The sequence below is a fragment of the Apiospora kogelbergensis genome, assembly GCF_038363985.1.
Source record: "Apiospora kogelbergensis strain CBS 113332 chromosome Unknown utg000002l_segment0_segment0, whole genome shotgun sequence".
NCBI classification, from domain to species: Eukaryota; Fungi; Ascomycota; class Sordariomycetes; order Amphisphaeriales; family Apiosporaceae; genus Apiospora; species Apiospora kogelbergensis.
In genome coordinates this window covers 207-119231 of record NW_027117419.1, presented here as the reverse complement: position 1 = coordinate 119231, position 119025 = coordinate 207, and the positions used below count along the sequence as shown (strand labels likewise).

At 52.1% G+C, this 119025-nt stretch overlaps 24 protein-coding genes across 24 annotated transcripts; 12 read left to right on the top strand and 12 right to left on the bottom strand.

Moving 5' to 3' along the window:
- Window positions 1–13031: 13031 nt before the first annotated feature.
- On the top strand, window positions 13032–13310 carry PG998_002940 (uncharacterized protein; the record flags this gene model as incomplete). Its single annotated transcript, XM_066869758.1, has 1 exon — window positions 13032–13310. The coding sequence occupies one exon, from the start codon at window positions 13032–13034 to the stop codon at window positions 13308–13310; it is 279 nt and encodes a 92-aa protein (XP_066733508.1).
- A 929-nt stretch (window positions 13311–14239) lies between these two features.
- PG998_002939 (uncharacterized protein) lies at window positions 14240–14854 on the bottom strand (the record flags this gene model as incomplete). Its single annotated transcript, XM_066869757.1, has 1 exon — window positions 14240–14854. One exon carries the CDS (start codon window positions 14852–14854, stop codon window positions 14240–14242), a length of 615 nt encoding a protein of 204 aa, XP_066733507.1.
- Window positions 14855–15828: 974 nt separating this feature from the next.
- Window positions 15829–16756, bottom strand: PG998_002938 (uncharacterized protein; the record flags this gene model as incomplete). Its single annotated transcript, XM_066869756.1, has 3 exons — window positions 15829–16398; window positions 16453–16521; window positions 16586–16756. The coding sequence occupies 3 exons, from the start codon at window positions 16754–16756 to the stop codon at window positions 15829–15831; spliced, it is 810 nt and encodes a 269-aa protein (XP_066733506.1).
- Window positions 16757–20821: 4065 nt separating this feature from the next.
- PG998_002937 (uncharacterized protein) lies at window positions 20822–21010 on the top strand (the record flags this gene model as incomplete). The annotated part of the gene is made up of 1 exon (XM_066869755.1): window positions 20822–21010. The coding sequence occupies one exon, from the start codon at window positions 20822–20824 to the stop codon at window positions 21008–21010; it is 189 nt and encodes a 62-aa protein (XP_066733505.1).
- A 224-nt stretch (window positions 21011–21234) lies between these two features.
- PG998_002936 (bicyclomycin resistance protein) lies at window positions 21235–23131 on the bottom strand (the record flags this gene model as incomplete). Its single annotated transcript, XM_066869754.1, has 5 exons — window positions 21235–21889; window positions 21947–22028; window positions 22211–22305; window positions 22451–22694; window positions 22750–23131. 5 exons carry the CDS (start codon window positions 23129–23131, stop codon window positions 21235–21237), a joined length of 1458 nt encoding a protein of 485 aa, XP_066733504.1.
- A 1206-nt stretch (window positions 23132–24337) lies between these two features.
- On the top strand, window positions 24338–27267 carry PG998_002935 (Pantothenate transporter liz1; the record flags this gene model as incomplete). Its single annotated transcript, XM_066869753.1, has 3 exons — window positions 24338–25210; window positions 25268–26034; window positions 26958–27267. The coding sequence occupies 3 exons, from the start codon at window positions 24338–24340 to the stop codon at window positions 27265–27267; spliced, it is 1950 nt and encodes a 649-aa protein (XP_066733503.1).
- Window positions 27268–30646: 3379 nt separating this feature from the next.
- On the bottom strand, window positions 30647–30973 carry PG998_002934 (uncharacterized protein; the record flags this gene model as incomplete). The annotated part of the gene is made up of 1 exon (XM_066869752.1): window positions 30647–30973. The coding sequence occupies one exon, from the start codon at window positions 30971–30973 to the stop codon at window positions 30647–30649; it is 327 nt and encodes a 108-aa protein (XP_066733502.1).
- An 877-nt stretch (window positions 30974–31850) lies between these two features.
- PG998_002933 (uncharacterized protein) lies at window positions 31851–33626 on the top strand (the record flags this gene model as incomplete). The annotated part of the gene is made up of 1 exon (XM_066869751.1): window positions 31851–33626. The coding sequence occupies one exon, from the start codon at window positions 31851–31853 to the stop codon at window positions 33624–33626; it is 1776 nt and encodes a 591-aa protein (XP_066733501.1).
- A 5311-nt stretch (window positions 33627–38937) lies between these two features.
- On the bottom strand, window positions 38938–39859 carry PG998_002932 (uncharacterized protein; the record flags this gene model as incomplete). Its single annotated transcript, XM_066869750.1, has 2 exons — window positions 38938–39303; window positions 39353–39859. The coding sequence occupies 2 exons, from the start codon at window positions 39857–39859 to the stop codon at window positions 38938–38940; spliced, it is 873 nt and encodes a 290-aa protein (XP_066733500.1).
- A 6261-nt stretch (window positions 39860–46120) lies between these two features.
- PG998_002931 (uncharacterized protein) lies at window positions 46121–47560 on the bottom strand (the record flags this gene model as incomplete). The annotated part of the gene is made up of 2 exons (XM_066869749.1): window positions 46121–46651; window positions 47078–47560. The coding sequence occupies 2 exons, from the start codon at window positions 47558–47560 to the stop codon at window positions 46121–46123; spliced, it is 1014 nt and encodes a 337-aa protein (XP_066733499.1).
- Window positions 47561–50219: 2659 nt separating this feature from the next.
- PG998_002930 (uncharacterized protein) lies at window positions 50220–50870 on the top strand (the record flags this gene model as incomplete). The annotated part of the gene is made up of 2 exons (XM_066869748.1): window positions 50220–50267; window positions 50316–50870. 2 exons carry the CDS (start codon window positions 50220–50222, stop codon window positions 50868–50870), a joined length of 603 nt encoding a protein of 200 aa, XP_066733498.1.
- Window positions 50871–51213: 343 nt separating this feature from the next.
- PG998_002929 (uncharacterized protein) lies at window positions 51214–52732 on the top strand (the record flags this gene model as incomplete). The annotated part of the gene is made up of 4 exons (XM_066869747.1): window positions 51214–51506; window positions 51569–52104; window positions 52154–52316; window positions 52369–52732. 4 exons carry the CDS (start codon window positions 51214–51216, stop codon window positions 52730–52732), a joined length of 1356 nt encoding a protein of 451 aa, XP_066733497.1.
- Window positions 52733–53000: 268 nt separating this feature from the next.
- PG998_002928 (uncharacterized protein) lies at window positions 53001–53262 on the bottom strand (the record flags this gene model as incomplete). Its single annotated transcript, XM_066869746.1, has 2 exons — window positions 53001–53027; window positions 53074–53262. The coding sequence occupies 2 exons, from the start codon at window positions 53260–53262 to the stop codon at window positions 53001–53003; spliced, it is 216 nt and encodes a 71-aa protein (XP_066733496.1).
- Window positions 53263–56623: 3361 nt separating this feature from the next.
- PG998_002927 (uncharacterized protein) lies at window positions 56624–58040 on the top strand (the record flags this gene model as incomplete). Its single annotated transcript, XM_066869745.1, has 2 exons — window positions 56624–57227; window positions 57286–58040. The coding sequence occupies 2 exons, from the start codon at window positions 56624–56626 to the stop codon at window positions 58038–58040; spliced, it is 1359 nt and encodes a 452-aa protein (XP_066733495.1).
- A 1713-nt stretch (window positions 58041–59753) lies between these two features.
- Window positions 59754–60571, top strand: PG998_002926 (uncharacterized protein; the record flags this gene model as incomplete). The annotated part of the gene is made up of 2 exons (XM_066869744.1): window positions 59754–60085; window positions 60250–60571. 2 exons carry the CDS (start codon window positions 59754–59756, stop codon window positions 60569–60571), a joined length of 654 nt encoding a protein of 217 aa, XP_066733494.1.
- A 154-nt stretch (window positions 60572–60725) lies between these two features.
- On the bottom strand, window positions 60726–61939 carry PG998_002925 (uncharacterized protein; the record flags this gene model as incomplete). Its single annotated transcript, XM_066869743.1, has 3 exons — window positions 60726–61401; window positions 61485–61637; window positions 61689–61939. 3 exons carry the CDS (start codon window positions 61937–61939, stop codon window positions 60726–60728), a joined length of 1080 nt encoding a protein of 359 aa, XP_066733493.1.
- A 6036-nt stretch (window positions 61940–67975) lies between these two features.
- PG998_002924 (uncharacterized protein) lies at window positions 67976–70591 on the top strand (the record flags this gene model as incomplete). Its single annotated transcript, XM_066869742.1, has 4 exons — window positions 67976–68712; window positions 68776–69360; window positions 69428–70133; window positions 70223–70591. The coding sequence occupies 4 exons, from the start codon at window positions 67976–67978 to the stop codon at window positions 70589–70591; spliced, it is 2397 nt and encodes a 798-aa protein (XP_066733492.1).
- A 1092-nt stretch (window positions 70592–71683) lies between these two features.
- On the bottom strand, window positions 71684–73130 carry PG998_002923 (uncharacterized protein; the record flags this gene model as incomplete). The annotated part of the gene is made up of 2 exons (XM_066869741.1): window positions 71684–72228; window positions 72314–73130. 2 exons carry the CDS (start codon window positions 73128–73130, stop codon window positions 71684–71686), a joined length of 1362 nt encoding a protein of 453 aa, XP_066733491.1.
- Window positions 73131–88384: 15254 nt separating this feature from the next.
- Window positions 88385–89086, top strand: PG998_002922 (uncharacterized protein; the record flags this gene model as incomplete). Its single annotated transcript, XM_066869740.1, has 1 exon — window positions 88385–89086. The coding sequence occupies one exon, from the start codon at window positions 88385–88387 to the stop codon at window positions 89084–89086; it is 702 nt and encodes a 233-aa protein (XP_066733490.1).
- Window positions 89087–90463: 1377 nt separating this feature from the next.
- On the top strand, window positions 90464–92104 carry PG998_002921 (uncharacterized protein; the record flags this gene model as incomplete). The annotated part of the gene is made up of 3 exons (XM_066869739.1): window positions 90464–90879; window positions 91147–91287; window positions 91366–92104. 3 exons carry the CDS (start codon window positions 90464–90466, stop codon window positions 92102–92104), a joined length of 1296 nt encoding a protein of 431 aa, XP_066733489.1.
- A 4400-nt stretch (window positions 92105–96504) lies between these two features.
- Window positions 96505–96882, bottom strand: PG998_002920 (uncharacterized protein; the record flags this gene model as incomplete). Its single annotated transcript, XM_066869738.1, has 1 exon — window positions 96505–96882. One exon carries the CDS (start codon window positions 96880–96882, stop codon window positions 96505–96507), a length of 378 nt encoding a protein of 125 aa, XP_066733488.1.
- Window positions 96883–97044: 162 nt separating this feature from the next.
- PG998_002919 (uncharacterized protein) lies at window positions 97045–97302 on the bottom strand (the record flags this gene model as incomplete). The annotated part of the gene is made up of 1 exon (XM_066869737.1): window positions 97045–97302. One exon carries the CDS (start codon window positions 97300–97302, stop codon window positions 97045–97047), a length of 258 nt encoding a protein of 85 aa, XP_066733487.1.
- Window positions 97303–98841: 1539 nt separating this feature from the next.
- Window positions 98842–101035, bottom strand: PG998_002918 (uncharacterized protein; the record flags this gene model as incomplete). Its single annotated transcript, XM_066869736.1, has 2 exons — window positions 98842–98869; window positions 99816–101035. The coding sequence occupies 2 exons, from the start codon at window positions 101033–101035 to the stop codon at window positions 98842–98844; spliced, it is 1248 nt and encodes a 415-aa protein (XP_066733486.1).
- Window positions 101036–108815: 7780 nt separating this feature from the next.
- Window positions 108816–109892, top strand: PG998_002917 (uncharacterized protein; the record flags this gene model as incomplete). Its single annotated transcript, XM_066869735.1, has 1 exon — window positions 108816–109892. The coding sequence occupies one exon, from the start codon at window positions 108816–108818 to the stop codon at window positions 109890–109892; it is 1077 nt and encodes a 358-aa protein (XP_066733485.1).
- Between the last annotated feature and the right edge of the window lie 9133 nt (window positions 109893–119025).

The following is a 119025-nucleotide window of genomic DNA, read 5'->3' as shown; positions in this document are numbered from 1 at the left end:
ACATTGGGTGTAGGATCCGATCAGGTGAGCAAAATCCGATGCGGCAGGTCGGCGGCTGGCGATTGGCGATAGTATCCAGGCAAGACGCTGTGCAGCAGGTGTTGGCCAGTACAATGCCACCTTGTTGCGCCTCAAGATGTGGTGAAGGCAAAGATGCTAACGAGCTAGGACGGGACAGAGCATGGCCACTGCACCATTTTCGTGTGGTGCTCACCTTGTCTGGCGCGGGCGTAAACTCGTCTACGTTGAAGATTGTATGCGGAGAACTCAGCTTGGAGATTCGGTATGACGCCTGGTTTGGCATGACATGGCACTGCTATTGGTAGGCGGCTCAGGTAGAACTGCGCTTAACGTCTTATAGCTCGTTTCTTGACACAGATGTTCTAGTGCAAGCATGCTCGGCATGCCGAACCGGTAGGGAAACACGTCCTTGGAGCATGGGTCGTTCGGCTTGTGGGACAGCCGCAGAGGTGGTATGTAGTTGGGCAGTTGCTCTGTGTCTTGCATCTGGCTACAGCACGCTCAGGCTCTTTGTCGGCCCAGTTCGTTTCCTATCTTGATTGCATCTTGCGAACGGGGTATCTGCGTCCCTTGTCTGGTCCGAGTGCTCCGACATTGGCTGCGCTGGGAGAAAGCCTGCAGTTATTAGGCCGCATCGGTAGGCAAGCGCTGGGTAGGCCATAGCAACCTGGCGGCATTCCGGTTGTCTCCTTTGCATGACTCGTGCCGAGTCCTGTTCTCTCCCGACCGTAGGCAGCCAACCAACAGCAGAGGCGGCATGGTTCATTGCGCCAAGCGTAAGCGGGAATGCTGCCACGCCGAGCCTAGCCGGATAGTGGCATTCTGCTGAACGCGAAATTGCGGTCCGTGTAGTCGGAACCCAATCAGCGGCCATCACGGTCATGTCTGCATCCGGGGACGGTCAATCGTCGCTGCTGCGGGGTATGGCACTGCACGGGAAGAGAAATCCAACGAAGAGACTTCGAGCGTCACCGCCCCGTACTCGATTGTTCATCGTCCGGGCTGTCATTGTTGTTATTTCGTCACAATGTTGGAGGCAAGAGAATGGAAGTCGCATTAGAGTTACCTGGACTACTCGGGCCGGCTTCTGCTCTGACCGACCCATTTGGGTGTGGAGCGACTGGTCTTACTGCAGGGCTCTCGTATGGGTCGCGACAAGTCTCACTAGCGAGCCATGGCCGGGGTAAATGGAGCACACAGAAGCCCCATCGTACTTATAGCCACTAGTCAATCAATGCAGGCTCGGATACTCTAGGAAACAAATCGCAAGAAGTCGGCCATGGTGCATTCGTTGGGAAGTAGAAGGAGCCTACGAACATCGGAGCCAGTCTCCGCCATTCCGTCCAGCCAGCCATTTGTCCACTTGCCGTAACTACGCCAGAACAGCCGAGCAAACTGATAGGAGTTATGCGACGTCTTCGTCGGGCGCTGCCAGTAGGCCAAAGCCGACCGCCGGTTGGTATTGGGAGCAATTGCGTGGGTGGGCCAAATGCTAAAGTGGAACTCTTCCGTGGCTCGCAGTCTCCTGCGTTGGTCCTGTTGCATGAATAGCCGGACCATGGTAGTCACTGGCCTTGCGTCCTCCGATCGAATCCTCCGCGTCGTATTATAGGCAATCCCCACTGCCTGCGTCTTGGAGGTACAAACGCCGATCGGGTGCTTCCTGGCCATGCACGACCAGGTACGTTTCCTATGACGGCCGTTCCGTTGTGGCCTCCGTTGTGGCCTCGAAATGGCGGCGGTCGCGCCTCGAGGTTGTAGGGATTGCGGCCGGATACTGTTGGGGAATTCGAGTCACGAAGTCGGCGTTGAGCGCATCGTGCGGCGGCGGGCATACTCGCTGACTGGCAATGTGACGGTGGAGCAGTCTACTTATGGAAGACGAGTGAGGGGGTATCAGACAATGAGCGTAAAGTAGGTAAGCGTAGTGGCAGCAAGAGGAGATGGGAGGGGAAGTGGAAGGAGAGTGAGAGGTAGAGAACGAGAGGGAGAGAACGAGGGAACAAGAGAGGGGACGAGAGAGGGCGAGAGGGCGACGGGAAGTGGAAGGAGAGTGAGAGGGAGAGACCGAGAGGGAGAGAACGAGGGAACAAGAGAGGGGACGAGAGAGGGCGAGAGGGCGACGGGACGAGGGAACGTGTGACAAGGGAACGAGAGAGACGAGGGAACGAGAGAGGGCGAAGGAATGGGCAAGGGCGAAGGAATGGGCGAGAGGGGCGAGCGGAGCAAGAAAGGGAGCGAGAGGGAGCAAGGGAGAAAAAGAGGAAAAAGAGAGGGAGGGACAAACATGGCCCAGGAGGCGAAGAGGGACATAGATGCAGGAGTAGATCCTGGAGCCGTGACACTGGCAGAAGGGACCAGAAAACACTCCCCGAGAGGCGCATAGCCAGCTTTGGAGGAGAGTCACTCATGTCGCCGGTTGTGCCGTAGCGGTGGCTGGGATGGCAGTGGACGTCTGTAGAGGAGCCGAAACGCCAGACGGAAGACATGGGCAGGAACCACACACAGCATGTACGTAGGGGCCCACCTTGACAGACCTTAGTCGTCGACACGATTATATAAAGGCGACCTTCTCCAGCGCAGTCAAGGTTTCTTTTCTTCTTTCTTTCCTTGTGCATCCTTTTGGATCACCCCCTTCCCTCCAGCGACTTACTACCTCCTGGGGTTGGGTTTGCCTTTCAGAGACTTACTACCTCCTGGGGTTGGCTCTGCCTTTCAGCGACTTATTACCTCCTGGGGCATCCTTCCTTTCAGCGACTTATTACCTCCTGGGGCACCCTTCCTTTCAGCGACTTACTACCTCCTGGGGTTGGCTCTGCCTTTCAGCGACTTATTACCTCCTGAGGCACCCTTCCTTTCAGCGACTTATTACCTCCTGGGGCACCCTTCCTTTCAGCGACTTACTACCTCCTGGGGTTGGCTCTACCTTTCAGCGACTTATTACCTCCTGGGGCACCCTTCCTTTCAGCGACTTATTACCTCCTGAGGCACCCTTCCTTTCAGCGACTTATTACCTCCTGGGGCACCCTTCCTTTCAGCGACTTACTACCTCCTGGGGTTGGGTTTTTTTCTTTCTTCTGCCTTTCAGAGTCTGGGGTTGGCTCTGCCTTTCAGCGACTTATTACCTCCTGAGGCACCCTTCCTTTCAGCGACTTATTACCTCCTGGGGCAGCCCTCCCTTCAACGACTTTCCTCTTGGGGTTGGGTTTTTCGTTGGGCTCCGGCAGTCCGAGTCATCTCCTGCCGGATAATCCAACGGGCTCTGCCACCCATCCAGTCGAGCATCTCCTGCGGAGTGGTATCGAGCCTGGCTCTGGCGTCCGCAGTTCGAGTCATCTCCTGCCCGCCTTGGCCACCCGGGTTTTCCTCCTACATTCGAGCATCTCATGTACCGAGGTTTTTCCCTGCACCTGCTAGTGGCAGTGCGGCCAGCGAAGCCGGCCTCTGCGCCTGTACGTGGTGCTGGCTACGAACCTGTTCGCGCGGATCGGGCAGTCCCGACCCCGTGAGCAGAGCCAATGCAGAGACGCGAATAGAATAGATGAATATAATGTATTGGTGCATACTTACGTACATACATGGCACTTTACCCTTTCCCTCGCCGTGCTTCTTGAATGGCAAATCGTCGCCGCCGCCCGTAGTTTTCCATGACCCTGCGCCCTGATTCCGCGCTCGTGCGGTCACTCGCTCTCGTATTGTAGCACGGACTGCATAGATCCATGTGGTTTGGCAACACGTACTCGTCAAGGCGTACTGCGGTGGACATGCCGCCGCCGGAACCGCTCGTGCTCGTTCGCCAGTGCAATGTCTGCCTGTGTTCATCTGGGGTGGAAACAACTGCGCTTGGCTCTGAGGAGGCCGAAAGTCGAATGGACGTTCGCCGGAACGGACGCACCCCAGAACTGGTCCACGACGATGCGAGACCTTGCTGCTTCGCCTCTCCGAGGGTATGTACATCCTCCCGCGCTCTTTCCGGTCCTTGATCACAATGTCGCCCACGCAATTCTGCAGACATCTAGACTGGCTCAGGAACGGGTCGGTCAGTGGCGCGCCGAAACCATCCAGCGTCTAAATCAGCGACCCAGAACCAGCACCGAAAGGGCTGTTCACGCGCGGGGGCGGAAGCGGTACTGGAGCCACTCGGGTGTGGGAAGCAGTGCTAATCCAGAACCGGATCCCAGCCCCGGTCCATCTCGTTCTGCTGATCTGGCGCTCGACTGAGGACCATAGGATGGAATGCCTCTGAGTCAGAATCCACGCCAGAACACGGTGGTACGTCCCACGCGTAGAGTCCGGACTGACGGCAGCTGCAGATGAGCCGCTTGCTCACGAATAGGCCAAAGATCCGAAATCACACGCTGGCGGCCGCTTTCGGTGCAGGCTCACTTCGACCCTCCGCCACGTCTGCTCCGGAGTCGGATGCTGCTAATCGGCTCTTGCACGGCTATGCTTCACAAGTCGTACTTTGTCCAGAACGTCGCCTCTGCCCATACGTGTAGGTTATGGATCAGTACTTCCCAATTGGAAAGCCCAACTCCGCGCCTGACAGCCCAGCCACCAAACCGTGCTGGGCTCGCATCCATGCTTGCTGCTTCATTACAGCACCGCACGAATTGGCCACAGAAATACCAGTTTTGGGGCCAAGGCTCTCGGTGAGTTGCATATTCCATTATCCTCCGTCCACCTTGCTCTCCTTCACCTGTAATTTCCTCTATTCATCCGTCACTTCCATCCACGCCGACATGCTCCCTTCGCAGCGATACGGTGCACAGCGTCCGCGCCACCCACGGCGGGCCCGACCATCAGCAAGCCATGCCACCACGGCGCCCGCGCCTGCACCCGCTCCTGCCCCTACGCCCAAGACTGTCGCTCCTTCTGCCACGCAGCTCCAGCCTCCGAACCAACAACCACTGTCCTTTCCAGACGTTCCCAACTTCTTCGACGACCAAGAAGGCTACGACTCGGGCCCCTTCAGCTCTCCGCTACCGTAGGTCCCTCCACATCCAGTCCGCGCGTTGTACTGAAAACGAAGAACGTCGGGCGACACCCAAGAACTGCTGCACAAGGTGAATGAGCTGTTGGAAAAGTTCAACGCCGTCCAGTCCGAGCTGGCCCTCCACAACGAAAAGTAAGTCTATCCCCGCCCGTACGGCATAGCTCTCTTACTCACGCACGCCCACGTCTCGCCAGATTCACAACTTTGTAGGTCTCCACCGCCGTCGCAACGATGCGCTTATCTGACCACAGTGCCCGGACAGCACACAGAAGGTCGAACAGCTGTACGTCACCGTGTGTTCAGTCTGGCGCAGATCGTCAACTGACATCGAATACAGGCTCCTGCAGCAAATCCAAAGGCTCACGGGATGGTTGTCGCAGGCGAAAGCCCTGTTGGAGCGATTCGTCCCCGTGGCCGACGCCGACCCCTTGGGCGACACCTTTTTCGATCAGGTGTAAGGCTTCGCAAGAGGATATTGGATATCAGTGGATTGGGCTATAGGGAGTCGCTGTGTGCCGGCGCGCCTGTTTCGGGTTCGACAGTCATTCGAAACAGTGAATATCAATCATGGTCGATGTGCTGTCGTCTCTCTTGTAAACGGTCACCTCAACTGGTATTCTTGGTAGTCACTGTCCATGCTGCCGTGCTCAAGTCGCGAACTTGTCCCCGCCCCCATTGTGCTCGCTACCATGCTGTGCTGGATTGCAGCTTGTATTGTCGGTCGTCGGTCGTCCGCGTACGTTATGCGGGGGGTTGCCAGTGCGATACGAAGATTCGCCGTTTTCGTGCCTACTCAATTCCGTCGATATGTCGGATAAGAAGTTGATCATGGCATTTGTTGCTGTTTTGAGCTTTGCTTGTAATTAAACCGGTAGTCCGCCCCCACATGGCACAGCCGCGTTTTCCTGTGGCTGACGAGCGTCACCCCCTTAACCTGCTTCTTCCACCTCCAAGCTTCATGCGCTTTTGGCACGTGGGCCGAGCGACAATGACTTCTATGCAATGGTCACAGTCAAAATAATCAACCATCAATACAGGTAGTAAAGCTTCATTTCCGATATTCTACCAACAATTCTACGGCAGGTCCCCCATACTACGTAGCACATTCTGTGCTAGCTTGTCGAGATCGTCAAGTGCTGCGTAGTCATGCATATCTCTGCCGTTTGTTCTCAGCATAAAAGACCTGGCTTGCCTCTCGCTTGCCATGACTTCCCTCGCGACTTTCCATCTCGGCCGACTCTGCCAACACCATCAGTGGGCTGATCTGGGGAGTGACAGAGCTCGGCTGCCGTGCGGGCATCGACAACCATGCGCGGGCTGAACGGGTATCGTCGAATAGCGACCATTCAGTCATTCTGACACAGAATTGGCGAAGCCAAGTTATCGTGGCATGATGATGATGCCCTTCCAGCGAACGGTTTGTGTAGTATTCGAGAAGCAGTGCACACAGTTCCTGGATATTGGGATATTGTCTCAATAGCGTCTCTCTATTGCGCCTGTCCTTGCGAACTCCCTTGCGAACTCTCTGAGCGACAAGCCGAATATCCTCAAGTTCGAAATCTGGAGGCTGCGCTTCTTTGTCGAGCAGCAGCTTCGCGAGCGCTGGTCTACCATGGTGCGTGGAAAGAGCATGCGCAATAGGCGTCATGCCCAAACCACCCCGCCCGTCCCGTTTTGCACTTGCCGTGACGCCTCGGACCTATAACTCTACGAGACAAGACTCATCCTTAGTAAAGACATAGACTTGGCGCGGGTGAAGACATCGAATACTGCAGTGGTTCGTCTCGCTCTGACTCTCACAAATGCATGGCTATGAACTAGCGAGTGATATCATGCCACACCCGATCGTAGTAAAGCCAAGTACAAAGAAGCGAGCTCGTATATAATGCCAAGCTCAACCCCAGAGATTCCAAGAAATTCGCGAGAATATATAAGCCAGTGATTTCTTCTTAGAGATTCTTTTTTTCTTTCGTTCTTTCATCATTTTATCCACGGGCACAATAAATTGAACACGAACAGCTTTTCACCTTACAACGCCACTGCTGTAGTACCAAGCAATTGGTGTATTTTCGTTTCAGCCCAGAAACCAATCATCCGAAATGTCATCCCACAGTGAGTTACTTGCCTGATCATGGGTGTATAGTGGTTGACTTTTTACAAGGCATCTTCGACGTCCTAACAAAGTTCGAAGCACTACTATGCCAGCTTGAGGATGGAGACATACAGCACAAGGACACGGGTATGGAGTTCAGCGATTTGTACTTAATGGCTCAGGAGTACTACAGCTCTCTCGATTATCTACACCAGCTGAATTTGATGGATATGTTCGCGAGGAGTTCTTGCTTTATCAAGTTTTAGTTACAACACTACGGACAAGCCGAAGTGACTAGTCACCAGAACTAGGGGTTGTCTGCTCGAACATGGCTCTGGACACTCACTGGGTTACGCTCTGGATAGCTAAAGGTGCCACAGCGGGTGGCGGTCCTACTGAACACATCGCCATGCTTCTGGCGCCGGAGCTACCACTCCATCTTGGGAGTCACCATGGTAGCCTACCTAGCACCAATACAAGCGGAAATTGTCATAAGCAGCGGTTGTAGGCAGCAGATACATGTTACTGATCCCGCCCAAATAGTCGATGAGCAAGTGAGAAAGGTAGGACGTCAAATAGATGGGGCTTTTGCAGGTCAGTTGCTCCACAATCGGAGGGATCTACGCCAAACCGGGTTCGGGTTTCCGACCGTATATCCACATTTGATATGGTCAATAATATGGACTCCCCCTATTATAACCAGAGCAAAACGGAAGAGGCCCAGGAAGATGCTCCGGGCACTGCAAGGATACGAGAAGATACGGAGCCCAGATAATTCGTCTTCCCTTGGACACTGGGTTAACTCGACTAGATTGAGTTCCTCTGCTTCCCACGGCATCGGATACACTGTTAGCAGAAAAGAAGAGTATGACAAGTACTCGAAGGTGCTTGGGTCATATTACAATCATATTGGAAGTCGCTCAGGCCCTAAAAAATACTAAGAAGTGGGTACTAGCTATTTAATTTCATTTGTGTTGAAAGTTCTTCTAAATTTGGAAACGAGGATAGGATTTTGTGCCGCTATATATTAGGAGCCCGCAAGTATAAAATTCATCATTCCCAATCTCCACGCCTGAGCTCCTCCAATTGACGAGCTGCCTGCTTTCTTGACACAGTGCTCTGAAAGTATCGGCGCCTGTGTTGGACAGCTTGTTGGAGGGGCTGGGTAGCCCAAGGGGATATGAGAATGCTCGTAGCCTGCTACAGCCCATCCCCCATCGACGATATGTCATCCACATCCATCGGGACAGTCATGGTAGACCAGTTGAGGCTTGTTCCCTGGCCATCAAGCAACGGTGTGGCCCACGTTGGTGCTCCCAGACCCTGCAGGGACTCCGCAGTCAAGACTGCTGTCGCTGCCGGGCAAATGTTGCCCAGAGAGGTGCGTGAAGACATACTGAGATCCGACAGGAATATTTCGGTAGGCTCTGTTGCCACGTCGCCCGTAGATCCATCATATCCATAGCTGCTATGCGACTTTAGGCTGTTAGTGCTCTCGGCAATGGAATTGCCGAAGCTCGAATCGAGGCATGCTGTAGGCAGGGGCACAGCCTGGCCATTTGGAATACCATTTAACATGTTCAAGTAGACCGGGTGTGTATTCTGTTCTTGTAGCTGGTGTGGAAGGGCGAGATGCGTCAGGCCAAAGAAGCTGCCAGAATTCCCAGGCATGGTGGCTTTGAGGTGGTGCTGATTGGCCGCATTCGGCGTTATTGTGATAGGGATGTTTGGGCTGCTAGGAAGATACGTCCGTTGCTGATGATCATGTGACATTGGATCCAGTTTTGACAAGAATCGCCAGGTTGTGCCAGCCGTCGCCCTAGTTTGCTTTTTTAGACCACTTGCCTCTAAACATATTGGCTTTTTTACAGATATCAGAAAAGGTCCAGAGCACTACGCATCGGCTTCTCCAGGCGGGTTTGCCCGAACCCTCGTCGGGTGCCGACATGATTTCTTGGTACATGGCAATTTGCTGTAGCATATCGGACTGCGTAAGCAGCTTTTCGCCTTTGCTGTCACGCTCTCGCTTGGTTCGCTCCGTCCCGTCGTATTCAGCAAGCCGGAAGAAGGTGTTGGCCCAACTCGCAGCCGGGAAGTCGACCGTGATCTTGTCGCAAGAGCCGCCATGTGGTGAAGGACGACATGTGGCTCTGTAGTCCCATATGAGAGGCTCCAATGAGTCGAGGTACAACTCTCGAGGCTTAACGACATACGTCGAGCAGCGCCACATATGATGAGCAAGCTCCGGGCGGTCGATGTGGAACTCGACACATCCATCCAGATGGGTACCTGCTGGGAACCGACCTGTCCCATGCATGTCCAAAACAACGTCCATGTGGATGACATCGCAAGGCCCCATAACTCTGCGTGCCATACTCGTGTGTGAGGAATGCGTGTCGTCGAGAGCCGACGTAAGCCTCTTGTTCAGCTCAGGGAATTGTTGGCCCCACTTGGCCGAGATACCACGCACGGAATTGGATTCCGTTTGGGTAAGAGACTCGGTATATTCATGAAGCAAGTAGGTACGTGCTTCTTCTCGATCACCGTGCTGTAAACCATTGAGAAAATCCTTATTGCTGTTCTTTCTCAGATGCGGAAAATCGCCTTGGGCTTCCAACCGCGTGCCGTCAGGAGCATAGGCATCGGCTTGCAAACACGTCCCATCTTCAGTGAAGGCTTTTCCGCAGTCCTCGCTCAAGGTGAGTTCGGGGTGGGATGTGTAGATATGGCATCTTGTTGGCCGTAGAAAGACTTCATTGTCGGCTGCGAGAAGACGCGCAAAGTAAGCGTAGTTTGGACGTTCCTCTGGCAGACGTCCCTCCATTAACGCAGCAAGGACGGGGCTGTTCTGAAACGACTTGGTCTGGCCTCCCTCGTCTGCTTTTCCGTTCTTGCCATCCACGTCGTTCTTCCGTGGGAAGAAAAAATGTACTGCCAGTCACAATTAGCTATAGGGAGGGGAACGACAGTCTGTACTACTCATTGGGGATACTGACAGAGGGGCAGTGGTTTGAAGAGTTCTTTCAAAACTTGAATGTGGCTTGAGATTTGCTTCCTCGTTCGGTACTTTCGGTGAGCCGGGCGCCCAGGGCGCTTCTCACGATCCTTACCCACAGGGATTTCCTCTCCAGGACCTGGTGGGTCGAGGGTCCAGTGGTATATCCACAAGTATTCGCTTATTAGCATATTCCGACCATACAAGTTATCCTTCGACTTGTACTTCTGCTTGTCCATTATCGGCACGAGGAGGAGTGCTTGTGTCCGAGTTAGTGTTCGCCTCTATATAATTTGCAGATGAGAGGTATTAGCTGATTCGTCTTACCATCAAGGAATGCCCCTTCATGTCCCAGAGGCCAGGTCGGCTCCACGCCTTCCCTTTGCTTCCTAGCTACCATGGTATGATAGTCATGGAAGTATTTCGAGGCGCAGAGAGGGTTCTGGCTGCCTCCTAAGTGACCGGCCGGAGCGTCTCGTGGTAACATCTCGACGGAGCGAAAGCCTAATTGTCAAGATATCTTCTTTCCGGGGAGTTGAATGTGTTGGTTTGTCCTGGATTGTACGGAGAGTCAGTAGTACCGTCTGGTGGGTCCAATACCAAAGCAGCGAGTGGTTCGACGTTGGATGTCTGTGAAGTAGGCCAGGAGAGTATTTGATAGTTGTAATGCCCTGAGTCATAGGCTTTCTACCTCGAATGAGAGAGTTAACCAATGTAGTCGCTACTAGTGAGTATTTTTGAAGAATGTCCTTGATAGTCGGCGCTCAAGACAACGGAGCGCTGCTGAACATTCCAGAATTCGAATATGTACCTTGAGTTAGGCCACGAATCCTACGCATCAAAGTGAAATATATATGTAGGATGAATGACAGTGGCAGCCAGGCTTCGTAGCTCGAGGCCCAATCGTTAGAAGTGACCAACGCAGCACAGTACAGTACCCAACCTGCCATTTATGTGTTGATCATCTTACGAAGCTACTGATTTCTCGATTAGGAAGTGCTTCTTGGCAGCCGGTCCAGCCATGTTGCGTCTAATTCCACGCCGGCGTGGTCATGGCCCGGTACATACATACCATCCAACCTGCCGTAACCTTATGCACTGAAGGAACGGCTATCGCAGCGCTTGTACCGCCTACCGACACCCATTAGCATGTTGTTTGCCAGCGGATGTCTGAAACGGACCTAGGTTATAGCCAGGAGTACCGAATGCTTTCAGTATGTACAGTACTGTATGTTGCTGTATGATTCTCGCTCCATTCGAATCAGCGCACCACGTCAAAAAGGGTGAAATTGGAGACTACGGTCGTGCGGACCAGAATGGTTGTTTCGGCCCCCCACCATCTCTTAAGAATTGGAGGGACCCGAAAGTGAGCATCGACCCGCTGGTTGCGCTAGTGCTCTGCTACTCTTCCGACACTGCACTCCGACAGTAGGGCCAACAGGTCTGCAGCAAATACGAAACCAGAACCGGAAACAGCGCGCGAGGGTCTTCGAGCTCTCGACGGATGCGGCGAAAGACTACGCTGCTGGATGGTTCAGGCTCTGAGGCGACAGAGCTCTACCAGAACGGTATAAGCGGAGCGGGGGAACATCAGAAAGCAGGCAATAGAGGCTCTTTTGCGAAGTAGCTTATGGTGCATTTGGCCATCTTGCTGTCTTCGCCAGCTCTCTACGGTGTCCTACGAATAGCCTATGGTCCAAAACTGCCTGCAGCTCGGTCTCACTTTTGTTTAGTGCGGTAGTGCTTCCGCCTCTGGGTCTCCTTCCTGGCTTAGACACACAAGCCGTTCAATTAACCAAGTCTTGATCTGGGAAAGAAGTCCAATACTGGTCTAGGAAAGCAGAGTATTGGTCTAGATCCTGCTCCAACTCCCAGGTTGGACATTCATAGTCGACCCACTTTATAGAGTAGTAGAGAGCTCCGCTTCTGCTGTCGTGGTGGCCGATCACCGCGCCCATGTCATGATCCGACCTGCCCTCGATGATGGTGGGCCGCTGCTGGTCTTCCTGCCATACGGCCATAGAGCCGTCTCGTTCGCACACCCAGAGCAAGCTCTCATCTGGTCCATCTACCAGCCAGCGGTCCTGATTATGTGCTAGTACGCCATGGAATACGGCGTTGGGCGTCTGTAGGGTGTAGAGCACCCGCGCTACGATTAGATCTAATGACCAATGTGATCGTATCCCCGAGCCTTTCCAAGCGGATGTAGGGGTTTGCGTTGCCATATTGTATTATAACCTGACGTGTACCGTGAAAGAACTCGACGGCAAGCCGCAATGTGTGATTTGGATACTGACGACCGTACCGTAGGCAGTAGTGCAAGTTTGTACCGTATCTGTGTGTAGAACCGCCTCGTTATGTATATAGTGTCCACCCTGTTCCGGTTATGGCGTAAGCACATGATTACGCGAGTGCAGCTCTGTGGAGCCTTTATGGCATCCTCAGAACACAGTAGAAGCTCTATGAATCTGACGCGAAAGCGGCCCAGGCAAGAAAGCTCACATGATCCACCAGGGCCGACTCCGAAAAAGCGTCGCGGCCATTACCAGAAATCTCTAGCCTCAGAGGAGCTGCAGGTGTATTGCGTGAAACAGCAAGTCTTGTTCACAGGAACATTCAGCAACGAACCTTTTCACTGACAAAATCCATATCTGGTCGCCGCCCGACCCCATCGTGGATGGGTGTGGTTGTGTTCCTACGTACCATACACTACAGGAAAGCTGCGCGGCGACTACTAAGTACTTCTCTTGTGCCCATCCTAGCGATAGTAGCTGAATCAAAGCTTAAGCTGGAACAGATCGTGCTAGCGATAACTTCATAAGTGTACGAGAGGTCCCGGTGCTTGTTCGAGTACAGTGCTCCTTTCACCAGTTCATCCCCATCGAAATCAGTTGCTACTAGCTTTTTGTTTCACCGCGCAGGGAATCATGCCAACCGAAAACCACTCTGGGAGCATGTCTAAAGCTCAGAAGCACATGGAAGGGCAACGGCCCGCGTCACCACAGCCACATGGCCGTGGCCGTGGCCGTGACGGACGGGCTAAGGTGGAACACATCTGCCCTGGTTGGTGGGCCTTGGAATGGACACACACGGTGCAGGCGCCAAAGGACAGCTGTATGGCTTTCGATCGTTTGGCCATTGCTATCAAGGCCAAGAAGCACACGAATTCGCGTTCTGCAAGGACAGAGCAAGACAAGAGTTCTTAGCACATACATTCTCAGACGGGAAGATCCCCGTAGCTACTTTGGAAAAGCTTCGAGACGTTTTGCGCTGGCCGAGGGCCGTCGAAGTCAATGAAGGCTTTCGTGAGCTTCCACGGCTCCATAGTTGACATTTCACGGGTTGTCTTCGCAGCCATTGGACGGGACTGTCACGATACACTGTTAAGATCATCGAGTCTATGGGCCATTGACTGAGCGGCGGATACAGTAGAACGACCACCCATAGTAAATGTGAACGAGAACTAGACAGTAGCCATAGACGACGAGGCACGGCCGAAAGCTGTGGGAACACACTGCGCTACAAATTTTCAGTGCGCACGAAGAGCTATCTAGTTCATATCAGCCCACGATATCTTCCTTCGCTTTCTCTCCCTCCCTTACATCTCTAATAGATTTCGCTAGTCCCCATTCCGGTCTTACGTAGCTGGTTTTATCCTAATCCCGATGGGTGAGTTAAGTGTCTAAACGGCGCGTCAGTACGCTGCCGCAACCACTGCTGCAAGGCTTGATGTAGGAACCTACACATGTGGGGTATATACGACGGTTCACTAAGAAGAATGGCTGCTGTAAGAATGGGGCTATGTATGTCTTAACTCAGTTGGCTTTGTTCTTCCAACCTGCTGACGGAATATGTTTCTCCGTTCCAATTGCTTCTCAAGAATTAGGTGGTTACTAATGTGGTTATGCAGGCGTCTGAACTAGACCATCACCCCCCTAGATGGCTTGTAATCTGCTGCTGTTCACTACCTTTCATAATATTGGGCGATAGATCAGCAACTCTGCCCCCAGATATTCAATTACCGACGCCGAGAAGGAGGGGCAAGAAGAGGAAGCCGTGGACACGGGTATCCTCGTGCGGCCCTGTTTTCTCGCTATCCTAACACCGCAATATTCAGTCCTTTATTTAGCATAACTTAAACCCGGGATGATTCTCTCCCGCGGTTATCGGTCTCTGCTGCCTCTCTTGCTGCTTCTTCCACCCGTTCTTGCTTCTTCTCGCAATGAGCTGATACAAAGCAGAAGACAGCCACAGTGATAGCAAAGAGGATCAGAACCGACCCGTAGCCCGCCTGAGCGACGCCTCCATAGTACATCATGGAGTAATACGGGACGGCATCGTTAGCACTGAACCTTTTGAAGGACGGCTGGAATCCCTGGACTTGATCGGCAAGGTAGCCCCCGGTCCCGATCATGACGAAGGCTAGGACTAGCTGAGAGGCCGCGTACGTAGGTAAGATGCCTTCGTGGTCGTGCAGCCACCTCGGGCGAGCCACTATCACGGCGCCGTAAATAGCAAACGCAGCCATGGCGAGTGCCGTAATGATTGCATCAATGAGAATGCTGCTTTGCAAGGACAGAAACTTATTATCTAGGATAGCAGCCGTAGTGTTGGCATAGTCGGACCGAGCTCGGTCTCGTAAAATGACTGCGAAACGTGCGTGGGCCGAGTTGAGAATTGCAATGGCTAGCGAGAGGAGAGTGAGGAAAAGGATGGAAATCCGAATCCGAATCATATATTTGGAAGACATCTTGAATTTCTGGATGTTGTTGGTAGATTGCGTGGCTAGGTGAAATTCTGTTTTTCCAGCAGACTTGTTATAGAGTAGAAATAGTTGAAGCAGGTAGTGAAGTGTGAATAGTGAATTGTGAGGAGTGAGGCATGAGGAGACTGAGGACTCTATGTCGGCCTCTTTATATAAATATTCCTCGCTATATTTGGCTGGCTACTTCCTCTGGAGGCTTCTCATAACGCCACGATTGGTTTGTCATGCTATCCATGGTTGTGGCTATGTAACCTAGGGAAACCTTTGTAGCTTGCATGGTTGCCCCTATTAGCGTTACCCATCGTCAAACAGGGTAAACGCCCCATTAGAATCTGCCTCGCCTTAGCCTGAGTAATAGCCTCCCACGTCGCTTCGCCACTTTCGCCTCCACTGCCACGTTGACAGAGACTGGCCGAGAGTACTAGGGGACCCAGGAACGGCGAGAGCAGAAAGTCCTTCTCAAGCGACTTATGGGAAGAAAGAATTTGTGGAACCTCTCCACCTCATGACAGGTGAATGATACTGATCTAGTCAACCGCAACCACGACCATCTAAGAAAGAATGTTCAAGTTGAGACTACTTAATTTGCTGCTGTCTGTTCTATTGCTGGCTCGATCGTTTGAGGACCTCGGGCTTGATTCAAGAGTCCCCAACGCAGAAAAAGCGGCGTAGGGCTCTACTAAGCCAAACTCTCGTTTTTGGAAGCTATTCATAAGTATTCCGGGTTTCAGGGGGTTTCTTCTCTGGCCAGTGAGGAGGATTGGAGATTTTGCCCTGGCGCGATCAGCCACTCAGGTCCTCCACCGTAATGGAACCACCTAATCGTTGCATGTGGACCTCTACTTTCACTGTCGAAGTGGCCAAAAAGATGAAGAAGAGACGAAGCAGTAGAATTGTAGGATAGGTGAGTGCTTTCGGAGCGTCGTGCAGTGGTTTATATAAGCGCTTTTTCACAACTCCTATCCACCAGCCGTCAACTCTTCTGTTTGGACGGCTACCCGACACATAGCGCGGCGTCGCCCCCGTTTTGCACCTTTACTCCTCGAAGTGCTAAATACGTAATTTGGAAAAGCGGTCCTGTGGTTCTTCTTCTCAATCTCTGCCCATTGTTTGAACCGCATACGAGTTTCTGCTGGCTCGAGCAGCCAAAGCTCACCACATACCTTGGAGAAATTCGGCTTGGGGTCCCTGTCGAAATGCAAGGCTTTGATCGAGTTACGGTAGGCCTTGCGCCACAGCATGAACGCGTTCTGGGGCCTCTTAACCCTGCCACCGTTCGAGGCCTGCGGCTGCTCTTGCCGTCGTACCTCCGTGGAACGTTGTACCCAGGCTTTAATGTCGAAAGGGGAAGCACCTTCAGCTGCTCCATCCCAACGTTTCTTAAGTGAAACGGTGTCTCCCAGTATACTCCTTTCTGGAAGATATGGTGGCGGCCCGAATATTACTTCATCCCATGCCTTCGTTTCGGTGTCCAGCTGGGTACAAGGAAGCATAGGTGAGACTTCTATGGTAGAAGTGAGTGGAGAACTCTAGATCACAACAGTCAGATTGTGTGGTCGGTGTCTGCAACAATAGGTACATACTTGGCTACTGTGATCGGAACCGGTTTCCCAGCTAGAGAAGTCGAAAAATCTGTCAATGCCATCAAGTAACTACTACCAAGATTAGTACTCAAGCTCGCCACGACGTTGTGTCTTCACTACCGGCAAGCCATACGTATCCTTCTTCGTCCTTTGTATAGGTGCTTGGGATTGGTGAATGATACAGGGGCGTCAGGTAGATAGGATAGTCCGGAATTGCACGATCGCAGTGCAACAGCAGCCCATTAGTCTCTTGTTCTATATCCTCGCCTTTATCGTGATGAGCCAGTGGCTGCGCCTGGTACATTGTGAGCGATAATGCCTAGCAACCTGGAGAAAAGAATGTGCCAATTATATCAGCCTTGTTATTTTGTCGTTTACTGAGCTTTTTCTTCTGAAGAGCGCCTGCTTTATTTGTATGTAGCGTAGTAAATTCGTATAAATGCTCACAATATGCCTATTCTACCTAGGTACTTGAAGACCTCCGTTCCGTCCTAAACCACGGTGGTTACTAATGGGGCTGCAGGCGTCTGAACTGTACCATCAGCCTCCTATATGGCTTGTAATCTGCTGCTGTTCACTACCTTTCATAATATTGGGCGATGGATCAGCAACTCTGCCCCCAGGTATTCAAATAGTAGTATGCGTTCGCTGTACCCCAAATTCTCAATACTGCTCTTCTGGTTCGCATCTGTCAGTCTAATAAGGCAATAACGGTTTGCATCTGTTTCCGACCATGCTAGCTGAAAATACCATGATCCTTATTGGCTTTGTGCCTCAAGATACGGTTGTCCAAAGAAACCGGCGCATTCCTGTACGTGTACAAGCGGAGTGGCTTATGCAGTTCCTCAAGGCTCTTTTGGCGGTGCGCAGCGGACGGTCTCTCCTGTAGCTATCCATCACGTGTACCAGCAGGAATGTTTGCGTATGAACTGTCGCGTTACTATAGATTGTTTTGATTCCGCCTAAGATCATAGAGTGTCAAATGGCTTGTTCGGATGAGACTCTCATCATGGTAATACCTGTAATACGTGAAGCACATCAGCGATCGTTTAGATACCTCCACGGATAGCTACTTTATCTTGAGATATCGAATGACGTATACTGAAGTTGCAGTCTCCACCTTGTCAAGTAAAGGGTGTATGAGATGGGTATGTTGGCAGCGATAGGTTGCCACTCGAGCAGAACTGATTTCCATTGCCGCATATGTCGTCTACGATCATAGTTAGGCGGCCTCCGCTTGAAACAGAGCCCGCTGCTTTTACGTCTGACTCATAGGCCAAAGACTAAACTATCTCGTGGCCACAAAGATGTCGTGGTGGTAACAAGGGTATGTCAGCTTTTCACCGAAGCTTTTCATCTGACCAGGGAACAGGACAAGGGTGAAAAGGCAGCTACCCCCAAAGGCTATGTACATCTTTACGAAGTCCAGAGGTTCTAGGAATCCTCCAACCATCTTCTCCGTCTACTCGCTTACCCCGCACAATGGCTTTACATTTTACGGATCTGCCGTTCGAAATCGTTTTGGAGATTTCGAAATACCTTACTCTACGGGAAATGTCCTTTCTATGCCGTTGTTCGAAGAATCTGTCGTGTTTCTGGCGCGAAAGGCTATATGAAAGCGATGTGCGAAATAACGGATCTTCCGCAGTCTTTCTTGCCGTCCTATCATCGAAGCATACTCCGACTACAAAGGGTCTCGAAATTGCCCTTGGAACTATCAATCACTCTATTCAAGCAAAGGCGGACTTAGAAGCGAAACATCCTATTTATCTCCCAGATCCAAACCCCTTATCACAATCTCGGGCCGAGGTCAAACATTTTCTACCACCGCTGTTTATCTCGATTGCTCTCGATCAGACCAAGATATCGAAGAGGCTGATCGAGGCAGGCGCCCCGCTGGTCCTCAGGAACTCCTTCGGCACTGTACTCCATCACGCTGCACATCATGGTTCAACGGTCATGGTGGAACACATCTTGAAGGAAAAACTTGTGGACGTAAACTCGAAGGATCCCTTCGGCTATACGGTTGTATTCGCCGCCGTGATGGGACCTCGACCCACGAAAAAGATGGTCCATCTTCTTTTCGAGTACGGCGCGGATATCAACCAAACGATTACCCACGTCAACAGGGATTTAGAGAGTCCGCTCTCCATCGCTTGCGATCAGGGAAAATGGCTGATCGCTGAGTTACTGCTAAGCCTGGGGGCCCCATCACGGAAACCAGACTGCCTGGATGTGCGGGGAGGGCAGAATGGACTGAACCCCTATTCGCGCACAGCCCTTACAGCTGCCGTTTTGCCCGCCACGAGCATGTTGTCGCCGTTTCGAGCCTGCTTACAATCGAACTAGTAGCCCTCCCCACGTAGCACAGCCGCTTCGCCCTGTGGCTGACGAGACCAGCCACCCCCTTAACCCGCTTCTTTCACCTCTTCAATATTCATACTCTTTTTGCACATGAGCCGAACAACAGCTTCGATGCAATGGTCAATCACGGCAGTCAACCTTGAATACAGGTAGTAAACCTTCATTTTCTATATTCTACCAGGAATTTTGCTGCCAAACCATGAGGTTTCTCTCCCGTACGCAAAAGTATGGCCATGCGTACCTCGGCTGTTTGTCTCCATACAAGACTAGACTAGCCTCTCGATACTGTTGTCGGGCGGTAGAGACGACATATCAAGCGACTGCTTCATAGAGGCAGCAACGTCACTGTTCGCAGAGTTCGCTCTATCGCTGATGATGTCCTCGGGCCATCGTACACTACACTCCGCGCCATCTCCCAAAAGTGCGGGATTCATCGTACGAGGCCATAGCGGACACAGGTCGGATAGGTCGCCCATATCGTACGTGTTTGGAAAACCTGCAGACTCGAACGGTTCATCGTGCCTTTGATTCAATAAATCCCCCCTCCCCCAAAAAAGAACCATAGGACTACTCGTACGCAGTCCCGGAGTAGCATAGTGTCACTGTACGCCGAACCCTCCGTGCTGCTCTGCTTCGTAATTTCCCGTACCTCTGGGTGAAGCACACTCATTTTGCACCGTTTCCTGATGATGCTACCGAAAGCTACTCTGATATTCCAGGCTTCGTACCTCGGGGTCCAGTCTCCAGAAATGACCAGCGCGATACAGTACAGTACCCAACCTCCCATTTATGGGTTGATCATGTTGCGAAGCTACCGATTTCTCGATTAGGAAGTGCTTCTTGGCAGCCGATAGGGTGACTGCGAAAATCCGCCGCAAACACACACTCCTTGGATGGGATCAGCTATGGCTTTAATGTGGTCTTTCACCAGCTGGAGGATCTTAACCACTATAGGTTCAAAGATGTCGCGAAGGTCAGAAGTTGGGAGGCCTATTTGTCCGTCCTTGACGCAAAGCTCGTCATTGTCTGCGATACCCTGGACAGGGACGAGAAATGACTTCTCGGGGACGGAATCCGTAGCAAAGGAACGCTTCGCCTGTCGAAGATTTGTGCGTTAGTAGGAAACTTGTGTAAGAGCTGCCCACGAATGTGGCTTACGGTGGATTGGAAGGTACCAATGGCCAGTTGAAGGGCCTTGTCACTGAAGCCCTCCCTACCTACAAACCTGCTACGCATGAGTCCCTCGAATCTCTCATCAGCCTTAGATCCGGCACAATAGGCATGAGTTTCTGATAGTATCTGTGATCTGTATGGCTTGAAAGCTAGGATCTTAATACTAGAGATCTTCGTAGTGCCTGAAAAGTTCGTGTTAGCCAAGTCAATTAATCAATAGACCATAAACCTACTATGATCAATGTCGAGTAAGCAAACCGTATCTTCAATGTCAAACTCATGGTCCACATTTGGTAGATATATTATTGGAAGGCAAGAAAGTGCTTTATTAGTATGGGTGCGAAGGGAAAAGAAGAGCATTAGATGGGATTCCTGGAATCAATCGTAGCCTGAAATAGCGCACTGGGATGATGGTATGGGCGTATTACATGGTAGCTGGCCTTGTTATCAGACCCCATAGTACGTCGGGTGCAGTACATTGAGGTACTCGAAGGACAAAGAGCGGTAGCTACTCAACTAAAAATTCCCGAATACTTCGCGTTCTTGGACGCTTATGAGTTGTTCGGTAGTCCAGAGTTTAGCAAACGGAAACGTAGCTGAGATCTCCTCATCCGAATCCCTGCTTGTTATAGTTAATGGTTGTTGATTTATTAATGCTGCTGAACTTAGTACCCGGACGCTCATCGTTGACCCTTATGCGCTGCAGTAACTCGATCAACTTTTCTCGTCTTGAAGATGTTTTTCATGCACCCACGCGAAACGATTACATCAGCCAGCATTAGAGCTGTCGGAGAAGGCGCTAGGCCGCGAGCATCCTAACACACTCGCCAGCATGAGCAACCTGGCAGCATCACTTCAGCGGCAAGGGAAGGACTCGGAGGCGGAGGAGATGCATCGGCAGACACTGGAGCTGAAGGAGAAGGTGCTGGGCCGCGAGCATCCGAAGACTATGAAGAGTCGGCGAAACCTTGAGCCAATCATCGATCCTCGCGTGGACGAGGTGTCAACGACATATACATAATACGTCACACAGATTCTTTAGCATCATCGCACCCTAATAGCCAAACTGATTTCAACATTCCGATCATGATGAAGTCTATATCAGACTGTGACGAGCAACTGTACCGTCCACCCTTTCCGCATCCACCAACCGCGCACCGTTAACCGCCACGATTCGAATCACAGGATAGCCCAATCATACCACGGCACCAAACCCCTCTGTGTACCTGGTGTAACAATGCAAGCCTAGTCTTGCACCATCGGGGCGAATCTCGAAATCTTCCGCAAATGCGGGCCATACTTCATCAAGAGGAAAGGGACTGGAAACGCCAAGCACGAGATTGCGCCAAGGACGCTAGACGCGGGGCCCACACCAAGGTTGAGAAACATGGGTCGGGCAGCCAGTGGCAGGCCGCACGCTAGGAATGAACGGAGAATGGTATTAGCCGACGTCGCGCTCGCGGCAAAGGGTCCGTAGGTGTCGACGAGGAAATTGAGGCACTGCTGAAACGCGATGTTGAAGCCGGCCCCAATGAAGCCGGCTGCGACCACGGGAAGGGCCCAGTGGTGGGCGGGCGCGGCCGTCCAGCCGAACCAGAACAGGCCCGTGGTGATGAGGACCTGGCCCAGGATCAGCGGGGGCAGGCGGGCCTCGGGCACTGCACGGCCCTCGTTTCGCTCCAGCGCACGAATGTAAAGCGGCTGGTTCGCGATGTTGATCAGCATGGCGGTCAGGACGCCCACGAACAGGCCCAGAAAGGGTAGCGTGGACACCACCGGGCCAAAGCCGCGCTGTTCCCTGAAGACGATAGGGAAAACTTCAAGGGTGAGGAAGAGAAGTCCGTATATAAATGAAGCATATAGTGATATGCACAGCACCATCGGTTCTGTGAAGAACATTCTAAAGGCCCTTGTAAGCTCGAATACAGGTCGAGTTGGCGAACTTTACTCAACTTACAGGATGGGTCGGCTGAGGTACTTGTCAAAGACGTTACCTAGGTCTATCTTCTCGCTCTCATGAGGGTGCCAGTAGCGTGCGTCTGTTTTGCGCAAGCGTTTGGCCCTACGCTTTAGCAAGACTGGGGGGGAATGTTTCCGGGAGCAATAGCACTGCGACGCCAAGAATGACCGCTGCGATAATTGCCTCCATATACTCCGTCCCTGGAACTATTTGTTAGCAGGTTGGCTACGCAAAAAGCAGATTCCAGGGGCCATAACTTACATCGCCAACCAAGGTGCGGATGAATTGTCAATGCAGACCCTACCACGGGTGCCAGTGTAGGGCCCCCCATGACGCAGACGGCATAACTTTTTGCCCTGGGTCAGTATTTGCTCTTTAGGAAGTGATTATTTGTCTCGATAGTGGCGGTTTGGAGGGGGGCAGACGACTCAACAATGAACCGCACACTCCGCCAGTATGAGACACGCTGGAATAGGGAAACATGGAGCCCGAAAGTCTTACAATGCCATTGCAACCCCCCGGGTTCGGGGCATGTAGATGTCCCCAAGCGCAGCTGACACATTCGAAATCGGAGCGGACCCGAAAACCCCGCCAAAGAAGCGTGTGGTAAAGATTGCAGCAGGTGACCGGCTAAACCCCGTGCCGATGCTAAAGCAGATCATAACAAAGACAGCTGGGAGCATAGATAGCCGGCGCCCATATACTTCTGACAGAGGCGCCCAAAGCACTGGGCCGAATGCGTACCCTAGATTGGCCATATGTTAGCCATAAAGTATACGTAAGAATGTATGTCTACTCACCTAGTATGAAAAGTGCGACCATCAACACGGCCACCTCTCGACTGATACCAAGCTCCAGTGCAACGATTGGCTCTGCAGGGGCGACAATTGACGCAGCCATACTGCCTGTCATGGCTAATAGGCCTAGTTGGACGGTTATGAAAGCCTTGTAGTATTTGTTCCAATTCTTGGGGTTTCCCGGGTCGCCATCTTCAAAGCGAACGAAATAGGCGTTGTTGTTCTCTTTTCTTTCGGACGGGGGCGATGTCGGTGACGGCTGACCACCTTTTTCCAACTCCGAATCATCGGTAGATGTGGCCGGAGCGGCACCAATTGAGTTCCGCTTGGCGCCAGCAACGGTGGCTGGCGGTGGCAGAGCAGCCTCCGTGTCATGCGTTTTCATTTTCTCGGTGACTCGACTCAGGTTAAACAATGTAGATACTGTTCAACACTGCACTGTCCGATCGAGTTTGCCAAGGAACTGGGATCCCGTATCTTTAAGTATCTAGAGACTAATGAGACTAAGTGGAGCCTGTCCATGATGAATATGGTTTATTCTCACGCCTAGGGGCGCTATACCCACTTAAAGCTACACCCTAGACCCTTTTTCGTGATTAGTAATTATCCTGGACGCCTCGCTTTTTCGGGGTTCCGAAGTGGAAGTACGAAGCCATAAGTTCCTCAATGCTTACACATCAAGTAATATGACGATACCAGTGACCCTCCGCAGCAACCCTGCTCAGTATGACTGTAAATTGTAGCGAGGTATACCATCTTCTGCCCAACATGCGCCCCTGCCACCGATCGGACCTGTTAAAAAGAAGCCGATGGTATTACCTGAAACCTTGATACAAACATGTGGCGACAAAGCCATATCTGTACATAATATTAGCACCTCTAGCACCTTAGACCGTCCGTCTAGGCCCACATCTTGGCAAATCGAAGCTCAGCTAAAGGTTTCGCCGGCACAACACGTAAATGCGAAGAATGCGACGGATGCTATGCCGTGATGCCTGTTTTCATTTACAAATGTTGCCAGTAACAGATCATGGCTCGTCGCCACTGTAGATACACCTTCTGTGCTAATGATTTACGTAGTTTTGATCAATGACTTGAAGGCGGAAATCAGTGGTAAGAATTCTAACAAGGCATATTTGGTGGCCCATATGTGGTGTGCGGTCATACAAATGTAGTATGGCGTTAATTCTCTTCGTAAGGCCATCAAGGTGGTTGCCGGAGAAGAATTTACCGCAAAATACGCTGTGTGGGAAAAATTCTTCGATACCGTCCTGACATCAGCACCGCATTGCATAGTCCAGAAGGGTCCTTTCAAATCTGGAATACATATCAATAGTAGTCTTTGCTAACAAGGCTACGAATGAGAGGTTATCACTAATTTTCAACATACTAATTGCTTTCAAAATTCGAGTGGAGCTAAGCGCCCTGATTTGTCTCCCACCTGCCATCATTCCGTCTACCATCCTGGTTTACCGTACGGCTGTAGTTACGGGCTGACGGGCCATTCTAAGTTGTATCCCAAAAAGGAGAATTGAGTGTGGTCAACCTCATCTTTGCCTGCTCATACACCTGGCGCCCACTCGCTGCCGCCATGCCCGCCCCAATCGAGGAAATCCAGGCGGCCAAAGTGGTAGGCGCCGACACTCGGATGGCGCTTTCGTCAACTAATTCCAACACCAGCAACGAGGGTGCTGGAGACTATGATACGCTAGCGCCTCGGATGAATAGGAGGTTGCCCAGCTTCTACACACCAGCCGTACCCAGAGACGGAAATTTCGCTGCGACTCCCACGTCACTTGCGGCAGATGCAGCGCCGCAACCACCAACTGGTCCTTCACCTTCACAGTCGGGGTGGTTCGACTGGCACGAACGGGGTACAAGCCCACAGGAAAAATGGCTGATCTTCAAACTCGACTGGTTCCTCCTGTCCTACTCGTGCCTGTGCTTCTTCATCAAGTCGCTCGACACCAACAACATCACCAACGCGTACGCCTCAGGCATGCAGGAAGAGCTCGGACTCGGCCGCGGTAACGAGCTCTCCTGGATGAACACATATTTTAACGTCGGCCAGCTCATCGGCGCCCCATTCGCGAATCTCATCATCACCGTCGTGCAGCCCCGGTATTGGCTGCCCTTCTGCTTGACCTGCTGGTCCATCTTCGTGTTGTTCTTGTACAAGTGCAATACCGCGTCTGAGTTCTATGCGATGCGATTCTGCATTGGCTTGTTTGAATCCGCTGCATGGCCAGGTATCGAGTTCACACTGGGCTCCTGGTATAGGAAGAGTGAGTTGGCACGACGCTCTGCACTCTTCGTGATATCGGGCGTCCTGGGCCAGATGTTCTCGGGCTACCTGCAGGCCGCGCTCTATAGCGGTATGGAAGGCCATGGTGGCATGTCAGCCTGGCGATGGCTATTCATCTTCGATTTCATTCTCGCTATTCCTGTCGCTGTATATGGTATTGTATGTTTAATGCTTCGCCGTTGGTACTGTGCCGTAACAGCTAACCTATGTTCCTAGTTCTGCCATCCTGACACTCCTCACTACACAAAGGCATGGTACTTCAATGAATGGGAGCGACAGCGCGCACGCGAACGCATCGAGGAAGAAGGCCGCAAGCCCGTCGGTAAGCTTGACCTCACCGTCTTCAAGCGCATCTTCACCAGCTGGCAGGTGTACGTCTTTCCCCTGGGCTACGCACTCTGGAGCTTGACCGTGGGGTCGTATGTGATGCAATACTTTATCCTGTATTTGAAGTCAACGCACCGGTACTCAATCCCGCAGATCAACAACATCTCAACTGCGATCGGCGCCGTTAACTTCGTCACCATGCTGACAACCGGCGTCGTCGCCGACAAGATCGGGCGACGTGGACCTGTCTGTTTGGCAATCGGACTGATTCTCACTGTTTGTTATTCGGTCTTGACGGCGTGGGAAGTTCCATACAAGCTGCGTATGTTCGTATTCATCGGCATCGGCACGTACGGCTGCTTCACGCCCTTGCTGGCCGGATGGTGCAATGAGTGCTGCGGCGGCGACCAGCAGAAGCGGGCCTTCGTCCTCGGGCTGATGCCGTCCGTGGGCGGCGCCTTTGTCATTCCCTTCCAGCAGTTGCAGTTCCCAAGCTCGCAGGCGCCGCACTTCAGGGCCACACATGGCTGGGGGAGGGCACTGGCGTTTGTGATTGCTCTGACGCTGTGGACTGGCCTTGGCATTCCCCTCGTCCAGGAACTTCATTCCAGGAAGACGCAGACAGACGAGTGCCAGTTGGCGGCTGAGGTGGGCACGTAAGCTAGTTCTAATTTGCACGATCGTAGAGCTTGAGATCCCAACCGTATCGCTTGTACCGTGTCGGCGTAGAGGGTCGGTTCGCAACGAAAATAGAACTATCCAGCGTCGTGCTTTTCCTTTACTGCATCCCTCGAGCTCGGGGGTTGCCAAGGCCTGTTTCCAGTTTTAATTTCCATAGTTGCCCCCAGTCATATCTCGATCTCACATACAACGCGACTATCATATAGGTCTCTCGCAGCTCGGATAGAGTTCAAATGTAAAATAGAAGAGTCGTAGAGTACTTCAGAGAGACAACCGTGGCCAGCGTACCCCACGGCCTGAGGAAGCAGTATTGATTGCTGACTTAAGGTCCACCAAAGTTCGCGGTGAAGTCTTTCGACTACCTGGGGTTCCCTCGGAACTCGGAAGGCACCGCACCAAAAGCATCCTCTGCAAATCACAACTTGGACCCAAGGGCCAGATTTCAAATTTGAGCTGTTCCCGTTTCACTCGCCGTTACTAGGGGAATCCCTGTTAGTTTCTTTTCCTCCGCTTATTGATATGCCTGGCCACCATGCGCGGGGATGAAGACGCTGGGCCAACCCATGTTTAGCTTGCTGATCCAGAGATTTCCTATGGACACTTTTTGTCTACCTTTCCTCGTCCCTCTCTGATTGTTGGCATCAACCATACCACCCGGATCGCGATACCATCTGGCTTCCAACCATCGCCCCAATACCGACCCTGCGATGCGCCTGCGTCGCGTCAGCGAAGCCTCTTCCCATGTTTTCGAACACCACCAATACTCATGGTCCCGGGCCGCAAAACACAGCAACGGGCAGTGGGGAGCAGAACAAAAATGACCACAACGGCTGGCAGTTCAATCACATTACCATCAACTATGAATGTAAGTCATTCAAACTCCCACCCGCAGCCCTAGCTCCCTCGTATTCCATGCTATCCATGCTCGACGCGACGACATCGATTCTGTGCACCCAGACACGTGGGACTGGCTGTTCGACACCACCGAGTTCCGCGATTGGAGAGATCCTGCCTCTTTCCCAACCCACAATGGAGTGCTCTTGATCAAGGGCAAGCCGGGCGCGGGCAAGTCGACGCTGATGAAGCACGCATACCTCCGCTACCCACACGACTTCTTCCGCGACCGCCGTACTGTGGCCTTCTTCTTCAACGCCCGAGGCGAGACGCTTGAGAAGAAGACCGAACAATGTTTCCTTCGCAATAGCTAGCTTGACACGCTCAACGGCAACTTTGTGGGGTACCTTGTAGTCATAAACAAACGCTACGTTTTCATCTCCGCCAGGTCGCGTTCGGAGCCCAGCTCCATCAAGATTTGTTGGTCGAGACTTCACTCTCTGCTCAGATGCTGCTCGTTTATTCGGCCCAGTCCTCAGCCGTCGCTCCGGCCCTTCATTGTCCAGATCCTCCTCGTTCGATAGTTGAGTTCCACCGCTCGCTCGTACCATCTCGCGGCTGTTGTCGCAAAATCGCAGGTCGCTAAATCCATATTTCGTGCGTATTGTTCCTCGACTTCCCAGATGTCGGAGAATGGCATAGGTGGGGTCTTCAACTGCGACTTTCTCAGAGTAGGTAACCGCATTTTCGTTGCCCGCCAGCTTATAAGAGATAGACCTTCCTATGTCTCGTGTAGTACTCTTTTGGTTAAAGAGTCGCTCGCCTCCACAGGCTCCCATGATCACGTCAAATTGTTGCTGGCGGAGTAGGTCTGCAAATTGGGTCCAAGGACGAAGCCATTTTGGGTAGAATTTGCCATCGACTCTTGTAGATCCCGTTGGATATACAGATTGTCGGCAAGCTTGAAGTTCTTGTAGAGGTCAGTGTAGCAGTTTCGTAGATACTCGTACAGTGTAGTCAGTTGGTTTTCGCGAATGAGGTGTTCCTCTCGTGCCTCTGCCGCCTCTGTCTCGCGTTTGAGCCTTTCGATCTCGCGTTTGAGCTGTGCAACCTCAGAATCAGTCAGACATTGGGTATAAGGCTGTAAAGCTGTGCGAGTTGTTCGGTAAGCCCACGCTGTCAAGGATGGTCGTTGTGGCGCGTAGGTATAGTTCAAGATGGCTTAGAAGCTGTGGTGAAGTTGGAGGCACGAGTTGTGGGTAGCTTGCCCTGTTGTTGAATGATCGAAGTTCAATCTTCCGAGAGATTACAGTGCGGAAGAAAGATGCTGATTTCCTTGAGACCGACCTGGACACATTTGTCCGAACGCATCAAGAAGCAAGACCATTGAAATCTTCGAGGACAGAAGCATATGATAAATGGCAGCGGGGGTAGCAGCATGCAATGGCTGGTCCGTGAAACAGCGTTTGGCAGATGCGAGAGGAAGTGACGGATGAAATTAGAGACGTAAGAGGCCGACGGAAGATGGGCGATATGGGCTGGTCAGAGCGTTAGCCTTTGCATCTCAACCCCATAATGAGGCGCTAGGGTGACAGTCCTGGGGGCAGCAGTTATTAGCCATTTACTCAATGCAAGCTGACACTAGGTTCAACCACTTTAGTTCAGTAGTGGCTGTCAAATATCCCAGTCGTAGGCAGGCCCCAGTACCTCGAGTCGAGCTACATAATGGTAGCCTACCAGCACGTAGCACTGAAGGACCTCTGTCTTTAGTTAGCGGCCCCGCAGAATGGTAAAGGTAGAAGGGCCAGAGCTATGATAGCTGCTGTGATTTGAGCTCAGAGTCGCTCTCAGTAAACAAAAGATACACCGAATATACGAAGTGCAGTATAATATCGGATTTCGTTTTACTAGAGCAAATGAATCGTGGAACCATTCGAGGCAGCACATTGGCCTGTTGTGAGTGATGAAGACGAGGAAATGAACGAGAGGGAATTGGGAGGACCTAGAGCTTAGCGCTTGGTCGTCTCTGCAATCGCTGTAGCTTGTGACTTGATCGCTCCATTAGGCTGACTGTGCGGAAGCCCCAATGTTCCTTCCGATTTGCGAATCTTGGGGATTCGGAACTGGACGCAATCTACCTTTTCTGTATGTTCGTGTTGGCTACCCCACCATCGTATATATCTCCTTAGTGAGCTCACGCGTCTCCAGTGGAAATAGAGCTCTTGTCATTTGTAGATACAGATTCGTGATTGGAAAGATGCTCCAATAGTAAGACTTGTCGGCCCGCGCTTTTGAATGTACGTGGATATGCCAGCATCAGGGGTGATGCTGTGCTCTGCCCTCTGCGTAGTATCCACGGTAGTGGCCTGAAATTGGACCATCCCAGGACAGTCTGTCGACGACGAACTCTATCATCTACTTTCCTTCTGCGAAGCTGTATTATCATATAATGTCATGGCCCAGGAAAACAACGACTACGCACAGAGTGGGATATGAAATCATTTGGGAGCTATGTCCTAGTGTACATCCGGGGGAGTTGGCTTGCATGAAAGCTGTAATGGCCAACTGCTGTCGCATCTTTTTCCACTTCGTGCGCCAGTAAGCTTATTGCGACGTCTTTATGTTTTTCCCTTTTCTTAGTTGCAGCTGTGTCGGCCATAGACTAGTGCTCTATCCAAGATGCTTCTAGTTGCTCTTTCGTCAACTAACCCTCTCATCGTTTTCATGCTGCCTCGAGGGCGAAAAGGAGAGCGTTGGTCATTTTATCACTCCCTCAGATAATCGACAGCAAACTATTGCTGAATCTACGTGGTCTAATGACCTACCTGAACACTTGAGGGGACGCAGCCAATGCACTACGGTAGCAATGGCCCGATGGTTGTTAGCGCCGGTCGGGCGGGGTCACACATACTCGGCATCGCCAGCGCAGTAACGTCGCGGCGTACAGCCACGTACCTGAAACGCATTGTAGCAGCGATAATGGCTCGAAGAGAGGTACCAGAGAGGATTGAAGCATTTGGGGAAACTGTTTACCAAAATACGAAGAGATCTTCCAGGTAATTGGAGAACTACGCACCGAAGCGACCGAGCCACGACCACACCTCAAGACAACGACGAGTACAACAACAAGCACCGGTAACCTGCGGGGAATCACGAAACAAGAGACATTTCCGGATTTTAAAGCCTTACCAACCCACTCCTGGGTCCAAACCTGATCCTGTTAGACTTTTGATGTGCTCTTGTACCTTGGGGTATTTTGTCAATTGGACACTGCTTATTCTGATCAGCTCGTTTTCTAATCACGAATGCACGCCTAGTGGCCCGAGTTATCGCAGCAGTGTGCTAGCGGCTCCAAGCATGGAAAGGGCGGTTATATGAAATTTTGCTACATCACTATATCTCTCCTTCAAATGATGGGGTAATTTAGAGATATCATTCATAATTAATTTCTACCTTTTTTACTTTAAGTTCAGGCACACTGAACGGGAGCGACTCGTTCTGCGATCCCTCTGAAAAAGAGTCAAATGAGAACTTGGATAGCCATTGGGCACGAACATAGGCGGCGGCCTAAGTAGTGGGTGCCTATGTAATCAACTCTACACAGCTCGGACGACGTGCTATCTTGTGCTACCTCTAGCTTTCCTTGCCCAACAGCGGGTCGGCTGGGCATACCTCCAAAACATCACGATGTTCTTCAAAGATCCATCTGAATCCAGGGTCGAATCTACCAAAACGTGGAAATCCATTCCCTCATCATTGTCTCTGCAGAGCATTATGCTCTCTCTCGAACTTGCCATGGGCAAAGTCTCCGAAAGCAACGATCTGCAGGGAGACCACCCCTTGAGGGCCAAAAATCCATACAACGAACTGAACAAACTCTTTCCGAAGATGGCCCAACAGTCTGCCTGTCTGCAAATCAACTCTTTGCTTGTTGAGTGCAGGAGAGGTCTCCCTAGCATCCCTTTCAGCACCAAAACCAGTCCAAGAGGACAGCGATTCAGTACTTTGAGATCCTTTGCTTTCAGATTCTTCGGTTTCAGAGGTCGTACCGAACATCGATGGGCCCCATATTGCGATCATGTCGTGACGATGCATGCAGATGTCGTAATCGACAGCCAGCCGAAACTACCACTACCGCTATGGGTGTGAGCTACACCTCTAAAAAGCAAGGAGGCGGGAGATAAGCAGCGGGTGGCCCCGACATGCAGACGGGAGCTAGCGGCCTGCGGGGGCGGCAGGAGGCTGCGAGGGCTGGCGGGTTGTGTGCATTGGCTAGCTGAGGACTTGCGGACGACTCTACTCTGCTTTTCTATACATACCGGATCAATCGGCCAGCCCAGCAGACCGAATCACGCATTAATTCGGCTCTGCGTGACCCCAGAAGGAACCGTATAGGGGCTCGGTGACTGGCTGAGTCGAAGCTGCCAGGCCGTTGCTGTTCCGATCAGTAAAGCCTCGCCTCATCGAAGGGTGTACATCCCAGTGGCTAAATTCCCTTTTCATCTTGCCTAGCATGAGCACAAGCAAGCAGGTTTATTGCCTGCAGATACTAGTAGCATCGATCCCAGATCGACAAGTCGGGTTCCGCTCTCATCTAAGAGCGTTGATCATAGCGAATGGCGCCGGAGTATCTCTTCATGCACTCTGCAATATTAATAGTTACCCCTCAATCATTGGACTTGTACCATACGCTTGCATCTTCCGTGTTTAGTCGCCTGCAGCCACCAAGCACCGCGATAAGCATGACGCATTGATATTAGAACGCAGTATTTCCAACGGAATGCAGATATAGCAACATCAGGGTATTTACAATGTCCTCTGATCCCCGCTGGCCTTCTTGGCGGACAATATAAGTAGGTTTAAGACAATCGGTAGGCATCCCGAGTGATGTATAGTTGTGGCTGCCATCCAAGCCTCTGTACTAGGAAAGGAAAGAAACAGTCCGTCTCACCAAGGGATGTCACTAGCAGTAGACAACAGTTGTCTCAGCCTGTCGGCGCAGTCTCGCCGCTTGGCCTGCGATCGCTGTCATCAACATAAGCTCAAATGTGAGCGAGATGACGCGGGCTCGATCAATGGGGCGGCTGAATCATCGCTGCCGGCATGCAAGAGGTGTATGAAAGCCCAAGTGCTGTGCCAGATTTCTTCCAACAACAGCAGCAACAGCAGCAACGGCAGCAACACAGACAATAGCAACAAACGAGGTGCAAAGCGAAAAGGGGTGCACGCCGAGGATGGAGAACCCCATGAGAGGACCAGATCAGCAGAGAAGGTATTCCCAACAGCCTTTCCGAATGACGTCGCCGTATCACCTGATCCAGCCACTTCATTTGGTCCCAGTAGCGCGGCCGTACTAAGTACGGATGAGGCCTCGCTGTTCAATTTCGGCAGCTTCGACTTCAGAACAGGTGACTTCACCGGGGGCTGGGTCCCTGCTGTGTCGCCAACATCGGCACTGGCGGGTACTGCTGCTCCTTGGATGCAGAGTGTTGCCGCCGAAGATGGTAAGCTAGCACCGCCCAAAAGTGTCCGACACAGCTACGTCGAAAGCTTGGACTTGACACTGTTTGGCGACAATCCGACGTCCCTCCAGAGCAACGAAAGCAACAACACAAGCAGCGGCCAATCCCTTTTCTCTCCACAAACCCCAGCGCCTTCGACGGCGCTCTCTGCCGAACCAGACTTATCTTCCTTGGCCAACGCCATGCACGACGACTGCCGAAAACGACTTCAAAGTCTACACATGACAATCTTCGGCGAGCTGCACAGCCTGAGCGGGGCCGACATAGAGCACCTGCTCTCCGGCAGCTACGCTACAGCCAGCCTGGTGCACCCCCAAGGTGGTGGCCGCTGCGATGACAAGGGTAGTTTCGTACACAAGCTACACGTCGCGACGGAGAGGCTGATCGAGCTGATGCGGGTTCTGGACATGGCGTACGCTGCTGACACTCACTGTGGCCACAACCCTGCAACCTACGCATCGTCGACACAAGCATGCAGTGCTTGTGATTCCATTCCGTCCGGACTCCACCACCAGCACTCGGTGGCACCTACGCCCTCATCCCACCTGACCTTCTTGGGATGCCGCAGGAACAGCGGCACCTTTTCTTCATCGACTATGCCTCCTCCGCCCATATCCTCTTCCGCTCTCGATCTGCCCATCATCGCCTCTTTCCTGACCTGCTACGTCGGCCTCATGGTAATCTACCGCAACGTCCTAACCCAAGCCCTCAACTCTCTCCGATCTACGGAGCAGTGCCGTCACATCCGGGCGCGACAGGGAAGTACAGGGCCGACGATCGCCGGCAGCTCTTCAGGCAGAAGCAGCAGCGGTGGCGCGGCAACTACTGCATGCCACAGCTACCACGGGGGTAGCAGCAGTAGCAACGCCGTGCAGCAGGCGCTGAGGATGCGCATCCAGACAGAAATGCTATCACATATGATTGAGCGAGTCGAGGATGCGTGGGATTCTGTCCAATCGGACGAGTATGAGGAGCCTGGCCGTGGGGAAGACAGCCACAGCAGCCACAGGAGTGGCATGAGACGGCAGCAAGAAACGACGAGCAAGGTTTTGTTTAGGAGAGCGGGGACAGCAGAGTTACTGCGGCAGATGTTGGCGTACGAGGGGTTCCAGGTAGGTGACGAGGAGGGTTGGAAAGCAGGACAGCGGTATATTATGGCGTTGCTTAAAACGATGCGAAAGTTGTTAAGAGAAGGTAGCTTTAAACAATAGTGAGCCTTAAAGTTAAATGAACATTGATAATAATATGAGGGGAATATTGTATAATCCTTTGGTCTATATTAGTTAACGTGCGTCACCCCCATGTCGGCCACCCCCCCTGTTGACTGTCCAAAATGGTCCCACGACGTCACACCGCTATTTTCATATATCCTTTTCTTTCTCGCCCAAATCCTTATCGATTCCGCTGAGATCCTAATGGCATATTTAACAAGCACGAATGGCTCAGTATACTGAAGACGATGTAGCTGCTGCCATCCAGGACATCAGGAATGGCAAGCCAATCCGTCGAGCTGCCAAGGATTGGGGGGTCACGACAACCACACTTATCGACAGATTGAGAGCATCTAACTCAGCAGACGTGGCTTTGGCCTACGCGTGAGCAAGCGGCTCATCTGCGGCTGCCGTCAATTCTGGACTCTACGTGTGGGAAGTACCACGTGTTCTGGCATGGATTCTGATTAAGAGGCATTCTCAATCCTACGGTCCGCCGTTCGAGAGGCAGACCAGCAGAACGAGGTCATCCGGGCTAAGATCCGGTTCTGGATTACCAACCCAGAATTGTTCCAGCAGCGCTTCCGCCCTCGCGCGTGAACAGCCCTTTCGGCGCTGCTTCCCGGCCCCCCATTGAGACGCTGGATGATTCCGGCGCGCCACTGACTCTCCCTGTCCTAAGCCGTTTTAGATGCCTGCAGAATTTCATGAGCGATATTTTGACCAAGGACCAGAACGAGCGCGTGAGAATGTTCAAGACATTGAAGGAGGGCATCCGAGTATCTCAATGCGTCATCCAAGGTTTTATTCCCTCTCGAAAGGTAGGGTTGTCCAAGCCCGAATCGTGACTTTATGATTATTATGGAAAGGGGACCATTACAATATCATTGCGGCCGGATGGGCAATATCTCCGCATTTCTCTGCGAGCTTATAGTATTGTACAATACGTACAGACTTCAGACCCATGTATCTACATTCCACCATAGCCACGATGTCCGCTTCTGAGCTTCTGACTCGGTCTATAAAAGTCCACCCGTTTTCAAGTTCCAGATCACCAAGTTTCAGCAGTGGAATGCCAAGGTGCTAGGCAACAACCTCCTCTACACCACTCCTATGACCGAGTTCTGTCCCCAAGATTCCAATGCAGCTACGACAGGGGCCATAACTAGTCATGCCGCGTACAGTAACAAGTGCCGATATCGCAAAGTAGATATAGTGCGCCATTTCAGCATGATCTTCCGTAGAGCAATAACGTGGGTACATGGTAACGAATGAATCCATTCCGCGTTCCTATCAAGTTGCCAAGTTGGCATAGTCAATTGTAGCGCACTGTGGCTAGTGAGCATAGCCACCCCCTTGGCCCGCCGCTACCCGTCCAATACGCATACCTTTCCTTACATACTCCAGGGTGTAAGTATATTTCTAGATATACTGTAGATATGAATCACATATTCTAGCGCTAGAAGATGGAGCCGTCACTCATTTTTCCTGCTTGAGATAGCCTATAAATGACGTCCGCTTGCATTGGTGCATCACTATAGACCAACTCTTCAACAAATGTTGGTGACCGAGCCAAAGCGCACATGACGTTGACGCGGAAGTGCTGGGCGGGATGCTATCTCGGCATTGTGTCTTGCGACTGCTAGGTTTCGAAGCAGTTGTTCCTCGATTTCTTCCCGAGTGGTGTCCGCCTTCTTTGTCCCACCATACAATTGTATATTTTGGTGGCAGCCATCATGACGTGAGCGGGAATGAACAGCTCGAGATTCATTTCTTCCCTTCCTGGCTAGATAGTCGTATTTACCTCCAATATCTACGAGGACATACCGAATCGAGCTATGTCGATGGTGCGGGTACATCCTGCGGGTGCGGTGTTCCCGCGAGTGTTCTCGTCTGGGCCGGCGCGAGTTCGGATTTCTTGGCATGGACTTGTAATAGCTTCTTTTTGCGTATCTCTTGTCTGCGGTAATGCGCGGTCTAAGCATCAGAGATGAGAAGATGGATGAGAAAAGGGGAAAGAGAGAGAGCAATAAGAACTTGGTGCGGAAACTAAACGCAGCTCATGTTCTAGTGCGCAAGGCAGAGACTGATGTTTCCACCGCCCCGCTTGTACCGTTCTGGCAGAGGCCGGTCGTCTCGGAGCCTGAATCATCCAGCAGCGTATTCTCTATCGCCGTATCCCTCGAGAGCTCGAAGATCCTCGCGCGCTGTTTCTGGTCCTGGCTTCGTAGTTGCCTGCAGACCTGTTGGCCCTACTGTTGGAGGGCAGAGTCACACAAGGTCCCACCCAGAGAGAAAGACAGGCCTACGAAGTATCATTGAGTCAGTATAGGACTTCCACCACCCTGGGAACGTTAGCCAGTGACCACCTACTAGAAGGATCGATGACATCAAACTCCTCCGCCACTTTTTGCTTCAGATGAGACAAACTACAAAAGGAGCCAGTTCCCATGGGGATGGGCACTGAGCATTGATTTCGAGGGATCGCCCTTGAGAAAGAATTCACACAACATGATGGAAACACGCAGTGTTGAATCCGGTTTGATAGCAGGTCAAAACCTGAACTCGTCAACCATTTCCAACCAAACCACATCAAACCAACGATTTCAGCTGACTCAAACCATCAAACCGAGACTTTTATTAATCAGTTTCAGTGCTGTGCATAAATCACTGAGTATCTAACTTGTGCACGACATTTCCATCTGGTCATCCCACTCTTTCTCTGAATACATCTTGAGAAAGGTTTCACGGACCTCTGGTAGAGCGGTTCGTGGCAGGTCTTGTAGCGAAACACTCGAAGGTCTCCAGTGAACCTTGATCGTTTCTAGCGTGCCTTTTTTGCCCACGCGCTCATCAGTGAGCTTCTCGTACTGATAGAATCCAAAGCTCGCCCCTGCTCGATGGATAAAAAGAGTTTCAAGCTTCATACCGTTGCTACTGTTATTGTCATTTTTATGGCATTGGTTCTGGGTTGCCTCCGTTACCCATTTCCCAGCGAGCCTATCGTCAGAGAGAGATAATGTTTCCTGGTCGCCATAGAATGGCGCATGATCCTGGTGAGGAAGTGAGTCATCCTTGTCTCCGTCGTGCCAATCTTACCCCTTTTGCATAAGTGGACGAGTGCCTGCTTGCTCTACTCCCATCGGGAGTGGAGGTTCCACGAGAATAAATGAAGAACTGCGGTGGCTTTGGGTATTTATATTCTATGCGATTCCCTGCCCAGGCGGTCTGGTATGGGACAGCCCTGGAGGCCTGAAAACACCGGCGCTGACGGTGTAGCATCGTAGCCGTATCATCCATTGAACGACACACGATATCGAGGAGGCCTCCATACGAGAAAGATGATTGTGTGCAACCAGAAACAGGCTTTCAAGTGGGCCTGAATTCCCGTAGTCCTCTGCAGCACTCTATGATCGACCAGCCCGGCACGACCAGGTACTATATAAACCCGTACATCCTTCATCAGATAGAATCACTTTCTCCTTTTCTTTCTTCACTTTCCTCAACCGCAAGACCTCCATAACGATTTGCACCGCCGAAAACATCCCCATCGACACTATTCAAGAAGCACACAACCTACCCATCATGGCATTACCGCGGACCAACGACTCATCTCATCAGTTAGAGGAAGATTATTATTCCTCGTGCTTCGACTTCTCCTATTATGGTATATCCCTTGAGCTTGAACGGCTAGGCAGTGAGGGTATCCTTTCTATTCTCCTGCCGTGGACATGGAGCAGTGAGGACCTTTCGCCCTATGTGTTGGCAGGTCTGCCTTTCCTGTCGTTGGTTGTGCGGCAGGGCGGCTATGGGTTCCCCGTGCCGCTTGTTTGGGACGAGAAGATGCAAAGTTTCAGCGGGTATAATGCCATGAATCGAAAATGGGTGCGTATAACTTGTGGTGAGATGGCTAGGATGTTGGATGACCAAAACGTCGGGGTTGTGATTTCGGGATAGGAAGTGAGCAGGTTACTGGCCCACAGGGGGTATACATTGGCAGGTGTTGAAGCTAGTTGGCTACACTGAGACCAATGAAGACCCGAGAGTGCGCAGAAGACCCCTCTGCGAAAAACAAGAGCTCATAATCACCCTCGGAAAGCAGACAACGGCGGCAGGTTGAGCTGCGCCACTGCCGGCGACGACTGAATCGCCACCTTTCGATGATGTCGTTGGCGGAGCCCACCGTTATGGAAAGTCGCGAGAGAATCCAGGGGAATGAGAGGTGATCCAGGCCTTAGATAGAGAAGGCAAACGGCAGAGGTGCGCATAACCATACTGCAGCACTTGGAGATCTCGAACAGAGACGTACTACATAGTATGGGAAAAACAGTATGCAACCGGCCGCAAAATTGTTGGTAAAATATCGAAAACGAAGGGTGGTTGCGATTGTGACCATTGCATGGAAGCTATTCAGCTCCCGTGCCAAAAGAGCATGAATATTGGACGGTGGAAGGAGGTTAAGGGGGTGGCTGGTGTCAGCCACAGGAAAACACGGCTGTGCCATGTGGGGGCGGGCGGGCTACCTGTTCAATTACGAGCGAAGCACAAAACATCAACAAATGCCATGATTAGCTTCTTATCCGACATAACGACGTGATTGAAGGGCACGAAAAAGACGATTATCCGTATCACGCTGACAATGCGCCGCATAACATACGCCGACGACCGACAACATAAGTCAAAATCCGCACTGCATGGCAACGAACACAACAGGTGCGGGGACAAGCTCGCAACTTGGGCACGGCAGCAAGATGGCAATTGCTACCAAGAATACCAGTTGAAATGACCGTCACTTCGGTATTGCAAGAGAGACGGCAGCATAGTGACACGGTTGCTATTCACTGTTTCGAATGAACAACGAACCCCGAAGCGCTCCGGCGCACAGTGACTCCTTGAGGCCAATGAGGCTACCCAGTCCCCACGAGACCAGTGGTACACATTGCCACGACCGACCTGCACGCATCATGGCGATAGACGTACCCCACCGACGATTCTCTGCCCGATAGCCAAGCAATACTGCGTGGTCCATAGCGAAAATAATAGACGAGGCTACAAAAGGCCAGCGCAACGCGATTCCGCGCCAAGAGGTTGTCGTGTCTGCGAATGGCGCTACCCACTCGACACTATTCCCAAGGCCCCCTAGGTAGAGTTTATTCCGGGGAAACCGCGCTTCGGTGGTAAAAAAGACCTTCTCCTCTGCCAACTCGTGCCTGGATTTCTTTTTTATCACAACATTGCCGACGGGCGGGGCGAGAAAGACGACACCGGTCCAGGAGCCGCTGTCTTTGCTCTGACACCAGAGCGTGGCCTTTCATGAGACAATGGCAATGTCGGTTCGGACTCTCGAATTTGTCGTATCCGCGACTAGGATCTCGCGGTGCACATCGGCATCGCAGAACAGCGTGCTCTTGCCGTGGTCGCTCGACCGTGGCTCAGGTCCCGTCTGCGATGGCCACCGATGGGACCGGAGTAAACAAGATGGTGATTTGATAAAGGCTTGCTTGGTGTACTGCGGTACGTAGGATTGGCCTTGGTGGAAAATGCTATCGACAGTACCGTTCCAAATACCATGGATCTTCCGAATCTGGCGTTCCACATCTTGATGATTCGGTACTCGTAGTAGCTTGAAAGACTCTTTGCAGAATATCAAGTCCATACGGGTTTGTCCCCTCTTTAGCTATCGTGTTCGCTATATTCATCAAGGGTCTATATATGTGACCTGGCACCGTGCCCAATTTCATCTCCACATCGTCTTCGAGACATCTGTCCAGATTGTGGAGAATGGAAATGATAAATCCACGACACCTTCCGGAGTTCTCGGCTCGGTAGGGTTGCATTACTCTCTGTGGATTCTGGGCTTGCTCATACGAGCGAACAACTCTCCGAAGGTGGGATTCGAGATAGACTTCCATATGCGGGTTTCTCCAGATGCCTGACGTTGCGGCACACTGGTCAAGGAAAATTTCAAGATTCTGAGCCGCTCTGTCGGATTGAAGAAGGTCTTCCCAAGCATCAGACAGATCAACACCCAAGCCCAAAGTTTGATTAAGGATATCGATGTCAATGAGTCCAAGAATGTGAACTCCATCTAATACAGAGGAGATGATTGAACGAAAGTAATACTGAATTTGACAGGCGCCCTGGGTGCTTTGCTGTTGCGTGTCCATGGAATGGAGCTGCGGTTCCTTGGGTTCCTGCGTCTGCTCCACAGTATCGAAATGTTGTTTTGCCATTGAATGAGTGCCTACCACTTCTAGGAGGAGGGAGGCAAGAGTGACAGAGAACTAGACCTGAAGATACAGGGTCATATATCTTACTGAATACTCCTTCGCGAAACTCAAGTCGTTCGACTCATTTCTCGGATATACATCGCCACGTGCCATTATTGTAGATGGTAGAAGGTTCAGATGAAGCAGATGGACTCGAGCAATTCTTTTCAAGGTCAACGGACAGATCGCTTTGAGTATACAAGGCAACATTCGATGCTGATCACTAGGATTTACAAACCAACGGTATGGGTAACATCGGTATTTGCAGAAGAGTTGCTGCAATCAAGCGCATCTCAACAGTTATTCCGGTAGGCGACTTAAAAGTAGTTAGAAAAGCTAATAATTGTTGATAAACTGAACTAGTTTATTTTGCAGAAATTGGTGTTCCTGAGAAGTCTCATAGCCGGTGGTGACTTTGCTTTGTTCATTTAGTGGAAGGGCCATTTCTAAGTATGCAAAAGGTAATGCGAAACAGTTGGAATGTCGACGCTAGGAGATGTCGTAGACAGACAGAGGCTCCGCCGCGGCAGCGGGAACTGCTGCAACATACTCGGGATCGGTTTCGTACTCGGCATCCGCGTCGCTGTCTATGCCAGCAACGGCATTCGCGTCGTCGCTGGCGTCCGCCTGGGCCTCGAAAGGGATGGCTTCGGCTTGGCCGCTCGATCGCGTCGCTCGGCCGTGGCTCGGTCTCGCATGGCACGCGGCTGATCGTCGAAACTGCGGCTGTCAGCAACAGAGCTGGATACACTCCACGGAACGGTAACCGGGACATGGGGACGGACAATCCTGTTGAGGTCCGGCACGCGCTGCCCGCGTGGGACGTGCATCGCCGTCTCCATCCGCTCGTGTGTCGGGTTCCAGTACGCAAGCGCGCTGAAGACATCGCAGAACCGCCCGAGGTCTTTTGTCTTGTTCTGCAGCGACAAGCCGCTCTTGCGGACCTTGTCTTTCTGCGCCTTGGTGTGGGCCATGGCGGAGGCCTAACTACTAATACGGTTCGGGCCACTTGCTGGACCCTCTTGGGGTATATTCGTGGAGTGTCCATGGAGCTACAATAGCGTCCCGCGTAACGGTAGATATAGCAAGTGCTGGTTTGCGGGTGTGAAATGGGGATGACATAATGAGCTCGAGTTGGGCGAACGTCGCCAGGGGAGTTGCCGATCCGGTTCCGAACCCATGTTGGCGAGAGGACCCCGGGCTAACTTCTCTTCGGCGTGTCTTGAGGAGAAGTTCTTGCGCAGCAGGAAGATTGGGCAGTTGGCCCTGAAGGCGCGGGGTCGCGAAACGGCGCCACGCTAATGATGGTGTGTTCAAGGGACCTGACCCGCTAGTCGCACTAGTGCGCCATTGCTACTTCCGACTCTGCACTCCAATAGTACGCCAACAGTGCAGTCAACGATGGAAGCCAGGACCGGAAACAGCCCAGGAGAGTCTTCGAATCTCGACAGAATGCAGCAGAAAGGAAGCAGCCGCTGGATTATACTGGCTCCAGGTCACCTGCCTCCCTGCGCCGGAACAGTACAAGCGGAGCGGGGGAACATCAGGCTCTGGTTCCATTTGAGATCGGCGCACTTCGGGAAGGTACAATAAGAGACTACGGTCCCGTAGACCAGAATGGTAGTTTGGCCTCCCAGTATCCTTTCTGCAATTACTCGGTGGGAATTGGAGAGGCCTGAAAGTGCCTCGTGTGAGCCAGCAAGTGCGCCACGACCAACAACGGGACGCGGTAGTATTCAGTCCGGTTCCGTCCCCATTCGCTCTGCATCTGCTGCAGCGTTGGCTTTGCTCCTTTGGACCGGCGGCGCCATCAGCAGCTCTGCATCCTGAGGTCTACATCTGCCCTACCTCAGCTTAACCAGTCTAGGCTGTACATTTGAGATGCCTAGGACCGGCTACGAAGAAGTACTTCCTGCTCACGCAATATCCTACTTCGCAAGTTGAGCTGCGTGTACCGTACTGCATCGGTCTCTGATTGACAACTGTACCTTGAGGTACGAGGCCACCAGGGCAGGAAGTCGCTTTAGGTAGCAGATCAGAAACAGATGCAAAGAACTGAGTTATGATACTGGTAGGTACGAACCAGAAGAGCTGCATTGAGGCTTTCGGGTACAAGGAGCGCATGCTACTATTTGAGTACCAGGGAGAACAACCAGATGCGTTTCTGCTACCTGTCGTGAACGGACCGGACTAGCCCAAAGCAACGAGCCACAGAAGCACTTCGGCAGCTACGAGGGGCCCATACACATTGGAAGCGGTGGAATTGAGTCGTCGGCGAAGTCCAGCCGTGGGGTCAGAAGTTGTGCTAGCCGTGCCAGCCAAAATCTACCACGAAGTGGACGGCAAGGGTCACCAGCCGTATGGGTATTATGAGCAGTATGGCGGTAGCTACGGCGTGGTAAGCGGACAGCGAGAATGTCTCACACGCCCATAATGTACATACCGTACAGTACAGTACAGTACTCCAAGAAGCCGTAGTAAAGGATTTGACGAGAGTCACCATGACGACCGCGAAAGCGCACTTCTACCGCCCCAGCACTGGAAGAATTCGGTACTCTGGCATGGGCCACGTCCGTTTTCAGACGTCCGCTGGCAACCAGCATGTCAATGGGCGCTGGCAAGCGGTACAAGCGCTGCGAGAGCCGCTCCTTCAGCACCTACTGCAATAGGGTAGGCGTCTACGTTGCGTATGTACGGGACCACAACTACACCGGCATGGAATGTGACGCAACATGGTTAGACCGGCTGCCAAGAAGGTCTTCCTAATCGAGAAATCCGTATCTTCGCAATATGATCAACCCCTAAATGGCAGGTTGGGTACTGTACTGTACTGTGTGCTGTCGGGGCGCCTGTGGTTAGACGTATACCTTGTTGCGACAGCGGTGGAGACCTACAAAGTTATGAATCTGGCGAGATGTGGGCGTGCGTGAGTAGGAGAGCTCTGCTGTACGAGGGCGGGGATAGACTTACTTTTCGTTGTGGTGGGTCAACTCGGACTGGACGGCCTTGATATTTTCCAGCAGCTCATTCACTTTGTGCAACAGTTCTTGGGCGTCGCCCGGCGTTCTTTGTTCTCAGTACAACACCCAGACTGGGCGTAGAGGGACCTACGGTGGCGGGGAGCTGAAGGGGCCTGAACCGAGGCTTTCCTCGTCGTCGAATAAGTTGGGAATGCCTGGAAAGGACAGTGGTTGTTGGCTCTGAGGCTGGAGCTGCGTTGCAGAAGGGGCGACGGTTTTGGGCGCAGTCGCAGGCGCAGGCGCGGATGCAGTCGCGGGCGTGGTGGGCTCAGTCTCCAGAAGTGACCAGCGCAATACAGAAGGTCGAACAGCTGTAAGTCACCGTGTATTCAGTCTGGCGCAGATCGTCAACTGACATCGAGTACAGGTTCCTGCAACAAACTCAGATGGTCACGGGCTGGCTGTCGCAGGTGAAAGCCCTGTTTGAGCGCTTCGTCCCCTGGCCGATGCTGATCCCTTGGGCGACGCCTTTTTCGATCAGGTATAAGCCTTGAGACAGGGAGTGTTGGGGCGAATTGGGCCATTCGCAAACATGATGATCCCTTGGCGCGGAATCGTGTTGTCTTCTGGCATTGTATGTGTCGACCGCTGGTGCTCTATTCCTCTGTCAATGCGCTGGCCTTTTGTATCTCGTCAACTCTTTTCGCACGGATCATGCAGCGCTGCTGAGCTGCCGGTCGGACAATCGTCGAGTAGGATGCGTCTATCGTGCGATGATGCGTATAGGTCAGTCGTGGCATGCCTGTCATGCTGGTCTTGGAGGACTAGATAGCCTCGTTGACCTCAAGGAGTTGCCGGCGTGCTTCGGAGTTCGATGATGATTCGAAACAATGAATAACAACCGTGGTTGCTGTGCTATCGTCTCTTAATTGTCGTCATGCTGCCGTGCTCAAGTCGCCAGCTTGTCCCCGCTCCTGCTGTGCTCGCCGCCATGCTGTGTCGGATTTCGACTCCTGTTGTCGGTCGTCTGTGATCGGTCATCGGCGTATGTTGTGCGTCGCGTTGCCAGCGCGATAGAAGAATCGTCTTTTTCGTGCCTCCTAAATTACGTTGTTATGTCGGATAAGTCGATTATGGCATTTCGTGCTGTTTCGAGCTACTGCAATTGAACTGGAAGCCTGGCCCACGTAGCACAGCCGCGTTTTCCTGTGGCTGCCACCAGCCACCCCCTTAACCCGCTTCTTCCACCGTCCAATATTCATGCTCTTTTGGCACGTGAGCCGAATAGTTTCATGCAATGGTCGTAATCACAACAATCCTTCAATACAGGTAGTGAACCTTCATTTTCGATATTCTACCAACAATTCTACGGCAGGTCTCCGTGCTAGGCTAGCACTGCTAGCTTGTTGAGATCTCCAAGTGCTGCAGAATGTCATGTGCATCTCTGCCTTTTGTCCTCTCCCAACAAGGCTTGGCTCGCCTCCCGCTTGCCATTACTTTCTTTGTGGCTTTCCATCACGGCCGACTCCGCTAACATCATCAGCGGACTGATCCGGGGAACAACGGGAATTGACTGCTATGCGCAAGTGACAGTAGCCTTGAATTTGTATCTTGGTAGCAATCGGTCGTCATGCAAGGCTTTCGCAATTCTGCTCATCATACAGCTGTGTTTCTTGGCTCTTTATTACATATCCTTCCGAAAAAGGCGCGAGGTTCGCCGGAAATAATGGCCTTTGCTCGATACTCTTCCAGAGGAGAATGCTCAGGGCACAGCAGTGTGGGAAAGCAGAGATAGAGGACGAACTGAAGACAGAGGACAGGTCTGGCCATGATCAGGGCGGGCAGGTCGAGATAGAGCAACTCGTGGTGGATGTCATAGAAACGGAGGGCAAACGGAATGTAATCACGTCTTCATCCCAGTCTCCAGTGAATGGAAACCTAGTCACCAATCGGAAAGCAGTGCTTGGGAGGCAGTGATAGTCTCATACTAATTGTATAATATAAACAATATGAGGAACTGAGCTGTAAACTGGGATCGGTGACGTGCTGCTCGATCCCTAGCTTACTCTGCGTTTGCCGTATCGGTGAATTGAAGGAATAATCTTGATAATCGTGATCACAGTTTAATGCATTGTAGCGAGGTATGCTCCGACTTTTTTTGCCTTGCGGCTCAAAGCCTACGTACCACCAACGTATGGAGGCAGCTCCCCTATCTTACGGCCACCTTACTGCATCTCAGTCATCTTGTGCTTAGAACAAAAGGAAAAGTTACAGGAACGGTGTCTGAAGAGAATCGCCAGAAAGCGGCTAACTTCTGGATAATCACAGGTATCTATTCAGCTAGGTCACTAGCGAGGTGTTTTGAATTCGCTTCGGTGGCTGATTAAATCGTCGAATGCCGTCGTAGACGAAGCTGTGCACGCCTCAGATACCCACCGCGTGGCTTAACTCCATGCCATTGTCACCGCCATTGTCACCGCCAAGATAGATCAGCGGCGACCACACTCTCCAATGAAGAAGGCCAAGATGCGCCAGCCTGGCGGCTATGTCTTCTATTCCTCTTTTCGCGCAGGCTTCTTGGGTTGAGATACCTATTGCATTACTGGACATAGGATGAGCGCTTGGCCCGCCCCATGGCCCATAGTTACGGCGACCTACAGCTGCCGAGAAGAGGCCGAGACTGCCAAGGGGTTTGAGCGTCTTGACACATTCTTGAAGCTCCGCGATGAGACGGATCCAGAAGTGCGATTCAGCCTCTTGGAAGAGCTGCGAATGGGGCTGGTAGAGATGTTGGCCAAGCTCTTCCTCGACTTGACGAAGCGCCTCTGTAGGCGCATTCGTGAAGCGGAAGATCTCAACTGCGAAAGAGTCTCTCATCAGCTTCCTTTCGCTAGCAGTCCCGGTACTAGCTGGGGCTGTCGACAGGAGGCCCGTGAGGGCGATGTAGAGGTTATATTTGCTCCTTTCCGTGTCTTGCGCATCTAAGATATCTTGGCGTAACATATGGTGTATTCCTCACAAAGGCAGGTTTCTCGTACCCCATAGGGACGGACGAGAACTGATAGACGAGACAGATGTTGAGCCGTCTTTGCTTATCCGATCTCCATTCATCACTTAGATGCAATCCTTCGACGCAACCCGGTCTCAAAATGCGCCATGCCATGCAGCAACAGCATAGAGACCTCATCATCCGAATCCTTGAGCGCAGGGAACACGGGGAACAGAAGGAAAAGACCCCTCTGTAAGCATAGCTAAAGAACCACGTTCACTTAAGAGCCATATCGTTGATCTTCTCAAGGTCCCTCCCCGCCCACTCCAGGTTCCAAAATGTGAGCAAGGCGTGCAGCTTGATCCACGAGTGGTAATATGCGAAGCCGAGGTAGGCCGGGAGGAAGACGATGTCGGCCGGATAGCGCCAGAGCCAGGGGATCAGCTTGACCAGCTTGGTGAGCAGCATCCAGGCTACCAGACAGACCAGCCCCCACTGCCCCTGTCCGTCTGCCCACCATGCCGTTTGCAGATACAGGTAGATCTGCAGACCGTCGCCAAGCACCGCAAAGTTGGTGATGGTCGCCAGCTGCACCCCGTACATACTCCACGGGTGTCGCCGCCATGCGCGTGCGCTCAGCAGTGAGCGTGGATTGGAGCGGAAACTCGTGCGCTCCCATCGTATGCATTGTTGCAGGAAGCGGGGATACTCGCCGAGATTAGCGATGCCGACGACGCAGTCGGATGCCGACAATGAAGCAGCAACCGTCTCCGTTCCCACATCGGACTGAAATTTGACGCGGTAGCCCTGATCGACGCAAAAGCGATGTATGTAATTGTCATCGTCCGTGACGATAGGGCCAATCGCGGGAAACAAGCCGAACGGGAATCGGATATACTCGTCGCTGTAGCCGCGGCGGAAGTTTTTATTCTGGAGGATGGCGGTGCGGACGCCACAGGTGCGGCCGCTGATGATGAACGCGCTGCCATCGATGGCGTTGGCAGCCGGGACCTCGAAGTTGTGCCGTTCCAGGTAGATGGCGGCTAGGAACTTCCAGCACTGAGCCCAAAGGGTTGGCTGGGAAGTGCGCTCGACGCGCTTGCGCGTGCCGACAAGCGCCACGTCTGGGTCTTCGAAGGGGGCCAGGCCCTAGCGGAAGAAGTGGCCCGACGGGGGCAGGATCGCCGTGCTGTCGACCAGGAATGTGATGGGCGTGTACACCATGTCGACGACGGAGTAGATCTGCAACCGCTTGTTGGCTGCCTTGATGTGGTGCACCTCGATGTTGGCGGAAGGGTGGGCGCGGCGGATAGGGGCCAGTGCTTCCTCGGCCATTTGGTGCATCGCAGCGCCCACGGTGATAACAACAATGCGGAACGGCCCGTTGGCACAGATCGAGTCCAGACAGCGGCCGAACGTGGAGTTGCCGGGCTCGACGGTGGGCACAATCACGGTGATGTCTTTGTCCGCCGTGTAGGAGGGCGAATCGGGGATCAGGGAGGGCTTGTACAGGTAGCAATAGGACAAGCCGTGCACCCAAAACCGCCAGTAGCGGAAGAATGAAAAGGCAGCCAGTGCCTTCTCAGCCGTCAGGGGCCATCCATTCGTGAGATTCCTGACGCCTAGGAGGTACGGCAAGGTCACGGTGACCGCCGCCAGGACGGAGAGCCACCCGGAGATAGCCAGGGGCCAATATAAGTAAGGCGACAGAGCCATATTCGTCTATGGCGAAAGTGTCGCTTTTCTTGTCCGATGAATGTTCGATTCTGAATTTAACAGAGATCAACCAGCAGATGGATTTGTTTCTACCTGCACATCGATACTTATACATAAGACGATAGCTTCCCCAACAACACCCAAATCCAACCACATGATACCCAACGGACGACCGCTCATCGATGTCCCCAAAGCTTCTGCCACATGCAAGCCACGCACCACGGAGACATGTCTTATTTTATTCTCATGGGGCTCCCTCTTACTACTACCGTCCTTTTCACTACCATGCGCGGACGGGGAGCTCTGCTCTCGTTTCTATGGGAAACAAATCTTCCAGCTGTGGATGCACAGCAAGTTGAGCGATGGATTTTCTGGGTTTTACTCTCCTGGGTTCGAATGAGTAAGCTCTCTTCAGGGCTAGGTTTATCATAGTGTCTGTCATAGCTAGGGCCAATAAGGCCTTCAACACAGTCAAGGAGGCGGCAGCCGAGCGCTTCCCGACCGAGCTCAATGGGAAGATCACTTAGGGGCGGCAAAGAGAAAGCCCATGGTATCTCAAATCTAAGCAATTCTCCAAAAGAACCTATGTAGGAAACAAGCATACTATACTGAGAATATGGACAATCAGTCATCAGTACTTCTCTTACAAATGCTAGGGTATTTCTGAGCTTCCAATTGAAGTTAGGATGAATTGTTTGTCTTTGGCCTTGAAACAATATTGGTCACCAACAGACTCGGATTGGACCTCGGCCGTATGCAATTTCCATTCTGTATCCCTGAAATACAATAGTGGAATGACAAGGGCCCCTGCATCTGTTTTCTTGATGTAATGCCCGAGATCTCTGACAACAATCCTCCCATCCTGGCCTGGAGGGGCGGCATGTAGACGAATCAGCGGATTGAGGATTGTGGCTTCACCGTTAAAGTTGAATCTGCGTGGATTCATTTGTATCCCTGCTTTGGAAGTCCATGAGAGGATGATAGGCAACGGGGATGGCGCAGTAATCGACACTCCAAAGAGCCCGTTGTACAGATATTCGACGCCTATACCCATTGCAAATATGTCCCCTTTATCATGGGTAAGGCTTCTCATCGCACTATATTGGGCTTGCAGAAGTGTCTTCCAGAAGTTGAGGTGCTGCGCGTGCCGAAATGTACGGGGGTTCAACGCCAAACCGGCCTTGGCTGCTGGGACCAGTGTAGCCGGGTCGAGATTTTCGGTTATTAGTTGTTGTATCTCAGAAGGTACATGGCAATGTACTGGCTTTAGGCTATTGGCCATAGCCTCTCCAACCGCGGTAGAAACATGCGAAAGTGTTTCTGGCGGCATGTTTTCGCGCATAGTCTTGTGTCGTTTCCTTCGTTAACATTTTGTCACGATGGGTGTCTAGGGAACTAGCAGGCAACGAGGCAAAATTCACGAACAAGGCTATTTTCAATCACTCATAGTTAGTACATTGGCACACGATGGATGTATGATAACGACTAATCCTACAGTTTCTACGATGAAGCAACTCCCACCACGAATCAGCACACCACAGACCAGCCCGCTTCTGAGGTGCCTACTCCTGAGGTGCCTTCGTCGCTCCCTGCTTGGTCTCACGCAAGGGAGACTTATCTTGATTCGTGCAAGAAGCTTCTTGCTGTTCAACTTATTCGAAAAGCTATATGGGTTGCTTCTTCATTACTCTGTCTGTATTTCGCAGTTTCGCATATACCGGGGAACACAGTTGGCTTGGTCATCAAATATGTTATGACAATTGATTTGACTGTGGACAAACTTTGTGGATGCTGGGCACCCGTTGGCAAGATCATGGAGATGTACAGCGCTGTGGCGGGGATAGGGGGGGATGAACCAGAGATTGGGGCGAAAGAGAACCAAAAACACTCAACCCTGGCGACAATGCGGACAACTGAATCAAGGGACGGGGAGAAGGACATGAGCTACGACTTTTTCCCTGGTCAAAGACGAAGAGATAGAAGACGCCGAGCCCAGGGGTAAGGAAGCACTGTTCGCCAAATTCTGCGATGTAGGCTACCATACCAAAACGGCGGGGCATTTGCAGAAGATGAAGCGGAGGCTACCCTTGTGATTCGGAGGAAGACGTAGATCAGAGCAGACCTATCTGGCCCTCTTTCGGGGGCGATTATGGGACACCATCAAGACATAGAACAATGCGGGCTCTTAATCTGATCGATATTATTGAATAAGGTTGGCCCGCAAGCCACCGCTGATTGGGAATGGCATCCCTGGAGCTCTTCAGGGGTAGGATGCAGTATCCTAGTCTTCCGCAAGAGATCGAGGCATGTTGCTGCTTTAACTCGACCTTCCAGCCAACGATAGCGCCCTCTATCCACCCATCCATCCATCCATCCATCCATCCATCCATCCATCCATCCATCCATCCATACCCGTATTAATATAGTATAGGGAGATTAGCCATACTGCCACTCTCTCCGTCCAGGGGTGGCATATTCCTTCTCGTATAAATGCGGTGGTGTCCCGGGTGGCCATTCATCCGCAGTGAAGTTGGTATCAAAGCTAGCGTAAGTCTTCATCTTTTAGATTTGGATTGCTACGCATTGTCACATTGTCAAAGTTGCACCTGCTATCTTACATCGTCTACTCTTATTGCCTTCGACGACAATTCTGCTCAACATGGTACCCTGGGATTTTGATATTCTCCCCTTCCCCGAAGTTGAAGAGGTAATGATCGTCTTTCATCAAAGCTGGCACGAGGCTAATGCTTACTAGTCTTCGTTCCAAATACCTCCCACCTTCTTTGCAATGCCAGAACATGAAGTATGGGAACGATGTTTTGTCCTGGTGGCAGATTACGTCCACTTCGAACCCCTCATTGAAGCCACTCCTCAACTACATGTGGTAGGACAAACCTCAGACATGCAGTACTTCGAAATCGCGGCGTGCCAACGATGGGTCCGCTCTCCCAATATCGGTTTAGTACTTCTACCGGCACAAGAGAGCGGACTCCAGTATGATGTTTCGATGCCAACCGTGGACGACATCGAAATTCATGGGCACTCGCGGGCACCTTCCGTGGCTCGTGGACGATTCATACAAAATGTCATAAATGCATGCGAGTTAGGGACATTCAGTCAGGGGCTCGATGCTTACTATCAGCATTATACCACCGATTACACTAGCCTGATGGTCATTAACTGCTTGAGCAGCATCCTACGACACCCTGCGCTATTTGCTGCTGTTGAGCTTCTGGCCTTACGGATGGAGCTTGTAATTCTGCAGTTTGTGAAGAAACACATTCACGGAAACACAGCTTCGCGGTCCTAATACATTTCATGTTGAGCTATTCATCCTTAATGTACTTAGGGTTTCCATTTCTACTTAGAAAATTGCAACAACTACCAGACCAAGCCGAAAACAGATTCGTGAACTGAGAAGTTAACTCAACATCAATAGTCGTGAAAGCACTATGCCATTGGATGAGTGGGTCCCCAAATAGACGATGCAGGGGAGGTCAATGTACACCCCGAGCCGTCTGTAGCCTAGCTGCCTAGCCACTCTAAACCACTTGGAGTGGCAAGCCCTTTCCCAGTTTCCAGTTTGCTGCGCTTTTCTCCTGGGCCTCCTTCCCTCTCCACTCCGAATATACATACCCAAAACGCAACTGACTATGGCCGACAGCAGGGTGCAGCGGATCCTCGTTGATGCGCACCAGATCAGAGAACTAAGTCTTCCGAAAGGTGACTTCTGCATTTTCTTCCAGGTTGGCTCAAAAAGCCATTGGCAATTAGTCCAACTATCTGCGACCTTTCTCAAAACACACATTCGTGCAGACGAGATCGGTGTTTACAAATCCTCAGCTCTGCCTTGCTGCCAGGAAGAGCTAAAGGATGCTCTCGTTCTGGATCGCATCAACACCTTTTTCAATTCGCATTGCACAAGTGGCGATTGGATCAATGCTGGGTATGCTCACCTCTCACTCGTGCTGATTGCCGTGCTTATCCCGACAGACACACTCGCCACAGGCCCGTATCCAACTGGTGGCAATCGAGGTCTGAAAAGAGGCCGTTGTCTTGTAAAAAGCAGCAAGAAGACTTCCTCCGGTCGCTACTACGAGGCAGTCTGCCACCGGTGACCGAAATACCTGCCGGATCTTCGGTGCAAGATCTCCGAAAAGATACTGCGGGGGCCACCGCCTTGAGGATGTTCAAGCGAGGCGCCGCAACACTTGAACAGCAGACTTGCGGCCCGCTTCGTATAGCAGACGCATTGATGGCCACTCGTTCAAGCTATCGTGCGGTTCAAAACTTGAGCAAGGTTGAGACAGACCTAGCAGACTTGCTGTCCAACAGCACCCATGACAGAACCCGGTGGACATACGATCATCTGATTCGATGTATCCGAAAACTACGACGAGACAAAGAAAGGATGGAGCGTTCAGAAGATCCAAATGGCCTTCGAAAACGGCAAGAGAAATCTGCAATTCGGATGCATATGGTAATTGATGAGCTCGCTACCGAGATCGGAGGTCTATCTCTGATCTTGCTCTCTGCCTTTTCTGGTAAGGCAATGCCACCTCTCTGCGCTTCGGAGTACTGATATGGGTACAGTGGTTGGCTACGTATGGGATGGCGTGGGTCGAGTTGAGGATGCAGAAACAGGACTCATCGTGAAGGAGGTGTGTGAAGGCATCTTCACCCACGGCTTCAGAACCCCAGCGGATGCCTCCTTGTTTAACCCCGCAGCGGCTGTCAGTTGGCTTCTGCAGGAAGAGTAGGTGGCACCGCCGATATACGTCCATAATGCTTGATCTAACACGGCTTAGCTACAAGATGACATGCGATGCTCTGAATCTTGGTCACCTCGCGAAAATGAACCTGGACGACGCTCAAATTCGGTTTCCAGAGTTATCCGTTGCGCGAGTCATGGAAGAGCTGCCAGCAAAGACGGAGCGGGTAACTTTCTCCCAGTCTCAGTCAGGCAACTACTGGGTTCTTGCCAAAGCAGAATCAGCACCTGGTCCGAAAACGTATCCCATTGATACTGCACTTCAGTCACAATGCGGCTCCGTACTTCGAAAACTTGGCTGTCTTCCCGATTGGCTTAGGCTCGGTTCTACGGATAATGACTATAACAAATACTGGTTGAACTGGAGGTTTATGTCGACGCCCTCGATACTTCTCGCATAGCTCCTATTGGCTCATTCTTGAGAGAATACAAGCAAAATGAAACAGACCTCACCCTGCGCCCCAAAATGCGTATCCCCCTCTAGCTTATACATATAACAATTCGAATCGGGCTCCCATTCGAAGTTATAGATCTCTTGATTCTCTTTATAGCAAACGGCCTGAACCTTACCAGTCCCTAATGGAAGCGGTACGATACAGCTTCTCTTCGACTTTCCCGTCAGCGTTCCACTATGCAAACGACAAACTCTCCATTTGAATTGGATCGGGGTTAAGGAGAATATTCGCGTTTTCTGTACTGTAAGCGAAAGTCATAATCGGCGCCCGAGGCGTTGGGAACGTACCAATTCGTCTGCAATCTTCTCTACCACCGGCTCAAACACTTTTGTTGCTTCGATCTTGAGTACATCACACTTGATGGTTTCGCCGATGTCAGCTGGCTCAAAGTTCTGCTCAGCAAGGTCGTCTCTGGCGGCACGTTCGATCAAATTCTGTAACTCTTCTGAGCCATTGATAGCTTCAATCCATGCCATTGTGAACAGCCTGGCTCGCTACGTGTGGCTGTGGCGGGCACTGTCGTGGATTGGTACCATCCAGGTAGAGTGAAGCTCGCAATTCCTTATCGATAGATTCTATTAATAAGCGGAGAAATAGTTTTACCCATTAAACTATGACTTTTACAGCCTAGTGACATGTAGATAGTTAAAAGGCGTCAGATTAACCGTGTCTATAATCCTGCCCCTCCTTTCAGCTTTCAACTATCTGACTTATTTCCAGAGAAAAGGTCAATCTCCCATTGGGATAGAATGGTAGGTTCTGCAATCGTTCCCTTCTCACCATTCTTTACTAGCTGCGACATTGTGTCTCCCCCACTAAGTTGCTCTGCGCTTCCACCTGCGGGACTTTTATCTGGGTTTCCCTTTAACTTTTTGGGTTCATGAAGCCCAGTGGCCCTTCCTTGGAAAGGCTCTTTTGGGGGTTAGCAGGCGTTTTGCAAGTTAACAAGGGCACACTACTGACCAACCATGCTAAAAGCACTTCGGTGGCTCCTGTAAAGGGCGGATAGTGTATCTTCTTCCAAAGATTCCGATTATGAGAAAAATTGACACAGGATTGATTACTAGCCCGCCGTAATGAAATGAGTAGGTAATCGAGCTGGTTAAGACTGGGACGACTTGACCTGAGTACCGAAGCTGCCTCTTATAACACTTGTAGGAGGGCTGGGCCAGGGCTCTAGGTACCCCAATAGGTAAAGACCAGGTCCCGAGATACTTCATGTCGGGCAGGTACTGGATGCATATGAAGGTAACGCCACCACGGAATGTGAAAACCCCCTGTGCTCATTACGTGGGTACTATATACACCAGACGCTTGTCAAAATGACATTTAAGGATGGCGTCTCCCCCAGCTTCATAGCCTAGTATGTTCTGTTTCCCACTCTCTAGTTCAACAGGACTCTGAACTACGACTCACCCCAAGACGCCTATGATCATAACCCTCGCCAGTTTGTACTGCTGATATGCGTATTAGTATACGACACTTGGCCAAGTGAGACACGGTTATTGTAATATTATCTCGAGAATTCTCCGAGGCGGTAAGGTAGGAAGCGCAGTGGTGAGGACAAGCACGGACGATTACCACTCTCACCGATCCAGAGTGGCACGTTGGTCGGCGAGCTTACTAACCCCTACATACATGTCATCATCCTTCTATCCACACCATTCATTCATTTACACCTCACCCATCAATCTATTCACACCCATCCAATCCATCCACAGAAACTTTGTACCAGTAGCTCCCGAAGTTTTACCGGCAATGTTAAGGCCGCAGCAAGGCAGATTTCTTTGCCAGGCAGCAATAAGGCAAAACAGAAAGATACCTCTGTACCCGAAGGCTCAACAACGAGAGATATATAGAAAGCTTGAGAAGCCAGGGCTCTGTAGCAGTCCCTCCCAGCTCTCAGATCAAGGGTTTCGAGAAGATGAAAAAATCTCACTTGGAAAAAGACCTGGGTGATGAACAATTGGCTCAAGCATGTGGTCGAGAGGTGAGACATTCCGCCTTTCCTTTAACGAAACCTGCTAATAAGGGTGAATAGTTAGATCGGCAATGCAGTACCAGCCAATTCGTTACATATACCGATGTCGAATACACTCCAAGCCAGAGCACAGTCGCGATTGTGGTCGACATGCGTAACAACGAAACCGATTTACTACATATTTTCGATACAAGTGGCAAATACAAGGGCCAGCTTGGGTCGCTAGACTTCGGATGCCTTGTTCTTGTGTACTGGGAACCAGGTCTCAAGTTCATAGCCTATGGTGGTTGCCGTGTGGCAGAAGTTACTGCGATATAGCCGTCGCCCCCTGAACCTGCATCTCGCCCTCTATCGCCTCATTACCTGCCACCTTATCCTTATCAAATATTTGCACTTTGCGACAGCGCTTCAATAGGCAAGCTATTGTTGAATAGGTTATTGAAATTGTAATGAACGGCATTACGTTGGAGTGTGCTGGTATCGTGACCCATGTGGGCGCCATGGGCTCCTCCCATAGCACCGACACGATATCCTTAACTTCCACCTGGAAACCTTTACCTACCATTGGCCCTTCGAAGATAGGCGCTGTGATTGAGGGTGGTTCAACTGCAGGCGGTTCTACTGCTGGCGACGCAGTAAACAACGGCTCGATTACTGTGGCCTCGGTTTCGGGCGCCTTGGATGCTGCCACCACAGAGGCGGGTGATGTGCCACATATAAAATGCTGTGATGGGATTGCATCGTCTATGAGGTTATTGATGCCTATTCGAAGTCGTTTGGTGGCCGGCTCGGCTAGGGGGTTATCGATAGCTGCTCCGTGTCGTTTCGAAGAGTAGGGAGACTCGGGTATTCGACAAATAGCTTCGAATACATTGTGGTATTTTCTCCATATCGATTTGTAGGCAGACTTAAAAGAGTCTCGGGATCTCTATGTCTTTAGACCACTTGAGGATATCTGTAATAAAGTCGTCTTCGGATCCGGCACGAAGTTGTCCAAGTCGGGTAATACTGAATGCAAATATAGTAAAAAAGAATATCATTGGTCGAACATCCGGGCTTGCTCTATCGGATATAGTTTCAAGAATTGCGCGTGCTCTTCGTGCTCGACTCTTCGTCGCGGTATGGGTGATATCTGAAATGTCGAGTTCGAACAGGCTCGCTGCCTTTTTCAGAGCAACGTCATGCTTATCATCTAGGGTATCAGCTGTAGAAAAGTACTTGTGTTCCTTATCTAGCGCATCTGATATGTCTCTGAATCCCATGATGTCAAGGGATTATGAGGGATTGAAAGGGCAAAGTCATAGTGGACGGCGCGGATTTGGGAGTGTGTGGAGTTGGAGTTGGGGAAACAGAAGGGAAGAGTGGAATATACATAGTTGGTTATGCCATGCTGGATGGAGGCGCTGCGATTTCTACCCCGCTCAGTCCGCATCCACCAATAAGAAGTACGCGCTGGTATTTCTCGCCCGCCGAGTCGCCCAGAAGCAGATAGGTAACCGCAACAGGCGCCAAATCACGTGCCCGGATCAGAACACGCCATGCTATTGCACCCAGGTGGGCCTTAGATCATCAATACAGTAGTGTATTGGACCGGGCCAGCGGGTTCGTCGGGAAAGCAAGGCCTAGTACCTAATATAAATGGAAGCACGAGGAGTGAACTCATCTCTGCACACTGTGTATGAATTGAGTTGTACATGCGACGCGGAGGCGGCCGTTACTGGGGTCACCTCAAGGAGCTGCAGTGCTACCTACTTGAAAACTGGCATGTAGTGGAGCTGCTCTAGCTTCGTCAACATTGTCCGTTTCTCTTCCTTTGTTTACAACTCCAACTCCAAATCCGTGATCCACAATGCACCATGGATTCGACGGATGAAATAACAAGACTACGAAGTTTATTGGAGGCTGCTGAAAACCGGGCCTCAATTGAGAAATCCCGACGCGAAGAGGAACAACGCCGACGTGAAGAAGCTGAGGAACTCGCTAAGGAATCACAACCACAAACGCTTCCGCAATACCTCGAGGCGTGTCATTCGCTCAGCCTTGCCATTCAGGTGGTAACCAACCGCTCTCTGACTACTCAGGGAGAGACGACAAATCCAACCGGTCGATTATATCCTCGGCGGATCATTCCATGGCAAGATTTCGCAGCAAGACAAGAAAGAATATGGGAGCGACTTTCTAACGGCGACTTGTTTCCCCACCAACCCAGCTTTCCGACCACCAACCAGCTTGCATATGTTCTGTCCCTGATAAACCCCATTAGTAGTGAGGTCGGGCTTCGAGACTATGAGCGCGACACTGTGGAGAATGCGGTCCGAAAGCTGTTTACCGAGGCGTACCATGATCCTCAGTTGCGATCCGACTTTGGCCTACAAGGGAACATATCTTTCGAAAGCCACACGAACCTAGGCAGTGACGCCCTCGCCGGGCCCATGGAGCGCATTTCCGACAGTAACAAAAGTACCGGGGCCCAAACGGCAGACTCGCCGTAGAGCCCGCGGGAAGGGCAACCAAGCAGATCAATTCTGCATATCCAGGAACGAGCACGGGCAGAACGCACCTGCCGTCGCCATCGAGTACAAACCGCCGCACAAGCTCACTCGGGAGGAAATTGTGGTTGGTCTCGGGTCGGAGATCCATCCGCAACGAGATGTTATCCACCAAACTGGAGAAGGCTTCGAGTTTGCCGCAAGGAGCCTCGCTGCTGCCGTCGTGACCCAACTGTTCTCCTATATGATTGGAAAGGGCGTCCAGTACGGGTACGTGTGCACTGGGGAAGTCTTTGTCTTCTTGTTCATTCCTCAGGATCCCACCACCGTTTATTACTATGTATCAGTACCCAATCTTGATGTTGTAGACGAAGACGCCAGCAGACTCCATCGCACTGCCGTCGCGCAAGTCTTCGCCTTTATCCTGCAGGCCGTCTGTGCCAAGCCGCCGCCGGCATCCTGGCACGATGCCACTGCAGACCTTGATACCTGGGCAGTCGAGTACGACGATGTCCTGAGGGAAATCCCCGCGACGATACGCAAGGAGCGACCTCTGTCCGCGTATAATCCGCAACGATGGAAGGGTTTCCAGCGGTCGCCTATCAGGACTCGGTCTCGCTGTACGCGGCCGCAGGACACTCTTCCGAACCAGAGCGACGACGAAGATGAGGAAAGGATGCCCTCTCCAACTCCTAACCGGCGAAGTGATTCGGCCAGGTCTACAGCAACAGCGGGAACACAGAGGCCAACTGCGAAGCAAGATGGCGGAGGCAAGGAGGAGTGACCAGTGGAGAAGCAGAAGATACGAGATCGACCGTTTTGCACGCGGAAGTGTCTCTTAGGAGTAGCGCTGGGTGGGCCAATGGACCCAGCATGCCCGAATGCTAAATATCACAAGCGCGTGCATGTGGATCGCTCCGAATTCCTTCGACTTACCCGCGATCAACTGGCAAAGGACCGTGGCCCCGACGCCGACTGCGCTCCGCTGTATTTGGCAGGGTCGCTCGGGGCACTGTTCAAGGTACGGCTTTCCTCCCACGGCTACACCCTGGTTGCCAAGGGTATGGAAACCCGGGACTGGCCTCGCTTGTGCCATGAAGAAAAGGTGTACAGCAAGATCCAATGTATGCAGGGCCGGGATGTTCCCGTGTGTCTGGGATTACTGGAACTGAGTATGCCATACTATTACGACTGTGGTGTCTTCACGCACTTTATATTTCTTAGCTGGGGGGAAGGCCGCTGTTCGAGTGCGCGGAGCAGACCACGAAGGCTGCAGCTCTACACGCAGTCACCAGCATCTATACGAGACTACACCACCTTGGCGTCCTTCACCACGATGCAGAGGCCCGAAACATACTGTATGATTCCGAGCATGAAAGCTTCACGCTTATCGACTTTGAAAGAGCGACGATTCCCGCTCGCGAGCCACTGGTATCGATGAGTTTGAATAGACAAGCACATATGAGGAGAAAGCGGGGAACCAAGGAGCGAGCCAGGGACCCCTTTACGCAAGAAATACAGCTTGCGCGTAGGAATGTATCGAAGTGTATTAGATGAGCCAATACCAAACCTACTACGAACTGCCAAAGCAACTACCTCTAACTGGTGGAGACTTGGTTTGTCAAGCCCCTTTCCTTCCTCCACGACTGCGACTATGATATCCATCAAAAATCACCAAGGTATCCCGTGTAGCTTATTCGCCACATTCAGTGGTCCTGGTGTGCATTCCAATTCAATGACGAACGCGAAGCGATCGGGATGAGTAATTTCTCGAAGATGCACCGTCTCTGAGCATTCCAAGGTAGAAAGATCGAAATACGGCATCCGAAAAGCAGATTGCCCTCGATGATTTATTGTGGTCTGTGACGCTCCAGGTGCTAAACGGTCGCACTCTTCTCTCCAGGCTAGCATAGTGGAGTGCCAGTCTTCTTGGCCCTGCCATTGATCGTCCCATTGCGTATGGCACATCTTAATCAGTGGGAGCCGCCCAGCACTGCTAGTCTGGGCCCACACCAACTCAATGCCGTTCTCGTTCGGTATGTCAGTTCTGCACCAAGACATGAGAGGGCTAGTTGGCTCAGGAACTCTCGTGTGATGCGGAATCGGAATGACATTTTGGTCCGTCCAAAATGCGCTTCTCAGATGTCGGGCGAGACGAGAGGGGCCCCAAACAACATCTCCATCGTGTGTGACCATGTAGTATGCCCACGTATGGTTCCGTTGTCTTGCGATGAGCTCGGCATCTACCCCATAGCGCACTCTCACCGCGAGCCACACGCGCAGGGTGGAGTATCGGCAGCATGTAAGGGGATAACGAAGCCTGGCAACCCATGCTTCCAAATCACTGCCCACGAATAGGGCTTTGTGGCCGCGCAGGACCATAGTGTCGATCCATTGGGAATGCTCAGGCACGTCTCGCTGTAGACAGACAAACTTAGTTTTCACGCCTGCCCACTCATCATTGTAGTAGAGACCGATGACCCCGACCCTGCAACAGATGCTTGTGCTGGCAGAGCGGGAGGCGAGTGAATACAAAAAGGAGCTCCCCCTTTGCCGGGAGGCCATACGGCTAGGCGACCACCTGCGGGCGGACGTTGAATACCTCCACGCCTTGTTGCAGGTGAGCATCAGCAGCTTCCACGTCAGGTGCAACAACGCGCAGGTGGGCCTCCGGCGGGCCCAAAGGCAGCAGGCATCGGCACGACCCGATCCGCCATCCCTTCGGGAGCGCCTCGAGTCCAAGCAGCATGAGCTAACCTGCCACTTGGACGAGCTAGCGTCTTACGAGGAGGCCATACAGGCTGGACAGCAGCTATGGAAAGATGTCCAGTACGTGGGCGAGCTGGGCCACTTTGCTCTCTGCAACTTCCGCAAAGGCCAGAGAGAAATCGAGAAAGCCAGGCTCGAAAACCGGCACCCTGCGCTCCACCGCGGCTGTCGCGTGTCTAGGGGGCACCCCACCCCCGACCACACCACCCACTTGCACCTGTGAGGTGCATGGATCGCCCTCCGCCGCTGCGCCGGGTGGAGCTCCTCATCGCGGAAGCGCACGGGTCGTCGTTGGCCATCAATGCAACGCGCGCGAACCTGGAGTCGTCGAAGGCGGAACCGGCCCTGTCGCTCAAAGAGATGGTGTCGTACAAGAAGGAAGAGGCAAACGACTACAAGGAAGAACTAATCTTCTGCAAGGATTCGATGCGTTCTGGGGAGTATCTCTTCGAAGGAATGCAGCGGGTTGAAGAACTGGTACAGCGGGCCGTGCACAGCTTCCATCTTGCCATGAGGGGCATGGAGCGGGCGGGAAGAGAAAGCTAGATGCCAAAGATTTTAGGGTTGCAAACATATTTGCGAAGGAATGGAATTGATGTATTCAGTTGCCCGCGTTGCTGATGCCCCATGCCAACCACCAATCGATTACAAGGCCTACAAGGCGTCAGCCATGTACATGGCACCCCTCAAATCCACTTTGTCATCCAGGGAGCATTCTGCCGGTCTTATAGCCACACAAAGCTATGTAAGCCATGACGGTGTCACCTTCGTCATAATCTTGGTTAGCCAAGAGGAAAGGAATACGGAGCTTACCCTGCTCCGGAGCCCTGCCTACTAGACCTGCCTGCTCCCTCTCTGCCTGCTCCCTCTCTTCCTGCTCCCTCTCTGCCTGCTTTTGTATACCAGATGGTGTGCTTGAAGAGGTATCGGTTGGAGTTATAGGTGGATCGGGAATTCGTAGTTGGTCCTGCTTAGGAGCCCTACACACTAGACCTGCTTGTCCCCTCGCCGCTGCCTGTCCCCTCCCTACCTGCTCTTGTATACCGGATGGTGTGCTTGGAAAGGTATCGGTTCGAGGTATGGGCGGACTGGTGACCTGTATAAAGTTTGTACTATGAACCAGTTTCCTACGTTTCACAGGACTCGGCGCGGCTAGGGGAGGGGGTTTCAATAGAGCTGGTGGGTGTTCCAAAGGACTTTTAAGTGTGCGCTGCTCTGTATTTTGAGAAGTATCGGTTCGAGGTACGGGCGGTTCGTGATAAACCACAAATGTTCTGGGTGTTTCCGCAAAAACAAGATATTCTTCAGCAATGTGGTCGAATGCTTTACCTCGGAGATGTAACGAGACGAATTGTTGGTGAATATTCTTCATATGTCTAAATAGGTATCATTATTAATTTTGCTCCATCAATCTAAATGTAAGTGAGACAGTATAAAAAGGTCATATTATAATACATACTGAACATAAAGTTTTTTTGTTAGTAGTACCATGTCACATTCGTCGCATTTTATACCTCGTTTGAGTTCCAGAGGTATTTGCTGGGGTGTTTCAAGGGCTTCCTTGAATTTCAAGTCGTTGTCTGCTAATTCTTCGTGAACACGTCTTCGATGTCTATACTATGTATTAGTTCCCTAGGTTCGGTTCCTAGTTAGGGCTACTCACAGGTTTAGATTCCATGGGTCACTACGCCAAAGATTTATGCAATAGGGGCATTTATAACGCTTCTGTTCCGGGTGTAATCTCGCAGGACCCTCCGAAGAAGGATTTGCAAGTTGGAGCCACGATTGCTGCTCTTGGGAATCAGCAACTGCTGGACGTGGCCCAGAACCAGGACAAGGCGATGCATGTTGACCGGTTCGCGTAGGTATCTCACATTCCAAGACGGAGTCTAGCTTGCGTTTCTTTGATTCCATCGCGGATACCCACGGAAGACAGGGCCTTTATGCGGCGACTTCAGCTAGAAAGCCGGACGTGTGAAACGTGATTAGGTGGATGGAGTGAAGATGGAAGGAGATATAGACTAGTGGTCGTAGAATTGGACTCAATGGGCAATTTTATAAAGCTTGTGATGTGTTGGTTGTTGAAAGGTCTAAGGGTAGACTGGCGATTGGATGTGGTTGGTTCTTGCGTTGAATATAAGCCAGAGCGGTCAGTCCGGACCCTAGGGGCTGCCCAGGGGTCGGAAGGTACAGGGTTCGTATGTGACGATGACCTATATCATGCGGCCAGTCTGTTCAAAACCGGGGAGTGGATAACAGCCGAGGGCTATGAAGCAGTAAGTTCTAGAGCACGGTTCTAACGTTCCGGTTAGCCAGACAGTGGACTCATAGAGTGTCTATGTATCGAGCGGCGCTACTTGGTAGTACGGTAGAGACAAGCCTTCCCAACGCGTCAGATTCCAGTAGAAGTGCGAAGTACCACGTGGTTCCTCCGTTGGCCAAGCGGCCCGCTTGAACAAACTTGGGTTCCCAGTGAATCACAAAGTTGATAATGCAGGACATGGCTGCTTACAGTCGTGTCTAGTCCACCAAAGCAACGTCAGCAGTCGTTCCTTTCTTACGATCGGTTGGAAGACTACCACCCTGGTCAAGAGAGAAGACCCAAGTGCTGCATGGAACCGAAAAGATCACAGCAATGTCACCCCCCATAGCCTAGGAAAATGCATCTAGGGTAGATTGGCCTACAAGTTTCCGTTAGTGTTCCCGTTCATCATCCAGACGCCTACCCTTGTCATGATATATCACATCATGGGCACCTCCATGCATTCAGGATTTGATTGTGTGTTGTTTAGGGGACCGGTGAAAGCGCCTATGGAATATAGCTAACACAGCAGAGCAGGGGGTATTGATGAAGCAACACAGACGTGCAAATAGTGAAGACGACCTCCAATCTCACCTCGCTTAGGAAGACCTGCTTTTGTACATAGAATGTTTTCGTGGCTTAATGCACGGAACAAGCTAATCATCATGTGAACCTTGCGCCAAGTACCTTGTTTGCCCCTGATGAGCTATGATTCGTGCCCATGCACTGTCCAGTTCCGTTCGTGTACCCCTCTCCTGTCGACATCCAAAAGGGGGGCTTAGTCCGAAGAAGTTGTCCCTATGTCCCCGTGGTGGTCATGTTTCCAGGTATTCCCAGCAGCACAAAGATGAAGACATACAATACAATACGTCAGCCATCTCGATGATCGCTCCAGGGGGGACTTACAAAGAGATTAAATCAGAATCCTGCTCACGGAGCGATGACCTCACCTTGCTGTTATCTGTATTATGTACAAATGTGTGTGTTCTTCCTATGTAAAGTTGATTGGGCTCTCAAGGTGCTCATCAAACCGATTTCTCTGGCGGGTGATGGTACTAAATGAGGGGGTTGGGAGACGGGAGCGAGGCAACACGACTTATCCCACGAACTACACAGCCGAAGCCGTGTTACGCGTAGAGAAGAGGTGTGGTAGTGAGGAGGGTTATTGGATGACACCTTCACCGTGATTTGCCTCACTCGTGTAAAACTTGAACTTCTACTTCCTTGTCATACGGGTGTGTTCAACCAACACGATATCACATATAAGGAGATTTATGCCTCGTAAATTACTCAAGATTGCACTTTCCTCCAGCAAGCATCCCTCAACATGGATAAGAATAGCCCAGATGCTGGCGAGGAGGCCATTCAGTGCCAAACCAGCGACGCCAAACAGCTCGGGTGGCTACCTGTCTGCTACATTCTGGCATGGCTAGAAGGATACAAATCTCAAAAACCCCTTCCTTGGTCAGACGCAACAGCGATTGAATTCGAGGCACATCTTTGCCAACTCCTGGGAAAACTCGACATCGACCTACCAAGCCCTCATGAGTCTATCAGTCTGTCATCAGCCCAGTATTACACATCAATTATTGAAGCAAGACTGAACCCCCCGAATCTAAAGACCTTCCTAGCATCGACAGCTGCACATATGACAACGGTTTTCTCCAACGAGGGGTGAATCGATTCCAGGCTATCCAACTTTCAACAGATAACGAGATTTCATTTAGGTAAGGTGCTTTGGTCGTGGCTCAAGAGCTTGGCAAACGCAACTATAAGCCCTCAGAGCTTGAGAAAACAGTTCGTCGCGCTGACATAGACCGCACTTTCGCGCAGTTAGTGTTGGTGAGGGCCAAAAACCCGCGTCCACCATTGCACCCAATGTCAATGATCCATACCCCATTCGACAGTAACCGTCATCAAAACAAATTGCCTCATGGCAACGACGGTGGCAGTGATAGTGGCCGCCCCCAAAATTCCCCTAAGCCTATGTGGTATAAGAAGTTATTGTGCCTGTGGTGGAAAGTTTGAGTTGGCAGGCATCCCATCTGGCTGCAGTTCTGGCTTTGAGGTCTTTCTAGTGAACTACTCTCATTGGTTTCTCCTATCACTGTGGGCGCTTGATCTACTTAGGGGTGATGAAATGGGAGATCGTCGGCCCAGTAATCAACGCTGCGGTGGGGAGTTTCGGTTGGCTTCGACTCAGGCTGACCCTCCATCAGTCTATCATCTTGGGATCAATATCAGATTGTACTAAATTTTCCGCAAACATGTTACCGGTGGGCTGTGTCAAATGAAGGAACACCTCCCAGTTTCGGGGAAGTCAACGAAGGAAACAAGGTAAAAGGCACAGTGCGTCTCATATCACTGCCATCATCTTTTGCCACGTGTCACACAGATCACAGCTCGCGCGATGGACGTGACATAAGTGGCTATTACAAAAGGATGCGAACAACTATGTGATTGCTTTTATAAACATACATCTCATCTTTTCAGCCCTCATGCGCCCCCTTGTCTTGAATCTATCCCGTAGCATTTTGATATACGCTTGCTAAAAAGGGCATGTACAATCACTTATGCTCATCGAGACTGGTGAAGCCCGCCGTTTAGGAGGTACGTTAGCAGAGGGATGTTTCTCCCTAAAGGCTTCACGTAATAGGTCGAGATCTTTTTTGGGCGAGCGGCAGAGTACGTAATATGACAAAATTGGAGTAGAAAGATAATCAAGGCACCAAGCCCGCCTATCGTCTTGTCGAAGAATGCAACCCGGAGAGCAGTGGGACGATTGCAAGACAAGGATCTGTTCATACCCAATAGCCGTCGATGTCAGTGGCCATCGACTAGGAACATTTGGAGAGACCGGGTAGTGACATACTGGGAAGTCAGCTGAGTACTAGTATTAGCCCCCTGAAGTAATATGATCCGGAGAAATACCAGCTATATAGAGGTGGCCCGTCGCCCGAAAGACGTGACAGCCTTACTCCCTCCGCAAGGCAATTTCGTGTATATTGCGTGGTTGCCTAACTTTGACGACGTCCAACACATCACATTAACAACCTACGCCATGTGCGATTACACCCAGGTACTTTTCCACATTATCTATTAGCTTTCTAATTCCAACTAGTAGAAGGTCGAGTACTCTTGCGGTCATTTCCGTTTTCGTGTACAGAGGTGGTGTTCCCACTATGAGCGTACACACAGAGTGTGCCCGCCCAACATTACTACAGGAGAGCTGAGGTAGGTAATCGCGCTGTAGGACACTAGCGAATACGACGCTGACAATCAATAGCGGCGACGAGCTATGTAGTAAGTCCAATATAAGCGAGGTGTGTGCTAATATAACTAACTGAGGATCCCGTAGCCGATTGTCGACCGCATAAACCGGCTCCTTGGGAGCATATGATCAGGAGGAGTGTTCATAGCTAGGCACATACGTGAATCTGTGGAATCCTGCAGTGGTCAACGTGGTCACAATTTCACCATCCAATAGACAGTAGTCGTTAGTCGTCGAGAAAAGCAACGCACTCGTCACATCCATCCGTCCTCGTATCTCACCTGTCTCAAAACCATGCTTGTGTCACCCCTAAAAGCAAGAAGCGCAACACGTAGCTGGTAGTATTAATATCAGCTTCCTTGTTTGCTTTTATCTATCAGGACTAGCGCAGCTACCAGTGCTGCCGGGGATACACATGCAGGAGGCGTACCGGAAGTGATTAAGATGCTTCCCTGTAATACATCACTTCACTCGAAGCCGAAGAACACGCATGTGGGTAAATCTTTTGGGTACATATATTTGCCAAGGTCGCGCCAGCTAACCGATACGGTGACATAAACGCATGCAACTCCAATGTTGGCTAATTCCATCTACTCCTGCATCAATATAGCGGTGTAGCCGATGAATGCAAAACAATCCACTGATCTATGGTTGTATACGTTAAGCGTTGAACAGAAGCAGGCAGAGTACCGTCTCACTTAATAACAGAGCAGAGAACGAACTGCCTTTTTCCATCCAGGCGATTGATCTCAGGGGCTGGCGGGCGATGGAAAGAGATCTAAGGACTGCCTGATTTTCAATTACAAGTCCTTATGTCTCCTGAGCTTCTGGAAATCGATGATTTCTGCGTGACGATCGGATCAGAGTTATTGACTTCGGGGTTGGTCAAACACAATTCAGATACGAACGATAAAAGGGCGCAAGTTGACGTCGATACATGGCGCGACGTACCACCCGAAGGACAAAAGGGGAAGCCACTCTGGATCTGCCAGAGTGGCACTAGCTCAGACTATCACAGCTATATTGGGTCTAGAGCCGAGCCAAAGCGCAGCCCGTCTCCACTATCACTAATCAAGCTAGATGAACTGGGATAGGCATAACGACAAAGCAGCTCGTGGTGTGATATGTTCCAATCAACTTCCCGCTACGATAATTACACGCCCTATCTAAGTTGCGCTACCTGCATCATCTACACATGTGCGATAATGCAGAGATTTATATTAGACCTGCCGCCTGAGAATAACGCGTGGGTGGACGCTCATACATTCTTCGCCTTACAATGGATACTCGCCAGCCTGGCTCTTATAGCTTCGAGTAATGGATTCGAGACCCTGACCCACCAATCACCGATCAACTCCATGTCCCTAGCAATTTTGCAAGCACTGTTGACCCGAAACAAAGGCACAAAGTCAGGGTCGAAAAGGAAATTAGGAGGTCAGACCAACGCTTGCAGTTGAAGCAGCCAATGTAACGCCTTCGGATTACTCTCGCATGGAACCTACGAACTTTATCGTACAGATCAACAATACTGCAACCCCAGATATTTCCACTTTCAGGAAGGTCATTGAGGCCGGAATTGGTAAGTCCTCGTGCAAAAATATCAGGCAGTCCCCAACAGCTAACGATCAATCAGGTTTCCGGGTTAAATTGGTGGGACTGGATGGTGAACGTCTGACGTCTAAGGTACTTGGGGAGTGGTAGTGTGTACAGAATTCCTGATTTTCAGTCTGAGTAATACATTATTGCATGACTCTTCTGTTTCGTCCATATTGGACATGTCTGTGGCTGTTCTAATTCTTGCTAGCAAGCAGACAAGGGTACATTCCAAGGGGATGCTGGAACTATTCTTGGTGATGAAATACCTATCATTTGTAGGTGGAACAAGCTTTCTACTGGAAACAGTCGAAGAAGTGAAGGGAAATCGAGACAGTAATATAGAACTTGGACTGAGGGTCACACCCTGCTTTGTTCCCTTCTTTCCTCTTCTGACTCTTACCATGAAAGAACCACTTGGTTGCAGTGGGAAATGCAAAATGGTAGTTTCCGGGAGGCTGCCGAAGGAAGTACTGTGATTTGTGGCTATGCCTTGTGGGCATGGGCCGGCGTGTGTGCAAATTTTAAACACATAGTAATCTGTTGTACAGTAACTAACCACTATCAGCAAGGCAGCCAAAGAGCTGTAATTAATGCGCCTCAAGCATGGGGTCCGCGAACCTTTTCTAGACGACCACGTCAGACGCTCGGGATCTGAGTAAAGATAATTCAGCGCCTATACTCTTCATTTCCCATCCTACTTTGTACTCAAACTCTGTTGGAGCATCTCAACTTCCTTTGTTCGATCTTATTGGAGCTATTTACTTTCCTTCCATACTTCATCATGTGTGGTAGCCTGTTGGAAGAGCCAGGAGTTGGCCCAATAGCATCCTCGGGGCCTGATCATCCCGTCGTTTCCATCCAGGAGGATATCTTTCTACCTAGCTCCATGGACTATAGGGCGCGAATGGCACTAGTCGCTACATCAGATACCGCTACATCGCAATCATCGTCATGCCTTGACATAGGCAATCTCGGAAGCTGCAACAATCGTGAGGGTGACAAAAGCGACAACACGGTCACGACTGCCGATAACATTGCCACGAGCAACAAAATCATACCGGAACCGAAGACCACCCCGATCAGTCAAGAGCAGCTGAAGGCAGAGACTGCGGGTATTTATGCTGGTTTGACCATGGTCGAACGTGCTTGCATGGACCTGGTCTACAAGACGTTCCGTCAAACTGGACTTGACTTAAGCAATGGCCAGTGGGAGGCCTTGAACAAGCTCCACAATAATCTATTGAATGAGCATCACGATATGTTCCTCGCATCACAGCATCCAGTTGCACTCCAGGCAATACGCAGCATCCCGGGCAAGCTCTGTATGGATATGAGATTATGGAAACATGCCATCCACGCATACCTCGAAATTCTCAAGAGGCATTCGCCCGAGAATCGAGAGCACATGATGTATTTCATCTATCAGGCATACTCGATGTTGGCTCAGCTGGACGAGACTGTGGTGGGGACGTTCAGCTTGGGTTGGCTCGTAATCAAGGCAGAGATAGCCAGATATAGGTGAGTGCAGAACTGACCAATGCACCGAGAATCGCATACTTACTTATATTGACTGTCACGTAGAGTTGATATCGCTATCGGTCTCGAAGACGAAGGCCAGGACGTCCGGCAGCGCTGGATAACCGTCTCCGAAGGAATATACACTCACGCTTTGAACAAAAATCCCATGGCCGGCTATCTTTATCATCAGATGACGTTACTGCGGAACCCCGTTGTTGAGAATGGATTTGATCAGTCATGTTTTGACGGCATTGTCCCCAGCCTCTTCTATGGAATCAAATCCCTCGTCGTCACCACTCCGTATATCCCTGCGCGGAAGACCCTCTTTCAGTTTACAAACCGGGCTATTAACGGAACTCCCACTACTGAAATAGACCACTTTGCTACTGCCGTTGCCCACTTGATTCACGTGTACCAGATACCCGAGATTCGTGTGGAAAATGGCGATCGTATGAGCACCGAGGATCATCGTCTTGCGTTCAATCAAGCGTTGGTGAGGATTGTCAGGAGTAAGACGGCAAGCACCACAAGTGAGATGGGCATCCAGGCCGAGATGTTGCCTCATTCAACCAAAGAGAAGCGACAATGGATTCCTTATCAGCAGCACGGGTCTGATACCAATGTCGAGGCAGGGACGCTTCGTCCCAGGTATGTGTGGCCTCCGAGTGGTGCACATCAACTCAAACCAAACTCTTGCTAACTAGCCCATTTTCAGCGCCATGCTTGGCCTCCTGCTTTGTCAGCTGTTGTTACAGACTCCTCCTCCCAATGAACAACAAAATCTCCTAATGGCGGCGTGTGCCTCAGGCTTTACGACATCTACGGACCGTGCTACGCTTACCACCAATGAAGCCCACGAGCTAGTCTCGACCACGATCAATAAACTGCTACAACGGGCCAACACAGGTGATATCAGGCTGTGGGAATTCATACACATGCTACTTGTTTCCATGTCGTCCCTGACAACGCAATCTATCGAACGAGGGTTGATCAGTGAGACCTTCCACCCGGAGCTTCTCGCGCCAATCCTTACCATGATCCTGCGTAAGGGCGGACCCGGAGGCAAAGCCGTTAGTTGGGAGTCCGTATCCCAGCCCAAGTATCCCGCCAGGTACACGCCATTGAACAGGGAAAAGAGGCCGGGCGAATACGGAATCGGCAGAACGACAGGAACTGGAGATGTTGCAAACATGGATTTACTGGGCGCGGATCAGCTCTACACCAACCCGCTGCCGGAAGATGATCTTTTGCGCGGGTATTCCTTTGCTAGACAGGCTGAGGCACCCGAAGCCGAACCTTTGCCGGATTTCGTGACAGCCCCCAGTGCAACCCCAAATTCCAGAACGGCATTCGATAAGCCAGTGCCCGGCAAGTCAGACGGTGCTTTCACTGTCATGGAATACGCCGACAAGATACCATGCGTGAGTCTCGGCGGGGATCATCAAGAAGATGAAAAAGAGAACACAGGAGATGGAGCAGAAGAGGAAATGAAGAAAACACTGCTTTGCAGTCCTGCTCTCTTCCCCCGAATTGGTTTGAGAATTCCAGGTACAGCTTTGAGGAAAATCAAGCCCGCCAGGAGGCTGTTCAGGACATCGAGACGGTTCGCGACCGGTGGTACCGCATCCTGTGGCTAGCCTCCCAGCTTATGGGAACGTCAGACGAGACAGAAGCTTTGTTTGCCCTCAAGACTGATGACGATGGGCGCCAATATATCAGCATCCCTGGAGCTCTGCACGACCCGCAGCCTGAGTATGATGGAAGGATGCCGGAAATTTGCGAGCGGCATGGAATTCAATTCGTGTGGGTCGATCCTTCTCTCGCTGAAAAGGAAGATGTCGGTAAGGAGGCGAAATTGCAACAAGAGCCCGAGCAGTAGAGAGGTGCGGGAGGAGAAGAGGATGTATCGCCGCCGCCATGCGACGACGAATCACGCAACGACGAGGTGTCAGCGAGAAATGACAACAACAGAAATGCAACCCCTGACACCGCCGCGAACGCAGAGGCACCGGCAAGAGTCCTTCCACTAGATAAAAAGATGCTCAGTCAGATCTCGCCACTGAAAAAGGCAACCTTTATACGAAAGACAACGGAAAACCTGATAGAAAAGGACGATGAAGACTGGGAGCACATTAGTAACGAAAGTCATGGAAGTTTTGTAGACGGACGCTCCGCTAACGTCAACGTGGGCGGCTCGGTTATTTCGAGAATCTTCGGCTGGAATACACGATGATTGCAATTACCTGTGGCTGGTTGAACAAAGAATAAATTTTGCAAGTTCGGGTTTCAAGCTATCGCAGGAGTTCTGTGAGGAGTTCGGGCGACGAGAATAGCACGGTTTCCTTGGGTAGGGGTCATTATCTTTCTGTCAGGAATCCCTTAGCAAGGTACGATACATCAACTTGAAAGTCTGTTTTTCGCCGTGTAGTAGATGATCTCGGCATCGGTGACAACCACAAAACCTGCAATTTCCCAAAACACACTACTTACGGCGGCGTGCTCCCAGGGGGAGGGGGTGGTGAAGAATGAGCTTGGCATCTGCAATAGGTAAGATTTTAACGAGAAATGAAGTCAGTATGGTGAACAACGTAGGCCAAGAGCATCGCGGATGCTTCTTGTTAGCAGTACACGTGTTTGCCAGCCTTCTCGTGGCATGATGTGCTGGAACGAAGCATCCCCTTGACCTCGTCGGCACATGCTCTTCTGATATCGCACTCAAATATTCTGTTCATGAGGAGCTGTCTCAGCAACAGCGCAGACCGATCAGGCTTTTCTGAAGATACAACAACAAACCCCCCTCAAATCCCACCAAGACTCGCATTGTTACTAGGTATTCCTGGCATAACAGCCACGCGATGCACCGGCGCATTACAGATGGGCTGGATTCGAATGATATATTGTGAAGTTCTATGCATGAATTGCAGAGTCTGTGACCTGATAGACTGCGGCACATGAGGTGCGAGGGACCCATTCAATCGTCAAGGACACTGCGAAACTTCCTTTTCAAATCGGCCATGAAGGTTTTTGTTTTGTCCTCGATGTATTTCTCCAGATATGTGTCAAACTTGGGTCCGATATTTTCCTGAATCCAATCTTCTGCGCATTCTTCTATCCTATCCTGGCAAGTTTCTATTCCCTGGCGCATTTCTGGCAACTCCTCCTGTAGCATGTCGCGGTCCTGTTCCAGTTCGATGAACCTGGTGCTCATAATTTCAAGAGTTTCTTCTATTCCTTCTTGACGACCCTCCATGTCGTTGCGATATTCCTCAAGGTCCTCGCCATGGTTTTGGAGAGTGCGAATTTCCGCCTTGAGTACTTCGATTTGCTGCTGCTGGTCTTCGATACGCGATTCAAGCGTTCCAATCACATCTCGAAGGGAGGGGCTGGGATCGACGGTGGTCAGCTTAGGCTGCGACAAAGCTGCAACTGCCTGTCTCTGAACAGTTCTTCTCTTTAGAACTCGGCGCTGATTGGCATTCTCGCTGTCACTGCTGTGGCAGCGCTTATTGCAATTTTCTAATTGTTAAATCAGCGTATATTAGCAAGCGTATAGCCATCAGTGAGAGAGCAGCGTGATAAAAACAATGGTATAGATGGGTACCTTGAACGTCATGTGGTTCGCAGCCATTCTTTTCATGATTGATCCTATAGCCCAAAGGGGTAGTGACAGGGATTGTCGCAACATCGGACTCAGACGCGTTCGACTGCCCGTCAATGAGGTTATACTGCGGGGGAAGATCGTAGACTGGGGGAGAAACGGCAGGAGAAGCATCGGTTGCTTCGGTTGTCGAACTGGAGGGGCGATCGTGATCTTCCAAGTTGAATAGTGCACCGCCTTGGCCCTTGTACATGCAATGAAGCTCCGTGGGGTCTGCTAACTGCCGCCATATCCTATGGTAATCCTTATATTTCGTCGTCGGGAGTGCATCGCGCGGCATGTAAAGAGAAAAGGCTGATGTAGTGGCTAACGAAGTGATTGAAGCGAAAGTACCGCGCATCTCTGCGCTACAATGATCGATAGCAAACCCGATCGGCGTAATGAGGTCGCCGTGATTGTTTAGCTTGAACTGGAGCCGCGTGAAGGAGCGGTGGTCGTATAGATGACGTTGTATGGTGTTGAAACATTCTGGCTTAGTTTTGCTCTTGACGTCACAGGTGAACTTGGCCAGTGAAGAAATGACGCTTGGTTTGAATTGCAAATAGAGGATCGCCTCTTTAGAAAGAGGGATGCTCAGCCTGAATAAAAGCAAAGCTGGCGGTGTGTATTTCGCCTCGAATGTGAAGGACGGTCCGAACTCGAGGGTGTTCTTGAGAATCGTATCATCTTGATCTTTGCAGACAGCGATAGATCCATCCGCATTCTCGCAGACAGCGACGACTGCCACATCAACTTTCAGGTTATGGGCATTGGCGTACATACCTCGCTGGCGTGGTATCTGGATTGATGCATAAAGAAAACAGTAAGCGAACAGGAGGGGATACGTACCAGGTACAATTTTTTAGTCCTGGTCTTTGGTTCCGTGCTATGCGAGATCAACGATGCCCGAGACGGGTCTGGCGGCATTCAGTGTATTGCTGATACAAGCAAGGTGTCAGGTTGCAAGCAGCCAGGGGTAGTAGAATGATCGGGAGCGTGGGTGACAATTCTGCGCATGGCTGGAGGCCCAGCGACACGAGATAAGTTCCGGTGTGATCCCAATCCTACGCCGGCGACATTGCAGGGTACTTGCACCCACTTGTACCAGAATAACTGTGTGATAATAGCTGAGGCGGGATCGTTCGCGAAAGATACAAGTAGAAAGAAGAAGAAGAAGAAGAAGAGGATCGTTTTCAAAAGGTCAAGGATAGAACTATAAGAAAGACAGAAGGATGCGCGTACAAGGGTAGGATGTGATGCCGAGTTTAGCGGATTTGTGCGAAAGGAAGAAAAGTTGGGGAACTGGGTTGGAAAGAAAGAAGCTGATACGTAAAGTACATATGGGCGACGTGGGACAGAGCTTGCAGCACGGGCCTATGGGCGCTTATGGGCGCGTGGCTGCACGGGCCTCCCTTATCTCAAACCGCTCCTATCCGATCAGAGCGGCGCAATAGGCCTAGGCTAGCCCTCTCACTGAGATCAGGTTTCGTCGTGACCTACTCCGAGCCTTGTTTCCACAAGCGTTCCCGATTGGCGCAGCGATGCTTTTCCTCAAACCCGCGAGCCGAGAGTGTTCCATGCAGCGAGTACCATCTTTGCTGGAAATGTAGGGTGGGCAGGCCGCGTGACGCCGACGCGGCACATAATTTCGTTCTGCTCGGGACGCGGAGTCTCCTCAGCACACTGCTCCGAGAGCCTTGCTTCACTGCTTCCTGCGTTACCTAAGACAGTGGTAGAGGTGTCTTTACCAATGCTAATACCACCTCTATACATGATCACTCGTCCTCGAAGGAAGACCTAGCTTGGCATGGCCAAAACTTACGGTATTCTTGTGCAGGCAGGAGACAAGAACATCAACCACGATCGTCACCAGCGCTACGAGGCGGTTACTCCAAGGCGAACCATATGCGCGTCTGCCAGGTTTGGCGAGGCTTGTGTCCAACTACCCAGGTCAGTGAGGTCTCGGGTGTGCGCTTGTATCGCGTCCCATCTTGATAGTAGGTAGAGTCTTGATACCGAGCCAACCTTAAATGTATCTCTAGCCGCCTACCCCGTCTGGCTACCCGAAAGCTATGCTCATAGTTGTTCTTTGCCCATTCATGTACTTCATGGTCATCATGCAGCGAGAGTACATGCGGGATGCCTTGCCTCATCAAGACGACGGGTCTGCCGCCACTGACATATGTCTTGCTAGGCTTGATGGATTGTCCAAAGCAAATAAGCAAGTATCAAGGACTTGTCGAAGCAAAATGTATCATCCATTCATTGACAAGTGATAACTATTCCAATAGTCTTCACGGGATCAGGTAACGGGTATTGTTGCCAATCATAGGGGCCTCTAGGCTCGAGAAGGGCGGCGGGCTGGTGTACAGGCCCTCCGAATACATGGGTGAAATCGAAATCTTTGTCGCAAACCATCGGAGAAGAATATTCAGATTTCACATCAACAGGAAAGTATCCATTGAGGTTTTCTGAACAAAACACATCATAGCTCATGGGTGCGGAACCCGTGACGGTGTCCAACTCTTCCATGGTGATCAACTTGAATGGGGAGTCGATCCACTGAATGGCGGTTTTTACAGGCCGCGGTAGAGCGTTTTCGAGGAACTCCTCGCGGAAGAAGCACAAGAACGCCGTCGATTTTCATCAGTATGCAGTTCAGCAAGCCAACAACAACGATTCGGTGGTTGCTAAGTTGACTGCGTTGGGCCAGGGTTGCCCAGCGCCGCTCGAGTTCAGGTCATCTGCCTCAGGGCCTTACACAAGGGATGAAGTCATGACTCGTTTGAGAAAGGTTGGATAAATGATGATACAGTTATAGGGGCGCAGCTCTTAGCTACAAAGTAGCATTTTAGCTCTGTACCTCCAATCTTGCTCCTCTGGATCGTACCTATCCGTGACCCTACGCAATGAAGCATACTTTTTGCGTCTATTTCTGACCGTGCTAGCTGAAGCTACTCTGGCTCTATTGACTTTGTTAATCCTACTACGTCCACTTTGCGAGTATCATTTGCTGGCTAACAGAAATGGCAGATGCACAGGCTACGATATGGTAGATGTGGATCTCAGGAGGCAGAGTTGCTGATTCGCCGCTCCAAATAACGAAAGCCAGCGAACAACGGCGGATGTGAAGCCAGATGGGGACTCCTCCACCAGGCGCCGGTACTGTTTTACTTTAGTCGCCCGCCTCCTTCGACTCCCACCGAGAGCGACAAAAGTAGACCGCCGAACATATGGCTTCTGCGGCACAGTCCATGCCTGCTTATCCTGGTACACGCAAACACACCCACAACAGCACAACCGAAGCAAAAGGACGAAATCGACCGCTTCCGGGCTTATGGGGCCGCGTCACAACTGGCTGTCGGTAGTGCGGTCGCCGCAGAATGCGACCGTGTGATAGCCGTACAACTGGTGCGTGGCGGACACGTGACGCAGGTGAGTCATCTATTAAAGATATTTCCATCCAAACCCACCATCATCCCTTTCCAGTTCGCAGTAGCCGTTCACAGACTCTTACTTCCTGATCTCCGTTTTACCTTGAAAGCCGCGAAACAGTATATGCCACAATGATGGATAACCACACCCTCTCCCTTCTCTCTACAGCCCCTTTCGGTGTCTCCATAACTTCGGCACACGATGCAAAGACACGACGTCAGGTCTGCGCATGCGCCATGGATTTGAGCGAAGAGATCCGTATACTTCATGCCATTGTCGCAGAGCTCTCGGCGCGCCTTACGAACATGCAGACGACGTATGCACTGCAATCCCATGCAATACATACGCAACAAGAGCTCATCAACGCCCTCGGAAAGAAGACGACTATTACAGGCCGGGTTGCGCCACTGCCGCCAACATATGAATTGCCACCCTACGACGGTACCATTCCAGTCCACAGATGCTCGTTGGTGCACGCATGGCAGTCGACTCCCGTTGTTCCCCGGATCAGTCCGTTGATGGTGTTGGCAGAGTCGGCCGTGATGGACAGTCGCGAAGGAAGTCATGGCAAGCGAGAGGCAAGCCAGGCCTTGTATGGTGAGGACAAACGGCAGAGATATACATGACCACTGCAGCACTTGGATCTCGACAAGCTACCAGTGCTAGCCTAGCACGGACGTTCTACATTGGTATGGGGAGAAACCGTAGTACCTGTCGTAGAATTGTTGGTAGAATATCGAAAATAAAAGTATACTACCTGCATTGACGGTTGATCTTCACGAGTGTGACCAGAAGCTATTTGGCTCAGGTGCCAAAAGGGCATGAATGTTAGACGGTGGAAGAAGCGAGTTAAGGGGGTGGCTCCTACGTCAGCCGCGGAGAAAGTGGCTGTGCTACATGGGTACGTGGGGCCGGGCTTCTGGTTCAATTGCATGCAGAGCGGCACATGCTTTGGCTAGAAAATGACGCGTGTAGCATACGCTTGGTGATTGACAACATGACCGCCATCCGACACAGCATGGCAGCAAGCACAAATAGTGCGGGGACAAGCTCATGACAACTGTTACCAAGAATACCCGTGGAGGTGACCGTCGCTTATGTGTTGCAAGAGACGATAGCATAGCAACACGGTTAGCGACACGGTTAGCGACACGGTTAGCGACACGGTTGTTATTCACTGCTTCGAATGCTCAAAGAACCCCGAAGCACGCCGGCACACAATGACTCCTTAGGCCAGCGAGACCCAGTCCCCACGGGACCAGCGTGATAGACATGGCCAGACCGACCTGCATACATCGTGCGATAGACGCACCCCACCGACGATTCTCCAACCGACAGCCGAGCAGGATTGCATGATCCATAGCGAAAAGAGCCGACGAGGCTACAAAAGGCCAGTGCATTGGCAGAGGCAGAGGAATGGAGCACCGGCGGTCGGCAGGTACGGGGCCAGTGAGGCAACACGATTCCGCGCCATCGGCTGTCGTGTCTGCGAATGGCCTAACCCACTCCGACATACAATATCCTCTTGCGAAGCCTTACACCTGATCGAAAAAGGTGTCGTCCAAGGGATCGGCGTCGACCACGGGGACGAATCGCTCCAACAGGGCTTTCACCTGCGACAACCATCCCGTGAGCCTTTGGATTTGCTGCAGGAACCTGTATTCGATGTCAGTTGACGATCTGCGCCAGACTGAACACACGGTGACGTACAGCTGTTCGACCTTCTGTGTGCTGTCCGGGCACTGTGGTCAGATAAGCGCATCGTTGCGACGGCGGTGGAGACCTACAAAGTCGTGAATCTGGCGAGACGTGGGCGTGCGTGAGTAGGAGAGCTCTGCCGTACGGGCGGGGATAGACTTACTTTTCGTTGTGGAGGGCCAGCTCGGACTGGACGGCGTTGAACTTTTCCAGCAGCTCATTCACCTTGTGCAGCAGTTCCTGGGTGTCGCCCGACCTTCTTCGTTTTCAGTACAACGCGCGGACTGGATGTGGAGGGACCTACGGTGGCGGGAAGCTGAAGGGGCCCGAGTCGTAGCCTTCTTCATCGTCGAAGAAGTTGGGAACGTCTGGAAAGGACAGTGGTTGTTGGTTCGGAGGCTGGAGCTGCGTGGCAGAAGGAGCGACAGTCTTGGGCGCAGGGGCAGGAGCGGGTGCAGGCGCGGGCGCCGTGGTGGCATGGCTTGCTGATGGTCGGGCCTGCCGTGGGTGGCGCGGACGCTGTGCACCGTATCGCTGCGAAGGGAGCATGTCGGCGTGGATGGAAGTGACGGATGAATAGAGGAAGTTACAGGTGAAGGAGAGCAAGGTGGGCGAAGGATAATGGAATATGCAACTCACTGAGAGCCTTGGCCCCAAAACTAGTATTTCTGTGGCCCGATTCGTGCGGTGCTGTAACGAAGCAGCAAGCATAGATGCGAGCCCAGCACGGTTTAGTGGCTGGGCTGTCAGGCGCGGAGTTGGGCTTTCCAGTTGGGAAGTACTAATCCATAACCTACACGTATGGGCAGAGGCGACGTTCTGGACAAAGTACGACTTGTGAAGCATAGCCGTGCAAGAGCCGATTAGCAGCATCCGACTCGGAGCAGACGTGGCGGAGGGTCGAAGTGAGCCTGCACCGAAAGCGGCCGACAGCGTGTGATTTCGGATCTTTGGCCTATTCGTGAGCAAGCGGCTCATCTGCAGCTGCCGTCAGTCCGGACTCTACGCGTGGGACGTACCACCGTGTTCTGGCGTGGATTCTGACTCAGAGGCATTCCATCCTATGGTCCTCAGTCGAGCGCCAGATCAGCAGAACGAGATGGACCGGGGCTGGGATCCGGTTCTGGATTAGCACTGCTTCCCACACCCGAGCGGCTCCAGTACCGCTTCCGCCCCCGCGCGTGAACAGCCCTTTCGGTGCTGGTTCTGGGTCGCCGATTTAGACGCTGGATGGCTTCGGCGCGCCACTGATCGACCCGTTCCCGAGCCAGTCTAGATGTCTGCAGAATTGCATGGGCGACATTGTGACCAAGGACCGGAAAGAGCGCGTGAGGATGTTCATACCCCCGGAGAGGCGAAGCAGCAAGGTCTCGCATCGTCGTGGACCAGTTCTAGGGTGCGTCCATTCTGGCGAACGTCCATTCTGGTGGACTTCCATTCTGGTGTGCGTCAATACGACTTTTCGGCCTGCTCAGAGCCGAGCGCAGTCGTTTCCACCCCAGATGAACACAGGCAGAAATTGCACTGGCGAACGAGCACGAGCGGTTCCGGCGGCGGCATGTCCACCGCAGTACGCCTTGACGAGCACGTGTTGCCAAACCACATGGATCTATGCAGTCCGTGCTACAATACGAGAGCGAGTGACCGCACGAGCGCGGAATCAGGGCGCAGGGTCATGGAAAACTACGGGCGGCGGCGACGATTTGCCATTCAAGAAGCACGGCGAGGGAAAGGGTAAAGTGCCATGTATGTACGTAAGTATGCACCAATACATTATATTCATCTATTCTATTCGCGTCTCTGCATTGGCTCTGCTCACGGGGTCGGGACTGCCCGATCCGCGCCAACAGGTTCGTAGCCAGCACCACGTACAGGCGCAGAGGCCGGCTTCGCTGGCCGCACTGCCACTAGCAGGTGCAGGGAAAAACCTCGGTACATGAGATGCTCGAATGTAGGAGGAAAACCCGGGTGGCAAAGGCGGCAGGAGATGACTCGAACTGCGGACGCCAGAGCCAGGCTCGATACCACTCCGCAGGAGATGCTCGACTGGATGGGTGGCAGAGCCCGTTGGATTATCCGGCAGGAGATGACTCGGACTGCCGGAGCCCAACGAAAAACCCAACCCCAAGAGGAAAGTCGTTGAAGGGAGGGCTGCCCCAGGAGGTAATAAGTCGCTGAAAGGAAGGGTGCCTCAGGAGGTAATAAGTCGCTGAAAGGCAGAGCCAACCCCAGACTCTGAAAGGCAGAAGAAAGAAAAAAACCCAACCCCAGGAGGTAGTAAGTCGCTGAAAGGAAGGGTGCCCCAGGAGGTAATAAGTCGCTGAAAGGAAGGATGCCCCAGGAGGTAATAAGTCGCTGAAAGGCAGAGCCAACCCCAGGAGGTAGTAAGTCTCTGAAAGGCAAACCCAACCCCAGGAGGTAGTAAGTCGCTGGAGGGAAGGGGGTGATCCAAAAGGATGCACAAGGAAAGAAAGAAGAAAAGAAACCTTGACTGCGCTGGAGAAGGTCGCCTTTATATAATCGTGTCGACGACTAAGGTCTGTCAAGGTGGGCCCCTACGTACATGCTGTGTGTGGTTCCTGCCCATGTCTTCCGTCTGGCGTTTCGGCTCCTCTACAGACGTCCACTGCCATCCCAGCCACCGCTACGGCACAACCGGCGACATGAGTGACTCTCCTCCAAAGCTGGCTATGCGCCTCTCGGGGAGTGTTTTCTGGTCCCTTCTGCCAGTGTCACGGCTCCAGGATCTACTCCTGCATCTATGTCCCTCTTCGCCTCCTGGGCCATGTTTGTCCCTCCCTCTCTTTTTCCTCTTTTTCTCCCTTGCTCCCTCTCGCTCCCTTTCTTGCTCCGCTCGCCCCTCTCGCCCATTCCTTCGCCCTTGCCCATTCCTTCGCCCTCTCTCGTTCCCTCGTCTCTCTCGTTCCCTTGTCACACGTTCCCTCGTCCCGTCGCCCTCTCGCCCTCTCTCGTCCCCTCTCTTGTTCCCTCGTTCTCTCCCTCTCGGTCTCTCCCTCTCACTCTCCTTCCACTTCCCGTCGCCCTCTCGCCCTCTCTCGTCCCCTCTCTTGTTCCCTCGTTCTCTCCCTCTCGTTCTCTACCTCTCACTCTCCTTCCACTTCCCCTCCCATCTCCTCTTGCTGCCACTACGCTTACCTACTTTACGCTCATTGTCTGATACCCCCTCACTCGTCTTCCATAAGTAGACTGCTCCACCGTCACATTGCCAGTCAGCGAGTATGCCCGCCGCCGCACGATGCGCTCAACGCCGACTTCGTGACTCGAATTCCCCAACAGTATCCGGCCGCAATCCCTACAACCTCGAGGCGCGACCGCCGCCATTTCGAGGCCACAACGGAGGCCACAACGGAACGGCCGTCATAGGAAACGTACCTGGTCGTGCATGGCCAGGAAGCACCCGATCGGCGTTTGTACCTCCAAGACGCAGGCAGTGGGGATTGCCTATAATACGACGCGGAGGATTCGATCGGAGGACGCAAGGCCAGTGACTACCATGGTCCGGCTATTCATGCAACAGGACCAACGCAGGAGACTGCGAGCCACGGAAGAGTTCCACTTTAGCATTTGGCCCACCCACGCAATTGCTCCCAATACCAACCGGCGGTCGGCTTTGGCCTACTGGCAGCGCCCGACGAAGACGTCGCATAACTCCTATCAGTTTGCTCGGCTGTTCTGGCGTAGTTACGGCAAGTGGACAAATGGCTGGCTGGACGGAATGGCGGAGACTGGCTCCGATGTTCGTAGGCTCCTTCTACTTCCCAACGAATGCACCATGGCCGACTTCTTGCGATTTGTTTCCTAGAGTATCCGAGCCTGCATTGATTGACTAGTGGCTATAAGTACGATGGGGCTTCTGTGTGCTCCATTTACCCCGGCCATGGCTCGCTAGTGAGACTTGTCGCGACCCATACGAGAGCCCTGCAGTAAGACCAGTCGCTCCACACCCAAATGGGTCGGTCAGAGCAGAAGCCGGCCCGAGTAGTCCAGGTAACTCTAATGCGACTTCCATTCTCTTGCCTCCAACATTGTGACGAAATAACAACAATGACAGCCCGGACGATGAACAATCGAGTACGGGGCGGTGACGCTCGAAGTCTCTTCGTTGGATTTCTCTTCCCGTGCAGTGCCATACCCCGCAGCAGCGACGATTGACCGTCCCCGGATGCAGACATGACCGTGATGGCCGCTGATTGGGTTCCGACTACACGGACCGCAATTTCGCGTTCAGCAGAATGCCACTATCCGGCTAGGCTCGGCGTGGCAGCATTCCCGCTTACGCTTGGCGCAATGAACCATGCCGCCTCTGCTGTTGGTTGGCTGCCTACGGTCGGGAGAGAACAGGACTCGGCACGAGTCATGCAAAGGAGACAACCGGAATGCCGCCAGGTTGCTATGGCCTACCCAGCGCTTGCCTACCGATGCGGCCTAATAACTGCAGGCTTTCTCCCAGCCAATGTCGGAGCACTCGGACCAGACAAGGGACGCAGATACGCCGTTCGCAAGATACAATCAAGATAGGAAACGAACTGGGCCAACAAAGAGCCTGAGCGTGCTGTAGCCAGATGCAAGACACAGAGCAACTGCTCAGCGACATACCACCTCTGCGGCTGTCCCACAAGCCGAACGACCCATGCTCCAAGGACGTGTTTCCCTACCGGTTCGGCATGCCGAGCATGCTTGCACTAGAACATCTGTGTCAAGAAACGAGCTATAAGACGTGAAGCGCAGTTCTACCTGAGCCGCCTACCAATAGCAGTGCCATGTCATGCCAAACCAGGCGTCATACCGAATCTCCAAGCTGAGTTCTCCGCATACAATCTTCAACGTAGACGAGTTTACGCCCGCGCGAGACAAGGTGAGCACCACACGAAAACGGTGCAGTGGCCATGCTCTGTCCCGTCCTAGCTCGTTTAGCATCTTTGCCTTCACCACATCTTGAGGCGCAACAAGGTGGCATTGTACTGGCCAACACCTGCTGCACAGCCTCTTGCCTGGATACTATCGCCAATCGCCAGCCGCCGACCTGCCGCATCGGATTTTGCTCACCTGATCGGATCCTACACCCAATGTGGGAGCTACAATGTGGAGACGTTCATGCGCATTCGGGTGTTCCAATGAACGCCAAGGATGCGGAGGGCTTCCCCGCTCCTAGTTCAGGTATGTGATTGGCAAGTCCTGGTGACGCATGCAAGGCGGATCCAGCGTCCAAGGGACACCTAAGCGAGGCCTGGCCCTGGGAACACCAGTACAACCGAATGCAGAACAAGAAGAGTAGACCTCTCGATCTCTCAGAGGCGCCGAATCACGGGCAAAGACACAGGTAAGTGGGTAAAATATACAATTGAACTTCTGCAACGCACCTACGTCACGAAAGTCCCGACGCACCGCGTCTCGTCAACACTCCTAGAGCACATCTGCCGTACTGGTAAAGCACCCTGGTAAAGCACCCTGGGCAAGACCGGATATGAGCCCGCTATGAAAGCTCGACATCACTGGAGACCTACTGATTGTTGTACATCTTGTCCTTGATTTTGCGAAACAACTTCCCAAAATCTTCCCAAATAAGCGCAATCTCTGCTAGCGCAGCATAAGCGCTGACACACTATTGGAAATCGCACCGCATTCGGTAGGAAGAGGGGGAATCCAAACCGCTCGAACACGCCTTTATTCGGACCGAGCTGAAGCTGGATCGCCGCTCACCCTTGGCCAGCAGTTCGCCATAGCATCCTCGTCAAGCCGCCCGGCGAGCGCTGGCAATCGGCGCGAGGTTCCGTGCCAGGATGAGGACTGGGAACGCGCAGGCCTGTGAAAAGCAGGTTGGAAGAGTTGCGACAGACATGTCCACCATGGGCCACCACTTCGTCACACTGAAATCGGTTCGATAATGTAGTCCTTTCGATATGACCTCGCTCCATGACCCGTGTCGCAACTTTCAGCCATCGGATGGAGTGGATTGACCACGCCGCTGCATCACGTCTCGGTGATGCACGTTACTGCTCGATTGTCGGTGATTGTCGGGGATTGTCGGTTGCTCGGGCATTCCGAAGGGAGGAATGTGTCCCGACAGATTGGGTCACTAGAGAAAGGGAGGCAAGGGAGGCAAGTGGTCTTTATAACAGCAGGACAGGTCCAACAAAATGGGCAGCGCATGGCGCTAATTCGAGATCAGCTGGTGCTAACCCCACCCGATGGGCCAATGGGTGTTCGGCCTGTGCCGGCCAAGCAGTCGAGCTGTGTAGGTCGTAGCTGCTTTGGGCCTCGTGCCAGTGCGCGGACCGCCTTTTGATTGTCTGTCACCCAATAGACATTGGATTTTGCTCATGCTGCGCCTGTATGTCATGTCGACTTTTTCCAGCTTTCGTGTTTACCATGCTCAAGTTGATTGACTGCCACCGTCAGAGGGCCATCACTCGAAGTCGTCCGGAGTGGTCTATCTGAATCTAATGACCTTGGTGGAGGTTAGACTTGGGAGACGACAGCTGTCTCTGTAGTCTCTGTAGTCTCTGTAGTCTCTGTAGTCTCTGTAGTCTCTGTAGTCTCTGTAGTCTCTGTAGTCTGTGTAGTCTGCAGTCTCCTCGTAGTTGTGACCGAGCCACCATGAGCAAAAACGCAAGCCCCTTCAAGATGACTGTACAGTGCCGTGCCCGACCTGTGCTTCTCACTGCTTCGCACCATCTCAGCGTCGGGGTCTTCTCTACCTGCCATTCCAGGAACAGCGGGCCTTCCGGGAAGTCAGTGTCTACCGTGGCAGCTAGAAGCGACCTGTGTCGCGAAGAGCCTGAGGGTTGAATCCGCCCACTCGGCCAGACAAGCTGAACGGGAGCCGACAGTCGCAAGAGTTTGACAGAGGATTTTTCTGGTGTAAGCTAGTTCCGTCCTTACGACATACCCAGCGTTCGAGGGCAGCCGAAATGCATCTGGCCGTACTCGTACGCAGTCCCGGAGTAGCTCGGGGTCACTGTACGCCGAATCCCCCGTGCTGCTGTTCTGGTTCGTACTTCCCCGTATCTCTGGGCAAAGCACACTCGTTTTGCACCGTTTCCTGATGATGCTACCGAAAGCTACTCCGATATTCCAGGCTTCGTACCTCGAGGTCCAGTAACCAGAAGTGACCAGCGCAATACAGTACAGTACCCAACCTGCCATTTATGGGTTGATCATGTTGCGAAGCTACCGATTTCTCGATTAGGAAGTGCTTCTTGGCAGCCGGTCTAACCATGTTGCGTCAAATCCCAGGCTGGCGTAGCTATGGTCCCGTACGGACGTACCGTAGACGACCTGCCGTATTACGGTATGCAGAAGAAACGGCCCTCGCAACGTTTGTACCGCTTGCCGGCGCCCATTGACATGCTGGTTGCCAGCGGACGTCTGAAAACGGACGTGGCCCATGCCAGAGTACCAAATGCTTCCAGTGGTGGCTGTAGAAGTGCGCTTTCACGGTCGTGCTTGGTCGTTCACACTCGTCAAATTCTTTACTTCCTACGGCCTCCTCGAGAGCCAGTATCTACAATTTAGACGTATGAGATGTCATCGGTGCCTGCTTGCCACGCGTAGCGACCGCCATACTGCTCATACGGCCCATACGGCCCATACGGCCTATACGGCTGGTGACCCTTGCTGTCCACTTCGTGGTAGCTTTTGGCTGGCACGGCTAGCACAAGTTCTGACCGCATGGCTGGACTTCGCCGACGACCCAATTCCGCCGCTTCCAATGTGTATGGGCCCCTCGTGGCTGCCGAAGTGCTTCTGTGGCTCGTTGCTTTGGGCTAGTTCGGTCCGTTCACGAGAGGTAGCAGAAACGCATCTGGTTGTTCTCCTCCCAGGTACTCAAATAATAGCGTGCGCTCCTTGTACCCGAAAGCCTCAATGCAGCTCTTCTGGCTCGTACCTACCAGTATCATAGCTCAGCTATCTGCACCTGTTTTTAGCCATGCTACCTGAAGCGACTTCCGGTCCTATTGGGTTCGTACCTCAAGGTACAGTCGTCAAAAGAGACCGGTGCAGTACTGACGGTGTGACTTACGTGCAGTTCATCTTGCGAAGCTAGACTCTCGATTAGGAAATGCCTTTTCGTAGTCGGTCGAAAGTTATCTCTCCAGCTCTGCGTCGTTAAGCGGCGGTAGGGCAGATGTCGACCTCAGGACGCAGAGCTGCTGGTGGCGCCGCCGGTCCAAATGAGCAAAGCCAGCGAACAGCAGCGCCGATATTGTTGTGTTCCATTGTTGGCCGTGTCGCACTTGCTGGCTCACACGAGGCACTTTCAGGTCCCTCCAATTCCCACCGAGTAGTATGCAGAAATGGTACTGAGAAGCCCAACTACCATTCTGCTCCGCCCGATCGGATTATTCAATTGTACCATTATCGACGTGGTGCGCCGATTCGAATGGAGCGCGAATCATCCAGTAACATACAATACTGTCTTTTGCTGCGTAAGCTCGAAGAGTCTCACGGGCTGGTTTCAGTCCTTAGTTTGGTTGGCCTGATTCTAATGCAGAATCGGAACCGTCCTCAAGTGGCACTCGGAGACAGGAATGGACGCCGGACGGACAGCTTGTGATGCAGCTCATGTTCTGGTGCGCAGGACAGAGCCTGACGTTCCCACCGCTCTGCTTGTACCGTTCTGGCAAAGGTAGGTCGCCTCGGAGCCTGAATCATCCAGCAGCGTATTCTCTATCGCCGCATCCGTCGAGAGCTCGAAGACCCTCGCGCGCTGTTTCCGGTCCTGGCTTCATAGTTGCCTGCAGACCTGTTGGCCCTACCGTCGGAGTGCAGTGTCGGAAGAGTAGCAGTGGCGCACTAGCGCACTAGCGCACTAGCGGGCCAGGTCTAGAACCCACCGTTCTTAGCGTAGAGCCGGTTCGCGAGCCTGCGTCATTTGAGAACCAACTGCCCAATCCTCCTGAACTGCGCAACTTCTCCTCAAGACGCGTCGAAGAGAAGCTGGCCCGGGATCCCTCTCGCCAACATGGGCTCGGAACCGGATCAGCAGCTGCATTGGCGACGTTCGCCCAACTCGAACTCATCATGCCATCCCCATTTGACACCCGCAAGCCAAGTGTGACTACAGTATATCTACCGTTACGCGGGACGCTATTGAAGCTCCATGGACACCAGGAATATGCTCCAAGAGAGTCCAGCAAGTTACCCGAACCGTATTAGTAGCTAGGCCTCCGTCATGGTCCATACCAAGGCGCAGAAAGACAAGGTTCGCAAGAGCGGCTTGTCGTTGCAGAACAAGACAAAAGACCTCGGGCGGTTCTGCGACGTCTTCAGCGCGCTTGCGTACTGGAACCCGACGCACGAGCGGATGGAGACGGCGATGCACGTCGCACGCGGGCAGCAGGTGCCGGACCTCAACAGGATTGTCCGTCCCCAGTCCCACTTACCGTTCCATCGAGTGTATTCAGCTCTGTTACTAACAGCCGCAGTTTCGAGGATCAGCCGCGTGCCATGCGAGACCGAGCCACGGCCGAGCGACGCGATCGAGCGGCCAAGTCGAAGCCATCAATTTCGAGGCCCAGGCGGATGCCAACGACGACGCGAATGCCGTTGCTTGCATAGACAGCGATGCGGATGCCGAGTACGAAACCGACCCCGAGTATATTGCAGCAGTTCCCGCTGCCGCGGCGGAGCCTCTGTCTATCTACGACGTCATCCCCGACGATGACGGCGGGACTGTCATTCTCAACAGTCCGATGAGACAGAAGGGTCCGAGGCAGCTGCCTTCGCCGCGAAGGCCGCAAGGTAAGCATGATTCTCGTCTATTGACTACATAGTCGACTGGCCGTTGACGCTCATCATACAGCAGGCACTCCAGGTTCCCAACCGACGGTGGAACGGCAGCTCGCTCGTACCGAGCCCAGCTCCACGACGAACACTGCACCAGCCGCGGCGACGAATGCAGGTGCTTGGCCAGCACCCACAAGATACCCCGACCACGGCGCGATGGATGCGTCGCTGCAGAGAGCTGTGCGTTTGGACAGCCGGGTGCCAGCTAGAAGACCCTTGGCGCCGATCATGTCGACTCAACCACGGCGGTGCCCTCCCAGAATGGTGGGAAACGGTGTACAGCTGTCACGGAGCAGTGGGCAACGCTGTTGCGTCATCATTTTCTGCATAGATTGGCTCACCCCTTGGTGGTTTTGCCTATTCTGAAGATCTAAGCCTAATTTAGTATGGCTAAAAGCTTGAAATGGCTTCATAAAAGATGTGCAACGCAAATAACGTACCACGCTAGAAATAGACTCTGATCTACCCCTAAAAGGCAACGCTCGTGGCGCCTTCCCCTTCTAGGAGCTCGAAAACTGTAAAAAGACGAGCTCGCAACGAGGGGTGAAAAGGCACCTCGTTGCGAGCTTGGATGTTTGTATGTGAATCATATACAAACATCCAAACGTCAACAATGGACGAGAACCAAGTCTGAAAAGCAGCTTTCTGATACGCTGTAAGTGCTGCGCTTCTAGTGCTTAAAAGCACACGCCAACAGCCTAGCGAGCGTCACATCATACACGCCAATGGACCAATAGGAGCTCGAGAGGTTGCCGACGAGATGTTGAAAGCCCCTGACAGGGTGTTTTTCGACCTCTTTAGGATGAGACCTTCCACCTTTCGAAAGCTCGTGCATTAGCTAGAGAGAGCGGGTCTCGAAGGCTCGAGGTATGAGACTGTTGATCAGAAGGTGTTGATCTTTCTGTACATCATCGCCCACAACAGCTCAGAGACAGACGGCCGATCGCTTCCAAATCGCCCAAAGCTCCGTCTCGGCGGCCTTCCAAAAGGTTCTGCTGGTGATGGTGAAGCTATTCCAAGCCTTCGTACGTCTGTCGGAAGAGGGGTATGTCTCGAAGGAGGTCGAACTGAGCCAGAAGAGGTCGGTGTTCAATGGCTGTATTGGGGCAATCGACGGGACTTTGGTGCGTGCGCACATCCCCCCAGAAGCACCAACGCAACTGGCGTAGCAGGAAGGGGATGGTTCATCAGAACGTGTTCGCCGCCGTACGTATGGATGGAACGTTCAGCTACGTACTAGCCGGAGCGGAGGGTAGTATGAATGTCTCGACGTTGCTTAATCATGCGCTCGCTCATGGGTTCACCATACCCCCCAACCGGTTTTACCTAGCAGACGCTGGGTTCGGAAGGCAGGAAGGCATAATTCAGCCATACTACGGCATCCGGTACCACCTCCAAGAGTGGCGTGAAGGTAACAGGGGACCGGAGACCGCAGAAGAGCTGTATAACCTCCGGCAAAGTGGCTCGAGGATCATCGTCGAACAGGTGATCGGCATGATCAAGAGGAAGTGGAAAATACTGCGAGAGACTGCGCCGGAATACGGCCTGCGTACGCAGATGAGGATCGTGTATGCCGTATGTGGCCTCCATAACTTTATACGCCGAGACGGAGAGGAAGAGGTCGACGAGGAGGCTGACCTGCCTAGGTGGCAGAGAGACCAGCTGGAGCAGGCTCGGCAACGCTGCGAGAGGCTTGAAGGCATGCTGCCGCCGGAGATTCGAGAGCAGATCGTGAGAGCCTCATGGACAGCTTATTTAGAAGAGAAAAGGCGTCGAGAGAGGAGGGTGGATTGACGTTTGGTGGTCTGCTCTCGCATGTTAGCAACTTCTCAGGAATATGTGGATTTTGGTGTGAAAATCGATGGGGTCTGAGAATTATTAAAGTTGTTGAGGCTCATCGTCAAAGGCTACGCCCATACCTATTTGAGGCATAGATTAACCTCCGCTTGACGAATTTTAAGCCGGAAAACGCTGATTCTGGGCGGAATTGATTGATAAAGCGTATTAATCGCGAAAGAAGGCAGAAAAAGAGGTTGCGCGTGTGTTGTTGAGGTGCTATTGTAGTTGACGTTGTTGATCAAGCCAAAATGCTGTGAATCGGCTCCAATTGACCAGAAATAGCTTAAATCGGCGTTTTGGGGCCTGTTGGCTGCTAAGAGGCCTGAAAATCAACGCTTTAGTGGGCCCAACAAGCCTAAAACAACAGCAACAACAGGCCAGAAATCGTCGAATTGGCCGATCAAAGCAACACTCGCAACAAGCCATAAAATGGCCTCAAATCAACACTTATAACAGCATACAACAGCATTTAAAGGCCGATCAGCTGTATTTGCTTAAAGTGGCCTAATCCACACTAAGATCAACAACAACAGCTGCTGCCGAGAGCACGGATCTCTCCTTTTAAACCTCCCTCCAACAACAACAACAGCAGCTGCGAGCGAGAGCGCTGGTCTCCCCTTTTCAACCTCTTTCTGGTCAACCTCGCCGTCTTGATGCATTTCCACACGCATCTTCCTGCCGGCTATAAGGGAGATCATCTCCTCGGCGTCGGTCATCCCCGTGAGAATCGTATGTATCTTCATACATGCTGTGATACGGTGTCTCGGCCATGTATGGGGTGATCATTCGTTGTAAAAACAAGCTCGCCTGTAGCCGCACTCCAATCCTTCGTCAGCCCTTGGATTCGGCAACGGTGACGTAGGTCTTGCTACGCCGAAACCCAACGACTTGGGCATGGCCTAGTTTTAGTGGTTAATGAGTCGGCTCCACTAGAACAAGTGCGAGGATATGGAAATAGAAGCCGGTCACCGAGCGGTGCCCATGGCTTCGGAATTACGTGTCACTACTTGTACTTTGCGGGATGTGCGCAAGATTGCGTCACAGTTACAATTACAGCCTGGAGCCCACCGCCTGGCGTCCCAGGGGATTGTTTCGAATATGGCCTCCATAATTCAGGTACCCGATGGCTGCAAAGGTCGCAGTGACGTATTGGACCCCCGCACTTATATGGGGAGCTCATATCAATAAAAGGCATAGCTAGACATGAGCCTAACCTTTGAGAAGCGTACCCAACCCAAAAGAAAAGATCATATCGTCCGGATTTCTTATGTACTGGAATAAAACAAGACGACTTCAAGTTATTCGCTAAGTTGCTAAACAGGCTTGGTAAATATGTCAATTGAACAAGGGACGCGGCCGCAACTCCATGCGCCGCCCGGCGCAACAGCCAAGATCTCCATTATCGACTCTACCATGAGCATCCGCAACGAACAGTTAGAGAGCAAGCTTCTAATGCCGCCGCTCGAGGATCTGCGCATAATACAGCCTACCACAACGTGGTGCTTCTTGATTGAACAGCTCAGCGACGGCATGGGTAGCGGCTTGGAGAACGACGCGGCGCCGGTGGGGAAAAGGAAAAAGGCCGTCTGGGATCTTGGGGCACCCACCCATCCTGACGCGGTCTACTCTCCTCAAGTCCTGCGAGATATAGCCGACGGAGGATGGGAGATTGGCCAGGACAAAAGCGTAGCGGACATACTGAAGGAAGGCAGTGTGGATCCGCAAGAGGTGGATAGTGTGATTTGGAGGTGAGTTCTGGCCCTTTTTATTCCTCATGTCCATTCACCTGTTATGGAAAGATTGGTTTGGCACGGCTTTTGGCTCCTCGGTGAGCATGGAAAATATTTGATACTTTAAACTAGTATAAGAAAAAGACAATCTCGATGATTAGGAGTCGGTTTCTGGCTTGGTCAAAGGTATTGAGTGGCTGGACAGCTAAAAGGGGGCAACCAAGGAATTGACGAAAGCACAAAGGAAAACGAACTGATCTGGCCTACTGACTGTGAGAACAATAGTCACCACCACTTCGACCACATTGGCGATCCGAATACTTTTCCCAAATCCACAGAAATTGTCGTCGGTACAGGGTTCACCAAAGCGCACCTTCCGGGCTACCCCACGAACCCCAAGAGCGAGTTGCGAGACGATTATTTCGAGTAAGCACTTCCGCAATACCTTTGGGAAGGTCATCCACTCCTATCAGCTTTATGGTACTGATCCCATAGAAAACTTAGAGGTCGTAAACTGCACGAGGTGGACTTCGGCTCCTCGATGCTTGAGATCGGCGGTTTCCGCGCCATCGACTTCTTTGCAGACGGCTCCTTTTACTTACTAGATACGCCCGGCCACGCCGTGGGGCACATGTCTGGCCTGGTACGAACCACCGCCGCGGTCGCAGGGGATGAAGAAGACACCTTCATCTTCCTCGGTGGCGACATCTGTCACCACGGAGGCGAGCTGCATCCGTCCCCTCAGCTCCCCATGCCCACCGCTGCATCTGCGCCACCCGACGAGATTCCCAACGAAGTGTTGCACGCCGTCGCGCAGGTAATCGCCTCTCACGGAACCTGTCCGGGAGGCCAAAATCCGAGCTCTGCCACATCTGTCTTGGATATGCTGCGCCAGCTGCTCCGCGACCTCAGCACGGCCCGTGGACGAGGGTGTAGCGGCGACACCGAGGAGCAGCAGCCCTTATTCGACACCAACTTAGGTCACAACCTGGCGCAGGCGATGCAGACGCTACGGCGGACGCATGCATCCTTCGATGCCGCCGACAACGTCTGGTGCGTCTTCGCGCACGACATGTCCCTGCGCGGCGTCGTTGACGCCAAAGGCGGGCTGTTTCCGGCCCGAGACGCAAACCACTGGAAACGGCGCGGGTGGGACCGGAGTACACAGTGGCGATCCTTGCGGGATCTGGTGTCCGCCGTCGAGGCAGTGGCGCCCAAGGGAAATGGGACTGAATCGAATTAGGGTGGGGGAGTGAATTCAAAGTAAAACGGGCCACTTGCTGGATACTGATAGTCGTGCCGGGTTAATGTGGCACGGGGAAGGTGACGTGACACATGGTTCCTTAAATGAATATGGTGATTCGTGGCAAGGCCTTTGACTATGCCCAATGCCGTTCTTTTTGTGGCTTTACCACGTTGACCCACTTTGTGTACGGCAAGATATGTTGTGTGATATACTTATGGGCAATTAGCCTCACGGTCCGTCGCCAACCGACCCCAGAAGCCGGGCTCGACCCCATAGCAAAGGCGATCGGCAATGGCCCATCCTAACACCGAGTGAGATCGAAAAGGCTATCCCGCAAAAGGATACAGCCCCAGGGAAGGATCGCATTAACTGGCGGATCATCCGAGAAGTGCACGCGACCATCCCGCACGTGTTCTACAAAGCCTACAAAGCCTTGTTCCACAGTGGCTACCACCCTGCAGCGTGGAAGACCGCGACAGGGATCGTTTTACCAAAGCGCAACAAGCCCGACTATTCTAGGCCCAAGGCCTATCGGCCCATCTCGCTCCTGCCATGCCTAAGCAAGCTCCTCGAGAAGCTTTTTGTCAATCGGCTGGCGTACTTGGCAAACGTCGAGCTGGACCTGCTAGAGGGCTCGCAGGTCGGCGGCAGGAAACAACGCTCGGCCATGGACGCTGCCCTACTCTTACAACACTACATCGAGCGGCACCGCCAGAAAAAGAAGATCACCACCGTGATCTTCCTCGACATACTGGGCGCATCCGACTTGGTCCACCCAGAAAAGCTGGTCCAGATCCTCCAGAAGCTCCATCTGCCCGACGAGCTGATCCGTTGGGTCATTCACTTTCTCTGCGGGCGCAAAATCAAACTGTTATTCAATGGGCAGCTTTCCGAATCCTACGCGGTTCGGGGCTGCCACAGGGTTCCCCTGTCTCCCCGATCCTCTTCTTGCTATATGTCCGCTTTATCACCGCACAGAATGGCATGCTACAGCTGTCGTACATGGACGACTTCGCCCTCGCAGCAAGCTCGACGTCGACGCAGAAGAACTGCCGGGTGCTTCATGACGCCCTAACACGACTCTTCGACAAGGCCGACAAAGCGGGCGCGAACTTCGAAGTGGAAAAAACAGCGCTGATCCACTTCCACCGTGGTAGACAACCCCTGCTGGACACCATAATGATCCAGGACGCCGAGGTGATACCCAAGCCCGTGGTTCGCTGGCTCGGCATCTGGTTCGATTCTGGGCTGACGTTTCGGACCCACGTAGAAAAGCGACTGACCCTAGCCAACGGAGCTCTCCAAGGCATCCAGCGCATCGCCCGCCAGCGAAGAGGGCTCGGGCTGAATGCCCTGCGCCAGTTATACGTGGCCTGTGTAAGCTCGGTGGCCGACTATGGATCCCTGCTCTGGTTCGGACGAAGAGGTTGCCAGTCCCTGTGGGAGCAGTACCAGAAGCTCCAGAACCAAGCACTGGCCACGATCACGGGAGCTTTCCCCAGGTCGCCGACCAAGGCACTGGAGGTCGAAGCTGCCCTCCTCCCGCCGGAATGTAGACACATGAAGCTCGTATACTAGTATGCACTTCGCTTCATTAAGCTACCCCACAACCACCCCGTCAAACAAGCCTTTACCAACGGACCACGAAACCAACCTGCTCTGGGGAACAACTGCAACTACGGTCTTTCTCAAACCCCAACGTCCTACCCCACACAACTTCAGTCCCCCATTGTCTTGCTGAAGAGTCTTTCGAAGTCACAAATCATAGAGAGGATAGACCAATCTTGGTTCCCGCCATGGTACAGCCCGCTTCTGCACCCAGTTATACTCAGCGTGGGAAAAGAGGAGGCAGCGAAGAGACATCGTGAACTCCTCCGAACGATCCCGCAGCACACAGTCATCATCTACACGGATGGCTCTTTCGACACCCGAGGGAATACAACGAGGTCCGCAGCGGGCCTCTGTTCCCTTGCTCCGCACACGAGAGCAGCCAAATGCTACTCCTGGAATCTGGGCCCAGGCCTCCGGATTGCGGAAGCAAAGCTCACATGCATACACAAAGCCCTACGAATTGTCCGATCGTGGAACGCTTCCTGCTACATCTTTACCGACAGCCAGGTCGCGCTCCGCCAGACACAAGGAACTAGCTATCTGGCCAGGCAAGTGAACAGCATTGCAGAATCTCTCCAACATCCTGTCCACCTCCATTGGTGTCCGGCGCATTGTGGGACCCGGGGCAACGAGATAGCCGACAAGCTAGCGAAGAAGGGGCTTCAGAAGCCTCTCCCACGACACGATCGGCAAGACCACTTTGTGTCCCTCAGCTGGCTGAAGAGTCAGATCCACCAAAAGGTGAAAGAAAGATGGAAGCAGCTGTGGGACCTCGGAGAACAGAATGAAAGCCATGGCCGACGCGTTCACGGCCTGGGGAAGCAGTACCGATTGCTGACTAGAAGGCCGCCAAAGTTTGCAATGAAGCCCTTCGACTACTCTGGATTTCCTCGGAGTGTCACGTCCGCGTATATTCAACTACGCACAGGCATCGGACACATAGCAACTTACTTACACCTCATAGGGAAAACCGACTCCGACGTCTGTAGGTATTGCGCAAGAACGAGGCAGACGACAACGCAGCTCCTACTCTACTGTCGGCACTTCAGCAGGCAGCGACAGCAGCTACGGAGGCAGCTCATGGGGCTCCTCTCACAACTACCGTCCTTTTCACTACCATGCGTGGACGGGTAGCTCTGCTCTCGTTTCTACGGGAAACAAAGCTTCCCTTTTGCTAACTACAACGAACAGGCTATGCATGGACAGCAAGTTGAGCGATGGAATTTCCGGATTTTACTCTCCTGGGTTCAAAGGAGTAAGCCCTCTTCAGGGCTAGGTTTGTCATAGTGTCTGTCATAGCTAGGTAGCTGCATACGGACAATAAACTTGATTCAAAAAAAACTCAAAAAAAAACTCGGGAACGGTGCTTACTATATTGTGTCACGATCAGAGACTTGATAGATGGGCGCGTTAGGTGAGCTTCCTGGATGCTGACTTGGGGGTTTAGATATTCGAAGATGGCACGTAGCTCAGGCTGTTCGACGATGGAAAAGGGCTGATTCTGGGCGACGATCCATGCCACAAGCAGCTGCTGGAATCGCTTTCTATCAAACATCTTTACCAGCTTGTTAGTAACCGCCTGTTTAACGGGGACCTCCGGCGTTAGACTCATAACGCGCGATGCTCTGTAGTGGCCTTGGCGACCTGCTTCTTTTTTCTCCTCTCGCAACTTGGGCTTATCGGGTGGCGCCAGCACGAAGTGCTTCGTATACAGGTGACCAGCAGCGTTCTGGAGGCCGGATGGATGGATATTTTTGGGCAATGGGTTATTGGCGATGATACACTGCTTGCAAGCCCAGCGCCTGCTATCGCGGTTTTGGATATCGTAGCCAAATTGCCACAGCCACGAGCTGGTATGTCGCACGCGTTCAGAGAAGGCAAAGCCTGGGAAGTGCCTGAAAAGCGCGGCCTCGTGGCCTTGGTTCGTTATCGGAATGGAATCGGCAGCGGCACGGTAGATAGGCATCTTAAGGGTGTTGATGAGCATAGTAGAACGGCGCGTCTGGAGTAGGGAGAGGGCTGGTAAGTAAACAAAGGTTAAATTGAGCAGCGTGCTAACATCAATTTTAGTTAGAGTAAGTTACCACCAAAATCAAGGGATCTAGTTTCGGCATCTTCCGTGTTACCCCTGGATACGAATACGAGACCGCCCTCTACCCCCAAAACAGTCGAAAACACCATAAAACCATCGTCAACTACAGCGGCATACTTACAAATCCACCAAATCCACCTATTTACCCCAATGGGAATCGCTGGTTTGGTTGATGAGTCATCAGCCGGGCGCCTGGTGGATTGATTTACGGTGTGGTGGCTTACACCATGGGGTTTATCAAGGTGTAGATGGTGAGGTTGTTTCCAGCCTTGGCCTATGCCTCGGAACGATCCATTCCGTTTTTAGGTTCGTGTATAATAGGAGAGAAACCACAGGGGGAATACCAGAACGAAACTTAGAAAAGATACGGAGATGGGAAGGAATACGATGGCTCAATCACGATACAAGTACGCATATACCCCTACGTGTGCCATACCCCTGCGCCCACGAACGTGGGTAGTCCACCTCGACCTCAAGCCGCGGGATGGTACCCTGGCCGCCCAGCGAGGCAAACAGCCTGGCCAAATCGTCACCGCCCCGGTAGCTGGCGAGGTCCCAGCTCTCCTCGCCAAACCAGGCCCGCTTGACTGTGGCTCGCAGAGCCCAGACGCCGCCCGTCATCGTCATCTGAGGAGGGGGTGGCACAGCCCATGGACGCACAGGGGTGCTTGAGGCGTCGCGACGTCGGCGGCCCTTAAATTATCGAAGGCGTGCGGGTTGCGAACGTAAGCGAGGGCGGCGTCCTGCAGGCGACCAGCGAGGGGCGCACCGTCTCGAGGATGCGCGCCGAGGAGTGGTGGAGCCAGGTGATGGTGAGGCGGACATCTTGCAGGCTGGTGGGCGTAACAGACAGGCGCGCGTTATTGCTGCTATTGGAATTGCTATAAGTATGATTAGTAGGTGTTATGGCTTGGTGGTATTGTTGTTGCTGCTGCTGCGGCTGCAAGTGGCGAGAAGCCCCTGACGGCCCCACTGTGATGTTCAGGGGCCCGCCATTCTCGCTCATATGAGTCGGACCCAGTAGCACTCCTGGTGGTGGCGGAGAATCTGACGGGGATGGTTCGTGAGGCATGGAGGCTTGTTGAGATGGCGGAGGCGGAGGTAGGGGCATCGCTCCGTGACTACATAATTAGCTATCGAGTCCAATACGATGTTACTGGACAGTATGCACATGTTATTTATGACAATACACCAAATTAGTAACTCGATTCGAAATATTACTGTGTAGAACTCGTCAGGCATCTTCCATTTTGATGTTGAATAGGGAGTTCCTCTTGGCATCAGGAGACCTTGGCCCGACCATCCAGTCCTGCATCGCCAGCCACTCGTTCCAATTCATTTCCGCAATAACGATTTCCTTCTCCGTGACATTCTGGAGCGACCGGAGAAACGGAATGCACTGCTCCTCCCCCATGTCGTAATGTGCTTTCACGTCGAGCCAGCTCGCGCTCTTGGCAGCAAACAGGAAGTTCCGGCGTTCCACCTTGTGCATTGGACCTACACCCACGGCCCAGCTATCACCAAAAACATATGCAGCACTGCGGGAAAGTCCAATCCCGTCACCACGAGACGTCGTATGTAGGGATTGAGGGAGACGCTTGTAGGCGGCTGGTTACTCGGCATGGGCGTTGGAGGGTTGCCAGCTGCAGGGGGCGAGCCGCCCATCCTCGAAGTGAGCACGCGATTATGTTCTTTTTGAAACGGGAGCTGGATGTTGATGAATGCCGCTACGGCATGGACGGACGGAGAGTGCTGCGCATAGTCCAAGAAGTAGCTAGTACACGACTGGAAGTGTGGGTACCATTCGAGTATGTCGAACTGGTTGTGATTTTCTTCCACCGGGAAGGAACTCGATGGAGGGGTCTTCGGACAGCCACCCCATGCTCCCGTGGCTGATGCGGACGGCTGTGCTGGGGGGCTGGGCTGGCTGATAGTGGAACATGGGAAATGGGGATGTTCCACCACCTCCATTTTGATAAAAAGACATGAGTTGATCGATGTTTTAGGACTTAGGCGCAGATATCATAGAGGTTCGAGTGGGTTATAGAATTGGGGGCAACCGCGGCGAACTTGAAGGATACCCCGCACCAAAAAGTAACGGTTAGGTAGCAATCTAATACGCCAAATCAGTGCCGAGCAAGCTAGTACGGGCGATGGAGGCCTAAGCATTGGGTATGTGGACAGCAGCGGCCAAGTGCTGGTTGCAACCAACACTACAAGAGAAACTTTCGGCACTGGGAAGTTTCCTCGTTATAGAACAACAACGGATGGCGATTTGGGAAAATTGCGAAAGTGGTAGAATGCAGACTGTGAATGGATGGTGGCAAGCGAATTCACATAGGAGATATAGTTTTTGAGAAAAAACAAAATCAGGGACCCATTGATAGTCAGAAGCTAGCTGCGAAAGAGAAGGGATCACTCCCCCTGACCATGGCTGATTATTGCATTGCTAGTTGTGAGCTAGCGATGTTGGCTAGAAAAAGCACGTACAATGAGTCGAAGGGTGTGCACACGCTGAAGCGCAAATATCGGGCTACAGTACTTCATTAGCCACCAACATCGTAGGAAGCTATATTGGAAGGGTAAACCACCAACGACCACTTGGAAATGGCAGACCGCTACCCAGGGTGTAGCTGCTTGTTTCCTCATTTGGAGTAGCGAGAACAGCAAAACGAAGCAAGCGGCATAATTAATTTCCAGCCTTCGGTTGGCACAGTTCCGATGCCTACAACGAAACGTAAAGACAAGCACTGACAAACTTTCCAGCTTTAATCCGTGGCATTAGTAGCTGTTCGCCCCTGTGCCCCGTAGGGCAATTGTAACTTTTTACCTTTCGAGCCGACTTTCGAGAACCGTACCAGCCAGTATATTACACCTCCTATCGTCAAGGCGGCAGCCCAGCAGAGTACCAAAGGCGGAAGAGTGCCAAGGGCCAGCGCCATGAATAACTGCTGTGGCTCATGCTCGGATTCTCTCTCTATGCACAAAAAGGCAACCCGAATCTGCAAGGACAATTTATTGTCGGATTTCGTTATGCGGGGATCAAGTGAGTAGCGGGGCTATTTGAGGCAGTATTGGTCTGTTGCAGAATCAAGAAGATGAGGAAATGATCAAAGGAATATTTTGGGAATTGGGGGGTGAAGAGAGAACGGAGAGTAATACACCAATTCTTTAAGAAATGGACAGTAAGAGAAGTTGTATATACTGTAACCAGGAACCAACTTAGAGAACAGGATTAACATAACCCACGGTCCAACTGACCATCTTCCCGCATCATGGTTGCCCTTTAGTTTCCTGACTTTTGGTGGAGCAGGCAAACTATCATGGTAATCGCCTAAAGCATAGCGTATTGGTCTCGTGGTCCGTTGGTAAGGGTTTGCTTGACGGGGTGGTTGTGGGGTAGCTTGATGAAGCGAAGTGCATACTGGTATGCGAGCTTCATGTGCCTGCATTCCGGCGGGAGGAGAGCAGCTTCGACTTCCAGTGCCTTGGTCGGTGACCTGGGGAAAGCTCCCGTGATCGTGGCCAGTGCTTGGTTCTGGAGCCTCTGGTACTGCTTCCACAGGGATTGGCAGCCTCTTCGTCCGAACCAGAGCAGGGATCCATATCTACCGATGGCGACGTCTTCGAGAGCTTCCTTGAGGAGCTGTTGCTATATTGTGGCCGGTGGCCCGAGCCCAAGTCGGTTCTGATTATGGACAATGCTCGATTCCACCGATCCGATAGAATTGAGCGGATGTGCGACGAAGCCGGCGTGGTCTTATTGTACCTCCCGCCGTACTCACCCGACCTCAACCCTACTGAAGAGTACTTCGCCGAGCTGAAGCGATTCATTAAGCGTCACTGGCAAGAGTTTGCGGATGCGCTAGAGCTAAACTTTATGGCATTCCTAGACTGGTGTGTTCAGGCAGTGGGTGGTAGAGAGCGTAGTGCACAGGGTCATTTTCGACATGCTGGTATACGAAACGTCGCGCAGCACCCATCTTGATGCCTTTCTGTTCATACAATGTAGCGTCCTGGGCTTCGTATACCAACTCAAGATCAAGGCCTTCCTCTAAAGTGATGTCACAGATCTTCTGATATTCTAGTTTGAGATCCATCCGCGTCACCCTTGAACCAAGCCAGTTGCAATACTCCTGGACGGACTCATCGAGAGGACCAGGAATCTTAAAGTTGGTAATCGTCTTCGACGATGAGCCCGCACTCGACGATGGGCCACCAACAGTTGTACCAGGCAGCACATTGGTGATGTTGATAGGCGGGCACTTCCCTTGTATAGGTTTACTTTGTCGTTCCATCTTCTGTTGATCCTCCACGTAGAGCAGGTCACGCATATCTTGAGGCACATCGTCATGCGTCTCTAACGCGTTACCGTCTTGCATGTACTCAGCGAGACGCCGAAGATGAGGCGCCCTCAGTTTGTATCTCTTCTTTGTTTCACTGTCCCGCCAGCAGTATGGGCCTAATAGGCAAGGGGCTCCCGGGCATCGCATAAGGGTACGCACACGACGCCATGGAAGAGGTTCACCTGAAGAATCAACGTGCCCGTCAAGCTCGTGGAGCATCAAGTTGGTCGACGATCCATTTCGATACGTCCTCGGCCGCGTGGTCTGCTGTGATGGACCTGCTTCGGGTGTTGTCTCCGTATAATTGAAAGAGATGGTAATACAAAGCTGTTTCCGACGCGCAAGCAGATAGCTCCAACTTCGAAGCTGTTTCTCTAAAGTAGCCCAGTTAATATCCAGTCCGTCGTAACGTTTCTTCAGTTTTCGCTTGCCAGTCACGGACTCGACCATCCTAATATCTTCCACTTGGAAGGATCTATTGGCCGGGAGCTTCTTCTTGACGACATTCTCGAGTTTTCGCTGTAGACTGGATTCCCAAAGTTCCCGCGGCGAAAGCACGACGTCTTGCTCCGTGTCTTCGGCTTTACTTCTACGATTGAGAGTAACCTTCCATTCGACGTCATATCGGATGTGATTCGATCGGCTTCGTCGGTTGGATGTATCTCTAGTCCCGTTGGATGACGCGAATGTAAGGGTTCCTTGCTGAGAAGTCTTCGCACTCCGACTCGATCGATTGCTAGGTTGGGTCTGAATCACGCCAGGTGAATCGGGTGCGGGGCTTTGGCTGTCAAAACAGTCTTGCATTTGCGAATCGGCTAATCGGGGCGATAACCAGTCGTCATCTTGGCCATGAGAGCTCTGCGAGTCGATGGGAAACATGGTTGTTCGGCTGCCTGTTTCGACCGCAGAGGTGTTGAGGAAGGAAGGGAAAGAAGCAAAGGAACTAGGGGAGTCATTTTGTCGGGGAACTCATCTTTGAGAGAGCCCTGTGGCAGCCACTGTGGCCGAGCAGTTAAGTCACCATAGCGCTGCTTGGCACCAGTGCTTTGAATCCGCCAGATGTTGGCAGCCTGCTAGCTTAGAAATGAAGAGCCCCATATTACAGGCGCTATCCACCGTTGCAGTGGGCTGGATCGGCCTCGACGGATCGTACCGAGCTAACTAGAACTTTATAATGGTTTCAACGAAGCATTGAGTAAGGATTCGAAGGCGATGCTAAAAGACCGCAGTCCATCAAACAAGCCAGAGTGAGCATGCCTCAACTAGTTCTGGGCCATCATGGAGAGGTGCGAAAACTACAGTTTCGGCAGAATAACTGCTGGGTGCACCTCGTTTGCGCTACAGTAGTAAGAGACCTGTACGGGATGGTCGGCCGTCTTATCGGTATTCCGCATCTTGTCGCTGGTGAATATCATCCAGAGGAAAAACCCATAAGACCGAACGAATGAAAGTTGCGAGTGTTCTCGGCTGGGAACTCGCTCATATTGTAATAACAGGGAGTGAAATGCGCGCCGAAGACAACGCTGACCGGATTTATATCAAAAGCTCTGTTTGCGGACGCTGACAGGACTTGTGGAGCATAAACTAATTCAAGAGCATAGTAGTCGATTTATGGATGCACAAGGTAATATGAGCAAAGGCAGAATTTGGCTCTGTACTTACGAGCACGGCGGGGTATATGGTATCAGCAGCTACCCCTGCAAAGTGGATCCAGAACGGAAACTATGTGGAGAAGGACCTTCAAGCTGGCCTGCCAGGAAATACTACTAACACGGGATCCTAAACAGGAAAGTGCTGACGGAAATGGAGTGACCAACTGAAAATGGAGCATGCATGGGCTTTAGGTGACAAGTAAGCGATTCAAGAATGTACCGTAGATTAGCGATAGTTGCCTTTTCGGCTTCGCCGCTCGGGCGTTAATAAATTGTGTGTGTGTGTGTGTACTTACACATAATGTCAACAACCCCCATGAATGAAGCTCGCCGATGTCCTCAGGTTTTCTGCCAGTTTCGGACAAGTGCGCCTTTAGGTCGAATGCATATTTTCCAAATACTGCGTTAGCATATCCTTCGTTACTTGATGTCGGATGCCCACAAGCTGAGGAAGGGCGATATAAGCTATGTGAGCCCGTTTGGCTAGGTGGGTATTGGTAGGTGTCCATGCTGGCAGCTCTATCAATCGATTTGGCTCTCGTATTCCCCTTAAGACTGTCTGATTTGATTGGGCATTGATCCAGAAACGGATGCGTGTTTTGCATGAGAATGGGTGCTCTCTTGACCTTTTAGTATAGCAGGGTGAGTTTAGATCCACAAACAGGTTGATGTCATGATATCTCTAGGCAATGAAAACGATCGTGCCAATAACCAGCAATGTAAAGGAAGTACACCCTTTCGTGAATAACTAAAACGCGTCCAAATGTGAATCAATACATTATGCCGGACTTGTAGGTCCGGTTGTTGCAGTACAGTACGGCCGAACCTTTTTGAGACAGGCCTAACGTTACCACTAGACAGATGGCATCAGTTCGGCAGCGGTAACCCCACATGTTTTGCTCACCAGTTCTGGTGTGCGTCGAACCGACTTCTCGGCCTCTCCAATGCTACAATACCGTACAGTTTGTCCTGCTACTGTCAAAGTGGAACACTGAATGCACGCAGGCTGGATTGCATAGGCGAACGAGCTCGAGTGGTTTCTGGCAACGGCTAGGGTTGAAGAGACCATGTATTCTACTTGTATCCACCCCATATTACACCTCAACGGATATCCTATACAGCATACGAGCGACTGTGAGAGTGAATGAGTCTAGAAACGCGCGACTACGGAACCCTACGGCCAGCGGCAATTAATCGCCGATTCGATCAATGAGCACAACGAAAGGGACGACATTTCGTGGTACTGGTGTACTGGTCTATTGCGTCTGCATTGGCTTTGCTCACGGATCTAGGGTCTTTGACTACAAGCTAGAGCTTTCAGTCCGGATTTCGAGGACGTTCGCACCTTTCCCCCGCCAAGTGAACCAAGTCAAGCTAAACAGGGGTGGAGGCTGATAGAACTCAACCGATCGTATCATGCTATGTACTTAGATGTTTGGCGATTGAGCTTAGCTAGCTCCCGAGCGGGGCATTGTGGATATGACGTATATCATCCGCTCTACTAACGTATGGACAGAGTCCAGCAGCCTCTTTTGCTTCGTTCGTAAACTATCATTAAACCATCATTCAAATGAGGGACAGTCTGTACCCAGAACGAAACAACAATGGGATCTGTTCACAACGTGTCGTCGACGGAGACTTCTCCCTCCCGCTGTTCTATAGCGGATTTTAGTGGACTGGACTTACCAGATATCTTCATCGAGCAAGCTTGGGCTACGACTAGTCAATACACAGCGCCTTTTATACCCTCAGCAGCATTAACTAACCACTACGCGATATCTGAGGTGAGCTTTTTCTATGAACTGGAAGCTATCGGCCCGTCCCGTACTCTGTTAGTCCGAAGTCTATAATTTTTAATTTACCAAGCTCAATCCAACGACTTAGGACGACCAGCGAAACACCAAAGCTAAGGTTGCTCGACTTCCCAACTGATCAATGCGCAGGGAACGTTCCATCCAGTTTTCCGTTCTCAGAGTGCTCTTCTCTTCAATGCACAATACGGCCAGAATCAACATCCTATAGTACTATGGCCACAATCTGTCCGCCCTGCCGACGCACATAATTCTATACCGACACAAACCTCGTCTAGAATGAGCTACGATGCATGCTCCTCACAGCAGGCAATAATTCATACGAGTTCAGAATATAGTACGTCTCAACTCTCGGGGCCCCAGCAGCTTCCCACCATTGGAAGACCATGTCAGTCACGATGGCGAGCACATTATAAACCAGCACCGGACTCGAGTCTCTATTCAACCTATCCTTCATCGACTCCGAATAACAACCGATTGTGTTCGGCCCCACAAGAAGAAGTTCTACAAGCAGAAAATACGCGCTTGCAAGCACAACCTGAGGCATATCAAAATGGCACCCCCAATGAGCGTTACACCCAACCGCAACCCAGTTTTCGCAAATCATTTACTTTGCGTACAAACAAGATGGAAGAGAGACTTATGCGGCGACGCAAAAGGGAGGCTAGGATGTCCGCCAATGTTCTGATGAAGCCTGCTTTGGATGAGCTCCAAGTCTTGGAGGAACGACTGCAGTGCGCAACGCAGGCGCAAAAAAGACTTGTTCAAGCGACCTTGCGTCAATGGAAGCAATCTGGGCGGCCGTGACACGACACGCGACAAGCAAAACGCGAACCTGGTTCACGAGAACCGAGTCGTGCTACCGACACAGGAGACACAGTTTGGTTCAACACGCCAGACACCGATCGGGTTTCCCCACGCGGCGATGTCCTTGGTTGAGTTTATTAACCGGCCTAGGTTCGCTAACATATCCAGTAGTCGAAGCTTCTGTCCTCACGACCAGGGGGTCACGGGAGCGCAGAAGGGACGACAGTAGTGTTAGGTTGTTGGTTACTGAACTAGAGCTGAAAACATGCCTCAACATAAGCATACACAGAGCTGCCTTGTGATATTTGGCGCATTAACATGTGCCGCGTCTTCACCCAAACTGCATACCGCTGAGACTCGTCCGAAGGACCTCCAGCATTCCCACCATCTTCTTTGCCAAGGTGTCCCGCTGCAATTTGCGCCTGTGGTCCTTGTAGTAGTCTGGCGTGCGCTTCGCCGCATTCTGCACAGACCCTCTTGGACGGCATGCCTGTGACAGCTTTACACCGTTTCCCACCATTCTGGGAGGGCACTGCCGTAGTTGAGTCGACATGATCGGCGCCAAGGGTCTTCTAGCTGGCACCCAGCTGTCCCAACGTATAGCTCTCTGCAGCGACGCATCTATCGCGCCGTGGTCGGGGTATCTTGTGGGTGCTGGCCGGCCGCCTGCATTCGTCACGGCGGTTGGCGCAGTGTTCGTTGTGGAGCTAGGCTCGGTACGGCCGGGCTGCCGCTCCACCGTCGGTTGGGAACCTGGAGTGCCTGCTGTATGATGAGCGTCAACGGTCAGTCGACCATGCAGTCAATAGACGAGAATCATGCTTACCTTGCGGCCTTCGCGGCGAAGGCAGCTGCCTCGGACCCTTCTGTCTCATCGGACTGTTGGGAATGACAATCCCGCCATCCTCGTCGGGGATGACGTCGTAGACAGACAGAGGCTCTGCCGTGGCAGCGGGAACTGCTGCAATATACTCGGGGTCGGTTTCGTACTCGGCATCCGCGTCGATATCCATATCGGCTACAGCATTCGCGTCGTCGCCGCTGCCCGACTGAGCCTCGAAATTGATGGCCTCGACTCGGCCGCTCGATCGTGTCGCTCGCCCGTGGCTCGGTCTCGCGAGTGGTTGACGAAACTACGGCTGTCAGCAACGGAGTAGGAGGAACTCGATAGAACAGTAACTGGAACATGGGGACAGACAATCATGTTCAGGTCCGGCACGCGCTGCCCGCGTGGGACGTGCATCGCCGTCTCCATCCGTTCGTGCGTCGGGTTCCAGTACGCAAGCGCGCTGAAGACGTCGCAGTACCGCCCGAGCTCGCGTGTTTTGTTTTGCAGCGACAAACCGCTCTTTCGAACCTTATCTTCCTGCGCCTTGGTGTGGGCCATGACGGAGGCCTAGCTACGTAATACGGTTCGGGCAACTTGCTGGAACCTCCTGGGGCATATTCCTGGAGCGTCCATTGAGCTTCAATAGCGTCCCACGTAACGGTAGATATAGTAAGTGTTGGTTTACGGGTGCGAAATGTTGATAACATGATGAGCTCGAGTTGGGTGATCGTCGCCAATGCAGCTGCTGATCCGGTTCCGAACCCATGTTGGCGAGAGGTTGAGGAGGAGAAGTTCTTGCGCAGTTCAGGAGGGTTGGGCAGTTGGTCCAAAAATGACGCGGGGTCGCGAACCAGCTCTACGCTAATAACGGTCGGTTCTAGACCTAGCCCGCTGGTTGCGCTAGTGCGCCATCGCGACCGGAAACAGCACGCGAGGATCTTCAAGCTCTCGACGGCAGTAAGGGCCAACAAAACTCAGGACCGAAAACGGCCCGTGAGACTCTTCGGGCTTAAGCAGCAAAAAGACAGTACTGTATGTTACTGGATGATTTGGTTCCATTCGGAATCGACGCACTTCGAAAAGGGTACAATGAGGGACTACGGTCGTACCATGGCCGGCCAGCAGAATCTGTGGTTGCAGATACCAACACCTTTCCAGCGACCCAACAGCGTAACATGCTACAGAAATGGCTCGCCATGGCATATCTGGCTTGTAATGAGGCCGCTAACTTGGGTATAGGTTCATGCTTTTACCGCGGAAATCCTACCATAGAACTTACGAAACCCTTAAAAACAACGTACTACCGAAAGAAGAAGTCGGAACCACACATCACCTGTCCGTCTGCATCACACGAGCCAACAAAGGCGGGCTATGCGTTCCGCTCATTTCATTGTCGTGTTACAGCCGCCCAGCTTGCTCCCACTGACGCAAGGTCGCTTGAGCAAGCTTAGATTGTTCCCGGCGTCGCGTACTGAAGTTGTTTCTCCAAGCCTTGAAGCCTATCCAAAGCAGGCTTCATTGAGACATCGGCGGATGCCCTAGCCTTCCTTTTGCGTCGTCTTAGGAGTATCTCTTCCATCTTGTTTGTACGCAAAGTAAGTGCGCGAAAACTGGTTTGCGGTTGGGTGCAACCTTGATTGACGGTGCCGTTTTGATATGCCCCATGCCGCGCTTTCCAGGGCATATTTTCTGCCTGTAGAACTCGTTCTTGCGGGGCTGAACACAATCGGCGGTTATTCGATGTTAATGAAGGATCGGTTGAAGAAAGAGCGGAGGCTGGTGTTCGTTTAGGATGTGCTCGTTGTCGTGAGTGACGTGAGCTTCCAACGGCGGGAACAGACTGGGGCCTCTCGAGTCGAGACGTACTATATTCTGAACTCGTATCAATCGTTGTCTGTTGTGAGGAGCATGCACCGTAGCTCATTCTAAGTAAGGTCTGTGTCGGTATTGATTTGTGTGCGTCGGCAAGGCGGACAGATTGTGCCCATGGGGCCAGGGGATGTTGATTCTGGCCGCATTGTGAATTGAAGAGAAGAGGAGTGTGAGAACCGAAAGACTCGATTGTTTCCTGCGCAAAAGTCAGTTGGGTAGTCGAGCAATCCTAGCTTTGGTGTTCTTGCTCGTCGTCCTAAGTCGTTGGATTGAGCTTGATGGAAGAAACTACCGACTTCGGGCGACCGAGAAAGTACGTGACGGCCCAGTAGCTTCCAGTTCATAGAAAAAGCTCACCTCAGGTAACGCGTAATGGTTATTTGGTGCTGCCGAGGGTATAAAAGGCGCCGTGTATTGAGTAGTCGTAGCACAAACTTGCTCGTTGAAGATTTCTGGAAGGTCCAGTCCGCTGAGATCCGCAATAGAACTGCAAAAGGGAAAGGGCTCCGTCCACGACATGTTCTGCATCAATTCCATTGTTGTTTCGTTCTGGTTACATACTCTGCCTCATTTTAATGGTAGTTTGATTATAGTTTACGAAGCAAAAGAAGCTGTCCATGCGGTAGTGGGGCGGATAACACACGTCATATCCGCAATGCCCCGCACGGGATTCTCTTCCGAGTTTTCCGTGAATCGTCCTAAGGTTCCATGTACATTATTGTTGGCCATCGTGATGCGGAGGTTGCCGCTCCTAAGCTGGTTCATCGACGCGGTTCTAATACTTTTAATGTATATGTTGTCAGAGTTTGTTCTATTGCGCGGCCTATGTGGGCCTTGATGCTGCGGGGGTTCATGACTCGGAAGTTGGCTATCGTTAGAGGTCTCGGATGTTCAGGTAGATGCGATAGTCTGTGGATCTGTTGATTCTGTATATCCATGACTGGTGCGCCTCTAACAGCGATCACAGTGTATGTCCGAGGCATAACACTCTGGTATTGCCGGCCCGCGTTTTCATCTTCCACGTCATCTCCGCCGCTTGTCTGCCTACAATTTGCCGGCCTCTCTTCCGGCCTCCTTTGCCTCTCTTCCAGCTTCGAGATCCTTCTGCGAGCTTGTTATGGCTGCCTCACTGAGGAGTTGCCCAGTTGCGCGGCGTGCTCGTGGTATCCGGCAGGCCATGCGACTTCTTTGCGTCCCATGGCGCCGTCATAATGTCCCGCGCTGGATTGGGCTATCCATTCGATATCAGGCTTGTTCAGTTGTCCTTTTGAGGTTCTTTTTGAGTGTTTTAGACTGCTGTTTTCCAAAACTTTCGTTCTCGCTTTGTGGTTGTTCTTTCTGGGGACCCCCTTGGATTAAACGTGTCTACTGTGGGTTCTCGGCATTTTAAACATAATTGGTTAGTTCCTTGGAAATGGCTACGTGGCGGCAAGCTCATAGTCATCGCACAGCACCCAGTTCACCAACACAACAGGCAGTGTTATTAGCCAGTCAGTCGTTGAGCTAGCCTCCCTTAAAACCTTCACAAGCACCAACGAAACGCGGAGTTCTTCGGATTCTTCCCTTGACTATTGGTCCAGTACCAGGTAAATGCTACTGTTGCCAAGAGGAAGGAAACATTGATGCTGACACAAATTCTCAGTTGTATCTGGTCGCTTGACTCTGGAGTTGGGGTCTTAGAAGACACAATGTCGGCTACCATGGGTAACCCCACGAGTGCAATTCCGAAACTGCCTCTCGAGATGCGTCCTCGTCAAGTAATATTGCGAGACCGCCAGACCATTGCTAGTATTATTCCTCTTGTGTCCAAAGATCAAGTACCGCTCACTTTACTTCGATGCCTTTCAGATCGATTCGCCAAAGAAATTAATGATGGTGATACATATCCCATGCTTGAACCAATGTCCCTAGATGATTTTTCATCGTACTGGTTCCAGGATTTCGCTGCTATTATGCTTCTTGGCGACATCAAAAGCCCTGAGAATATGATGGTTGAAGGAAAGGATTGGTCCAAGGAATGCCTGGGCGCTTTCCATATCAAACCAAATTACCCCGGGCGAAGTAGTCATGTCTGCAATGGCGGCTTCTTGTTCATGGATGCCTCGCGTAACCACGACGTGGATCGACTTTTATGTGAGAGCTACATCGACTGGGCTCCCAAACTTGGCTACTCCTACTCAGTTTTCAATCTCGTCTACGAAACGAATGTTGCATCGTGCACAATCTGGGATGCACTCGGTTTCGAGCGCATAGGCCGAGTAAAGGGCTGTGGCAGACTCAAATCATATCCCGATCGCCTCGTGGATGCCATCATATACGGGCGAGATTTGCTGGCAGAAGAAGACGCCGAGGGGCCTGCAAGTGAAGATCGTTTCGACAAGATCAAGTTCTACCTTAAGCATGGTCGATATCCAAAGGGATCAACCCGTGCTGTCAAAAGTAGGCTACGGAGCGCCGCGACACACTATAAGCTTCTTGACAACGGTGTACTCATGCTCAAGGGAAAGGAAGTCATCAGCGACCAGGGGCATCAGATGGAGATTGCCAAGCGGATGCACGAGATTGGAAAGCACTCAGGCATCAACAAGACGACAGCTGTCATCGCTAAGCGGTACCACTGGAGTCGCATCAAGGAGACTGTGTCCGACGTTATTAGGTTATGTCCCGAATGTAACCATTGCCCCTGCATCTCACCTGGTCCAGCGATCTTGACAATTATAGCATGGCGAATCCCATCCCGAGTGGCGTCGCAGGGCAGACGCTAAGACGATCCAAGGGATTTGCCGGGCCCAGAATCTTTGGGTGACAACCCTCTGCCTGGCGTCTTGCGCTGTACTTACCATGGGTCCTCAACACTTTGAATTCATCCTGGTAATGGCCATTCTCATTCACGACTTTTGGTTTAACCATCCCAGTCGCATCATCGTATGCTCCCTGTCTCGTGGTTGTTAGGCTCCTCACCATATTCGGAGAAATTTGACACACTCCCAAAAGGATCAGTGGAACCCCACACGGCAGACTCTGTCGTGCATGCTGATAGCCCACTCAGATGCCTCCAAAAGTACGAGGGCGGCTTTCCTCCCTAGCGGCTGGAAGCAATTTCCCAACGTACGTCGAAGATGATATCAAAAGTTTGGAGGAAAATGGCAAACATATGCCAATGCCGTCATCAATAGCAGCAACACCATACGACTACACATTCGTCGACAAGGACACACTGTCAAATGGTTTTAAACACCTGCGGCTGATGCGCATTGGGATAGCCTATGGCAGTCGACGCACTAGCAGTACTGGATCGCATGAGGGGTTACACAACCTTGGAGTGCTGTGAAACGCCGCAATGTACACCAAACAGGCACGAAGAAATGTAAATGATCCTATGTATTCTCGGACAAGTGTAAGGATGACTCCTCGCGAAAAGATTACGGAGAGGTACGTATGTGTTCACAGCAAGGTTGTACGGGCAATAGAATGGCGACGAGTCACCCACGTTTGCTGCGCTACCTCACCATTGTCTGAATGGATACGATGGCACGGTTAATTGTATTGGCGGTTGTACCTGAGCGACCGGACATAGGGCTATCCACCATAACGATTTTCTTCGTTTGAAATCTTGACGACATGTCTAATTGAATAAATACTGCATGAATGCTCTTATCATATAAAATAAGACATACTATGGCTTCCCAGTCTGCGCTCTTAATGCTTATTTTCGGCTCCCAGAGTTTCATTGAGACACTTATACATGCTACAATACTTAGGTTTCGCTCTTACTACTAATGGCCTCCTGGGGCGACTCGATCATCGACATTTGATGCGCTCGATCGTTGCCGCCATCTCCATATTCCAAAAGTGACGGGTTCAGTCAGAGCGGCGAAGCTGCAGGTCATGCACCCAGGCCGGCATGGTACACTCAATACCCAGACACAGCAATCTGCCTTGTCGACAGGGATCTATTGTCCCTTAGCCGTCAGATTCTGCTCAGCAGTATCCGAAAAAGCCTTCATTATCTTTATTTCAATCGCGTCAGCTCTTATCATTATAGCCCCAAGAGTTGCCTCAAAAAGCGCAACCGCTGCGTTCTATCTTATTCGGGCCGCTTCTTTTCTCCTTCTTTCGTAAGGTTGCCCACCGCAAACATCACAACGGCGTGTGAGCACATCTCGGCACTACTTTCATCACCCGCAGTATACCACGACCCCAGCGTTACGTCGCCGAAGCCAACGATTCTGATGACTCATAATCACCGGATGATGAGGAAGTGTTTGACGTGGGCGACGCCGAACCAGATCACGGGCCCGATGTCTCGAGTTTCCCAGGTCCCGACTTCGCATGCGTCGAAATTGACTATGCGGGTATTGAGTATGACATTGAGCATTCACTTCACCTTTTTTGGCGTAAGGCTCAATCAGGAAACGAGTACGGGTGGCAGGAAGCTACGCGGCGTGGCACACCATCATACGAGCCCCGGTGATTCATATCTCCGAGGAATACCGCTCCGTGTCTGTGGAAGTCTTCCCGCTCCATGGTAGTCTTTAGGCTCGGTTGGGACAAGTCGTCGTGTATATGAGAGAATACGATTGATGCGACAGAGGATAGAGGGTCATGAAAGCTGAGAAAGACAGCCATCGAGGGAGGAGGACTGGTAATTTAAGAAACAGTATTTGAGCGGTCACTGATACCAAACCAGTCCCGGGTTTCAAATTATCAATTTCATTTCCAGCCTCCTTTTGTGGTGGTAACATAGGAGATCGCAGAGTCAGGAGCCTAGTCGGAGTTGACCTGATAAGTCCGGTTTTCTGGGCCATTGACTGGCACACTAACTCCGGGAGGAGTAAGCTGAGAGAGGTGGAGCCACGGTTATTGGGGAACGGCAGGATTTTAGAATAATACTAATCAACACTAATAAAGTACTTTGTAGTTCCGCGCATGCCGACCTCGGCGCGCCAGTAGCCATTTCGATGCTTCTAATCACGCAGCACCGCTACTGAAAATTCCATGGCTGGAATGAATTCAAGCATGCTCGGCATGCTGAGTCGGTAGGGAAACACGTCCTTGGAGCATGGGTTCGTTCGGGTTAAGGGACAGTCGCAGAGGTGGTACATAATCTAGCAGTTGCTCGACGGCTTGCGCCTGGGTACAAGCTCGCCAGGGTGCTTGCTAGAGGATTGAGTGACGTGCAACATAGATGGTACGTATAGGTCTAAGAGCCCGCATAGAGGTCCAGCGAACTGCTACGATCATTGACCCTACGCAATCCTTAGAACATCCATGCTCTTCGTGCCCCGTTTTGAGCCGATCAAGTACATTAACGTTAATCCAGAACGGTGAACCAGATGAAGGAGCTAGAATACAAACTCGACATGTTGCATAGTCAGTTGAATGGAATCCTGTCAGAGCCTAGGATCATGGCCTCAGTCAATCAACCCACTAAATTTTAAGCGTTAACCACTGCCTGTCAAGAGTGCCGACCTGTCCTATGCGGGATTGCGTGATCGAGCCCGTTCGAACGCTCTTCTATCACTTTTAACAACACTTACCATCGCAAACATTAGCCATATTGACAACCGCACAATGGGAACAGACACCGAAAGCCCAGACTCATGCGGAGTCGACTCCTTCATCCTAAAAGTCGAATTTGATACACGAGAGTGCCGACACATCTGCGCCCCCACCGGCTCGACCATTCTCACACCCGACACATCACATCGATGGCCCTCGACCTACACCTTCTCCAAAGCATCCCTGAATACGCCTGCGCAACCCAGACAGAGATGCAGTACGAGCGTCCAGTTACGATGCATGGCAATTGCGCTGCCGAGCGCGCAAAGCGGCTCAAATGATTTCAGGGGTCGATTATGAGCTGGCACGCACGCCGGCAATGAATGCCCTACGCTGGGTATACTTTACGCCGATTATAAAGCCCAAACGCAGGACCTCGTCCGGTTCAAGGCAATCAGACTCATCGCCCTCGTTCTACGCACCCGAAATCGCCATTCAGAAAACAAGTAGATGCGATTCATGGCAGTCTACGGCATGGCCGACAGTTGTTACGAATACGATGCTATGAGGAAGAGGTGTGCGTCACTCCAAAGCCTCTGTCAGAGTCACGCCTTCCGCACCATCATGACGCTCGACACGTTCTCGACACAACCGATGAAATCAGCGCGATCTTGATGCAAAAGCTCGAGGGCTTTCAGGAAGACTTGCGGTTATACCAGTGGGAGAAGAGCCGTAGCTGTGATGAGTTACAAGACATGAAGAACGAGATGACGCAGGAGCTGTACATGGCCAAGGGACAGGTGCTGGAAGAGCTCGCGTCCGCAACGATGGGGAGGATGGAGGGGTGGAGGTGTGCCTGCCACAGCCGCCATCGGAACCCCGACCCCGACCGCCATCTCCGCGACAGCCAGGGTCTCACGCAGTGCTGGGGAAAGTGACGGAGGATGTGACGGAGGAAGTGATGGAGGCTGCACCAGGGACGGGCATGTCTCGCGCTGACTGAGCATACTAGGTTCGGAGCCTGCGCGGCCGCCAGGCTCGCGTGACACAACGGGCTCGAGTCTTCCCGCACGTCGAGGCCTAGATATAGTCGCGCTTAGATTGCGGGTATGGAATGCTAATGACATGATGCGCTCGAGTCGGGTGAAGCGGACCTCGCCAGGGACCTCGCCAGGGCACCTGCTGATCTGGTTCCAGAACCCATGTTGGCAAGATGGATTTCGGGCCCAGCTTCTCTTCGGCGTGTCTCGACGAGGAGAAGTTCTTGCGCGGTCTGGGGAGGTTGTGCAGTTGGCCCTCATGGCGCGGGGGTCGCGAATTGGCTCTGAGCTTACGTTGCCCACTATTGCGCTAGTGCGCCATTGCTACTCTCTCCGACTCTGCGCCCCTACAGCAGCAGGGACTAACAGTAGTCAGGACCGGAAACAGCCCGTGGGCGTATTCGAGCTGATGCAGCAGAAAGACACTACTGTATATTACTGGATAAATCTGGTTCCATTTGACTCGGCGCACTTCGATAGGGGTACAATGAGAGACTACGGTTGTGCGGACCGGAATGGTAGTTTGGCCTCCCAGTATCATTTCTGCATACTACTCGGTGGGAATTGGAGGGACCCCAGAATGCCTCTTGGGAGCCAGCAAGTGCGCCACGCCCAATACTAATTAATACGCTGGCTGAACTCGTCTCCATCAATTCGTCGTGGGTCCGGTACCTGTCCGATGTCTGTTCAAGGTCATTGTGTGGCTGCCGACGTGAACTGCCTGGTGGAAACCAGGTGCGGTCCATCGCATCCATACCTCACTCCCAAGACCAATGATGAGCATGATATCGTTTCAGCGCATTCTTGGATTGCGGCCCACAGATAGCTTCTACTTCCAGCGTGTACAAGCGGACTGCTGCCGACATCGTTCATCTCCGACTCACCTTTACGATGCAGAAGGAATGTATACAAGCCAAGATAATAAGGATCACATAGAGATTAAGCCAACGCCAAGCAATAGCCAGTAGTAAGAGACCCTGAATCAATGTTGTACCTAAATGTGTATGTATATCTTTATATCAGTTGGTCAATGGGTTCATCCGCCTCGTCAAACCCTCCTTTCTCTACAGCTGCCCACTTGTCATTCATCTCTACGAAGTTCGGCACATGCGCCCATCCGCCGCCACGCCCCAAGCATCGCTGCCGACGGTGCGGATGGCGTAGAAGCGGCCCTCGGGGTCCCACTTGCGCTTGATCTGCAGCAGGCGGTCGTAGTTGGGCCCGAAGAAATGCTGCTGCCAGTTGGGCTGGCGGAAGTCGGCCTGCTGACGTAGGCGCCCGACCCGGGCGTCACCGCCTCCATCTGCGGCACGAACTCGTCCGTGATACGCTTCTGCGCCGCCACCATGTCCGCCCATGGCGCCGCGTCGTCCCACGCCGTCGTCAACTGCATGGCGCACGCCCGCCCGGCGCCACGCCGGGTTCACCGCGTTGGCCACGGGGAAGGGCGCCGTCGCGTTGAGCGCGTCGCCGACCGCCAGCACGCCGTGCAGCGTCAGGTTCTTCAGCACGGCCTGCAGGGCGTCGTTGTCGTTCAGCAGCACGTCACGCGGGATCATGCGGCTGCCAAAGTTGTACTCCTCGACTGCCACGTGGTCGTAGGGCAGAGGGCCCATGTAGAGGTCGATGTGGTCACGGGTAGCTCAGGGTCGAGTAGCTGACCTTGTGCGCGATGCCCAGCTCCGTCAGGGCGGCGATGAAGGGGCCAGCACCGTGTCCTGACGTAGTCGCCCGTCGCGTTGTAGACGGTCACGGGGTTCACCATTAGCACACTGCTGGCGACGTAGTAGACCACCATGGCGCCCTGGTCCGTCATGTTGGGGACTAGCGCGTGGAAGCGCGACACGGCCTCGTAGAACCTGTCCCGCGCGGGGCGGCGGCGCCCATCTGCAGCGTGGCGCCGCCCACGTTCACGTCCGAGTGCGCGCGCACCGCCATCGAGGTGACGACGCCGAAGGTGCCCGGGCCGCCACCGCTCAGGGCGAAGTACCAAATCCTCGCTTTGGCGGACGCCTATCTGTGAGAGCGCCGCCATTCGGAAGATCCACCAAACCATGTGCTCGGGACTCGGAACGACGATAGCCAACGGCACAGCACGGAGGCGCAAACTCAGGGAGACTGGACGCTGGTCAAAAGGAACTTTATCCGCAGCTAACACGTTAGCAGTGACAGCTCAGATTCGATCTGGTGATATTATCGTCATATTTATCGCGATACCTACAAGCAGCCAAACGATGGGGAACGTGGGGAGGGGGTGGAGGAAGAGCGACATTGCGTTGACATCTGCCCTGGACAGCGACAGCGAGGCACAGCGTAGCGAGGCACGCACAGCACAGTAAGATTGAGCGCCGGACTGTCTATCCCAACCCGGAAACCACACCGTAGCCAAAATGTGCCGCAATCGTACCTGAGAATTGAGGGTCCTGGGGAGGGGGGTAGAGAGAAGTAAGATCGATAGGGCCAGCTCGGTTTGGCTATGAGGTTAGAGGATACCTCTACTAAGGTAGTTTACTGTACAACTGGCCGATACAAGAAGACACAAGGGGAGACGGGCCTGGATCGGACAATTGATCCATGCACCAAGTTCAGAAGTGGCAGATCAGCTCCCCTTCGGCAAGAAGATGGAAGGGCCCCGTCTTCCGTTTGATCGGGTAGCCATTGCTGGGCGGGCCAGCAGATTGGGAAGATTCGCCGAGTCACAACTAGCCATGTCATTCTAGGCTTTGCAATAGTTCGCAGCTGGTCAGCATCGTTGTCTTCCCGGTAGATTCCTAGTCTAAAATGGCAGAGAGATCCCAGCAATACTAAACATGCAATGCGGTGAAGGGGTTGTTGGAACTGCTTTGGGGAGTTGCGCCTAAAACATACCTTCCCACCATGTAACATGGCTCCGATGTGTCAAGCTCCACCCGCTCCCAATCCCACACATCGAGTCGTCACAAACGGGCTTGTTGATATCGGAATGCATAGGAAGAAGAGTCTCCTGTATCATTCGGTCACACAGCGGAACTGGAAGCAGCGAAGAAGCGAAGTAGGTAAGGTACTGATGTAATATGCTCGTTGGCGAACTCATGTTAGGTGCTTGGGCTAAACACTGCCACACCCAATTCAGCCTAAAAATAGGCTCAAGCACTACAGCAGCCTCTAACGCATTGACCCTCACGGGGAGCAAGGAAGCGAAGTAGTGCCCAGAGAATAGAGTTGAACGGAAAGAGCCCGCTTCCTGGAACATCTAAGCCATCGTGCCTGCAGATTGCCTTGCCTGATGCAGCAACAGAGAAAGAGAAGAAGAAAAAAACTTAGATTGGTTCCCCAACTTGACCCCATCCACATCTCAATAATTGTCGGTTCGCTCCTCCGCAATGTTTAATATCAGGAACTGCAGACATGATACGAGGTGAAGGAGGGGAGTCAAGGTGTAAAATTGAAAATTGGGGGCTTTTAATAATCCATCCAATTGTGGCCACTGCGGAAGCAATACCGGTCCATCTCGAATCTGTCTGCTCTGACATATGGGCCTGTTCCATCAATTGTTCCACTTTGTCATATCAACGCCAGACACTCTTTCTACGTATTATATCTCAATCACCATATGATATAATATAGGCCTATAGGTATGTCTTTATTGATAGCCGAATCATCCACAGTTTGTATGGCTGCGTGTTTCCCTGTCGAGCGCAGTCTCAAGTTCGGACTTTTGGACGTGTCAGACGTTTGGACCTCGTTGACACGATAGTCCCTGTCACATAAGCCTTAAGGTCATCCGCCCTCTCTTTCCAAGGAAGCCGCCTCAAAACTAAGTAGACCTTGTCCTCCATTCATCATGGCGCGCCAAGACATGTTAACGTTACCTGTCCTACCTTGTCCTACCTGACCTACCTGTCCTACCCGTCAACTTCGAATCGAGCGGAGGCGGCCTACTACTATTTGCTTTCGCCTTGATCCCTCGAGCCTCTTCAAATCGAGCCAGCACAGGAACCGGCGTTAGTTTCAGCTTGTTAACATCTCATGACTCAGCACTTAAACAGCCCGCTCACCACTTAATTCATGTTGGCGATCCCGGAAGCTGAACTCCTCGGTGGTTTACATTGCTTCTTAGTTTTTTCCCTCTTTCGCGCGCTTTCCAACCTCCTCGCCTCTTGGAATTGGTCAATGAAATACGAACCAACCCCTCCCAAACATTCAAGCGACCTTAAGCGACCGGACGGTGTCCGACCACTGCAACCTTCATTAGCCCCGCCGAGTCTTTTGACGTCCACTATTTATGCACGCCATGAATGGTGGCACTTCTTCCGCCGTGAGCCTCACTGTCACCAGTCGTTCGCACCGATAAGCGAAACACCTGCATCGGGCATGGCACACACACGCGAATTCTCCACCACGTGAAATATCCGCGATGGATTCGGCCAGTCAGGGCCTCGACCTTCTGTATCCATTCTTTTCCCGCCCTCTATGCGGCGTGCTAGGGGTCCATGCTACCTACCTATATACATGGATAGTTCTCCTCCAGGTGGAGATCCATCTCCAATCGCCCTAACAGCATGGAACCCAGGTGCCACAAACTATCAAGGACGGAGAGTTAGTAGCATTCTTATGTTAATAGCGGCGTATAATACTACAATTAAACGATCAGATACCTCGTCTCCTCGTAGACGATGTTGTATTCAAATGCAACCTGCACAGTTCAGTCTAGAAGATCGCCTGAGATAAAGTTGAAAATCTCTCTACGCCGGGTAGATCTAACGGAGAACCGATCCCCTCCCTGGTGGTGTGTCCTCACTTTAAGAGAAGGGTTCAAAGTGTTTGTTTCTCTCCGAAAACATTTGGTTCAACTCGATCCTCCCTTGCCTTTTAATGATCTGCAACATGAGGTTGTTCACTGGAATTGCCCTACTCGTGAGCCTCGCGTGTGCCGCCGCCCAGCACAGCAAGCTACCGCTCGTCAGGCGCCGCCAATCCCCTGGCAGCGTTGCCGCTTTGTGCCGTAGTCTTGGTTCTCTCGATACCTGGCGTCAAAGGTTGCCTGTCAGTGTGCGATGAAGTCTCGCTTATACACGACTCCCAGCAAAACTGCCTCGCCCGCCATTGTGCAATCAACATGCGCTCCTGGGAACCAGACATGTTTCTGCACCAACGCCGCTGCAAAGCAACGTCGAGGCCTGGGTGACGATTGAAGGTACCATCAAGGAGGCCCTGTTCACCAAGAACCTGACGGCGACCAACTGCCACGCGCCGGTCCGCGACAAGAGCGAAAATGTACAACACCATCTCCATCACCTTCGGGTCGTTGTCCGGGTTTCTTCGTCCTGCGCGACTGGCCTTCAAGCTGTTTGTCCTCAAGACCGACATTGGTATG